Genomic DNA, 128,831 nt, shown 5'->3' with positions numbered 1-128,831 from the left:
CACTAACAAACAATGAACACTAGAAATAAAGACTCGCATTAAGTACAATCAATGGCAACTAATTTGGTAAAACAGAAGACACAGCAGCATAGAACATGACGGTTATTTGTAGATACAACATGGTACGGAAGGGCATTCCACTCTGACGCTGTACGATAAAAAAAATGAAGTAGAGGAGGTAGTAGTGTGTGTGCGCGGTTTTGAAACCTGTAGCGGGTGACCAGTGCCTTGCGATATTCTTGATGGTGGGGTGATGTACGGCATGCGGTTAAGTGAACTGTAAAAAAAAAAAAAAACATGAAAAAGACCAGGCTGGATATCTTACGACAGTGTAAGAGAGCTTGTAGTTTAGATTTTTCTTTTAGGGCGGATATGCTTACGTCATATGAGTAGGATGAATGAATGAATCTTGCTGCGAGATTTTGAAGAGACTCAAGTGCGTTGATGAGGTATTTTTGATATGGGTCCCAGATTGGTGAAGCATATTCAACTTTAGGCATGATTAGTGTTTAGGCATGATTAGTTATTAGGCATGATTAGGGCTGTGACTACGGGTAAATGATATATGTTTGCAATTTTTTTTTGGATTGAGAGTCATTAGCCACCGGGTACACCAAGACTGCACGTGGTTAAGATTTTGCTGTAATGTATCTGCGCCAGTAATATTGTTAATGGTATGATAAATCACGCAGTCTTCTGTGAACATAAGGATTTTACAAGTTACATGAAGGAGTAAGTCATTGATATATACCAGAAAAAGAAGTGGGCCAAGAACAGATCCCTGGGGAACACCTGAAGTAACCGGAAGTGGGACCGAGGACTGATCACTGACGCTGACGAATCGCGAACGGTTGACTAAGAACGCTTGAAGCCATTTTAGTATGTCGGAGTTTAAGTTTAAGAAGGAAAGCTTATGTAACAAGTTTCGGTGAGAAACCTTGTCAAACTCTTTTTCATAGTCGAGGAAGATAGCGTCAGTTTGTCTGTTACAGTCAAGATTCGTATGAAGGTCGTGAATGAAAAGAGGCAGCTGCGTTTCGCAAGAAAGGCCCTTGCGGAATCCTTGTTGTACAGGATGAAAGAAATGATCGGCATCCAAATGGTCCATAATGAGTGAGTAAATGACGTGCTCTATGTTTTTATTTGGCAGACTCGTGAGGGAGATGGGGCGATAATTTAGCGGGTGAAGCCTGTTACCTGCTTTGTAAATGGGAATGACTTTTCCCACTTTCCAGTCGTGAGGAATGCAACCGACTGAAAGCGACTGAGCAAACAACAGACACAAAAATGACGAGAATATATCTTTAGTGTTTCTTAACAGTTTTGAGTTAATACCATCAATACCGGCGCAGGACGAAAGATTAGGTTATCGATCACATTTGAAAGCCCCGCCACGGTGGTCTAGTGGCTAAGGTACTCGGCTGCTGACCCTCAGGTCACGGGATCAAATCCCGGCTGTGGCGGCTGCATTTCCGATGGAGGCGGAAATGTTGTAGGCCCGTGTACTCAGATTTGGGTGCACGTTAAAGAACCCCAGGGGGTCAAAATTTCTGGAGTCCTCCACTACGGCGTCTCTCATAATCATATGGTGGTTTTGGGAAGTTAAACCCTACAAATCAATCAATCAATCACATTTGAAATACCATCTACGCTGAACGTAATGGCCGGCATACTGGATACTATGTTGCTAGACAGTAAAGGTAGAGGAGCACGAGTATCCTCAGTAAAAACTGAGACGAAGGCATTGTTGAAAGCTGTGGCGCAGTCAGTATCAGACATAATGTTTCCCGAATCATCAGCAAGTGTTAAGGCGCTAACATGACTTGGGTTTATTACTTGCCAGAATTTCTTTGGGTTTTCACTAAGTATTTTGGGCAAGTCATTGTTAAAAAAAGCATGCTTGGCACCACGTGCGAACAGCAGATACATTTTTTCGGCAGAATAATATTTTTTTTGCACCATGCTGCGCCGACATGCCCCACCAGCCTCAAATTTTTTTTTCATTTGCGTCACTTTCAGTAAGAAGGTGAGGCCACTTTGGCAGCTTCGTTCTTCATTTCAGGCGCGCAGAAAAGATAGTCTTTGGCGTGCTTTGTATTGGGTGCCTGAAAGCTTCACTCTTCTGCCGGTTGTGGTGCTTGTGCAGCTGGGAGAACTGTTAGGGTGAACACGCGAGCGCATGGTCGACGGCACTATCAAGCGCCGCGTTAAAGCCATCGATGCAAACATTGCACATGCGCAGCATGTGCGCCGCGGTACACTTTCCACCGGGGCGCACCACGTCCTGGGTGCGTTTGTTCGTCGTCTGCTAACCACATTGTTGTTTGCTTAGCTGATGCATCCTGCGTTTTTAAGTTATTTTTTCTTCTTTGCAGTTTTAATAAGTAATTCATATGTAAAGTGTTTCATACACTCGTTTTTTTGCATCCACGTACCAATTTTTATTCCAGATGGACTTTGAAATGCAGGATGCGCCAGCTTAGCAGACAAATATGCGGCTAGCAGACAGTGAACAAGGCCCCGCTACGGTGGTCTAGTGGCTAAGGTACTCGGCTGCTGACCCGCAAGTCGTGGGATCGAATCCCGGCTGTGGCGGCTGCATTTCCGACGGAGGCGGTAATTATGTTGTAGGCCCGTGTACTCAGATTTGGGTGCACGTTAAAGAACCACAGTTGGTCGAAATTTCCGGAGCCCTCCACTACGGCGTCTCTCATATACATATTGTCACGGCTATTAGCCGTAAGCACAAAAGGAGGAAGAAGCCAGCATCACGTGTGGTGGTCTCTTGCGTTTTCGAGGAAGACGACGTTGCGCGTCTGCTCTTGCGCTTTGTTTTTGTGTGCCAATAGAGCCTTGCTGTTAACGTCGAAAGGAAGCCTTGTGTCCTGTTCTTTGCACGTTGCGACACTGGTGGAGGTGCTGGACTTCTACGACTGATGCTCGGGACTCCTCCGCGGCCTGGCACTTCAAGTCCGACACCGCAACCCGTTCCTTCAGTGGATACCCCTGTCCACCGCTACAGTCGCCGACAGCGAGGCCTTAGTCCTGAGGCGATTCCCCTGGAACTTTCCCAGCATAGCACTCCGCCTGGAGTGCAGGTGCAGGTGCTTCCCAGCTGACATTTGAGCAGGCTAAGATTCCGGAAACATTCCATGGTGAGGCGTATGAAGACGTTGAGGACTGGTTAGCCCAGTATGAGCCCGAATCACCACCAGCCCAGCGATCTATTAACTATGCGGCAGCCACCCGTCGTCCATCGCCAGTGCCGCACAACTCGCCTGCACTGGCTCATTCTTACAACACGCCGGCGCCACCAGTCTACGACCCACCGCCGCCGCCACCATCACCAACGACGACGACTCCGCAATATAACGCACCTACTGAAACTCCTTTCTACCCGCCGTTCTACCCTCCGCCGACACCTGCAACTTGGTCGCCGAGGGTGCCTACCAGTCGACCATTCGTTCGGAAGACGGATCTGTGGCGCACCGTCGACCGCCGTCCACTGTGTTTCAATTGCGGAGAAGCAGGACTTGTCTACCGCATCTGTCCATGTCGTGAAGAAAGATACCCGACTTATGCGCCGACTTTTTCACGACCTCGTTTCGACACCCGACGTGACAGCGCGCACCCGCAGGGACAGCCATCTGCTCTGTATCATCGACCCCGCTCCCCGTCACTTTCGCCGAGCTCTTCGCCCAGCCGTCGTAGTTACGCCGACGCTGTGCGGGGCAGGTCCCCAAGCCCTCATCGGGAAAACTAACAGCTGCGACCTTTGGAGGGAAGGTTGCCACTCGTCGAGATGCTGCAATACCTCCAGTACCAGTACGATACGACGATACGACGAGCCATGCAACACCGCCGACCCCACAGGAAATCGTAAGCGCCGACATAGCTGTTTACATAGACGGACGCCCTGTGACAGCGCTAGTAGACACTGCCGCAGATTTCTCTATCATGAGCAGAAAGCTTGCTGATTGGCTTTAAAAAGTTAAAACGTCATGGACGGGGCCTAACATAAGAACCACGGGGGGCCAACTGATGACGCCAACTGGAAAGTGCACTGCCAGAATTAGTATTGGTGATTCAGCTTTCGTTGCCACGTTCGTGATTTTGTCCGAGTGCTGCAAAGACCCGATCTTGGGGATGGACTTCCTTTGTGAATACGGCGCCGTCATAGACATTCCAGACAGGTCAGTTACATTTTGATGGCCCCAGATCAAGTTCCAGATATGAGATGTAACGACCAGTGGCGTAAACATGTGCGCGTCTTCGAAGATCACGTGACGCTTCCACCCCGTTCAAGTGCTCTCGTAGCTCTAACATGCGACCAGCCAGGCAACTTCGACCACATCGCTGAAAAAATTCCAGCATTGCTATTCAGCCATGGCTTATCTGTTGCAAGAGCCGTCGTAAGCCTCAATTGCGGACACACGCACGGTCTGGTTACGAACTTCAGTACTGAGCGACGACATCTTGCAAAAGGTATGGCAGTCGCATACGTCGAAGAGCTCATGGAGGTTGCAAGCTGCTTGACTGTGGAGAAAGCCGATGTCACCGGGTCAGCCCCTCTATCCGTCGACGTTGGCCCAAGTTTACTGCCCCCGCAGAAGCAAAGCCTTCTGAAGCTTAAATAATGAATTTTAGGACTGTTTTTCTTCAACGTCCAGAATTCGCCAAACGCCGTTGACGAAACATCGCATAATTACGGATGAAACGGCCAGACCCATACGGCAGAACCCATACCGAGTAGCTCCGCGGGAACGTGAGGCCACAGAAAGTCAGGTGCGAAAGATGCTTCAGGATGACGTTATTCAGCCGTCAAAAAGTCCTTGGGCATCACCGGTAGTATTGGTGAAGAAAAAAGATGGCACGTTAGGTTTCTGCGTTGATTACCGCAAGCTCAATCAGGTTACAAAAAAGGACGTTTACCCGCTGCCTCGTATAGACGACTCTTTCGATCGACTACGCCATGCACGGTATTTTTCGTCGATGGATTTACGGAGGGGATATTGGCAAATAGAAGTTGACGAAAGAGATAGAGAAAAAACAGCATTTGTGACACCCGATGGTCTTTATGAGTTTAAAGTTCTCCCGTTCGGCTTGTGCTCAGCACAGGCAACGTTTTAGCGGCTCATGGACACAGTCCTGTCAGGCCTAAAGTGGCAAACGTGCCTAGTATATTTGGACGATGTAATTGTATTTTCAGCGACATTTGACGAGCACTTGAAGCGACTACACACGGTATTTCAAGCGATACGATCGGCCGGACTAACACTCAAGCCAGAAAAATGTCACTTTGGCTTCGAAGAGCTTCTTTTCTTGGGACACCTTGTCAGCAGTGAAGGTGTACGGCCTGACCCAGACAAAATAGCTGCTGTTGCAAGTTTTCCTACGCCGTCACACAAGAAGGCAGTGCGGCGATTTTTAGGCCTGTGCGCCTATTACCGACGCTTCATTGAGAATTTTTCGCGTATCGCATCACCTTTAATACAACTCACCCGAAAAGACGTCACGTTTGTGTGGGATGAAAAGCAGCAGGAAGCGTTCAACGAGCTGCGACAACGTCTTCAAAGCCCGCCAGTTCTCGGACACTTCGACGATGACGCTCCGACAGCGGTTCACACCGACGCCAGCAATGTCGGCTTAGGAGCTGTGCTCGTTCAGTGGCAAGATGGCGCCGAACGAGTAATTGCTTATGCAAGTCGGACTCTCTCCCGTACAGAGGAGAATTACTCTACCACTGGAAAAGAGTGTCTTGCGGTGGTGTGGGCGGTCATGAAGTTTCGTCCATATTTATACGGCCACCCGTTTAAAGTCATCAGTGATCACCACTCGCTTTGCTCGTTGACGAACATTAAGGACCCGTCAGGACGATTGGCGCGCTGGAGCCTCAAGCTTCAAGACTTGAATTTGACATGGCTATAGTTTACAAATCCAGAAAGCGACATACAGACGCCGATTGTCTTTCTCACGCCCCATTAGAAGACGTAAATGCTGAAGATGATGACTATGCGGCGTTTGTCGGTGTAGTCAATACGTCTATAATCGCACAGCAGCAACGCGACCATCCCGAGTTGCAACCCCTTATTGATTTCTTAGAGGGACGCACATCTGCTATGCCAAAGCTCTTCGCAAAAGGGGTAGCATCGTTTTGTTTGCGTAATGAGGTCCATTATAAGGTGAACTTTTCTCCTAGCGGCAACACTTTCTCACTTGTCGTCCCAACACCACTCAGGAAAGAAGTACTAGAGGCGTGCCATGACGATCCGACATCCGGTTATTTAGGCCACACACGAACGCTATGCCGAGTGAGACAGAAGTATTACTAGCCGAAACTGACGGCAACCGTTCAACAGCACGTTCACACTTGTCTTGAGTGCCAACGTAGGAAAGTGCCAGCCGTCAAACCAGCAGGGCTCTTCCATCCAATTGATGTGCCAGAAACTCCATTTGATCAAGTCGGAATGGATCTTCTAGGACCATTTCCAACTTCAGCTGCTGGCCGCAAATGGATAATTGTAGCCACAGACTACCTTACTCGCTACGCCGAAACCAAGGCTTTAAAGTGGGGCACAGCAAGTGAAGCAGCATAGTTTTTCATTGAGAATATAGTCCTGCGGCATGGCGCTCCATCTGTAGTAATAACTGACAGAGGAAAAGCGTTCACAGTCGAGCTATTACGCACAGTTTTAAGTCTAAGTGGGACATCTCACCGCCGCACAACGGCATACCATCCACAAACAAATGGTCTGACGGAACGGCTGAACAAAACACTTGCGGATGTGCTTTGCATGTACGTCGATGTGGAACATAAAAACTGGGACGAGATACTGCCTTACGTCACTTTCGCTTACAATACGGCACAGTAAGAGACAACACGCATGACACCATTCCGCCTTCTCTATGGCCGTGACGTCACAACCATGCTCGACGCTATGTTGCCGCATGAAAGTGATGGCGTTAACACAAGTGCAGACTACATAACTCAGCTTGCTGAAGAAGCCCGCCAACTTGCCCGCGTACGTATTCGTCGCCACCAGGACTATGATACAAGGCGCTATAATCTTCGTCACCGACCTGTCTCCTATGAACCCGGACAGAAAGTTTGGATCTGGACCCCAGTTCGCCATCGTGGCCTCTCGGAGAAGCTCTTGAGACGGTACTTTGGGCCGCACAAAGTCCTCCGTCGTCTCAGTGATTTTAACTATGAGGTGATTCCCGACAGTCCACATTGTTTAAGACGTCAAAGACATGTACCAGAAGTTGTGCACGTGGTTCGAATGAAACCTTATTTGTCCGAATGAACCCGTGGGCTGCCAGTGACTACAAAACCTTCCGCCATGATGACGAAGCATCGGGACGATGTCTTCTGGAGAGGGAGGCTAATGTCACGGTTATTAGCCGTAAGCACAAAAGGAGGAAGAAGCCAGCATCACGTGTGGTGGTCTCTGGCGTTTTCGAGGAAGACGACGTTGCGCGTCTGCTCTTGCGCTTTGTTTTTGTGTGCCAATAGAGCCTTGCTGTTAACGTCGAAAGGAAGCCTTGTGTCCTGTTCTTTGCACGTTGCGACAACATGGTGGTTTTGGGACGTTAAACCCCACAAATCAAGACAGTGAACAAGCGCATGCATGACGTGTGCAATCGGTGGAAAGGGTGTATTGCAAAGGGCTCGCTGCGCATGTGCAATGTTTCTGGCGATAAGTGTAACGCGGTGCTGACAGTGCTGCTGGCCACACGCTCGCATGTTCACTCCAACAGTGCTAACCGCTGTACATTCAAAAATTAAAGCGGGGAATAGCATAAAAATAGTCAATGGGCCGGCGCACTATTCGGCAGAAATATTTTTTTTGCCTGGCTGCCGATTCTCCCAATTTGCCTAGGTGTCTCCCGAACTTAAAGCATTCCTACTTATAGCCCCGATATGGCCATAAGTTCCCCGATAAATAACTCTATAATGTCACGACGAAAGGAAATAAAAGGACAACTCTAGTAAACATTGTTTTCTCGCATGCAGAACGCTTTTTAAGCCACTTTCATTGCGGTACACAGATGGCGTGCTAAAGAGCGTACCAAGATTTCAAATGGACTGTTGATATTGTTGGTCACGCGACAAGCACCTTTTGTGTCTTGATTTCTCATGTGGGCAAACTCTGCATGATTAAGAGTACCTGTATGATTGCTGATGTGCAGAAAATTACTGGCATTCATCCAGAGCTGTATGTGATGTTTTTGCAGCCCCGAGAAACAAACAAAAAAGTTTTTTTTTCCCACTGCCACTCGCTTCTGCTCTACAAATTTTCCGAATTCCGACGTCTCCAGGCTTGCATTAGAATATTCAGCGCCAGTAAAATGATTCGACAGGTGCTGCAAATGCTAATGTGGACAACATGGTTCGCACGAAGGGGTGGTTCATCGCACTGCTTTTAATTTTAACAGGTTTGCTTACTTGAAATGGGCAGTTAGCTGATAGTACATATTTCAGCTTTTTTAAAGTAAGCCTCGTAGTTGGAATTTCATGCCCGAAATTGAGCGTTTCTTTTTTTTTTATCCTAACGTGCTTCAGTTAAGGGTTTTCGTGTTCCATAAGCAAAATTTTGTTGCTCCGAAAATTGATCTAAATCCTGATTCGTGTAGTGTGCCTTTTGCAGTGATAGGAATAGCCATGAGCTTTTTCCGAGCACATTTTGTAGGACCAAAAAGTGACAATTTGTAGCAGCTTGACTCAAACTTCAAGCATGCTGTCAAAACAATGAAAATGGAATAAAAGCTGTTATTGCATATTGATCGACATTGTACAGATTTAAATAACTCGAAATGAATAGAATGCTGCTTTGGCATCAGTGCCATGCTTATATTCTCACCAAGAGCGCACCAAGTTGCTTCTTGAAAAACATCCAACAGAAAGGCACCAAAACACGACCACAAGAAGAGACAAAACAAACCACTACTATAACTGCCTTGCTTGCGGGACTTGGAAGTGTGGCTTTCAGTTACAGGAGAGAATTTTTATTTTAGTAGAAGAGACTACTGGTATCTTTACTACTGAGTTAAATTGCTTTATAGCAAAAAGTACCTGACTGTAAGAAAGTACATACAGTTGACACAATAAAATGATTGATTGATATGTGGGGCTTAACGTCCCAAAACCACCATGTGATTATGAGAGACGCCGCAGTGGAGGGCTCCGAAGATTTCGACGACCTGGTGTTCTTTAACGTGCGCCCAAATCTGAGCACACGGGCCTACACCATTTCCGCCTCCATCGGAAATGCAGCCGCCGCGCCGGTATTCGAACCCGTGACCTGCGGGTCAGCAGCCGAGTACCTTAGCCACTAGACCACCGCGGCGGGGCGACACAATAAGATACGTAGCCTAAGTATTAAAATGTAACGTTCGTGGATGAGCAGAGCTAGAAAAAATTCGGAACTTGGGCAATAAATTTGGACATTAGCTTGCCATGATGTGATGCGATTCGGGCATTGTATACACTCCAGACTGGTAATTAATCAATTTACTAACCAGGATTTAAATTGCAATGTGAAATTGGAAAGGAACTCAGCAGATATCACAAATTTTAACGAGAATATTCGCAATTTCCATAAATTGCGAATAAATATTTTGGAATGTCCACAATTTCACTAATTGACGGATATTGCAATCTATGACCTAATCGAAGAAATAGAGGCTAACGCAAACGCACTGTAAAAAAAATTAAAGAAAAACGGATGTAAGAAGTGTGGTTCGAACCCACGCCCTCTTTTGAGGACCAGAGCTTAAATCTGGTGCCTTAGACCACTCGGCGATTCTGACGAACAATTAGATGTCACACATGCGGCGTTATGACAAATTATGTATGGCGAGATCGGGCTATAGGTGGCAATACCGTTCCGCGCAAGTATGAATAGGCGGTCGGAGGCGCGTATCAAATACACGCAACTGCGTTTCGTTGCGTTATCTAGTTCACTATAGTTGCGTGCGATGGGAGCTGATGGACGGCGGGTAAAATGCGTTCACTACAGTTTCTACGCTACGCTCTTCTCTACTGAATCGGTGCACTGCGCTTATGCAACGTTAACATTACCCACGAGTAAAGCTCATTCTGTCTTTCATAGGGATGCTCGCCCTGGGTGACTCTCTTCACGCTTTCGCACTAAATCACACCTTTGATGTGTTGTTTGTACGTGGTTGGCTTGTGCCCCCCCCCCCCCCCCCCTTTTTTTTTGATACCCACAGCGCCATAAGGCATTACAGTGGGGGGAATACAACATGATTACAAGACAAAACACAAGCTCAATTTGCGGCAAGTACAGTACAGCCTATCCAGACAGTAGGAAGTACACTGAATGCACAACATAATGGAGATTGACAAAAATGTACGAAAAATGCCAGCGGGTAATATACAGAAAAACAAATACAATATGTATGCCGCACAACAAAACACCCGCCTGCTACACGCTGCTGTTGCGTGATTGAACTACTTATTTAGATATTTGTCATGCGCATACTTCAAAAAGAGAGAAATAAAGATAGTAGAAAGCCCGTATATCTGTGCGATTCGTTCAGTAACACCATTCGCACCTTATGCGCATATAATTTTTCTTTTCTCATTCTGTTCACTATGAATTGTGGGACAGTCGATAAGTCTAGTCAGGAAAGCTTAGTGGCCGACGGCGCTTTCCGCTACACTGTGTTTACCACGTGTACTCACATGTTCTTGCACTAGTAAAAATATTATATATAAGAGTTCAGCAGAAGGCTTTCATCCATGGATTAATTACGTGCATGACGATTAATGGTTAATGGGACAAGCATGTTTTTTTAGACAAAGATCTACCACTGCCTTCCGTCGGTTACAATAGAAATGCCGCACAAACGCTGAAAGCAATGTAAAAAAGATAAGATTCGCAGTGAAATTACACGACATTATATATAAGGCATGCCGTCTGAATAATTTTCAACGTCAGGGCTCTTTAGAGCGTTTTGAAATGTAAGCACACGGTTGTGCATGGTAACATTGTTTTAAGTACAGTGTAAGTACCGAAGTCTCACAGTTTATGTGATAGTAATATTTACATATAAATATAGTAATATTTCTATGTAGTGGTACCACGGCCAGATAAACCAAGGAGGTTATAGTATAACCTTTTTGAGAATAACACAACTAAGACTCCTCGCATGATCTATACACTACAGTGCCGTAGTTTTACACCTACCAAGAGTGCGCAAGCGTATAACCTAAAGCCTGTTTTTTTTTTTTCACGATCGAGTTGCCATAAAACGCTGCATTCACACAGCATTTATTGGTCTTCGTGTGTGGGGGGATGCCAAGAGCATTTTGCGATGTGCTTGAAACAGAAAATGGCACCCACTCTGAAATTATTCTGGTGAATCGAGGGTACGACGACAATAAACAGCACTCTGGAAAGTTTCACTCACCGATCTTATTACAATGCATTAGCAGCCGAATAAGACCCAAATGCTTTCGTACGTTGTTTCAAGCATACGTAGAAACAGTTATGTTACGTTGGCGGCTAAGACGCCGCCGGAGACATGAACTAGTCGGTGCCACCAGGCCGAAGGCAGCGTTTATTGACCGCTTGAAACTTATATCGTGAAAGGGGAGAAAGGGAGCAAAGAGAGAGAGAAGACTCATGCACGTGTTGTTCTGCGTCCACTTAGGCAACCGCTGGCGTTGCAACAAGTTACACTCGCGCTGACATGACCGGACAAACCACCCAAGAAACCTTGACCGACTGCCGACGATTGGCGGATGGCTGCCACTTAGTCGGCAGCCGACATTACTGGCCCCCAGACGTTCGAAAAGGGTCAGCCCGAGGTGCGCGGCCGGCCAACGTTACTAGATATTTCTTTAAGTTTAAACTCCGCCGCAGCGAGCATGGCCTCCGAGATTGCGGGAGCGCGGTGTGGCTCTAAACCTGCCACGCGCCCGCACGTTTAGAGTTACCGTGCGCAACCGTGTGCTTGTATTTCAGTACGCTATAAAGAGCCCAGGCGTTGAAAATTAATTCAGACGGCATGCCTTATATATAATGTCGTATAATCACTGCGAATCTTATCTTTTTTACATTGTTTTCAGCGTTTGTGCGGCATTCCTATAGTAACCGACGGAAGGCAGTGGTAGTTCTTTGTCTAAAAAAAGCACAAAAAACGTGCTTGTCCCATTAACCATTAATTGTTATGCACGCGGATGAAAGCTTTCTGCTGAACTCTTGTATATAAGATTTTTACTAGTGCAAGAACATGTGGGTGAACGGGGTAAACGCTAGTGTAGCGGAAAGCGCTGTCGGCCACTAAGCTTTCCGGACTATATAGACTTATCGACTATCCCACAATTCATGGTGAACAGAATGAGAAAAGAAAAAAATATATGCGTATAAGGTGTCAATGGTGGTACTGAACGAATTGCACAGATATACGGGCTTTTTACGGCCTTTCTTTCCCTCTTTTTGTAGTATGCAGATGACAAATATCTAAATAAATAGTTGAGTAGCGCAACAGCAGTGTGTAGCAGGCTGAACACAAGCTAACCACATACAAACAACACATCAAAGGTGTGATATAGTGCGAAAGCGTCAAGAGAGTCACCCAGGGCGAGCATCGCTATGAAAGACAGAATGCGCTTTCCTCGCAGGCAATGTTAACGTTGCATAGACGTCGTGAACCGATTCAATAGAGAAGAGCGCAGAGAAGAGCGTAGCGTAGAAACTGTAGTGAACGCAGTTTACCCGCCGACAATCGGCTCCCACCGCACGCAACTATGCTGAACTAGATAACGCAACGAAGCGCCGTTGCGCCGCCGACCACCTATCCATACTTGCGCGAAACGGTACTGCCACCTACAGCCTGATCTCGCCATACATAGTTTATCATAAAGCCGCATGTGTAACATCTAAATGTTTGTCAGAATGAAGAAGCCCCACCGATCGGCTGTGTTCTAAAATGCTCTCTGCTGGTAACAGCGTATCGGCCAACGGCCGAGGATCATCGAATGCCTTTCATGATGAAGACTCAAGCTATAAAGTCGTCCTGCCACGTCTTCCAACCGGTAACGACGTTTTGAATTCCGTTTTTTCTTCATGCCGACTTGAGTAGTAGGCCGTACCGTGCCCCAGACTTCCGTGACGCGCTGGTTAAAGTGGTGAGCACAACGGACATCATAGGAGTTCGCCAGTATCAAATGAGCCATGTATGGATGGTTACGTGTGCAAGCAGCATGCCGAAACAGAAACTAGTCACTTGTAATAAGCTCCGTGTAAAAGGGCTGAAGTGCATGGTGCTAGATCCGGAGACAAAGAATATTAGGCTGAAACTTCTTTGGCTTCCGCCTCATCTTGAATCGCGACGTGCTGAAGAGGCGTTCCAAGCTTATGGCGTTGTGAAGTCCATTAAGAGAGAGGCATGGAGATGTGCAGGAATGGAACAATGGATGACAACAAATAGGGACGTTGCCTTAGAGCTCAAGGACACCATCACTTCGAGCTCAATACCACACCTTATGTCAATCTATGGCCACCAATGCCTCGTACTTATTCCTGGTAGGCCTCCACTGTGTCTTCGGTGCAAGCAAGTGGGGCATGTACGTCGACAGTGCAAAACACCGAGTTGCTTGCAGGGCCAGCGATTTGGTCACTCGTCAGATGCCTGCGTGTCGACTTACGCCAACAAACTCCGTTCTGGCCAATGCACAAAAGAGCAGCATCTGGATCATCTTATGGATGTAATTGAGGTAGTTGATGCGACAGGAGAAGCAGCGGGAGGAGCAGAAGGTGCCTAAAAGGAAGCTGAAAACTTGTACATGGATACCCTCGGCACGCAAAATAACATCGCTAACGACGCCAGTGAAAGCATAAATGAATGAAATGCTGCAGAAGAACACCACTTGGAAGACGTTAAAGACAAGCCTCCTGACAATGAGGAACAAGAAGGAATGGGTAGCGGTCAGACAAGGAAGCGTCAGGCACCGGTCACCGATGAAGCAACGAGTGTGCCAGACACGACAGAGCAAGTGTCTTCATGTGGTCCACGTGTAACCTTCTTTGGGGACCGAGGGACGCGCCGCCTATGCCAGCGTCCTCAGGAAAGTGCTCCTAAAAAGTGCAAAGGAGGTAAAGCCACAGGTTGCCCTGTGGCTAAAGGGGACCTACAAAAGTTTTAAGATATCAAAATGGTTACCGCGCTAACGTTTCCCATGTGTGTAACAACACTCAACGTACGTGGCTTGAAAAATGTAAGGCGTCAGTGGCAGTTGCACCACGTGCTTGAGCAGCACAACATTGATGTACTTGCAGTGCAAGAGACTAACATTTCGGCTGCTCGTGACACCGATCTTGCTCGGGAAGTTTTCGGAGATTACAATTTATACATCAGCCCAGCACGTGGTGCATCCGCTGGATGCTTTTTATTAGTTAGAAAGCACTTGAATCATACTTTGACGTCACTACATGCTGATGGGGAAGGACGCCTCATTTGTTGCGACTTATCTTTTTATTCTCATAATTGGGGGTTTATCTGTGTCTACGCTCCCTCCAAAGTGAATGACAGGAATGCTTTTTTCCTCTCTTTAACTTCGCTGCTTAACACTGACAGAACTTTGATAGTTTTTGGAGACATTAATTGTGTTTGTGACGCGAGAGAACATTCATATATAACAAATCGTTATGATGCAAGTGCAACCTTACTGCAGAAATTATTGAATGACCACAATTTAATAGATGTGGGAGCGCATTCACCTTCCTCGGTGTGGTTCACGCACTTTCAAGGCATCTCTCATGCTCGGCTTGACCGTGTGTATGTATCTCTAAGCCTATGGTCTCACATTCAATATTATGCTGTAAAGCCCATAATTTTTACAGACCATTGCTTGGTAATTGTTTCTTGCGGTCCTGAAAATTTTCGTAAAATCCCTCTAAACTGGCACCTATGGAAGATTAACGTACAGTTGTTGCGCGAAGATTGTTTTGTTAAAATAGTAAAAGAATTGGTACAAGAGGTAACACAGTGTCAACAGCTGCCAGTTTTCGCTCAATGGGAAAGGTTCAAAGAAAGAGTGAAGTATCAGGCAATTAGTATTTCATGTGAAATAGCTCAAAAAAAGCTGAAAAACGCTATCTTTATGATTTACTTCATAAGCTCCATAGTTTAGAAAGTCAACAGCCGGGATTGTACGTGGACGAGATCAATGTGATTCGAGCACAGATACAGCAACATGATGCAGATTTATACAGAGGAGCAAAGATTCGTTCCCGTGTTACCCAATTCACTGAAGATGAACCCACTAAAAATTCCTCGGGCATGAAAAGAGATATGCACTTTCTAAACAGATACTGCAAATTGAGTCGCGGGGTTCCCTTTGCACAGAGACATGTGAAATAAGAGCCGCATTTGAAGATTATTACGAAAGTTTGTTCACCGTGGCTGAGCTTCAGGAGAATTTTGAGGAAGAAGCTGACCACTTCATTGCCCTTGTGCCCCAGTTACAAGATGATGATAGACTTACTGTAGATGGGCCCATAACCAGAGAGGAAATTAGATTTGCAATAACAACGTTGCAGAAAAACAAAATTCCTGGCTCAGGTGGTCTTAGTGGCGAATTTTACATAGCTTTTCAGAAACTTCTGATACCTTTCCTTGAGCAACTTTTTAAAGAGGCTTACGACCGGGGTGAACTTCCTCCTTCTTTCTATCAGGGCCATGCAATATTATTCCCAAAAAGTGCTGATCCTGACGCAATAAAGATAGTTAACGAATATAGGCCTATATCGTTATGTAACGTTGACTACAAAATATTTGCTAAATTGTTGACAAATCGCCTGCATACAGTGATTACTAAATGTGTAAATGACCACCAAACATGTGGAATTCGCGGTCGTTCTATACAGACAAACATTCGTATTGCACGTTCAGTTCTTGAGTGTATTGATGGTAGCATGGACCAAGTAGTCCTCCTTCAAATAGACCTTGCAAAAGCATTCGATAAGGTACAGCATGCTTTTTTGTTCCGGCTCCTCAGGCACCTGCAGTTGGGTGATGTACTGTACAATGCATGGTATTTCACTCTGTTATAAGAAGTGCACAACTAGGCTAATTGTAAATCGCACACTTTCTAATATAATAGAGTTAAATTCATCTGTACGTCAGGGATGTCCGCTCTCGCCTTCGCTTTTTGCAATTTATCTGGAACCACTATGTTTAACTGTGCTTCTAAAGTCTAGCATAAGAGGCTACCGATATGATGCTGAGGAAGTTAAAGTTCTAGGTTATGCAGATGACATTGCCTTCTTTTGCGCTGATAAACCCAGCGATCAAGAAGCAGTCAACACTACTTTCCGTTTCTGTGAAGTCGCTGGCGCCAGCATAAATTTTGATAAAAGTAGTGCATTCTGGCTAGGCATGTGGGCCCAAACTCTTTCGGTCTTCGGAAATATTCATTGGAATGCGACTCCTATGAAATACCTTGATGTGCCTCTCGATAACTATCGTAACAGCAGCCCACACTGGACCGCTGCGATAACTACGATCCGCCGAAAGGTGGCAACATGGCACGGACGGGAGCTTTCCATTTTTGCCAGAGCGAAAGCGTGCAATATATTTCTTGCATCAAAGCTTATTTATATTGTGCAGGTGTTGCACTCCTCTCGTGTACACATTCAAGCCTTCCATAGGATCATTGCCCGCTTTATTCGGAGCTCTTACTGGGAACCGATGAGAAGAGACAATCTTTTTCTTCCGCTTGAAAAGGGTGGCATCGGCCTTGTGCAATTGTTCGTGCGCCAGTTGGTGTTGCGATTTTTTAACCTCAAGGATGTGTGCCACGCCTTTCTTTTAGCGGTTCTTCGTAACCGTCTATGCTACTACGTTCCTTTTATTCATGTCACAACAAGCGTTGCTAAGCAATTGCCGTTGCAGGGATTCCTAAAAGAAATTGTTGATACTGTCAATTTTTTGAAAGCCAGGTTTAGCTTAGAGTATTTGTATACTATCGAGAGAACAAATTTAACCGCTGCACTTGTGAATAACCTTTTCCCCGAACCTGCTTATCGAAAGCCATATTCGTTTTTGCCTGGTCACGATGTATTATTTCGTGTACGTAGAATGTTGATATCTCCTTCAGTGAAAACATTTTTCTTTAAACTGCACACTTCCACGCTGCCAGTGAAAACGTGGCTGAATGAAAAATCAATATACGTACCCTGGACAGTGAATTGTAGACTCTGCAACCAACCTGAGACTATAGAGCATTGTTTTATTCATTGTCGTGATGCTTTTTATTTTTGGGACATTCTAAAAAGAACATTAAGTAAAGAACTTTCAATCACAGCTCATGGTATTAGGTTCCTCCCATTCAAAATGAGTCGGACTGATACTCCTTATGATCTGTTTATGTTGTTGGGACTTTATTCACTATGGAAAAGTCGCATGATTGATAGACACGCCGAGCCACCACGGTCGACGAGATCTGTCTTCCGAGAAGCATCTGCTCAAGTGCGCAGTGTTGTTGAGACTTTTGACCCCATCCGGAGTGGCTTCCCGTTCTTGACGCTTGTGTGTGTTTGCCTGACTTCTGATGAAGTACGTTGGGTTTACTTTACTGGTGATAATTTCATTCATTAAAGAAAAAAAAGTCGGATTGACCGAGCGGTCTAAGGCGCCCGATTTAAGCTCTGGTTCTCAAAAGAGGACGTGGGTTTAAACCCCACTTCTGACATTTGTGTTTTTTTCCTTAAAATGTTTTTACAGTGTGTCTGCGATAGCCTCTATTCCTTCGATTAGGTCGTAGATTGCAATATCTGTCATTTAGTGAAATTGTGGACATTCCAAAACATTTATTCGCAATTTATGAAAATTGCGGCTATTCTCGTTAACACTTTTGATATCTGCTGAGTTCCTTTCCAATTTGACATTGCAATTTAAATACTGGTTAGTAAATTGATTAATTACCAGTCTGGAGGGTATACGATGCCCGAATTTCATCACATCATGGCAAGCTAATGTTCGAGTTTATTGGCCACGTTCAGAATTTTTTCTAGGTCTGCTCATCCACGAACATTACATTTTAATAATTAGGCTACGTATTTTATTGTGTCAACTGTTTGTATTCTCTTACACTCAGGTACTTTTTTTCTATAAAGCAATTTAACTCAGTAGTAGAGATACCAGTAGTCTCTTCTACTAAAATAAAATTTATCTCCTGTAACTGAAAGCCACTGTTACAAGTCCCGCTAGCAAGGCAGTTATAGTAGTGAATTAATTTGTGGTTTCTTGTGGTCGTGTTTCGGTGCCTTTCTGTTGCATGTTTTTCAAGAAGCAACTTGGTGAACTCCTGTGAGTATTTACGTGATACTGTAACGCCTGCGAGTCCACACCGATCGTCAATGCCTCTGCAAAGGCAATTTGTGTCAAGGCCAGCGATGGAGCCTGCCTGGCGCGATCAACTCAACGATGTCATCAAGCGGCTGCCCCGGTCTTTCACGCAACGCACAGCGAGCTCCCTCAGCCCATGAGCCCGTTTAAGCGATCGGCGCCTTCCAGTCTGGCGACTTATGCAATGCGTGGCACGTCACTCGTCCTTGGGTGCAACCACGTGCAGCGGCTCCTGATTTGATGAGCATGACGCGGCCCAGCGGCGAGCCCCTTTGGAGGATTCTGACATCACGGCCAGGGGCGCTTCTGGTTGGACGTTGGTGACTCAAAGGATCCACCCGGTGCCTATAAAAAAGGGCTGGGGCGCGTCGCCAGCAGTAGACCTATGCGTCAGTGAAGCCTCTCGATGCTTAGAGCCTGTTCGCTGTCGGCGCGGCCAGTGGCCTTGGCAGCGGCGAGTTTCGTGGCGCCCATCATAACCTCGTCGGCGGTGCGTTTTGTAACAGCGTGCGAGAGAATACATCTCGGCTCTTCTAGTTCCTAAACTGTCGGTCCCAGTGCCGAATTTGTAACGCCTCTATTTATATGCTGTACATAAACCTTGCCTTAACTCACCGTCATTTCGTCCGCTCGTCTATCAGCTCTGCGCAGAAGCAGTCATGAGCTTAGTAACATACGCTACTAAACGGATGGTGACCTTGGCAGCGGAGTTCGGAGCAGTGGCGCCTTCGGGACTCTGTTGGCGTCTCGCCTTCGTAACAGTGGTTGGCAGCCGCGGGATCCGCCGGCGTCAGCGACATCGATGCGGTGAGTGCCTGATGTTTCCCTTCAGTTCACCAGACTACTCTAGCACAAGTTATAGTAGTTTAGAGAAGAGCTGTGTGAAGCATTAGAGTGAGCTTTGATCGCTTCAAGCAAATTCGAAGCGCTTTGAAACCAAAGTTAATGTGGAGGATGTAAACACAGCAGTGTTAAAAATTGCTTGCGCGTCTTGCTAGTAGACTTATAGTGGGTACGGAAAGTAGATTCTTAACAGGGGAAAAACAGCAAGAGGCTAGTGTGAACGATGGAGAAGATTAAAGTGAAGTAACTCATCGAAATTTGTGAGGAACATGGCCTTATTTGGGGCCGTGCGAAATGAAAGCAAGCGATATACTTGAGATCATGAGGGATGCAGAAGTGGCGGCTGAGGAAGTCGATCAGGCCTGGGCGGATATCAAAGCACGCCGCAAGGAGGCTGAAAGGCGAGAAGTTCATGAACGCGAAGAAGCTGAAAGGCAAGAACGCCGAGAGGAGGCTGAGAGACAGGAGCACCTTGAGTTGAAACGAATAGAATTGGCAATCCTACAGTGTTCGCTGGCGCCTAGCGTAGCTTCTCCAACGATTCAGGTCAGCGGTTATAGAATTGGGGACCAACTGCCACCGTTCGTAGTAGGCGAGGACATGGCGAAGTATCTCGTCAAGTTTGAACACGTCTATGAGCGAAATGCTTTGAAGCGGTCTCTTTGGGTGCAGAACCTGCTAGCTTTTCTTCCCGGCGAAGTGTACTAGGCAGTCGACTGAGACAAAATGATTTGCTCAATTATTTAGAAGCGTGGATAACGGAATTTTTAGGAAATGGAACATGTTACTGTGCGCAAGATGGCGTTTAGTCAAGTACTTATAAACAGGAAAAAGGAGTACCACAGGGCGCTGTTCTGTCTCCGGTACTATGCAATATTTTAATAAGCTTGATCTCATGCAATGAAAATGTTCAGACGTTTGTATATGCGGACGATATCGCGTTCTTTTCGTCCGCTCACGACATTCACGTTCACTATCAAAACCTCCAAATGTACTTATCTGAAATATAGCAGTGGCTCAACGTTATTCATCTATCTCTAAACGTGAGCACGTCTACATTATTAGTAATTCAGATAATAGACCCAGTATACATATCTCTCTCATACAAAACTGATACCATTCCACAAGTGCAAATCATCAAATATCTAGGAGTGATATACGACAGCTCTCTAGTATGGAGAAACCACACCGAATATATTGCGGCAAAGGGTGCTCAGACAGTCGGCTTATTTTAGATGCGGAGCATCTTATACTCGCGCCTTGTAGTGCGCCGTCCGCACCGCTTCTCGAACATTCGACAGCTGACGCGCGCGCATGCGCCGTCGCGCCGTCGCCCACTCTTCCACCATCTGTGCATCCCTTCCTCCTCTACACACCGCGCGCGCTTCACTCCTCCACCATCTGTGCACCCTTCCTCCTCTACACACCGCGTTCGACATCTACAATTCTCCTGATTCTCCAGTGGACGCGCATGTGGCGTCGCGCTTCGAGAACATTCAACAGCTGACAGTGCATGCGCCGTAGTGCTGTATATATACTCAAGGTCGGCGCTCGCTCGCTCAGTTGCCGCTCGTCGGTTGGTTTGTACGGCGCGTCGACGTCCAAGGTCGCGGTGAAATGAATTCCAACGAATCCACAAACACAATGATCGACGTCCCTTCGACCAGCGCCGCCCTTTCGCATACGTCTGTACGTGTTCACTCATTTAACACCCCCTCCTACAACCACGTTAACCAATTTAGCCATCGACCCAAGTAAGTCGCAATTTAACACCCCATTTCACAACCACGTTAACCAATTTAGCCATCGACCCAAGTAAGTCGCACTTGAACACCCCGTTAACCAATTATATGGTCCGCATCCTCCTCAGTGTTCCCCGAGGGAAGCTGCGGGCAATTTTTTTATTGTACAGTTTAAGAGATTTACTTAATAACCTCAATACCAAAAGGTTCTCAGTTAACCCATGTAGGCTATAGAAAATTTTTCATTGATATCAATCATTTATTGCTCAGTCAGTAGAAACTAATTCATCAAAAATTTTTTTATGAAAAATAATTTACAAAAACAATATTTTTGTTAATTTTCTTTTCAGCAGTATTTATTTTTATACATTCGTTTTTTTGGTAAGCTACCCGATTCTTGGCCGATCCCACAAGGTGGGTGTGAGGGCCCCGCCGTGGTGGTATAGTGGCTAAGGTACTCGGCTGCTGACCCGCAGGTCGCGGGTTCGTATCCCGGCTGCGGCGGCTGCATTTCTGATGGAGGCAGAATTTTTGTAGGCCCGTGTGCTCAGATTTGGGTGCACGTTAAAGAACCCCAGGTGGTCGAAATTTCCGGAGTCCTCCACTACGGCGTCTCTCATAATCATATAGTGGTTTTGGGACGTTAAATTCCACATATCAATCAATCAAGGTGGGTGTGAGCCACGAGTTTAGGATCTACATCTACATCTACATTTCAATTATTCAGCGCCGTCTACGTCTGACTGTCGTGTTTATGTGCCGCCATGCCGTGCAGCTTGACTAATATCAGAGTTCAAATAAGCATCTGACTTCGACTAAGAAATGCATCTTATAGCGCGCTGAAGGCTAAAAAAATTATATATATCTCAACGTGCTCAAGAAGGGCTGTGCTTCATGCCGATTGACCGACGATGTCGGCCGAAGCAGCGATCCCGAAATGAATTCTTAGCACACTGCTACAGTCATCTTCATCCCCTGAGACCTTTAAAATGGTGTTTTTTATCTGAAGTAACGTATCATACAATGAAAACTGTCTTCTGTATCGACTGATCTGCTAGCCAAACTGAGAGTACCCCTGAGCAGCACAAAAGCATTGCAGATCATTTTATTGTGTAAAGAAGTTTTCTTATCGTTCATGACTTTCGTAGCTGAATTGTCATCGTCACAGTTATGGTTAGGAAAAAACAAAAAAAAAAAAAAACCAACTGCAGAAGCACTGACATTGCACGGAGAAGTGCTTTTTTTTTAATGAAGTGGTACGAAAATGCGCACGTGCTGCTGCTAACCCGCGTGGTGCGTCGAACCGGAAGCCGTCGTATCCCACAGTTCTGTGTGATTGCCCATATTACCAGTAACCTATTGCGCATATCTACCGGCGAGATGACGGGAAGAAAAGAACGCGTTGTCGAACCAGCTGGCGGTGCGCAGATAATCTGAATTTATTAGTAAAAGAATGTGGCAATTGCACGCCAGCGCCAGAAGTTGAAAACCCACACCACGTTTGTCGCTCACGAAAAATGTGCCATGCGGTAACCGTTGGCGTTGCCATGGAACATGCCGTGCATGCAAGTCGTGGTTCCTACCTAAAAAGCATGTATCTCGCACCGTGGTAGACAGCAAAAAGACGCGTTTCAAAACTTCAAGGAATCGCCAGGGACAAACATTACAAACAAACGGTAAACCAACCCAGCTACCACAAAAGCGATACACAGCTGTAACGAAGCAAATGGGCCAATCCCAAATGAACGTCTTATATAACGTGCGTATTCGAATTAATAAAATCCGTTCATCCAACTGTAGTGGTCGTATATTTTCGCTAATGTCCGCCCCGCAGCAAATAAGATGAAGTGTAATAATCCTTCTTTAACGTGACAAAAATCCGTTCTTTCCAGGAGATATTTGACGACCATAGCATACAGGCCTTGAAAAATAGAGACAGAAACCTTCCACAATCTAGATTGTAATTCCCATTTTCTTTCTTTTTTTGCCCTTTTTTACTGACTTTCGGTGCCTTTCCCAATGTGTTTTTTTCATTTTTATACCCCCTCTTCCTGACACTGTTTCTCATTCTGCCAGACTTCTCATCCCGCTTCCCCGAATATGCTTTCTTTCTCTGGTACGCATTCGAAAAAAGAGGACGAAGGGAGTGAAACGGAGAGGCGACTTAGTTGGTACTGATCCATAACGGCGTAATGTAGCGCTAAAAAAACGGACAAGAAAGTGCACACCACAAGCGCATACTCAGTAAGCGCTTGTAGTGTGTACTTTCTTGTCCGTGTCTTTTTCACGCTACATTTACGCCGTAATCGACGAGCGGCTGTCGGCTGATGTTTCGCACATAAATGACACAGGAGACAAAAGTCCAGCTAAAATATTGTTGTACCATCAGTAGCGAAATTGAAAGAACGACCATGAAAAACACGCAGGTCTCGTGGGGCCACTGTTCACAGAAGAAAACGGATTTGTTCCAAGCACGATCTTCCTTTGCTTGGCCAATGGTAAGCTTGGCACACTTCCCAAGCATGGACAGCTTGGCCACTGATGATGGGCTCTATTGGTCCATACATACATTAAATTTTCCGGTAAAAATATTCCTAATAAATTGATAGTAATAAGTAATCATTTATTATTACTAGTTTAGAGGAAAGGTGAAAGTATCTATGTGCCAATATGGCGAGCCTTATTTAGCTAGTGTCCGTTTTGGATTTAGCCCATTTCAGAAAAAGACTCCTTATATATATATATATATATATATATATATATATATATATATATATATATATATATATATATATATATATATATATATATATATATATATATATATATATATATATGAGATCTAACAGACAGTAATGCCAGGGAATGTACAGGGGAAGTTATTAGAGCCAATCGAATGTAATTAAGAAGAAAGAAAAGTGGGTGAAAAAATAACCAGCCCTGCTCACGGTTGGTTATTTTTTCACCCACTTTTCTTTCCCCTGTACATTCCTTGGCATTACTCTCTCTTAGTTCTCATTAATATTGTGTCAAAACACGGAAAAACGAGCCCTTAGGTATACACTTCTTTCCCTTATATATATATATATATATATATATATATATATATATATATATATATATATATATATATATATAGTTCACGTGCTACGTGACGCCAAACAGACTCAAAAGAGTGTGCCACACTCGCCGCCATGGTTACTGGTGGCACTGACTGACACTCCCACGTTTAATTCACATATAAACCCTATAAAGTGGCTGGGGGGATTGCAGTCGTGGTAGTTCAGTGGTAGAGCATCGAGCGCGTCATTCGAAGGTCGCAGGTTCGGATCCTGATCACGGCAAGTTATCTTTTCACCCACTTTTCTTCGTATTTACATTACAATTTGGTTTAAAATCTTCCCCTATACTTTCCTTGGCATTATTGTCTGTTAGATCTCATTAATATTGTGTAAAAAACAGGAAAAAATGAGCCCTTAGCTATACACTTCTTTCCTTATATATATATATATATATATATATATATATATATATATATATATATATATATATATATATATATATATATATATATATATATATATATATATATATATATATATATATATATATATATATATATTCTGTCTGGCCCCGCGTGTACAACAAAATGTTTGCATACCTTGGGCACGCTCTGCTAACAAATCTGCATCGAGCATGGGAAGATCTTGACGTACGTAAAAAACAAAATTGATGATTGCCACGTGTTGATCACCGCATGATTGACCACAAACAGTTACTGTTGAAACAACTTGTTTGTGCTACAAAGTTCGACTAACGAAAGTATGCGTAAATGGCATCAGACAACAGTCACGGTAATTAAAAAATCTTGAAGTGACATAAAGCTTTTGTACACGCATAACTTTTGTCTTGCATTTCTCATCGGTCATCATCGCAGAACGCAAGAAGGCATCTTGTTGGCTTTAATTACTGGCCGGCCGATTGTTGTCGAGGTGTACTCCATGTTATGTTAGCATGGTCGCATGACATAACAGTGGCGTGAATAAGGGGAAAAATCGAAAATTCATCATGGCCAGCTAGAACTCGAAAACATTTCGTTTTCTTGTCGTGCAACTTCCATGAGCGAAGGTTCTGCGACAGCACTGAAACTTTCTGAACAATGATCAGATTGGGTAGCTATGTTGTGGTTTTCTTCGTAAATAGCTGCGGTAGATCACTACTGGCATGTTCCTGCTGTCAAATGCAAAGATTTCTGCTACGATGACATTGTCATCTATAAGCAGACAGCAACTGTTGGCTAAATATGCTTTCAGAAACGCATTATTCACACGTGCCATGCAGTACTTTGGTTAAACAGTTTTTGGGCAGGCAAACTCTCCTATGCTCGGAGCACAAGTGTTGATTTTCCTGTGGGGTGTGAGGACACGAGGCATTGTTGTCTGGAGCTTGTCTTAATTCGTACAGGCGCCTGTGCAGCTGCTGCAGCTGCAGCATATCCGGGTGAACGAGAGCCTTCAACTTTCCCATAAAGCTCTCCACTGCAAATGCACTAAAAGCGTCTAGAGGGCCAAACAGATGGACGGCAGCAGCCAGATGCAAAAGGTTGTGTACATTGTACGTAACATTCTCAATACCGTAGATTTTGATGAACGTATGAACGAAAAATGTCAGCAGCCTTCGTGCATTGCCATTTAGTTCGGAGCACAGCTGTGGATGCGCGAGAATGGTGATGTCAACATGAAGCACGAAAAAGTGTTCGACCTTTTCTCCTTAAGTAGCCTTGAAGTAGTGCCGGACCACTCTAGAGGAGACACTGGCGATACTCAGTCGTCTTCAAAGTTCCAACATCTTGAAGCGTCTGTGGTCTGCGTACGAACTCGCAGCACACGTACGAGCCAACTGATGTTAGCTTTGTTGAAAGTTCTAATATTTGGTCAAGGCGAAGCCTGAAGGTCGACCACCTTTCCACAGCTGAATTAGTATGTTTTGTACACCTAAGCAGATCAAGTTCATGTATTCATACGGAAATCTCGATAAGAATACTAAAAAATATCCGTGTTTTAACGTCGGAACTGACCGTGAAAATCGCAGACTGTGTTCTGTTTCGCAAAAAAAAAAAAAAAATGGCGGAAATGGACGTACAACAAAATTTTTGTGCTGCGTATTTAAGAAAACAGCGGGGAAGACCGTAAATGAACACTCCGTAAATGAAGACCGTAAATGAAGTTTGCGTTCCAGCGCTCGTTCCGTAAAAGAGAGGAAAATAACGTCAAGCTTGTATATTTTTTACGTGGTGCGCTAGCATCCGGGAAGCTGGAAGGAATGCCATTGACACTTTTTTGACTCGTCGCCTGCGGTGGTGGGGCATCGTGCGATATTTTGCGGTTCTTGTTCGTGCGTAGTGATTTGTTAGCTTATACATGTGATTGCTTTTGGGCACGGTGTGATCAATGATGCCGTTCGTACTTTGTGTGTTAGCCAGGCATCTTCACAGAGAAAGTGGATGTGTGCACCCGAAAATGGATACATCGAGGCTATGCCATGCCGTGGCTGTATACATTGATTGTGCGCCACCGCTAGTGTCAGTGATCCTGTCATCACATTCGTGATGACAGGATCACTGACCACCAGCAGTGGCGCATCACGAATGTGATGACATTACGAATGGGATGAATGTATGCTCCCTGCACAAGGGAGCATCCAGGCAGTGGCAATACAAAATGCAACCAGAAGAAAACGAAACATTTATATTTACAACGTATGTACCAAACGTGGGCGAGGAAGCCCCCGACGCTCAGATGCGCCAGTTTTTTTTTTGTAGGCACCGATACACTCGAGGAGGAGGGCGCAGCCACCGCCGTCGAGACGCGTCAAGCGTCTCTGCCAGCAATAGTGCCGAGTGGTTGCCGTGTACTTCCACATTTCATTTAGCAGTAAACGGCCCAGTACATACTGTTATGAACGCATTGCGCAGTGCTATCTCGCCCCCCCATGCTGGCCTTCCTACAAGAGACACTATTGTCGGGTTCAACTTAAGAAGGCAGCGGCATTTTACCCTCAAAAGCGGATGTACATGAGTCTCCACCAATAGACGTGCACTTCAGGTGACTTCACACGCCGGACTACACTAGCCGTGGACCCAGCCGACGGAGAACATGCCTAACAAGGCCACCCTCGCTTCGGACTGGGCCGAGTCCCGTTGGCTGTGTACGTCTCCCTTCGTCAGAGTAAATTCGAAATATGTGTGGTGGTCTGTCATGACATAAATATTATTGTGAGCTTATGATACACAATTTGCTCCGCGTGTGTTCGTTCTGAGCCGTGAACCGGCGAAGAGAGTTTGCAGCGAACATTGGTGACACTGCGCTTAGTCTGGAAACAGGATCCCGTGGCGACATACCTGTAATAACGTCATCAGTCAGCCCGGCAGGAATAGAATGCCTTTATTCAGCGCCGATGAGCATATGTATACACAGACATGTGACGTCACATCAATTGCATACTGCTTGTCACCCAGATATACACGTGGCGTGACATGCTGCGCCATCACAGCTTCTTCCCGCTCAATTCAACAACAATTTTTTGGCCACAGCTAGTCACCGTAAGTAACAATTACCTTAAAACACATAATTATCAAAGAAACAATTACTTAAAGTTCTCTTGTTGAAACCAATTCAATGGCTTGCACGTACACTTTGACGTAGCAGGGGGGGTTCCGGCGATTCGGATGCCGCCACCGGCGTGGAAGACTTGGCCAAGTCCTTCGGTTCTGCCTGCTGTGCATGTTTCGAGGGTTGTAATTCGTGGTGCTCAAGCGCGTCGTTGATTTTGGGTTCCGCCGGAGTTCCAGGTAAACAGTTGCCATTCTGGTGGGTCTGCTGCTGCAATTCTGTCGAAGTGGGGTCCGGCGGCACCTCTCCTGTTGTGGGTTGCTCGGCGCGCACTTCGAATGGCGGTGGCGTTAGAGCAGGGTCCGCATGTCGAGGGCGCAGATGGTCGGTGTGTGTGAAGCGTTAAATATCGCGCACTTTCACCATGTATGTCACCGCACTGAAAACCTGGATAATCACACCTTCTTCCCAGGAGAGGCTTTAACCACGCACAGTTTTCACCGATAAATGGTCTCGCACAACAAACCTGCGCTCCTGCCCGCGACACAAATTGCGTTGTTTTTAATTTCTTTTGTTTGCTTTGCATGCTTTTTGTGAAATCCGGTTTGAGTAGTGAAAGTTTCACGCGTGGTTGGCGTTTCAAAAAAAGTTCAGCACCGATTTGCTTGTCACACTGCTTGGCCTGTTCCGGTAGGTCATGAGAAAGCTATCAATACTTTCTTGCAGCGTCGGCTGCTTACCCGAGGCCTTATTCTCAAGCACCTGTTTCAGAAAGGCCTTTTTTACGGTTTGTACCGTTCGTTCAGCAGCATCATTGGATGCAGCATGATAAGGTAGAATACGAACGTGTTTCACGCCATTGGTACTTAAAAAATCAGCAAACTCAGATGAGGTGAACTGCGGCCCGTTGTCACTTACGAGGAGTTCTGGCAAGCCGTAAGTGGCAAAGGCACCCCGTAGTTTTTGCAGGGTTTTTTGGGCTGACGTTGATGCCATAGGCCACACTTTAATCCATTTTGAGAATTAGTCGACCAATATCAGAAACACGTTCACGTCTTTCTGAGCAAAATCTACTAGCACGCGTGAAAAACACTGCGCAGGGTATTGCCACGGCTGAAGCGGAACAGGCCGGGCAGCTGGCTGCACTGCTTGACGAATCTTGCACCTCTGCACGTACTGTTCAATGGCCAAATCTTTTCCTGGCCACCATACGAAACTTATAGCCAGCATTTTCATGCGGCTTGTGCCAGGGTGTTTCTCATGTAGCATGTTTAGCACGCGCTCTCTCATGTGTTCCGGGGTTACGACTCTTGCGCCTCACGTCACACACTCCTGTTTCAATGATAGCTCCTCGCTGCGAACATAGTATGATTTCAACTCATCTGCATGCTGTCTAGGCCACCCGTTTGGCGTAAATTGGGCCACACGGCTGAGTGTTATGCTTCGCCTTGAGAACCTTGCAATCTCGTCTTCTGTCAGCGGGACACACTGAAAGATTGATAAGCACTCCGATGCCTCATCCTTAGCATGTACGGGTTGGGGTAACCTAGATAAGTCGTCTGCTACTTCTAAACTTTTACCCTTTCTAAATTTCAGGCCGTACCTGTAAGCTGCAAGCGTTAGGGCCCAGCGTTGCATCCGTGCAGCAGCTACAGTTGGAATATGCTTATCATGCCTTTGTACACCTAGTAGTGGCTGACGATATGTGTATATGGTAAATTCTTGGCCATACAGGTACCGGTGGAATTTCTTTAGGCCATAGATTATTGGCAAAGCTTCACGTTCGCACTGTGCACACTTTTTTTTTTGCTTCTGTTAGTGTACGCGACTCGAAGGCGATTGGCATTTCATCACCCTCGGCTGTCTCGTGAAAAATCACAGCGCCTAAGCCGTAGGACGACGCATCGCAAAGCATTGTGAGCGGTTTCTTGATGCGATAGAATGTCAGAACCTTACTGCTTGTCAGCAAGTATTTCGTAGATTGAAACGCGTCGCCACATGCTTTTTCCCACGTCCATTTTTTTTTTCTTTTTCAGGAGCCGGTAGAGCAGTTCCGCAACCGTCAAGGCGTTAGTAAGAAAGCTGTAATAAAAATTCCACATGCTTAAATAGCCTTAAGCTCCATGACTGTAGTATATAGGATCAGGTGCTTCTAAGATTGCCCTCTTTTTGACGACTGTGGGGTAAATTCCCTGTTCAGTGACCATGTGGCCTAAATATGTAACTGCTTTTCGAAAGAACCGGCATTTAGCAGTGTTGAGGGTGATGTTATATTCGCTCAATCTCTGAAAGACACGTTCTCGTGTTTGTTGGCAATCGTCAATGTCAGATCCTGTCACGATCACGTCATCGATATAACATCCAACGTGTCGGATGTCGTAAAGCACCTCATCGATCATAGCCTGAAAGATTGCGGGCGCACTAGCCACCCCGTAAGGAAGGCGCTGAAACTCACAGCCCCAGACTGGTGTTGATTGTCAAAAATGGTCGTGACTCCGGATTAAGTGGGAGTTGTTGATACGCCGAGGACAGGTCTAGCACACTAAACACTCTTCCGCCTGTTAATGCCATGTAAAAGTCCTCTGGTCTCGGAAGGGGATAATGATCCGTCTTCAGAGAACGGTTTACTGTTGTTTCGTAGTCCCCACATAACCGGACACTGCATTCTTCTTTACAACAGTGACTAGGGGTGTAGCCCAGTCACTGCGCATTACCGGGCGCAGCATGCCTGTGTCCACATGTTCCCGCAGCTGCTGTTCAACTTTTTCCTGCAGTGCAAATGGGACTGGCCTAGCGCGGCAGCACACCGGCGTGGTCACCGGTTTTAAGACTACCTGTGCTTGAAACGTTTGTATTGCTCCCAATTTTGTGGCGAACAGGGCAGGGTACTTTTGTTTTAGACGCGCAACTCTGTCTTTGACCGCAATCTGGCCCATTTACAGCCAGTGAAGATTTAGATGTTCTAGCCAATTTCTCCCGATCAGAGCGGGTAACTTCCTGCCATTGTCGTTAACAACAATCATGGGTAACGTCATGCTTTGGTCTTTGTACTTCACAGTCACTTGACACTGCCCTTTGAGCTGTATTCGCTCCTCAGTATACGTGCGAAATGACATTTTGCATGGTCCACAATTTACGTGTGAAACTTGAGATTGGTAAACTCGCTCCGGAATAATAGTGACTGCCGCTCCCGTGTCAATCTGCATATTCAGCGCGCGCCCTTCAACCTGTACGCTGATTTCATAAGAGGATTTGGTTGCATTAACTAGATGGTACAGTTCATGCTCCGAGTCCTCGTCAGAACATTAGAGCACATTCGTGCTCTTAGGTCTCGCTCTAGGATTCGGCCACATGTTTTTCAAATATCCTACTTCTGAACATTTCCGACAAACAGAGTTTTTGTACCAACACACTTCACACGAGTGTCCCCTGCCGTGCCGCTCACAAGTTCCGCTCTTGCGAACTTGCCTTGCCTTGGGCTTAGCTGATCTCTCGTCTTGGCGTGGTCGGTCCTTGACAAAGTGCACTGATGCTTCTAGTTCTCTGGACTGCATTTGCTCAATGTCTCGTGCCGCTAGTTCCCTGTTCAGGGCAATTTTACAAGCACCATCAAATGTCAGCTCTCGTTCAGCAAACAGAGTGCGCTGGGTTTCTTCGTTCCGTATACCAGCAACCAATCTATCTCGCAGGGCGCCTTGCAAGAAGTCACCGTAGTTGCATTTCCTGACTAATTTCCACGATGAACTCTTCGACACTTCTCCTCCTGCTGTACGTGCCAGTGAAACCTGCACCGTTCCGCTATTACTGAACTTCTGGGGCTGTAGTGCTCCTTCAGGAGGCGCTTTACTTCTTCGTACGACTTTTGCCCCGGTGCCTCTGGCACAACAAGACTTCTCAGCACTTCGTAAGCCTCTCGGCTTACTATTGTCTAACAGACGGGAAGGCGCTTGGCCTCGGCTATATCATTAGCAGTTAAGAAATGCCCAAAACGCTCTAAGTACGACTCGAAGTTTTGCGTCTTTGGGTCAAACTCTGCTATTTTCACCAGTAGCGGCATTTCGAGAAAATTAGAGATGCTATACTTGTAGTTTCGGCGTTTCCTTGCTTTCACTGGCTAGTCTCGACGTCTCGTAGCCGTTGCTCAGACGAGTACCTCTGCAGGGCGTTGGCTAGGTGATTCCGTATACTCCGGGAGCACGTACTTGGGTGTTCACTGGACGAATGCGCGGTTCGCTTGATTCCGTTCCGTCTGAATGGCTGCCCGAGTGCCGCCTACGTGGGTACGTAGGACCCTCGTCACCATTCGTAATAACGTTATCAGTCAGCCCAGCAGGAATAAAATGCCTTTATTTAGCGCCGATGTGCACATATATACAGTCATGTGACGACACATCAATTGCATACTGATTGTCATCCAGATATCCACTCGATTACCACGAATACAGGGGTCACCCGTTCTATCCTGGAATGCTGCGATGTGACGGCGTGGGAGTAGCTATGCTACAAATTGATTTTGAAAAAGCCTCTGATAAGGTTCTTCATGACCTTCTTTTGTGTGTGATAGACCATGTAAATGTAGGCCATATTGTGTCCGCAACAATAAGCAATGACTTAACACCTCATCAAACTGAAGATTTGCTCGCCCTGTTGAATAGACACCGTTCTCTATTTGACGTGCACTCGCCCGCCCTCAGCATGACTACCACCGCTACTCACAGCATCCAGACTGACGGCTCTCGTATGGTACATCGGCGTCCATATCGCGTGTCTCAGGCAGAACGCAAGATCATCGAGGAAAACGTCTCAGACATGCTACGACGCAACATCATACGTCCTTCCTCGAGTCCCTGGTCATCCCCAGTTGTTCTCGTTCAAAAGAAAGATGGGACAGTGCGTTTCTGCGTCGATTACCGTGCGCTAAACAAAATAACGCGCAAGGATGTTTATCCCCTCCCTCGGATCGACGATGCACTGGATTCATTACAGGGCGCAGAGTATTTTTCCAGCCTCGACCTTAGGTCAGGCTACTGGCAGATACCAGTGTCGGAGTCTGATAAAGAGAAGACCGCCTTTTCAACGCCAGATGGGTTGTACGAGTTCAATGTGATGCCTTTTGGACTCTGTAATGCGCCCGCCACCTTTGAACGCATGATAGACAGCGTATTGCGTGGTTTGAAATGGAAAACATGTCTGTGCTATTTCGATGACATAGTAGTGTTTTCATCCACGTTCTCGCAGCATCTACAATGTCTTGACGAAGTCCTCACATGCCTTGCAAAAGCCGGTCTACAGCTTAACACCAAGAAATGTACCTTTGCTAGCAAGACAATCAAGGTTCTCGGCCACCTTGTCAGCAAAGAAGGAATTCGGCCCGACCCCGAGAAGCTTGCCGCTGTCCTCGATTTTCCTCGTCCACTACGTCAAAAGGACTTGCGCAGCTTTCTTGGGTTATCTTCTTACTTCCGGCGCTTTATACGTAGTTTCGCGGAACTTGCGTGTCCGCTCCATCAACTCCTCGCAAAGAACGTCCCCTTCATTTGGTCCGAAGACTGCGAAAGCGCTTTCACGGCATTGAAGCAAGCCTTCACGTCGGATCCGGTACTGTACCACTTCGATTCCACCGCACCCACCATCCTTCACACCGACGCAAGTAGTCATGGTCTTGGTGCGGTACTCTTGCAGCGTGACAAAAACTCACGCGAACGCGTCGTTGCTTACGCAAGTCGTGCTCTTACCGCTCCAGAAAAGAAATACACTATCACCGAGCAGGAGTGCCTTGCTGTTGTTTGGGCAGTGCAAAGATTCCGACCATATCTTCACGGCCGTCATTTTACCGTCGTGACCGACCATAACGCCCTATGCTAGATTTCATCGCTGAAAAACTTATTGGGTCGCCTTGGTCACTGGGCGCTTCGCTTGCAGGAGTATGATTTCGATGTCGCCTACAGATCTGGGAAGAAGCATCAAGATGCTGATGCTCTATCGCGCTGTCCTTTGCCCAGCGGAAGCAATTCACCGTCGATACTCCAAAACGACAGCACCTCTCCAATCGCAGCGCTAAGTTCATCACCTGCCACCCTATCCGTCCTTGTTTCACAACAACGTGTCGACCAATACTGCCGCACCATTGTTGACCGCTTGATCGGCTCTACTACTCCTCCAAACGCCAGACTCCGTCGACAACTTAAACAATTTAAGCTTGTCGGTGATGCTTTACGTCGCTACGTTTACCACATCGATGGCAACAAGTGGGTACCCGTCATCCCACGTTCTCTGCAACGTGAAGTTCTGGAAGCCTTTCATGATGATCCAACCGCTGCTCATCTAGGCTACCACAAGACTTACGACAAAATACGAAGTCATTGTTTTCGGCCTGGCCTCTCTTCAGCCGTCGCTAAGTACGTCGCCTCCTGTGTCCATTGCCAACGGCGAAAACGACCGACAACTGCTCCGGCTGGCTTAATGCAACCTCTTCCTTACAAGGAGAATACAGTGAATGATTACAAAGAGAATAAAGAGTCATTCGCTTGTCGCGCTCACACTAATTAATTAGTGTGAGCGCGACAAGCGAATGACTCTTTATTCTCTTTGTAATCATCATCACCTGTACATTTTCTTCATCTAAAAATGTCATCACCAGCGTGATTGAGCTCGAGCCTGGCCAAATAAACCGGTTCCTCACAATATTATTAGGGAAGGATTTGCAATGTCGCATAGGCCATGCACTACGCAGTTAATTGTTAATAAGGTGGTCAGTGATCGTATACCAGTGCGTAGATCTCTGCGTCAAGGGTGCCATCTTTCAGCATTACATTTTGGACTGTTTGGTGAATAATTTTGCGAAGAACTGAGAGTGGGGTTCTTTATTCAGAGAAACATAGCTGGCAACTTAGGGGAATACTATAGAATCAATGAAAAGATTGTAGGTATTGTAATTAAACTCAATAAGAGATACAAGATGAAGGTAGTACATGCTTATGCGCCTACATCCAGCCATGATGACGCGTCATTTGAAAGCTTCTATAAGGACGTGGAATCGGCAATGAGTAAGGTAAAAACACAGTATACTATACTGTTGGGAGACTTCAATGCAAAGGTAGGGAAGAAGCAGGCTGGAGACAAGGTACTAGAAGATAATGGCGTCGGTACTAGAAATGCCAAAGGAGAGCTACTAGTAGAATTCGCAGAACGCAATAATTTACGGATTTTGAATACCTTCTACCGAAAACGAGGAAACCGCAAGTGGACATGGAGGAGCCCTAATGGCGAAAATAAAAACGAAATAAACTTTGTAATGAGTGCACACCCAGGCGTCGTGCAGGATGTGGAAGTGCTTGGCAAGGCACGATGCAGTGATCATAGAATGGTATGGTCTAAAATTCGCCTAGACTTGAACAAGGAATGACAGAAACTGATACGCAAGAAGCCACTCAATGAGCTAGCACTAAGAGGGAAAGTACAGGAAATAAGAGTCTCGCTTCAGGTCAGGTACTCTGCTGTTATCGAAGAAACCAACCTTAGCGTAGACGAAATGAATGATAATCTATCGAGTATCATTACGGAGTGTGCAGTGGACGTTGGAGGTACGGTATTTAGACAGGACACTTGCAAGCTGTCCCAGGAAACGAAGAATCTCATTAAGAAGCTTCAAAGTATGAAAGCCTCCAGTACAACATACTAATTAGAGTTGGTAGAGCTTTCGAAGTGGAATAATATGCGTAAGGTATTCGATGTAAGAAGGTATAACACGGAGAGAATTGAACACGTTCTCGAAAACGGAAGAAGCGTCAAAGCAGTGAAGAGAAAACTTGGGATAGGCGAATCTTCGATGTATGCACTAAGAGACAAGGAAGGAAAAATAACTACTAATATGAATAGGATAGTTAAAATACCGGAGGAGTTTTACAGAAATCTGTACAGTAGCTTGGACAACCACGAGCTTAATATAAGAGCTAGCTGTAACCCAGGTGACACCCCACCAGTAATGAGAGAAGTCGGAAAAGCCTTGGAGAACATTCAAAAATGCAAAGCTTCTGGTGAGGATCAGGTAGCATCAGATCTGCTGAAAGATGGAGGACAAATTGTGTTAGAAAAACTAGCCACCCTGTTTACGAGGTGTCTCTTGACGGGAAGAGTACCAGAATCTTGGAAGAATGCTAACATCATCTTAATACAAAAAAAGGAGATGACGAGGGTTTGAAGAGTTACAGGCCAATAAGCTTGCTCTCCGTAGTATACAAGCTATTTACAAAGGTAATAACTAACAGAATAAATACAACCATAGAATTCAGTCAACCAAATGAAAAAGCAGGATTTCGAACAGGCTGCTCAACAATCGACCAAATTCATACTATCAATCTCGCATTAGAGAAATGCTCAGAATATAGCCAACCACTATAAATCGCCTTTATAGATTGCGAGAAGGCGTTTGATTCAGTAGAAATGTCAGCTGTCATGCAGACACTGCGGAATCAGGGCGTCGACGAAGCATATATATGAATCCTTGAAGGAATCTACAGGGACCAACAGCTACCATAGTGCTTCATGAAGAGAGCCACAGAATACCAATCAAGAAGGGTGTAAAGGCAGGGGGATACAATCTCCGCAATGCTATTTACCGCATGCTTAGAGGAAGTTTTCGGAGGCCTAAAATGGGAACCGTTAGGTATAAGAGTTAATGAGGAGTACCTTAGTATTCTGCGCTTCGCCAATGTCATTGCGTTGCCTAGTAACTCTGGGGATAAATTACAACTTATGATTACGGACTTAGACAACGAGAGCAGAAAGATAGGTTTTCAAATTTATCTGCAGAAAACGAAAGTAACCTCGGAAAATAGCAGTGCTTCGAGATAGGTAATAGTGAACGTTAAGTTTTAAAAGACTATGTCTACATAGGACAGGTAATAATCACGGAGCCGAACCACGAGATTGAACTAACTAGAAGAATAAGAATAAGGTGGAGCACATTTGGCAAGCACTCTCAAATTATGACAGTTAGATTGCCACTATCCCTCAAGAGGATGATATATAATGGAGCAGCTACTTGGAGACTTACAAAGAGGGTTCAGCGTAAATTGGGAATGACGCAGCAAGCAATGGAAAGCAAAATGGTAGGTGTAACCTCAAGAGAAAAGAATAGAGCACAGTGGATCAAAAAACAAACCGGGGTTAAGGATATCCTAGTTGAAATCAATAAGAGGAAATGAAAATTAGCCGGCCATGTAGCGCGTAAACAGGTTAACCGCTGGTCATTGAGGGTCACTAACTGAATTCCCAGAGTAGGCAAGCGGGTTAGGGGGAGACAGAAGGATAGGTGGGCAGATGAGATTAAGAGGTTTGCGAGTGTTAAATGGTGGCAGGAAGCACAGGACCAAGTTGATTGGCGGAACATGGGAGAGGCCTTAGTCCTGCAGTGGAAGTTGTCAGGCTAATGATGATGGTGATGATGATGAGGATGATGGTGATGATGATGAGGATGATACAGAGTGACGTGATACGTGGCTTTAAATTACAAGAAGTAGAGGTGCGTTTGCTGGCCTACACCGATGATGTTGCCACATTCTGTAGTGACTAAGAGATCATACTGCATGTTGTTAAAACGGTCATGTGCTTTTGTGTTGCCAGTAGAAGTACTGTGAACTGGGAAAAGTGCCACGGATTCTGGCACGGCTAGTGGCCGTCTACTCCCGACACTTTCGCCAACCTAAGTTTCTTTACCCCTCCTGTTAGGTATTAGGAGTACCCCTGGGCAATGATATTGAGAGTGAACCACACTGGCATGAGAAAATTGATAAACCACAAGAAAAATAAAAAAAATGGAATGGCTCTAACCTGTCAGTTATTGCTAAGGTGACAGTATAGAACCCATTTCTCATAAGTAAATTGTGGTACGTCATGCAAGTAATTCACTGTTTGAGAATAAATGCCCAAAAGGTCCATCGCACATTCACAGTGCTTATTTTGGGCTCCACATGAGTGTGAAGTAGCAAAATAAACTCGTTTATGCGAGTCCGTGATGGTGGGCTTGGATTAGGTCATTTGTTTTTGCGACAAATTGTTAGCCAATTTATGTTTTAAAAGAATGTAGAACATCCCTTCCTGCCAGCGAAGGTTATGTCATGCTTTACCCGAACTCATTGTTTCGACTGAGCATAATCACGGAAGCATTCGCGGTTTCCTAAAAGCAGTAGTTATGTCAGCGCGCTGATTGTTCAGTCGACTTTCAATGAGCTATTTATGTCTTGTAAATAGGAAAAATTGTACAGAGACTTTCGTGAAATCGTGTGGCCCATGCCACTCTATAACTCTATAAAACTCAGTATTGTACAAAAACAGGAAAAGACGTGCTTAAGCGAGTAAAAAAGATGCCCGTACCACCTGGTGTTAAAACGTATTTCTTTCGCTTGCACACTAGCACGCTTACAGTGAAGACTTGGATGAATGAAACAGGTTTTTTTGACTATCCTGGTGTGTACAATGTGACATACGCAAACGAGACGGAACAATTGACCATGTATTCCTGGACTGTTGGGGTGCAGTGTTCATGTGGGATATTTTGCAGCGGACCCTTAGGAAAGATTTCCCTTTGCATCCTCAAGAAATCCAGCTTTTGGCCATCGACAGTGAAGATGGTGTTCCATAGGACCCCAATAATGATTTTTTGTACTGCACAGTGGGTGAAGATGTCGTATGTCAGTGCGAAATGTCGATGCTGAAGCTAGATCAGCGAGTCAATGTTTAAAAAAAGTCTTTAGAGATTTGTTGAAGAACAGAAGTCTCCCACACATGTGCCAGTATGGTTACCGCAGGTAGAAGTATTATCAAAACAGCGCACCGTTTACAGTGACATTATGCAAGTCAATAGAACTTTTTTAAACATTCATTTTCTTTTGTGCAGTTAAAATGTTTCGTTCATATGTATATACTGAAGCTGGTAATGAAAAAAAAAGTCCACAGCTGATTTCGTAGATTAGTGGACTGTAGAAGCGCCATATTGTGCAATGGTTATCCATAGGTCACTGGTTTGAATCCGGCTCGACGTATTTTTTTCGCCGTGCGTTATCCTTTTTTTTCGCTAATATTGCTATGTTTGATTCTCTTTATCTGCCTTGCCTGTGGAGTATAGCGTATACCGTCAAGAAGTAATTGTCAGTGTATGCTGATGTACGATGGTTGCGAATAAGTGCGTTGAAATAGAGCTTGTAAAAACCCACGAATCATTTCGCCAATAGCTCAGTTCGTAGAGTGGTGGACTGTAGAAGCGCAATATTGTTCAATGGTTACCCATAGGTCAATGGTTTGAATCCGGCTCGATGGAGTTTTTTTTTTTGCGGGCGTTATTCTATTTTTTTGGTAATGTTGCTTTGCTTAATTCGCTTTATTTGTCTTAGCTATGGAGTAGTATATAACGTTAACAAGTAATTGTTGGTGTATGTTGATGTACAATGCTTGCGAATAAGTTCGTTGAAATAGAGCTTGTAAAACATCAGAAACCGGTCCGTGGATAGCTCAGTTGGTAGAGCGGTGGACTCTAGAAGGTTCGAATCCGGCTCAGCGGAGTTTTTTTTTTGGCGTGTGTTACCCTATTTTTCGCTAATATTGTTGTTTGATTCCCTTTATCTGTGTTGCCTGTGGAGTGTGGTGTATAACGTCAACAAGTAATTGTCGGTGTATGCTGATGTGCGATGGTTGCGAATACTTGCGTTGAAGTTGAACTTGTAAAACCCCACGAATTGTTACGCCGATAGCTCAGTTAGTATTCCACTTCCGGCCGTGCTGGGCCACTATACCAGGAACATGGATGAATCGTCATCACTGGCTCGTTCAAACCACTGGCCCCCTTAAAATAAAGGGTACGCATTAGCAGCAAACGCAAGTCAAGATGATGCACGAAACCTCAAGCGCTTGCGGCGAGCCAGACGAGACGACAGGCTTCGCAGCAAAAAGACTCAGGCAACCTAAATGCAAAGGTTGAAATGTACAAAATACAAGGCACACTTTCTGGATAAATACTTAAATTTATTCGCAAAGTGTGTGATTTGCTATGGCTCAGTATTCTGTATCAAATAAATGTCGTGTACGAAAGCAATACACTGGCAATCCACCTTCCAGCATTGGAATGGCTCCTCAATTTTCAGTTATTGCCACCCTAGTGGATTTTGACAATTAAGATATGCCCAGGATACCGACACAAATTTACCGCACCTTAAGTATCCGTGGAATAGCTCTTGAGGAAGCACAAGGCAAATGAGAAGTTACGCTAACAAAACTGCGATGCAGAATGCCGTCATTAAATATTTATTTACACATGCCTAGATTCGTTCCTTCCCACCATTGTATTTTTTGTAATCATGCAGAAACGATCCAGCCCTTCATTATTGTGTGTAGCAGATATCAAAGCAGAAGGAAAAGCTTTTATCTATTTACCCTAAATATAGCCATCGTTTATCTCATAAGTTCATCTTCAGGATCAGTAGCATTGCAATAAGAGACAGCAAAAATATCGCAAATAATTTCTCTTCCATATAGATTATACTTTTCGCATATCCTTCGCCCCTTTTTTCTCATCTCTCTGTGTGCCTTTTTTATTTATATAACATTTTCCTTTGCAAATTATACTGAAGCACGCTTCGTGCCCATCCCTCGCGATAGGTTGTGCCGTTCTTCCGAGAATCATCATCATATTAACCAATGCACAAGCCCATTACGAAATACTCTTCTCGAAGGCAAGCCATTGACATAGTTAGAGACAGGGCTTTTGGGTACTATGGCATTACAGTGCGCTACACTTCCAGTATAGACTCATATCTTTCGCAGGCTATTGAAACTGCTGTAGAAATGGCAGTGAGTAAGGCAATATATAAACCGATATGTAACCTATCCGACTGTTTGGTGCAAATTATTTTAAATCAGATTGGGCAAAGAGTACAGACTAGTACAGAACCTGCAGTATCGGACTTTACCAGCGATGCCACTCAGCTACGCAATGTAGTGTTGGACGAACTTTCTGTATCTGCAGACAAGGCTAAGCAGTCAGGAACAGACGTGCACTTGGACCGACATATGCCTCAGCCGAGCACAAGTGCAGCAACGGATATGGAACTCGAAGTGCTAACTAATAAATGTACCAGATCCCCTATCTTCACCGATCTGAAGGCCAAAACTAAACGGAATGAATCAGGCATTTCGCGTAAAGATGCGAACAAGGGCTCGCCATGTGCCGCTGCGGTGCGCCCAACACCATTGGTCAGTTGAGGGTAATACAGTGTAATAGCCGTTCTATATTCTGTGCCTCAACCGACGTACATTTGTTTCAAAATAATTTTATTCTTGACATTTTAATTCTCGAAGGAACTTGGCTTACACCAGATAAAATTTTCCATCTTGCAGGTTTTCGTTCTTCTCGATTAGATCACCTATCACTTGGTGGTGGTTTAATGATTCTTGTATCAGGTAAATTATGCCGTAGGGCGAAAATGTCTTTCTGAATGTTAGACTCCGATTGTAAAAAATTAAGCATTAGACTACTGTCGCCACAGCTACCACCTTTTTTCAGTTTTAAATTGTTGCTTCCCCTCCGGTGTGCAAAGTACGCGATATCTTGACAGTGTTGTGGTACCATGCAGAAAAGAAATTGTACTCACAGGAGACTTTGATTCACATAATTTGTCTCGGGGCCTAAGGACAAATTCTTGTGGTAGGCGACTGTGGGAATGCACTATTGATTCCAACCTCTCATGTCTAAATAAAGGCCATGCAACACTTGTCCGAGGTCAGACTTGCTCAGTATTAGATTAAGCGTTTTGCTCCAATGAAATCAAGGTTTTCTCATGGGCTGTTCTGGATTCGGCAACTAACAGCGATCATCCTCCTGTAATTTTAAATATTACTAGTCCAACAATAACTTTACATCAGCCAAAACGCACATACATCAACCATAGCGAATTTCAAGCCTGCCTCCATTCTGCCATTTCTAAGCTTCGAAATGCCAGTACTAAGAAGATTGCATCGACGATTGGTTCAATGCTGAAGAGATCTAGAAACAATTCTGAATTTTCTATTCCATCGAATAAATGATCCTCCTCTTGTTGGTGGAACGATGAGTGTACGCGCGATTATAGAAGAAGAAAAGGCGCTTGAAGAAAACTTTTGAAGAAAACTTCTTCATAATCAAAGCCCAAACAACTTGAAGGACTATCAATTCCTTGCTGACGTATTTAACCGTACTAGAACCACGCGAATGAAGAATACGACAGTAGAAATTTCGATTATGTTGCAAAATCAAGAAATAAGCGTGCTCTGTTCGCTTACTTTCGGACAAAAAAGTACTGCCAGAACCTTTAACGTTGCAGTCATGTGTTTTGACGCCGCAAGAAATGGACACAAGTTTGGTACGCCGCTTTACTGCTAATCTTTTGGCTATTCGGCCCATGCTAGAAAACTTGCACGAATTTCCAAAAGTTTCTTTAGCTGAATTGAGTCAGACAGTATTATGCTTACCGAGGACAGCTGCTGGACCAGATGGACTTATGAACTGCACGTTAAAACTTTTACTTCAGGAATCACCTACTCTTTTCCTAGAACTAGTGAATAATTCGTTAGAGAATGCATGGATACCCCCTGAATAGAAGCTCTCCAAAATTATATTTTTGCTTAAAAATGAAAATGAAGCATACATGTTGGATAACGTAAGGCCAATCGCACTGACATCAAATTTAGTGAACCTGGTTGAGAGAATCATCAATATACGAAATAATGAACTTATAACTGTGAGGTCAATTCTAAGTTCTGTCAAACCGGGTTCAGGGCTGGTTGTTAAATTTGGGATGTCCACGTTGATTAAGAAAGTAGGCTTCAGTTAGCTCGGCTGCATAACAAATATGCAGCTTTAGTTACGTTAGACATCGCTAAAGCATATGATACCGTAGAGCACTGTATTTTGAACGATCGATTAGAATACCCTAATTTTCCATCATACATAGTAGCGTGGGTTCACAATTTTCTTGCAGACATGAAGTTTTAATGTTTTAAAGATGAGTTTTCATCATATACTCATACACAAACGAGGGGAGTATTGCAAGGCTCAGTGCTTTCGCCGGTGCTATTTAATTTACTAATGACCACCGTTCCACGTAAACAGGCTGCAAGAACCTATGTTTATGCAGACGATATGGCGTTTTTTGAATTAGCAGATAACATTCAGACCTTTTACGGACGGCTGTATACTTACCTTAACATAATAAAGAGCTGGCTCGATGGCAGCTGCTTTCTACTTAATCCGAGTAAATTTGCCCTCCTTGTTTTCCCGCTTCAAAACCCCGTACACATCTTTTTGTCTTACCATCATGAGGATATACCACAGGTGGAATCTGTTAAATACCTTGGCGTAATTTATCACACATCTCTTAACTGGCGACCTCATATCGAATATGTCGCCAGAAAAGGTGTTCGGGCCACTGGCATATATTAAGCTAAGCAACTACCGCATAAGTACGAAAAGAGGCACATTGGTAATGATAGATTTCATGTACATTCGTACTATTTGGAATTTGGTTGTGTAGATTTCTCTGGAGTTCCAGCTTACAAAATGCGGCCTCTAATTCTTCTGGAAAAAGAAGCTTTGCGCTTATGCCTTGGGCTGCCTAAAACAGTTGCTAACAATGTGTTGTATCTATAATCGATGGTCCCTGCTCTTTCTTGAAATATTCGCCTTCTGACTGTTCAAACATTCTTAAGAATTTATAAATAACCATTACGACACTCAGAAACAGCCTTTATTTCCAGCCCGAAATCATTTTTTGGTGCTAGATGGCTGCGATTTCACACCACACAAATTATATTTGTGGAAACATTACTGAAGCCTCTAAACTTATCTATATGCGACGTCATGCCTAGTCGTGATAATTCATACGCTTTGGAAATTCAATTTGACAATATTTTTTATAAAAACGCCAAATTACTTCCCCATAATATTGTGGATGGTTTACTACAAGATCATCTGCGCAGTATTACAACAAACCTCATTATAGCTGCAGACGCATCACAATGTGACGAAAAGTCAGAGGTTGGTATTTTCAGCCCCACTTTGGTTTGGAGTTTTTGCTTTCAACTACTTGATTTAATGCCCGTTTTTGTGGCTAAATTTCTGACAGTAGTGCTCACTTTACGCAAGGTAAATACAGCAATTGCATCAGCTGTCATAAAAATAGATTCCCTATTTCTCTGTGTGGCGCTTTCAGTTGGTGCTGATAATCAAGTAACAAAGGCGTTCCGTTCACTAGTACCTGCGCATTTGAGAAAAGTTCGACTAGTTTGGGTGCCTGGACATAAAGGCTTATTCGAAAATGAAATAGCTGATTCCTTAGCTAAGTCGTCAATTAGCGAACTGATTTTACCACACTGCCCATCGTCCGTTTATGTGACTGCTGCACGATTCCGCAGACGTACGCTTGCGGAAGTCTTTAGAGGATCAGCACTAGCAAACTCTACCGAATATTTCCATTTATAATATCCCGGGCGAAGAGACTCTCCGAACTAGTAAACAAGAAGTAGCTATCAAAAGGCCGTGTTGCCGGGTACCAAATCTAAATTTCTATAAACACAAGTGTGCTCAGGCATTTTCGCCACTGTGCGCGTTCTGTGATGAACTTGAAACAATAGATAATTTTTTTTTGACCTGAAGGCAGTTTAACACATTACGAAAAACTCTATTAGAAATACGTTTACGTGGTATTGGTATTGACTTATCTCTTCACGCCATTTTGCCTTTTGGAGCTTCCATTTCTGGGTTCTCTACTGCAACAGCATGCGCGGCCGTCCAGGACTATTTTGATGAATCTAATATACTGACTAATTATTCTGTTTCATTATTCTAACGTGTCTATAAAATTATATAGGTATAAATCAGATTATTTCTCTTTTCTGAGAATAAACTCGTTTTTCATTGAAAGAGTTGTATGCATTAGATCAACTATCATACTTTCCTAGGTTGTCAGTAATCTTTCTATTATATCTCCAATATTTTAAATCTGAACAATAATTTCTAAAACCACTCGATTATTGGCCAATCCCCCATAGCTGGTATGCGCCACGATCAAAACGTTAACGAGAACAAGAACGCTTGAATCCGGTGCGCGTGCCGTGAGGCAGCGAAGACAAAGAAGTGACAACGTCACGTGCACCGTTGCCTCGTTCTGCTTGTAACCTTCCTTCGATTGTCCACGTTTGCATTTGGCGAGAATGCAGCCCGTTCAAGGGGAGCCTCAGTGTTGCGGGGACGCCGAGCATTCCAGCGTCGTCTCACCACCACGCCGGACTTTGCCCAGCGAATGGACGCCTTCACCGACGGGGGCTGCATCGTCACCAGCTGATTTATGTTTCCTGGCAGAAGGTCCGTGGCAAGCACCTTCTTTGCCATCAGATCGTAGCTTTGCGAGATACTACTACGAAGATGGCTCACGGCCTGTTTCCGAGCAGACGCTGGATCCCGAATCCTTGAGTGAGCCCTCGAAACCCCACCGTGTCGAGTTCCTGAGTGTCGTCCTTGGCATCGCTTTTGCAAGGCTACTCCTAGGGATCAGGCTGCCCATTGTCCACAACTCGCTGTCGCCTTACGATGTCACACCAGACGTCACGGATGATGCTTTCGAGCGGCGGCTGGAAATAGCGCCCAACACCGTTGGCCAGCGATTCATTCCGAGGAGGGTCGTACATCCGGACGTGGATGAAAAAGGAAACAGGAGAACGATGACCAGTGCTCGCACAAGAGTCCGAGTCGCGGGCAGGGCTGCAAAAGAAAGGACAGCTCTACTACTCCTGATGAGGGGGACGACTAGCCCATATACGACTCCGCCAGTTACCGCAGCCACAACTGGGGCTCACGAAAAAGAGGACGTGCAACTGAGGCGTGTAAGTTGGCTCTTTATCTGTGATGTAATCCATGTATGCCTTGAAGTCTTCCGTTAATGAAATTAGGGCTGTGGGCAGCTAATCAATTTGTTCACGAAATAGTTTTTTTTCTTTTCTGTTAGGGCCTTTTAGGGCATATTTTACACTTGCGATATGGAAGTAGAGTAATAACATCACAAAGTGGCCCTTGCATGAAATAAATACTAATTACCTGCATGTTCAAAATGTTTGCAGGAAAGCTGCAGGAATGGATTTTTTTAACTGCTATTTATAAAGAAACTTATAAAACTGTTCATGGGGACGCGAGTGGGTTTTCTAGCCTATATTTAACATACGTATGATGTCAATGGGAATGAATGCGTTTCGTTGGTACAGATCCATTCTAAAAATGCAGCACTAATTCAAACATGAACGAAAAAACCTCAGAGGAGTACGGGTGTCGTCCTCATGTGAAGTAAACCTCAACCTATTGCGTAGTGGAGCTTAACACGGGAAATGTACTATTGCACGCATGAGTTTTTATGGTCAATATATTTGTCATTTTGCATAATTTACTTTGTCACGACTCATTATTGGCTTCCAACTTCAACATCAGACCCAGACAAAATTTAGTTGTAATTAGTGAGCGTCTGTAAGTATTCAAGGTTACATTGTAACTTTTTGTGCGAATCTCATTCGTTTCGTCAGTAAGTCATTCAAGCGGAATTCGCTCAGTTGGGCTGTAGTTAGTATAAAGAATTGACGGACTGCAAAAATGATATAAACGGAAAGAAAGAAAAAAAAACGTCATATCCTGTCTCGCACGGTCTCCCGCCATACCTGTCACACCGGGCAAAAGTCTTCTCTCGTAGAATGGAGACAAAGTGGCTTACTAATAGAAATACTTCCTGACAATGCCGTAACTTTGTAGCTGTACTATGAAGTTGAGATATGCATGGTTTACCTCCTTTTACATCTGCATCGAGCTAAATGCATCAAATTTGACTGGTATCGTTCAATACCTTCGTTTCTGCTTTGGGTGTTTTATACAATATGAAATACTAAAACTGGGGTGACCTGAAGCAAAAAGGTATCTGGGGTTGGGTACAAAAGTAAAACTGAAGTAACGCGAACGTCGACATCAAAATAAAACGGCGCACAAGGTCGAAGACGTGAAGAACTTGAGGCACGAGCGCTGCGTGTACACTGTCTGAAAAGGATTAGATAACAAGACAAATTCAATACGCTTCACGAATGCCAGAGCAGTCAGCATTGGGATAACATTGATTTGTTATTGTTTTGTTTTATTGCTGCAAAATAACACGTTTTGAATGTAGGAAGCTATATAATAGTATGATATTAGAAACTGTGAAATGAAGAAAGTTTATAATGTTGAAGTATATGATTTGGTCAATATCGAACTACTGATTCACCGTACAAGCTCAAAATGGAGAAAAAGATTGACAGACGCAGAAATGTGAATCGAATCAATTGTACATTAGGTAACGAGGCTTTTAAGGTTCTCCGTAGGACCAAGGCTTAATCAACACTTAAGATGTGGTGCAGTTTTGGCTGTCATGGCGGCGTTCTGTCCTTTCTTTTATTGCGATAGCAATTTTGCCGCATTTTCATCATCACTCTGAGGTTCCTTATAGAGCATCAAAGAACGAAAACATCGTCTCTTGTGTCATATGCTCTATGTGCAAGGGAAAGCGTACAATTGCAGGATATGACCGCAGCTGAAGCGCAGAGGCTGCGCACCAGCCATCGTTTGTAGCGCGAGATGCCCATCAGGGGGTCCAGAAGTGTAAAGATGCATCCGCATTCATGTGATTTTCTGGCGACAGTGACAAACAAAAGCCACGAGCGAGAAGATTTGTTGTCGTGGAGGCCCGTGCGTCGTCGCCACTTCTCGCGTCAGCTATTTCTGTAAAACTAAAAAAAAGATCGTCTCTCGGCCGAACACCAGCGTGGCGATTTTCGACAACATGGCTGCGCCCCTGGACCTCGCTTCGGTTGCAATTTGCTCTCAATGTTGTTATCGGCCCGTACTTCAAATGATGCAAGTAATAAAATATCTTTTTTACATTCGCATCTCAATCTAAGAGGGAGTGTGCGGCCGTGTTTTGTTTTAAATCTTGTTATCGCAGGGGTCTTTTAATGTTTAGACGGTAGTGGGGCAATTTGGTCGCTTGCGGCAATGCGAACTCGTCATGCGAATTGCGTCGTAGCCGTCGTAGCATACGCTTCGGGGCACCCTGTCGCGTTAAAAACAAATAGTCTGAAAGAAAAAAAGAAGGTCGTGACATACTTTTGTGGCTTTTTTAGGCCACACAAGACAGCAATAAGTTTGGCATGTTGTCATCTAGCTGCATTTATACAATTCTTTTCGCAAGTTAGGGGTATATGCGTGATTGTTTTCACTATAGGAATATTGAGACTGTCGCCGACATGTGATTGAAGTCGTTGCGACGTGACGGCGCGACGGGGCAAGTTTGTCGCTGCCGCTTGTCGCTCTTGCTGGAAAATTGCTTGCGTGTGGTTGGGCCTTGACTGGCACTCTGAGCTTCTGGGTGCCGTCACGCACATACTGCCTTGACAAGGATCGGAATACAGCTTATATCCTAATACGTGGAGCTTGCACTGAAGCGATGACAGCACGAAGCTGACTTCACTCTTTGCAGTGGGCGTGACCACTTACAACTGTGTTTTGTTGAGTTACCCCGGGTCGGATGCTAAAAGATAAGCTAGCCTTACTTCCTGCAACATTCCGATTAGCTGTTATCATATCTATTAGCCCGCATGGTGACAGTACTATTTTTCAGTATTTGCGTGGCGCATTAATAGCTCGATATAGAAAGAATTTCAGATTCACTGCAAGAGTGAAGCGCTTAATGTGATAACAAATTTTAATGATGTACGAAGTAAAGTTCGTATGAATCCCATCTCACGTAACTCCATGAAACGCTGGTTTAAGGGAAGACGACTGTCTGGCGTTCTCGACGCGAAAGTATAAGCGATAAGAGATCAACACGTGGAAATGTATAAAAGCATTGTTCTGATGTCTGCTGTATATATATATATATATATATATATATATATATATATATATATATATATATATATATATATATATATATATATATATATATATATATATATATATATATATACGTCATACACAAAGTAAGAAGTGTATACCTAAGGGCTCGTTTTTACTTGTTTTGATGCAATATGATGAGATCTAACAGACAATAATGCCAAGGAGTGTATAAGGGAAGTTATAAGAAGCAATGTAATGTAAAGAACCAATGTAACACGGAAAACACGGAAAAATGAGCCCTTGGGTATACACTTTTTTCACTTATTTATTAACGAGGGCCTCGTACTGGCAGACTTGGTGCCGTTAGGTTGTATACGAGGGACTATTGGTCAGTTGCCCGCTCGTAATAAGTTCACGTTCTACGTGACGCCACACAGGCTCATAAAAAGGTGTTCCACACTCGCCGGTATGGCTACAGATGGCGCTGACTGACACTCTTGCGTTTAAATTCACATATAAACCCAATAAAGCGGCCGGGGGGTGGGGGGTAGCCGCCGTGATAGCTCAGTGGATAGAGCATCAAACGCGTTATTCGAAGGTCGTAGGTTCGAATCCCGCTCTCGGCAGTTATTTTTTCAACCACTTTTTCTTTCTTCTTTTTTACATTACATTGGTTCTAATACCTTCCCATGTACAATCCTTGGCAATATTGTCTGTTAGATCTAAATATATATATGTCTGGGTGGTGATTTATGTCACACAAGGCATGACAGACCGCCCAGATGGTATCTTTTGGTAGATTACTACGACAGCGTGCAAAACCAAAGATTTGTTCCAAGTGGTTTTCGCTTTGTGCTTCGTGTTGTTGGCCTAAGCTAAACACACTACAAAATAGATGAGTAAACGCATTTCATTACTACGAACCTAAAACCTAGCGATTGCTGGTAACATTTTCTTCTGTAAAACTACTCTGAGTTAGAAAACAATGGTGTAGGTACCGTTATATTTAGGCAGTTCTACGACATCTACGAACATAAGCCCTGCCTAGCACCGGCCACTACCCACCGTTTTTCGGCGGCAACTGGCACACCAATTGCGAAATCTTCCTCTAGCCACTACGCATTGAGGTTCCTCCAGGGTGTGTAAAAAAGGTGAACGGAAGAGAGTAAGACTCAGTGGCTGAAGAAGCACTTTTCTTAAATATAATCAATATTGAAAAAGGGTACGAGAGCCAATCCTCACTTGTTGGTGTTTTGTATCTTTTATACATTGACGTCTTTTTGAAATTGTCATTCATGTACACAATTCTTGCGAATCACAGGCCGTCACCTTCGAGTTGTACAGTGGGCACGTGTACACTCCTTGCGGGCATCCGAAGCACGAATTCTACTGCAGTGCCAACTGAAAAGCCTGTGTACTGGCGGCAGCAGGCCCAGTGCACGTGTGCAACCGTGGCTCCAAGTTGTACTCAAGCATCAAGAGCTGCCTCGATAGCTGTGTCAACGGCTGCCACGTGTCGGACCGCTGCTGGGGAAGCACACTTTTCTTTCCACACACCCGGTGAGTTCACTGAAAGCACCTTGGTTTCTTCCCTTGCTGGCCTCGCAGGTTTTTACCATGATTTAGCTTTGAACCCTTCCTGAAGTACGAGAATCACTTCATTGGGTTTACATTTGAGACACATTTTAAGTGAAACCCCAAACATTGCTACCGTCTGTCTGTCAACCGAAAGAATTCATTATTAGGGCAAAGTTAAACCACTTCCTCAACGCCCACCAGTCTTGATCTGGTTTTTCATTTCATGCTTGTGCGCACTGTAGATTTAAAAAAAAAACTTTGGGCCTATCTGAGGCACAATATCAATCTGTCAGTATTCTGTGGCCTGTTTCTATATACTAGGAAATGCTTATATAAGTAGTTCTAAGGACTATAGCGTGTATCACGCTGCGCTGAGAATGCGACGCTGTGCACGAAAGTGTGAATGATTACTACGCTTAGATAACACGATATGGTGCTGCTACCTACCTGTGACCTTGCATTCTGCAAACTAGGGTCTTTGAGATGGCGCACGCAAGCTGGGCGCAGGCTATATCGGAGGCCAGTCTTTCGTTTTCTAAGATTACTGCCAGATAACGCTCTTGTCTGATGCAGTGCCTCCAGAATCCCACTCAACGATTTCTCGCGCACAAAGCAAATGTTTTGTTCGCTCTCCCCAGATGGAAGACTATCGTCCTTCGACAATATTTGCAGTCAAACATGTGAATACGGAGCCTATTGTTAGAATATTGCGACCTTGCTCGGCCCCTAGACGGCAAACGGTAACACCTAAAGGAAAGGCGTTTTGTGCTTATACAAATAATGTTTCTCTTGATGTACCCTGATAAACTGAAGCTGTGAAGGCAATGGTAAAGGTCGCGCACAGTATACCGCACTACACTTTGCTTGCTCACAGTGGGCATACACTATACTTAAAACTTTGAGGACGTTTAAGATGCGCTTTCAAGATCAGGCTGAAAAGCGTAATCAGGCTTCATTCGCAGCATCCTATGATTTGCTTGGACATTCTACATTCTTCCGTGGATACCTCAGCCAGGATGATAAGAAAGCAACGCGTTCACGGCTATAGTGCAGTTATGAAGCCCGCAGTATGCCATAAGATTGTTTTGCGAATTACCGAAGTACCCAGTTGCGCCCGCAAAACAAAAGATCGCTTGCACTGACATACCTTAATTTATCACATAGAAGCACCAACATGCTGGGAGGCCAACATTATGATTTCACGAGCCTGTTAGAGTGCATCGAATAAAACGCATTACCTTGAATTTTGATTCTGTCGCTATTTATGCACAGAAGCCAAAGAGTGTTCCAGCGACGTCGTTTCTAGACCGAAGCATGTTAATCGCACGTGAATATGCTGCCTTGACATTATCTATAAGCCGTCATGCTGAAGCCATGTATTGTGTGTATGATGCCATGGGCGAGCTATGAATGTGCGGAGCTTTGCAGCTGTGCAACATTGTGGATGCTTTGGGTGAGAACCAGGACCAAGTGTAAGGGTGGGTGTGTAATGAGGGGGGTTGTGTAATGAGTGGGTTCGCTTACTACCCAATATTTGCGCAGTTATCAACGTGTCACACCTGGTGCAATCTGAATATTCTGCCACGCACCATTGCACTTCTTAACACGACTCCTTGGGGTGCATGACCTGTGTATAGGTTTTAGTTTCGAAGCAGTTACATGCACAGGTAGGCGTAGTTTTGTAGAACACCTCCTTGCCGAACAGGTTGCCTTCGCTCGATTGTGGCTCGAACCCATGATTTAATTATTTGCATTCACTGTAGTTTTCAAACATGGACCACGCCGATGTTTTGCTCGCAACTAATGGCGTCGCCGCAGATACCGGAAGTTCTCCGACACGAGCTCTTTAACGCTCTCGCGTCAATATCTTCGGTGCTAGTTAGAAATGCGTACAAACAAGTTTGTCTTTTACTATAATAGCAAATGCATCGACACTTTCGGCGTTCCTTTTTTTTTTCTAGATGCTGTGGCCATCCTATTGCGAATAAACGAACACACAAGTCTAGCCAGTCATGTAGTCATGTCCGTCGCATGAAGAGTGCCAGCGATACCATCAGCACGCGTGCGAGGCCTGCCGATGAAGGCTCTTCAAGGAGAGAGAAAACAATGCCGCCCGTATTTTGTCACGTCAAGCAGCAAGAGGAGACACACACACACAAAAAAAGGATCGGCAGATCCCACGTACCTTGGCAATCGATGTTATGCAAAACATGCGAAACGAAGGTGACTGTGTTGTGAATTTTTGTATTAAGCCAAACGCAACAAAATGACTCTAAACGTACAAATATTGTTTGCGCATACATTTTTTCAGCATTCACACTTTTACTGTTGTGTAACGATGGCAAAAGCAACATAGGTATTAGCAACACTGGAAGCGATAAGCTAATACGTAGCGCTTGTGCAAGCGAGGATGGTGGCCATGTATTGATAAATGAGCTTCACTGGATGGCTCTTCGCTAAAATATCCGTTAACACAACCTGTCGGCTGTATGGTAGGAGTACATAAGTACTGTTTATAAAATTTGATAGCCAGAACTGCAAATACAATTGACGTTTCACGAACATTGTTGTCTACATCAAAAGAAGTTCCGGGACCTGGCGTCGCTTTGTAATAGAATAGTTGTTTGCCACGCAGAATTCTGGGGTTCGATTCCTGCTCGGACCATGATAGCTATTCTATGCGTTCGTTGGGTCAACGCTGCTGATGCCAGCTTTTGGGGCGAAGCTCCTATAGGGCTGACCTTCTTGGTGTCTGTAAAGCCCCCAACATACTAACAAAAACTGAACAGCTGCACCACAAATAACGAAAACGTATTTGCGTGGCTAAGCTACTATATGGACAGACCATATCAAAACTCTGATTTGGTCAGTCTATATCAAAGTTATGTACTCGGATACTGACCGACCGCTAGCAAACATAGGCCTGTGGTCCAGCTAAATTGTAACAATTGCTTACGTTTTATCAATAAAATTAGATTGATTGACAAAGAGCCAACGTTATGGGTAATCAAGTATACGACAGCACAATACAAGATCAACCGCGCTGTCCGTCTGTCAATCCGTTCACTCGTTCATTCAACCGTCCATCTGTCTGTCCGACCACTGATCTTTCGTTCGTCCATCCATGCGTTCACCCATCCGTCTGTTCGTCCTCCCATCTGTCCATCCGTCCGTCCATCTAAGCGTCCAGCCGTCCATGCATCCGTGCATACGTCCACCTGTTCCTCCTCGCGTGCAGACGTCCATATGTCCGTCTGTGCGTCCATTCATTCATCTGTCGGTCCTTTATGGTAGTAGGCGATTTCAAAGTAGACATGAACCTTATGGCTTATAGCTTCGCCCAGTTGTCGTCATCGTCATTCACTTCGTGATGTTGCGACTCCGGGTCCCATGGGTCGCAGTTTGGTAGTGAGCCCCCGTCCTAGGACCCATCGCCAAACAAGTCAGATGAGGCGCTCGTAAAAACTACAAAAATTTATTTACATGATGAGTGATCACGAGAAGTCAAGAACTGTACAGGAGAACTGTTGAACTATGAAACTTCAAATATACCAAAGTCTTCCACTTATATAGCGCCTCGTTGCCAACCTTGGGCGCATTGTCCGCGGCTTTAGCCAATACGGTGCTCCATGGTCTAGGTGCTCCACCCACGAAGGCGGGGAAAGACACCATACAATGCACGTAGAGAGGGCACAGTCTACACGATGCCTAAATATGGTCACAAACGCACTGCACCGACGTTTCGCACACTTCACCAGTTTCGTGCGCGTCACAAAGTTTTGCGTACCTCCGATGATCTTAGATGACCTTGGTTTCCAACAGCCTTCTGGCAGTTGGGTGAGGTTCGAAAACCCGGGTGCCAGTACACGTATCAAACTTGCCTGACTGTGTTTGGGTAGGACAATGTAGTGGTGTGCCAGCATATCGTCAAAATATGCCACCCCATTCAGCCGATCTTATGGAGAAAGGAGGAGGGAGGAGTAGTGAACTAATCCCTCGTCGTCGAGACGGCCTCCCGCAATTGCTGGAGCAGATAGTGCCTTTTGCTTCCCTACAACCCCGCATTCCATTCCTCGTTGTTTGCTAGAAGCAGGAACTTAGCTGCAAATATCCAAGGCTCCGCTTCTCCTGGCAAGATGCAGCCACAACCAGTTTGGTCTTAGCTTTCAGCCCGAACTGCAAATAACATGCTGGTTCCGATATTTCCAGAACCTCGGTGACCTCGAAAATGGCCCAACTGCTTCCTTGTTTGCCTGGAAAGCTTTGCATAGAGTCGAGCTCACGATGGCTTTTCTTGGCTCGTGTGCTTTCTTGGCGCAGACCGGTCCTGGACCCCTTTTTCACGTTTTGCTGACAGGAAACCAACCCGTCTTGACGGCACACCCTCCCTTTGAATGCATCGAAATATTTTTGTTCAGTTCACAAACGCCGAAAAACTAAATAGGGATTAGAGTCGCAACAGTGGAGATTAACAGACTTTTGTTAACGATATCGAAATGAATTTAGCAATGTCTATTCATGCCGTTCCTTGATGCATATGAACTATCCATCACACTCAGTGCATTGCGCTTAACGACAGTTGATCGTAAACTACCATGACGGCTGTATCATAGGAGTGCATATGTAATGCATATGACATTCGGTAGCCATCAGTGCATCCCATATGGACGCTTTACGCACGTGACGGTCTATTTCAAAAGTAGTTGCGAGACCAGGCGTGGCTCTTTGGTAGACTATTTGGCTATCACGCAGAATGCTTGAGTTGGATTTCTGCTTTTACCAAACTTTTACCACAAGGGGGTGGTTGCGAGCGCTATCTCGATGGACATCGGCACACCACTCGTATTCCTTTGTACTTGCTGTGTGGGTTGACCGCTTATTTCACGTGGTGACGACAGATAGCACTAAATATGCAATTTATATTAAATAAGCTCTATTCCCTATCACGAATGTTTTGTCGAGTTTCGCTAGATCAGATGCAAAAGACTGAACTGCTAGTCTTCGTAAGCGTTCCACTTTTTGGCTGTAGGCCCGTGTTCTTACAATTGCGTGCACGTTAAAGAACTCCAGGTGGTCGAAATTTCCGGAACCCTCCCCTACGGCGTCTCACATAATCATATGGTGGTTTTGGGACATTAAAGCCCGCATATCAGTCAGTCAGTCATTCAGTCAGTCGGTCGGTCGGTCGGTCGGTCCGTCAATCAATCAATCAATCAATCAATCAATCAATCAATCAATCAATCAATCAATCAATCAATCAATCAATCAATCAATCAATCAATCAATCAATCAATTACTGGATGTTGCATCATTGCTGTGCCCTCGAGGCGAAACTGGTGTTTCTAGGATATTTTTTGTCCACCTTGTTATTACACGTTACGCATACACGTATTCCCTGTAGTTTTGCGTATGCTTTGCGTCTGATGTCTCTCCGGCCACACTGGCCCAACTAGGAGGCTTTAATAAAAAATGATGAATCGTTGACCCATCCTGGCAAAGGCCACCATGTGTCCTCAAAAATGTCCCAGAATAGTTTGGTAAACGGGCTCATCAGGCCCGTTCCCAAGCCATTGTTGATTCGATCCCAATTATACCGGCTGCGGCGGCTGCATTTCCGATGGAGGCGGAAATGTTGTAGGCCCGCGTACTCAGATTTGGGTGCTCGTTAAAGAACCCCAGGTGGTCGAAATTTCCAGAGCCCTCCACTACGTCGTCTCCCATAATCATCAGTGGTTTTGGGACGTTAAACCCCACATATCAATCAAATCCCAATTAAGTTTTTGTATCAAAGCCTTTAGGTCGATTGTTTGGACGATGTTTTATTGTGTGTTCTTCAAATTTTCTGACGATTTTTTGTCGAGTGGCTGTATTCGAGCAGGGGCGTCTTCTCGCATAGCTGAGGCACAGAGAAGTAACGGACAAAGAACAACGGTGACATTACATGAAGGAGCTTGTAGGGGGAACGGTTGGCCTTCATCACAATTCCTTTGCGCGAGTCTCATAATCTATACTACCCCAAACGGGATCTTTCACATCGTCGGCGTATTGCACGTGCAGATACGGCTTCCCGCAATCGGCGCCACAATGTCCGAGAGCATTCCGGATTGTTTTCAGACCATCTCTTTGGCTTCAGGACGCAAACGCTACATCTGAGTTTATTATTAAACAAACTCGGCCATCAGCGATAACGCTCGAATATTCGAAGCCACGCGTACAAATGATGACTCATGTTGCCGCGGATCAGAATATCAATGTCCAACGCTCTGTTCGGCGCTACCAGTGAACCATGTATACACATCGCTTGCTTAGAATATTCGATTTCCTGGCAACTAGTTCGGCCAAATAGAGTTTGAGCCTGGATACGCTGACTGATGCCTTCATCGACGTCACGAGCACGTGACAATACATTTACCAGAATGCGATAGTTAGTGATGTCGCAGCTGCGAGTTGCATCGGGTCAAATGTTTGGGTATGGTATAGTAGCAATAAGTATGAAGCGTACATGTTATTTTCTCAGTGGAGGCGCTGTACTTGCTATGCTACCTGCTTCTTGATAGTAATGGCTCTGCAGTGACAGTGTTATTAAAGCCCTTGAAAAGCTTCGAGCCAACTAGTTGCTACATTCTAGGCGATTGGCTTTCTTTTTCCTACGCGTCAAAATTATACGGGAAGTCTTAGTTAAAATATAGAGAATTTTATAAAAGTTTGTGACAATCAGGCTCCTGTCGTTTTCCCGCATGAGGTCTTTGTCGTGGCGGAGATCTTTTTCCGCAAATAACATGAGTTTATCTGAGGAACTAGCGAACAGTCGTTCATAAGCTTTTTAGTATTCTATTGAGTGCATATTGTTGGTGAAGTTCTTGTGCATCATAACCTTAGGCATGTCCATTTTTTAGAAATAACGAATGTGGCACGTAGTTTGTGATATTCATAATTGAATTTAAAGGGCGAAATTGAGTGTGATTGGGCTCGGTGCGCACAAAGTTCGTCTTAATCCGGCATGACCTGTGACAAGGAAGACACGAAGTTTGAATGTAGGCTCGCCGAAGCAGAATCTCTCAGAAAAGTTGACAGGGATTATGAAATTCGGGAAGAGATTGCATATTATTTGCTTGCCAATGATGGTGCTTATCTGGCTCTTTGTTAGCTTGTAGAGAGGTGCGAAAACTATTCCAGCTGTCTGGAAGAACAAGCGCCGAAGTAGCTACCATTGAGTTTCATGCTTCGCAGAGAAAAAAAGTCACTTTGCCGCAAGGCGTTGCAATGGACGCGATAGCACAAATTGAAATGTCACGCACAGAATGGAAAGCAGATCGAAACATGCCCCACGTTACTCAAGCACAAATGACGCACAAAACATACTTACAGGTACGGATGCACGCGAATTAGCGTCTCGTTTGTTACTTAGCTGTGTCTGAAAAGCGCGCACTTTTCGCAAATGGAGACTCCAATGATTGCAGTGACCTTTGTGCACCCGGTAACTACAGCAGATTCGTTCCAGGCAGAACCCGAGGGCAGCCAAGGCGTACGACCTTCCCCTCCTCACCGCCGCGAGATAAGGGCGCGTGAGGGAGCTTCGCTCCCCTTCTCAGTCGGGCAAAGTACGCGTAGGAGACTAGTGCAGGCGCCGCCACGCGATGTGGCGACGCGCGCTAATTGCGCCATCTTGGTGGTAATACTAAAAACACAATGCCCCTTCCCCCCCGGTATACTCGTGAGCAGCGGTAAGTGGTAGATATAAGTATCTTGCCATTTGATTGTCGAAAGATGTGCTCCGTAGAGGCTCAGTGGCTAACACCTCGCTTGCACGACGCAGAGGTCCCACGTTTGATTCCACGCGTAGAGTGTTTTTTTCTAGATTTCTTTCTTTCTTGAGTTCTCATATATATATATATATATATATATATATATATATATATATATATATATATATATATATATATATCATCATTATCAGCCTGACTACGTCCACTGCAGGACAAAGGCCTCTATGTTCCGCCAGTTAACCCGGTCCTGTGCTTGCTGCTGCCAATTTATACCCGCAAACTTCTTAATCTTGTCTGCCCACCTAACCTTCTGTCTCCCCCTAACCCACTTCCCTTCTCTGGGAATTCAGTTAGTTACCCTTACTGACCAGCGGTTATCCTGTCTACGCGCTACATGCCCGGCCCATGTCCATTTCCTCTTCTTTATTTCAACTATGATATCCTTAACCCCCGTTTGTCCCCTAATCCACTCTGCTCTCTTCTTGTCTCTTAAGGTTACACCTACCATTTTTCTTTCCATTGCTCGCTGCGTCGTCCTCAATTTAAGCTGAACCCTCTTAGTAAGTCTCCAAGTTTCTGCTCCGTTGCTAAGTACCGGCAAGATACCGCTGTTATATACCTTCCTCTTGAGGGATAGTGGCAATCTACCTGTCATCATTTGAGAGTGCTTGCCCAATGTTCTCCACCCCATTCTTATTCTTCTAGTTACTTAAATCTCGTGATTAGGCTCTGCGGTTATTACCTGCCCTAAGTAGACATAGCCTTTTAAAACTTCAAGTGCACTATTACCTATCTCGAAGCGCTGCTCCTTTCCGAGGTTGTTGTACATTACTTTCGTTTTCTGCAGATTAATTTTAAGACCCACCTTTCTGCTCTCCTTGTCTAACTCCGTAATCATGAGTTGCAATTCGTCCCCTGAGTTACTCAGCAATGCAATGTCATCGGCGAAGCGCAGGTTACTAAGGTATTCTCCATTAACTCTTATCCCTAACTGTTCCCATTCTAGGCTTCTGAAAACATCCTGTAAGCACGCGGTAAATAGCGTTAAGGGATTGTGTCCTCTGCCTCACACCCTTCTTGATTGGTATTCTGTTGCTTTCTTTATGAAGCACTATGGTAGCAGTTGATGCCCTGTAGATTTCTTCCCAGAATGTTTATATATCCTCCTGGCTTCCGGGTTGGATTTTGGTCCACGGAATTGCCTGAAACTTTCACAACTTGGTGTGTAGATGACGAAGATAAAAAGTGAAGCTTATTATTTCCATGATGCCTGCGCTTTTGGTATGGCGTGATGTCCAACTAATTGGACGCTGAAACTTAATTGAAGCGTTAAGTAGTGGGCCTGAAGCAACACAAAGCAAGGTTACTGAAGAAAATTGTGACAAATTCCGGAATAACTGCAAGCTATTATTCAAAATGTAACAAATAATAAAAAACCAACAGAAAAGTGGACCTTAACTTTCGCCGTTTAACTTCTAGAAGATTGCCTTGTTGAACGCCACCATGTTTTCTTCTTTGTTTCGCGATCTCCTGGCGCAATTTTGACAAAACTTCATGGAGGGCGCCAGTAGATGTCCAAAATATTGGACAAGTGGTTTTTGAGGAATAAAACATGCTGAGATCTTTGTAGTGATGGGGTATTTAATGTCCAATATTTTGGACAAATCCCCATAGCTGGAACTCAGGAGGATATACTTCATCTACGCCCTGATTCTGCAGTGTCTGCATGACGGCTGATATTTCTACTGAATCAAACGCCTTCTCGTAACCTATGAAGGCTATGTATAGTGGTTGGTTATACTCTGAGCATTTCTCTATTACCTGATTGATAGTATGAATGTGGTCAATTGTTGAGTAGCCTGTTCGAAATCCTGCTTGTTTCTTTGGTTGATTGAATTCTAATGTTTTCTTTACTCTGTTAGCAATTACCTTTGTAAATAGCTTGTGTACTACAGAGAACAAGCTGATCGGCCTGTAATTCTTCAAGTCCTTGTCATCTCCTTTCTTATGTATTAAGATGATGTTAGCGTTCTTCCAAGACTCTGGCACCCTTCCCGTCAGGAGACACCTCGTAAACAGGGTGACTAGTTTTTCTCACACAATCTGTCCTCCATCTTTCAGTTGATCTGATGTTACCTGATCCTCACCAGCAGCTTTGCCTCTTTCCATGCTCTCCAAAGCTTTTCTGACTTCTTCTATCATTACTGGTGGGTTGTCATCTGGGTTACTGCTAGTTCTTATAGTATTAAGGTCGTGGTTGTCTCGGCTACTGTACAGATCTCTGTAAAACTCCTCCGCTATTTTAACTATCCTATCCATATTGGTAGTTATTTTGCCTTCTTTGTTCCTTAGTGCATACATCCGACTTTTGCCTATCCCAAGTTTACTCTTCAATGCTTTGACGCTTCCTCCGTTTTTCAGAGCGTGTTCACTTCTCCATGTTATACCTTCTTACATCGCATACTTTACGCCTATTAATCAACTTCGAAAGCTCTGCCAGTTCTATTTTGTCTGTTGTACTTGAAACTTTCATGCCTTGACGCTTCTTAATTAGGTTCTTTTTTTCCTGGGAAAGCTTGCCAGTGTCCTGTGTAACTACCCTGCCTCCAACTTCCACTGCACACTCCGTAATGATACTCGTTAGATTATCATTCATTGTATCTACGCTAAGGTTGGTTTCCTTACTAAGAGCCGAGTACCTGTTCTGCAGCGACACTCTGAATTCCTGTACTTTCCCTCTCAGTGATAGCTCATTGATTGGCTTCTTGCGTATCAGTTTCTGTCGTTCCTTCTTCAAGTCTAGGCGAATTCGAGACCGTACGATTCTATGGTCACTGCATCGTACCTTGCCAACCACTTCCACATCCTGCACGATTCCTGGGTCTGCAGTCATTTCAAAGTCTATTTCGTTCTTATTTTCGCCATTAGGGCTCCTCCATGTCCACTTGCGGTTTTCTCGTTTTCGGTAGAAAGTATTCAAAATCCGCAAATTATTGTGTTCTGCGAATTCTACTAATAGCTCTCCTCTGGCGTTTCTAGTGCCGATGCCATAATCTCCTACTGCCTGGTCTCCAGCCTGCTTCTTCCCTACCTTTGCATTAAAGTCGCCCATCACTATAGTATACTGTGTTTTTACCTTACTCATTGCCGATTCCACGTCTTCATAGAAGCTTTGAACTGAAGCGTCATCATGGCAGGATGTAGGCACGTAAGCCTGTACTACCTTCATCTTGTATCTTTTATTCAGTTTAATTACAATACCTACCGCCCTTTCATTAATGCTATAGTATTTCTCTAAGTTGCCAGCTATGTTTCTGTGAATTAGGAGCCCCACGCCCAGTTCTCTTCCGTCTGCCAAGCCCTGATAGCAAAGGACGTGCCCATTCTGTAGCACAGTATATGCCTCATCTGTCTTCCTAACCTCACTGAGCCCTATTATATCCCATTTAACACCCTCAAGCTCCTCGAATAGTACAGCTAGACTTCCCTCACTAGATAAGGTTCTAGCGTTAAACGTTGCCAAGTTCAGGTTCCAAAGGCGGCCTGTAGTCCAGAGATTCCTGACACCCTCTACTGCGTTGCAGATCTGATCGCCGCCGTGGTCAGTTGCTTCGCAGCTGCTGGGGACTGAGGGCCGTGAGTTATTTGACGTATGCATGTGGGAGGTAGTGGCCAGATACTGCACCAGGGTGGCCAATCCTCCTCTGGTGAGGGAGTGCGTTCCCGGCGGTGGTTACCGGTGAGGCCGCACCCCAGGCCTCTTAGTGCAGTTCCATCAACACGCGGATTTTGTTTTTTGTTCGGTTGGGAACTGCGCGGCACCGGGATTTGAACCACGGACCTCTTGCATGCGAGGCGGATGCTCTAACTACTACGCCATCGCCGCACACACACACACACACACACACACACACACACACACACACACACACACACACACACACACACACACACACACACACACACACACACACACACACACACACACACACACACACACACACACACACACACACACACACACACACACACACACACACACACACACACACACACACACACACACACACACACACACACACACACACACACACACACACACACACACACACACACACACACACACACACACACACACACACACACACACACACACACACACACACACACACACACACACACACACACACACACACACACACACACACACACACACACACACACACACACACACACACACACACACACACACACACACACACACACACACACACACACACACACACACACACACACACATATATATATATATATATATATATATATATATATATATATATATATATATATATATATGGTGTATTTCATCAGCGTCGACAACTACATTGACACACTTTCTTACTCCACACATTGTCACACATTTCTCACACATTGTCACATTTTCTCACTCCATTGTCGTGCGTGCACCGGTGGTTCCGGACTGATGTTGTGAACGGGTTAAATTCGTGTGCAACATGCGCAATTTTAGCGTCCAGCATCCAGCGTAAATCATGAAAACCACTCTCGAGGTGGATGGAGACCAGTGTTGCGGAATGGGCGCCTCCATTCCGTTCCGATTCCATTCCGGGGAATCACGATTTAGCCACAGTTTCATTCTGTTTAATACCTCGGATGAAAAAAGTTGGCCCAATCCAACTCCGGGAATGGCGGGAGCGTTCCATTCCACACCTTTGATTCATCGATGTAGAAAATATATCTTCATAGTTTTAACGAGTTAAGAATGAACACCATAAATATAGTGTCTTTAGATGCATTAGGATCTGAAAAAGTGCGTAAAACACGTTTCCGAGGTCGAGAGTTAGTAGCTTAGTGCCATATCTTGTACAGTAAAACCGCCCTACTAAATCTTTTAGGAACAGTTTTATCACTACATGTAGTCTTTTCATGGCCAGCATATTTGAACTCATGATGATATTTATTTGTTCAAGCTTAAATTTGTTAATGCTAAACTGACGACATTGCGTATTTTCATGCTGACAAAACTAGTGTGATTAATTAAGCAGTATTGCCCCGCGTCTCGAGGAGTCGTTAATTTGTAGAAAACTAAAATTGGCTTATTGGGAACAAAAAAAAAACTCTCGATATGCTGGTATTAGATGGAACAGCGCACCCTCACTTGGGCACGTTGTGTCTTTGCATCCAATACGGAATACAGTGCCGCACTGCTTGTCAGCACTCACGCTTGTCACGCGCCTCACAAGCATGGATGGGGTGAGAGCTTTGTGTTCGTGTGTGCGCAGGTAAGCGATGTCTATGTTGTCGTAAAGGGTATTTGTGTCAGGTACTAAACTGCTTTGAGATAAACACCAAACCATGCATAGAGTATTCGCCCCTTTAGTGTGGGGTATCAATCAGAACGAACGTGCGAGGATAATGTATTCTCCCTTCAGTGTCTGTCGGAATGATGCCTTTGTTCTTACAGCGACTTATGCCGCGGTTTCTCTTCTGTAAGTTGGCAGATTGTTCACACATTTACATCACGCCTATCCTTTGCTTTGGCTAACTAAACGTGAATCTAGAGAAAGCGTTGTGGCCTTTGACTTAGATAGAGCATGTAATCACGTCTACATGACAGATTTCAGCGTGATATTAGAGTAGTAGATATAAAGGGCAGAAAAATAATTACCAATGTCTTCTTTGCTTGGCGATGCAAACACGGATATGTGCCGAGTCATAGGAACCAAGGGAAGTTACAAAAACAGATAACGGTAATAATGAAATGAACCTATTGGTGCAGTAGGAGTGCCAGATGACCAGCTTTCAGCTCAATATTCAGAGATGTCTGATCTCCTAGGCTTGATCTCCTGAACGTCTAATCTTCCGAACACTTTCGGCAATCGGTCACTAGTGTTCTATTCACTGGACTGGCGTCGTAGTAAGCGTCCTGGAGATTTTTAAATATTGCACTTAAGGTCGCGAGCACAGCAAGGTGAAAAAAGAATTTCATTTTTGTTGGGAGATGATTTAGACTCCAACCAAAAGTTTTTGAAGAAACCCGACGTTTCGGAACCGACTTGGTTCCTTCCTCAGGGATGACTGCGGAGGTTATGTAGCAGCGTCGTCTTCAAAGCACTCGCGGGTTGGCTAATGACCCCCCCCCCCTCTCTCTCTCTCGTTTCGCTGTGGAACGCAGTCCGTGTGAATACACTTGGGGAAGGGTTCCGAGAGAGCGGTTGATATTATGGGCTGTCCTCTGTATGTGCCAAGACTGGACAAACGAATGTGCCACGACTCGACTAACAAAGTAACAACTTTTGGTTGGAGTCCAAATGATCTCCCAGTTTAATACCCAACCTGACAGACTTCTGTCGAATGTTTACTTTCAAACCATTTTTGTTTCATTCACCGAAATTTTGTAACGTTAAGCTAGGAGCTAAATGAGCGATTCGCCGTTTCGTTGTAAAACCTGAATTCTCACTGGATGGCTCTTTAACAGTTGCTTATAAAAAAATAAGATATCAGAATTGCCGTCTACCTATGTGTAGCGCTTCACGAATATGCGTGTGAAGTGCTGGATGCAAGAGCCTGTGTAGTAGTGCATTATGGTAGCGCTTCTCTAGCCGCCAACACCTGCGTGGGCGGTGGTGGCGCCTCCCGGGCTTTCCCACCACTCTCATAGAAGAAAACGTGCTGGGTTTTCGGTAAATTACGTACTCTAACACCATTAAATTCCGGGAAAAAGGTGCTTAATTCCACTCCCATTCCATTCCTCACAGCATCGTCTTCCTTCTATTCCGAGGCTGATAAATGCGCAATGATTACGAAATCATTCCTATTCCAGATTGACAACTCAGCAACACTGCTGGAGAATATACACCCACTGTTGTTTACGTGAACCATCACAAATCTACCGCTAGTACGTCACGAATTGAAATCTTCCCCGTCACGTCACATGGCCCCTAATGGTAACAAACTGGCTCTCTCGGTATCAAAAAGATTGTGTCGTATATAAGCGATGCTTTCCCAGGCACCACGCTACACTGCTTTTTTTGTGGTTCCCGAAACCCGTGTTTCTATTAAGAGCAACAATCCCATATTGTTTAAATTATTATCACTACTTTTTAACACTCGCAGGAACGAAACATCGTCGAGAAATTTTGTTTAAGTGACTGCGTCACACGCTAGCGGAGAGGGCAATTCTTGCATGCTTTCGATGCTCACTTGGTGAACTATTATCCAAATTCATGATGTGCGTCGCCTCATATCGCGCTGCCACCGACGCTACGCGGTGCAAACAATGTGCTCGGCAGAGAATTGGCAGTCGGTGTCGACATGAGTGCTTTAATATCAAATGCTATCATGCTGGCAGAATAGCAACAGACACTCTAGAAGTAAGTTGATAACGTCCAACAGAACTGTAATTATACTTCCATTAGAGTAGTTTCAGTTACGTGTTATGAACTATTGCTATGAAAGAGGGATAAGCCGTAAATTTAGAGCGCAGCTATCAGGCGGCAAAGAGAAGGAGGAAGAAAGGGTGCAAACGTCTGGTCTGCGGATATCTTGACCAATTGTCCTCTAACCACGCTTTTGTCCCCCGTCACGTGCTTGGGCCACTCAATCGGAGGTTGTGCGCTTACAGGGCTGGCTGGTACGCCACGGCTGGCTTCGATTGTTTTAACGGGGCTGTCGGCGTTTCACTTGGTTCACGACGTCTGCAATGCACGAAGTGCTGTGCAAAGCAGGCGAGCACTGAAAGTTTCTGTGGAAATATTATAAAAAACCTAACACTCTTCAACGGCTGATATCCTGAACTTCAAACATGGTTGTCGTTGTCCTGATATGAAATTAGCCTTCGTTTTTTTAAGCGAAGCTCGTGTGCATAGATTTAAGCGCACGTCGGTTAAACAACCCCAGGTGGTTAAATTTCCGCAGCCCTTCACTGTAGCGTTCCCCAAATTCATAGCGTGGTTTTGGGACATTCAACCTCAGATATAATAATAATAATAATAATAATAATAATAATAATAATAATAATAATAATAATAATAATAATAATAATAATAATAATAATAATAATAATAATAATAATAATAATAATAATAATAATAATACAAACTATATTATTATTATTATTATTATTATTTGTTGTTGTTGTTGTTGTTGTTGTTGCACCTGTTTTTCAAAGCGAAGCTCTTAGGCATCCGCTTCAGCAATGAGCAGCGTCTGTGGCATAATAACTGGCAGAGCTAACGAGGATGAAAAAGAGTGACCGCGGAGCATAGCTGACGACGAAAAACAATGATAACAAGAGAGTGCGAAGAGGAGCGAACCACAGTAGAGTGACGAGAGATTTCTAGGCGCTGAGCCGTGCTCCCTATCAGGTTGCATAATTTAGGCGCCTTCTTGCTCTTCTATCCCCCACCACCAACACTAACACCAGGACAGATTACGAAGACCGCCTGTAGAGCTACAGTAGTGTGCGTGGTACCACTATGCTGCATCGTGCGGTCACCTATGACGTCATCCTTCAGATATGGGCGAGTGTCACGTGAGAGGACACCTCACTTGTGAGCTGTTACGGAAGGTACGGCCTTCCGTAGCCTACCGGAAAGTGAGGCACTGTCGCTACGCTCTGTCTACGGCATTTGATGTGCAATGGGCTTCACATAATTGTTCGCGCCGGTCACTTAAATCAAGCCGTGGTATAGCGCTGCAGATACATACATACAAATGTCTCTCAAACTGTTCGCGTCAACTTTTCGTAAACCCAAGTGGCCCAGAATTAGATTAGGCAGTATTATATTTGCTGGTGAACTTTTTTTTTGATGGACTTAGTTGGCTTATGTTTATAGAGGGGACGCTTCTAACGCATTCACCATGAATTAACCACAAATAATGGTGATCATAAAACAACACCAAAACTTGTTAATTTCATGCAGGCAAGACGTGCTGGACGTGCTGTGGTACTTTCATGGCAATAAGTGCGTCGCGTGGAGCTTCCCGCAGGGTACGTGCTTGTCCGTGGGCCATTTTGGCGGGTACCGCAGCTGGGAAGAATGCCGCTGGCGCTGCGTGCTCCGCACAGAGTCGGAGTGCGACGAGACGCCAGCTGCCGAGACGGGCTCACATTGCCAGCTGAGGCACCCTTATTTCGCCGACATGCAGCCACACGGTGGAGCTCACTGTGTCAACGTGACCCGGTGCGCATTGAAGTCGCACCGCATCTTGATCGGGTCTAACCAGTTCAATTCGCTGGATGGATGTGGCCGAGCATGTGTCAGGAGTTAGCATTTAACTTCGGGCACACTGCACCCTACGTTTTCGGCCGGGATACATAAATTTTGCGCATTATGATAATTAAATTCGAAGTTCATGTCGAATCGTCTGGTCTCTCTTCATTTTATGTATTCCAAGAAAGTGAAGCCCACTTGACGTGGAACCGGAAAAAACACAGTCATTTGGTGCTGATAAAATGAATGGGCCTACTACACAATTGAAAATCTATATTTTGTAGGTAAAATTTATATAGCTCACCATACTTTGATACTCAGTATTCAGAAACGGTTAGTGTGATATTCTGTGAAACATTTATTTTGGACTTGGATTGACGACGCGGAATTTTTTTGGTTAAGACTTTTTACAACATGTTGTAGTTCACGTATACAAAGTTTCGTGGTAATAAATTCAAAAAGTTTTGAGGAAAGGTACTTCGAAGTTGAAAAATGTACAGAAAACGCCATTTCAGTAAAACGAGGTTTTTCGTGTGCTTACTGCTTACACCTGAGTGCGGGTGGCGCACTTGAACGCGACATTTAAACCACTTAGAAAGGCTGCTCGATGTCGGGCTTCCATAGGTTTGTTCATCAAAGTCCAGTAGATTTTTCGTTGCCAAAAATGCAAAAGATATCCTGAGGGGTTTACACTACCATACCTCCTTAACTGCTTTATGTCCTGACATTTAGTATCAGTACTTTTTAAAGCGCTTAATACCTTCATTTTATTTGTCTTTCATTTCGAATCCAGGATCTTGAAGCGAATGGGAAGAATGATAATAGTACTCTGCCTGTTTCAGATCCTTTTGTAAAAAAAATACCACATAAGCAGATAAAGTACGAGATCTTTCGTTATGTTCTACATTGTGCACGTATAAGAGATAAATCAGACTGTGGAACAACTAGTTGAATTCACGATGAACTGTTCCAGTCACGTAACAGCAAAAGGAAAGGAGTCACTAGAAAGGAGCACTTTACAAATGTTTTATATGGTGGGATACTTAAAACACTTTCAATGCTGTTTCATCCCAACGAACGCAGTAGTAAGCAACTCACAATTCAATGGTTCCCTACGATTTTGTTGTCCTGTGCTGCAACTACTCAGACAGATTAAGGAGGAGTTGCTTTGTGGTACTTATTTTTGCTTCCACATGTCGGAAGTTGGAGTATACCTTTTAAGACTTGGAAGGCTGGAGTGTAGTTCATTTGCTTACATAATATTCGGAAAAGGGGTCGCAAAAAGCACAATAAAAGTGACACAGAACACAAAATGGTCAACACGAACCACTTTTCATAATCTGTTAATTTTCCCCTGTGTTTCCTGCGGTCACATTTCGCAATTATAAGCTACTGCAATATTGGCACTTTCGGTCCGTCAACTATTTTATGAAGAGATTTTGCATGAAATCAATATAACGTGAGGAACCTCAGTGAAAAAAATTTTTGTGCAGATGTAATTCAGTAACATCCAAATTTTTAGTTATTCGTGGCTTTCGCCTGTTCTCTCAACAGATGGCCATTATCGCGGAGGCATTGAAGAGCTCGTTTCGTATACATTTCAGCTTCGCCGTTTCTGGTTACGGGCGAAAAACTTGGAAGGATGCTTTGAGCTTCGTCTCAAAAGTAGAAAGCGATTGCCTAATTGGGCCTCGTTCTCAGCGCCTTCTCACTTGGCAGTCTCGCTTCACTTCGTGGTGGGAAAATTAAGCACGCTGCTAGAAAAGAAACACGTGCGCGTGTAGCATTGACTCTTTAAAAGTTTCATATGATACCAACAGTAAGTAGCACTGCAAAATGCCCTCTATGTCATATTTCTTCCATTCGCGACACTGGAGTACCCATTAGGCGTCTGTAACGCAGCACATGAGAGTGTGCAGCAAAGCCTGGAGGTACCTTTTCCAGAGTGGAAACCTTTTGCTTCACCCAGACACGGGAACAGTCATTGTGCTTTGTTAGAGAGCTGTGCAAGGCAAATAAAGTGTGCAAGGCAAATAAAGATTGGACTCGTTGAATTTTGCAGCGCAGTGCTTGACGCTTTAGATAGCTCAGGACACGCGCAGCCCAGAGCTACACGTGAGCAGGCTAGGCGGGACGCAGCCTTGTTGTTTTCTTTGTTTACACATGTATCTACAGCGCCCTGTGGGGACATTGTTGTTGGGGGTATACAATTTCAAATAGAGGTACATCACGTCAGCGAAAAATTTCACGGCACAAAACGAAATAGGTACAAATAGGTGTTTGATTATCTTTATCTGTCTTGGATGTGGAGTATGGTGTATAATGGCAACAAGTAATTGTTAGTGTATGGTAATGTGCGATGATTTCGAATACGTGCGTTCAAGTTGACCTTCTAAACCCCACTGATCGTTTCACCGGTAGCTCAATTAGTTTCTCACTTCCAGCCTATAGCTCAGTTAGTATTCCACTTCTGGCCGTGCTGGGCCACAATACCAGTAACGTGGATGAATCGTCATCACTGGCTTGTTCAAACCACTGGCCCTCTTAAAATAATGGGCACGCATTAGCAGCAAACGCAAGTCAAGATAATGTACGAAACGTCAAGCGCTTGCGGCGAGCGAGACGAGACGACGGGCTTCGTAACAAAAAGACTCAGGCAACCTAAATGCAAAGGTTGAAATGCACAAAATACAAAGCACACTTTCTGGATAAATATTTGGCATTAGTTGCAATGTGTGTCATAGGCTATGGCTCAGTATTCTGTATCAAATAGATGTCGTGCGTTGAAAGAACTCATATGCCATCCACTTCCAGCATTGGAATAGCTCCTCAATTTTCATTTGCTGCCATCCTATTGGATTTTGCACAATTAAATATGCCCAAGAAACGGACACAAATTTTCGGCACCTTGAGTATCCGTGGACTAGATCTTGACGCAGCACAAGGCAAATGAGAAGCTACGCTAACAAAACTGTGATGCAAAATGCCGTCATTTTATTTTTATTTACACGTGCCTTGATTCGTTCCTTCCCGCCTTTGTATTTTTTGTAATCATGCAGAAACGATCGAGCCCTTCATTATTATGTGTAGCAGATATCAAAGCCCAAGGCAAAGCATTTACCTATTTACCTTAAAAATATAGCGATTGTTTATCTCATACGTTCATCTTTAGGATCAGTAGCATTGCAATAGGAGACAGCGAAAATATCGCAAATAATTTTGCTTCCTTAAAGATTATATTTTTCGCATATCCTTCGCCCTTTTTTCTCATCTCTCTGCTTGCCTTTTTCATTTATATATCATTTTGCTTTGCAAAAATATTGCCGCACACTTCGTGTCATCCCCCGTGATTGGTTGTGCTGTTCTTTCGAGAATCATCATCATCATCACCAATGCACAAGCCCAATGCGAATACTCTTCTCGAAGGGAAGCCATCGGAAAACTTAAGAGACAGGGCTTCTGGATACTCTGGAATTTGAGCGCGCTACATTTGCAGTATAGACTCAAATCTATCGCAGGCTATATAAAGAGCTGTGTAAAAGACAGTGAGTAAAACAATGGATAAACTCATATCTAACATTTCCATCTGTTTGGTGCAAACTCTTTCAAATCAAATTAGGCATAGAGTACAGACTAGCACAGAACCTGCAGTATCGGACATTACCAGCGATGCCGCTAAATTACGCAATGTATTGTTGGACGAACTTTCTGCATCTGCAGACAAGGCTAAGCAGTCAGGAACACAGGTGCACTTGGAGCGACATACGCCTCAGCCGAGCACAAGTGCTGTAGCGGATATGGAACTCGTTATGCGAACTAATAAACGTACCAGATCCCGTATCTTCACCGATCTGAAGGAAAAAACTAAACGAAATGAATCAGGCAATTCGCGTAACAACATTTCGCGTAACATTTCGCCTAACAAGGGCGCGCCATGCGCCTATGCGGTGGGCCCAACATCATAGGTAAGGTGGGGGTACCACAATGGAACTGCCATTCTATATTGAGAGCGTCAACCGACTCACATTATTTTGACAATAATATTAATCTTGATAATATATTTCTCGAAGAAACTCGGCTTACATCAGATAAAAATTTCCATCTTGGAGGTTTGTGTTCTTTTCGATTAGATAGCCATTCACGATGTGGTGGTTTAATGATTCTTGTATCAAGTAAATTATGCCATAGGGCGAAAATTGCTTTCTGATTGTTAGACCAGATTGTGAAATAATAAGCATTAGACTACCTCCTCCACAGATGCCACCCTTTTTCAGTTTAAATTGTTACTTCCCCTCCGGTGTGCAAAGTACGCGATATCTTGACAGTGTTTTGGCATCATGTAGAAACGGAATTGTACTCACAGAGACTTCGATGCACATCATTCGCCTTGGGTACTAAAGACAGGTTCTTGTGGCAGGTGACTGTGGGAATGAACTATTGATCCCAACCTCTCATGTGTAAATAAAGGCCATGTAAGATTTGTCCTAGATCAGACTTGCTCAGTACTAGATTACACATTTTGCTCACGCAATCAAGGGTTTCTCATGGGCTGTTCTGGATATGCCAACCAACAGTGACCATTTTCCTGTAGTTGTTGATATCACTTACAAGAATGAAATTAGATCAGCCAAAACGGAAATACATCAACCATAGCGAATTTCAAGCCTGCCTCCATTCTGCCATTTCTAAGCTTCGAAATGCCAGTACTAAAGAGATTGCATCTATTATTGGTTCAATGCTGGAGAGATCTAGAAACAATTCCGAATTTTCTATTCCATGGAAAAAACAATCCTTTTCTCATTGGTGGAACGATGAGTGTACGCGCAACTATTGAAGAAGAAAATCCGCTTCGAGAAAACTTCTTCATAATCAAAGCCAACCAACTTGAAGGACTATCAATTCTTTGTTGACGTATTGAGGCGTGCTAGAACCACGCGAAAGAAGAATACGACAGTAGACATTTCGATCATGTTGCAAAATCAAGAAATAGGCGTGCTCTGTTCGCTTACATTCGGACAAAAAAAGTACTGCCAGCACTTTTAACGTTGCAGTTATGTGTCTTGACGCCGCAAGAAATGGGACACCTCTCTGGAAAACATAGCGGAAAGTTTGCAACGCCGCTTCACTGCTAATCTTTCGGCTATTCGGCTCATGCTGGAAAACTTGGATGAATTTCCAGAAGTTTCTTTAGCTTAAATAAGTCAGACAGTATCATGCTTACCGAGGACAGGTCCGTGACCAGATGGAATTATGAACTGTATGTTAAAATTTTGCCTCCAGAAATCACGAACTTCTTTCCATGAACTAGTGGCTTAATCGTTAGGGAACGCATGGATACCGCCAGAATGGAAGCTCTTCAAAATTATATTGTTGATCAAAAATGAAAATGAAGCATACATGTTGGATAACGTAAGGCCAATCGCACTGACATCAAATTAGGTAACTTGGTTTAGAGAATGGTCAATGTACGAAATAATGAACTTATCACCGTGAGGTCAACTTTAAGTTCTGTATAATCGGGTTCAGGGCTGGTTGTTCAGTTTGCGATGCCCACGTTGATTTAGAAAGTCGGCTTCCGTTAGCTCGGCTACATAACAAATAAGCAGCTATAGTTACCTTGGACATCGCTAAAACATATGATACCGTGGAGTACTGTACTTTGAAAGATTGTTTATATACCCTAATTTTCTATCATACATAGCAGCATGGGTTCAAATTTTCTTGCAGACATGAAGTTTTATTGTTTTAAAGACGGGTTTTCAAATCTGTCCTCCTTTTTTTCCCGCTGCAATACCACGTACACATCTCTTTGTTTTACTATGATGAGAATATACAACAGGTGGAATCTGGTAAATACCCTTGAGGAATTTATCACACATCGCCTAACAGGCGACCTCGTGTCGAATATGTCGCCAGAAAAGGTGTTCAGGTCATTGGAATATTACCTGCTAAGCAACTACCCCATAAGTATTAGAAAAGGCACACTGGTAATGATAGATTTCATGTACATTCGTACTTTTTTGGAATTTGGTTGTGAAGATTTTTGTGAAGTTCCAGCTTACACGTTGCGGCCTGTAATTATTCTGGAAAGAGAAGCATTGCGCTTATGCCTTAGTCTGTCTAAAACAGTTGCTAACAATGTGTTGCATCTGGAATTGATGATCCCTGCTCTTTCTTGTAATATTGGCCTTCTGAATGTTCAAACATTCTTAAGAATTTATGAATAACCATTACGACATTCAGAAACGGCTTTTCTTTCCACCCAGGAATCATTTTTCGGTGCTAGATGGCCGCGATTTCACACCCCACAAATTAGATTTGCGCAAAATTTACTGGAGCTTCTAAACTTACGTATATGCGACATCATGCCGAGTCGTGATAATTCATACGCTGTGGAAACTCAATTTGACGTTATTTTCCCTATTTACGGCAAATTACTTCCCCATTATATTTTGGATGGTTTACTACAATATTATCTGAGCAGCATGACAACAAACGTTATTATTGCTGCAGATGCATCGCAATGGGACGAAATGTGAGGGGTTGGTATTTTCAGCCCGACTTAAGATTGGATTTTTTCCCTCCAACTACCTGATTTCATACCCGTTTTTGTGGCTGAATTTATGGCAGTAGTGCTCACTTTACGGAAGGTAAATACAGCAATTACATCAGCTGTCTTAAAACAGATTCCCTATCTCTCTGTGCGGCACATTCTGTTGGTGCTGATGATCACGTAACAGAGGCGTTCCGTGCACCAGTGCCTGCGCATTTGAGAAAAGTTCGACTAGATTGGATGCCTGAACATGAAGGCTTATTCATAAATGAAATAGCCGATTCCTTAGCTAAGTCGTCAATTAGCGAACTGGTTCTACCACACTGCCCATCATCCGTTTATGCGACTGCTGCACGATGCCGCAGACGTACGCTTACGGAAGTTTTTAGAGCTTCAGCACTAGCAAACTCTACCGAATATTTCCATTTATAGTATCCCGGGGAAGAGACTTTCCGCACTAGTAAAGTATCAAAAGGCCGTGTGGCCGGGTACCAAATCTAAATTTCTCTAAACACAAGTGTGCTCAGGCATTTTCGCCACTTTGCGCGTTCTGTGATGAACTTGAAACAATAGATAATTTTTTTGACCTATAGGCAGTTTAACACGTTACGAAAAACTCTATTCGAAATACGTTTACGTGGTATTGGTATTGACTTATCTTCTCATGCCATTTTGCCTTTTGGAGCTTACATTTCTGGGTTCTTTACTGCAACAGCATGCGCGGCTGTCCAGGACTATTTTGATGAATCTAATATACTGACTAATTATTCTGTTTCATTAATCTAACGTGTCTACAAAATTATATACGTATAAATCGGATTATTTCTCTTTTCTGAGAATAAATTCGTTTTTCACTTAAAGAATGGTATGCATTAGATCAAGTATCATACTTTCCTGAGTTATCAGTAATCTTTCTAATATATCTCAATTATTTTAAATCTGGACAATAATTTCTGAAACCACTCGATTCTTGGCCAATCCCCCATAGCTGGTATGCGCCACGATCAAAACGTGAACAAGAACAAGAACTGCGCGTGCTGTGAGGCAGCGAAAACAAAGAAGTAACAACGTCACGTGCACCGTGCACCGTCGCCTCGTTCTGCTTGTAACCGTCCTTCGATTGTCCACGTTTGCATTTGGCGAGAATGCAGCCCGTTCAAGGGGAGCCTCAGTGTTGCGGGGACGCCGAGCATTCCAGCGTCGTCTCACCACCACGCCGGACTTTGCCCAGCGAATTGACGCCTTCGCCGACGTGGGCTGCATCATCACCAGCTGATTTATGTTTCCTGGCAGAAGGTCCGTGGCAAGCAGCTTCTTTGCCATCGGATCGTAGCTTTCCGAGATACTACTACGAAAATGGCTCAGGGCCCGTTTCCGAGCAGACGCTGAAGCCCGAATCCATGAGCGAGCCCTCGAAACCCCGCCGTGTCGAGTTCCTGAGTGTCGTCCTTGGCATCGCTTTTGCAAGGCTACTCCTAGGGATCAGGCTGCCCATTCTCCACAACTCGCTGTCGCCTTACGATGTCACACCAGACGTCACGGATGATGCTTTCGAGCGGCGGCTGGAGATAGCGCCCAACACCGTTGGCCAGCGATTCATTCCGAGGAGGGTCGTACATCCGGACGTCGATGAAAAAGGAAACAGGAGAACGACGACCAGCGCTCGCACAAGAGTCCGAGTCGCGGGCAGGGCTACAAAAGGAGCGACAGCTCTACTGCTCCTGATGAGGGTGATGACTAGCCCAGTGACGACTCCGCCAGTTACCGCAGCCACAACTGGGGCTCACGAAAAAGAGGACGTGCGACTGAGACGTGTAAGTTGGCTCATTATCTTTGATGTCATCCATGTATGCCTTGAAGTCTTCCGTGTATGAAATTAGGGCTGTGGGCAGCTAATCAATTTCTTCACGAAATAGTTTTTTTTCCTTTTCTGTTAGTGCCTTTTAGGGCATATGTTACACTTGCGATATGGAAGTAGAGTAATAACATCACAAAGTGGCCCTTGCATGAAATAAATACTAATTACCTGCATGTTCAAAATGTTTGCATGAAAGCTGCAGGAATGCATTTTTCTAACTGCGATTTATAAAGAAACATATTAAACTGGTCATGGGGACGCGAGTGGGTTTTCTAGCCTATATTTAACATACGTATGATGTCAATGGGAATGAATGCGTTTCGTTGGTACGAATCCATCTGAAAAATGCAGCACTAATTCAAACATGAACGAAAAAACCTCAGAGGAATACGGGTGTCGTCCTCATGTGAAGTAAACCTCAACCTATTGCGTAGTGGAGGTTAACACGGAAAGTGTACTATAGCACGCATGAGTTTACATGGCTCACATATTTCCCGTTTGCACAATTTACTTTGTTACTACTCATTCATGGCTTTCAACTTCAACATGTGACCCAGACAGAAATTAGTTGTAATTAGTGAGCGTCTGTAAGTATTCAAGGTTGCATTGTAACTGTTTGTGCGATTCTTATTCGTTTTGTCAGTCGATCAGTGAAGTAGAATTTTCTCAGTTGGGCTGTATTTAGTATAAAGAATTGACGGACCGCAAAAAGAATATAAACAGAAAGTAAAAAAACCTCATATCCTGTCTCGAACGGTCTTACGCCATACCTGTCACACCGGGAAAAAAGTCTTCTCTAGTAGAACGGATACAATGTGGCTTTCTAATAGAAATACTTCATGACAATGCCTTAACTTCGTATCCGTAATATGAAGTTGAAATATGCATTGATACCTCCTTTTACCTCTGCATCGAGCTAAACGTATCAAATTTGACTGGTATTGTTCAATACCTTTATTTCTGTTTGGAGACTTTTCAACATTATGAAATACTAAATCTGGGGTGATCTTAAGCAAAAAAGGTTTAAGGGGTTGGGCACAAAAGAATAACTGAAGTGACGCGAACATCGACATCAACATAAAACGGCGCACAAGGTCGAAGACGGGAAGAACTTGAGGCACGAGCGCTGCGTGTGCACTGTCCGAAAATGATTATATAACCAGACAAACTTGCTACGCTTCACGAATGCCAGAGCAGTCAGCATTGAGATAACATTGATTTGTTATTGGTTTGTTTCATATCTGCAAAATAACACGTTTCGAACGTAGGAAGCTATATAATAGTATGATATTAGAAATTGTCAAATGAAGAAAGTTTATAATGTTGGAGTAAATGATTTGGTCCATATCGAACTACTGATTCACCGTACAAGCTCAAAATGGAGAAAAAGATTGACAGACGCAGAAATGTGAATCGAATCAATTGTACACTAGGTAACGAGGCTTTTAAGGTTCTCCGTAGGACCAAGGCTTCTCCAACACTTAAGATGTGGTGCAGTTTTTGCAGTCATGGTGGCGTTCTGTCCTCGCTTTTGTTTTGATAGCAATTATTACTGCATTTTTATCATCACTCTGAGGTTCCTTATAAAGCATCGAAGAACGAAAACATCGTCCCTTGTGTCATATGCGCTACGTGTAGAGAAAACGTACAATTGCAGGAGATGACCGCAGCTGAAGCGCAAAGGGTACGCACCGGCCATCGTTTGTAGCGCGAGATGCCCTTCAGGGGGTCCAGAAGTGTAAAGATGAATCCGCATGCACGTGATTTCCTACCGACAGCGACAAACAAGAGCGACGAGTGACAAGATTTGCTGCCATGGAGGCTCATGCGTCGTCGCCACTTCTCGCGTCACCTATTTCTGTAAAACTAAAAAAAGATCGTCTGGCTGCTGAAAACCAGCGTGGTTGCGCTCCTGGAGCTCGCTTCAGTTGCAATTTGCTCTCAATGTTTGTTATCGGCCCGTACTTGAAGTGATGCAAGAAATCAACTATGTTTTTTACATTCGCATCTCAATCAAAGAACGAGAGTGCGGACGTATTTTGTTTTAAGTCTTGTTATCGCAGGGGTCTTTTAATGTTTAGACGGTAATTTGTGTCAATTTGGTCGCTTGCGAGAATGCAAACTCGTCCTGCGATGTGCGTCGTAGCCGTCGTAGCATACGCTTCTGGGCACCCTGTCGCGTTAAAACCAAATATTCTTAAAATAAAAGAAGGTTGAGAAATACTTTGGTGGCTTCTGTAGGCCACACAAGACAGCAATAAATTTGGCATGTTTTCATCTAGCTACCCTAATAAAATTCTTTTCGCAATTTAGGGGTATATACGAGATGAGACTGTTGTGGTCATGTGGTTGAGACTGTTGCCGTCTTGTGGTTGCAGTCGTCGCGACACGACGGCGCAACGAGGCAAGTTTGTCGCTGCCGCTTGTCGCTGTCGCTGAAAAATTGCAGGCGTGTGGTTGGGCCTTGAGTGGTACTAGCGGAGGTCGCCGTCGCACACGGACCGCTTGACAAGGATCGGCATACAGCTTATAACCCTAATGCGTGGCGCTTGAACTGAAGCGATGACAGCACGAAGCTGACTTCACTCGCTGCAGCTTGCGCGACCTCTTATGTCTTTGTTTCGTTGAGTTACGCTGGGTCGGATGCTAAAAAGTAAGCTAGCCTTACTTCCTGTAACCTTTCGATTTCTGGTATTATATCCAAAAATTAGCCCGCATGGCGACACTTTTATTTTTTATTAGTATTTGCGTGGCGCATGAATAGCACGATATAAAAAGAATTTCCGGTTCAGCGCAAGGCTGAAATGCTGAATGGAATAACAACAAATTTTAATGCTGTGCGAAGTAAAGCTCCTTTGGATCGCATCTCACGTAACTCTATAAAACGCCCGTGCAAGGGAATACGGCTGTGCGGCGTTCTCAACGCGAAGTATAAGCGATCAGAGCTTAACAAGTGAAAAGGTATACCAAACATGACTGACCACCCAGATGGTATCTTCTGGTAGATTACTACGACAGCGTGCAAAACCAAAGATTTGTTCCTAGTGGTTTTCATTTTGTACTTCGTGTTGTTGGCCTAAACGAAACACTTTACAAAATAGATGAGTAAACGCATTTCATCACTACGAACCTAACATCTGGCGATTGCTGATAACATTTTCTTCTGTACAACTACTCCGTGTTAGAAAACAATGGTGTAGGTACTGTAATATTTAGACACTTGTAATGCGACATCTCCGAACATAGGCCCTGCCTAGCACCGGCCACTGCCCACCGTTTTTGCGCGGCAACAACTGGCACACTAATTGCGAAATCTTCCTCTAGCCACCACGCATTGAGGTTCCTCCAGCGTGCGTAAAAAAAGGTGATTGGAAGAGAGCAAGTTTCAGTGGCTGAAGAAGCACTTTTCTTTAATATAATCAATATTGTAAAAGGTTACGAGAGACAGATCTCACTTATTTGTGTTTTGCATCTATTAAACATTGATGCCTTTTTGGTATGTTGCATTCATGTACGCAATCCTGGCGCATCGCAGGTCGTCACCCTCGAGTCGTGCATTGGGCACGTGTACACTCACTCTGGGCATCCAAAACACGAATTCCACTGCAGTGCCTACTGGAAAGCCTGCGTACTGGCGGCAACAGACCCAGTGCACGTGTGCAACCGTGGCTTCAAGTGGTTCTCAAGCATCAAGAGCTGCCTCGCTAGCTGTGTCAACGGCCGCCACGTGTCGGACCGCTGCTACGTAAGCACACTTTTTTTCCCTGCACCCGGGGAGTTCACTGAAAAAACCTTAGTTTCTTCCCTTACTGGCCTCGCAGGTTTTCACCACGATTTAGCTTTGTACGCTTCCTGCAGTACCAGAATCACTTCAGTGGGTTTATATTTGAGACATATTTTACACGAAACCCCAAAAATTTCTACCATCTGTCGGTCAACTGAAAGAATTTTAATATTAGGGAAAAGTTCAACCACTTCTTCAATGCTCTCCAATCTTGATCTGGTTTCTCCATTCATTGTTGTACGCACTCTCGAATAAAAAAACAAAACGTTGCGCATATATGAGGCACAATATCAATCCGTCAGTATTCTGTTTTTGTTTCTATATACTAGGAATTGCTTAAATAAGTAGTTCTAAGGATAATAGCGTTTATTGCGCTGCGCTGAGAGTGCGACGCTATGCACGAAAGGGTGAATGATTGCTACGCTTAGATAAGACGATATAGTGCGGCCACCTACCTGTGGCCTTGATATCTACAAACTGGGGTCTTTGAGATAGCGCCCGCAGGCGGTGCGCACGCTATATTGGAGGCCATTCTTTCGTTTTCCAAGATTACTGCCAGATGACGCTCATGTCTTACGCAGCGCCCCCAGAATCCAAATCAACGATTTTCTCGCGCACAAAGCAAATGTTTTGTTCATTCTTTTCAGATGAGAGACTTTCGTTTTTCGACGATATTTGCAGTCAAGCATGTAAACACGGGGCCTATATTTAGACTATCTCCGACCTTGCTTCGCCCCTAGACGGCAAATGGTAAAACCTAAAGGAAAGGCGTTTTGTGCTTATACAAATAATGTTTCTCTTGATGTACCCTGGTAAACTGAAGCTGTGAAGGCAATGGTAAAGGTCGCACACAGTATACCGCACTAACTTTGCTTGCTCACAGTGGGCATACACTATACTTAAAACTTTGAGGACGTTTAAGATGCGCTTTCAAGATCAGGCTGAAAAGCGTAATCAGGCTTCATTCGCAGCATCTCATGATTTGCTTGGACATTCTAAATTCTTCCGTGGATACCTCAGCCAGGACGAAAAGAAGGCAACGCTTTTACGTCTATAGTGCAGTTATCAAGCCCACAATATGCCGTAAGATTGTTTTGCGAATTACCGAAGTATCCAGTGTGCGTGCGCAAAACAATAAATTGCTTGCACTGAGATACCTTAATATATCACATAGAAGCACCAACATGCTGGGAGGCCAACCTTATGATGTCACGGGCCTGTTAGAGTGCATCGAACCAAACGCATTGGCGTGCATTTTCGATTCTGTCGCTACTTACGCACAGAAGCCAAAGAGCGTTCCAGCGACGTCATTTTCAGACCGAAGCAGGTTAATCGCACGTGAATATGCTGCCTTTACATCATCTATAAGCCGTCACGCTGGAGCCATGTATTGTGCGTATGACACCAGGGGTGAGCTATTAATATGCGGAGCTTTGCAGCTGTGCAATATTGTGGATGCTTTGGGTGAGAACTAGGACCAAGTGTTAGGGTGGGTGTGTAATGAAGGTGAGTTGTGTAATGAGCGGGTTCGCTTACTACCCAATATTAGCGCAGTTATCAAGGTGTGACACCTGGTGCCATCGTAATAGTCTGCTAGGCACCATTGCACTTCTTGACATGACTCCTTGCGGTGCATGACCTGTGTATAGGTTTTAGTTTCGAAGCAGTTACATGCACAGGTAGGCGTATTTCTCTAGAACACCTCCTTGCCGCACAGGTTGCCTATGCTCGATTGCAGCACGGAAACATTAATATAAATGTTTGATTTCACCACCATTTTCAAACAAGGACCATGCCGATGTTTTGCTCGTAACTAATGGCGTCGCCGAAGATACCGGAAGTTCTCCGACACGAGCTCTTTAACGCTCTCGCGTCAATATCATCGGTGCTAGTGAGAACAGCGTACAAACAATTTTGTCTTTTATTGTATTAGCAAATGCATTGACACTGTCGGCGTTCTTTTTTTTCTAGATGTCGTGGCCATCCTATTGCGAATAAATCTCATATCGACAACATCCCTGCACGCATCACAGGTTAGACGAGCGAACAAAAGCGCGCGTCAGCTGGGGACAAAAACGGCTAGCAGACGAACTCATAAGTCTAGGCACTCATGTAGTCATGTCGGTTCCATGAAGAGCGCAAGCGATACCATCGGCACACGTGTGAGGCCTGCCCATGAAGGCTCTTCAAGGATAGAGAAAACAATGCCGCCCGTATTCTGTCACGTCAAGCAGCATGAGGAGACACACACACAAAAAAAAGGATCGGTAGATTCCACGTACGTTGGCAATCGACGTTATGCAAAACATTCGAAGCGAAAGTGACTGTGTTGTAATTTTTGTATTAAGCCAACCGCTACGAAATGACGCTAAACGTACAAATATTGTATGCACATAGATTTGTTCAACATTCACCCTTTTACTGTTGTGTAACGATGGCAACAGCAACATAGGTATTAGCAACACCAGAAGCGATAAGCTAAAACATAGCGCTTGTGCAAGCGAGGATTGTGGCCATCTATTGATAAATGAGCTTCACTGGATGGCGCTTCGCTAAAATTTCCGTTAATACAACCTGTCGGCTGTATGATAGGAGTACATAAGTACTGTTCATAAAATTTGATATCCAGCACTGCAAACACAATTGACGTTTCACGAACATTGTTGTCTACTTCAAAAGAAGTTCCGGGACCTGGCGTCGTTTTGTAATAGAATAGTTGTTTGCCACGCAGAATTCTAGGGTTCGATTCCTGCTCGGACCATGATAGCTATTCCATGCGTTCATTGGATCAACGCTGCTGATGCCAGCTTTTGGGGCGAAGCTCCTATAGTGCTGACCTTCTTGGTGTCTGTAAAGCCCCACACATACTAACAAAAACTGAACAGCTGCACTACAAATAACGAAAACGTATTTGCGTGGCTAAACTACTATATAGACCGACCATATCAAAACTCTGATTTAGTCAGTCTATATCAAAGTTGTGTTCTCGGAAATGGACCGACCACTAGCCAAAGCAGGCCTGTGGTCCAGCTAAGTTGTAACAATTGCTTACGTTTTATCAATAAACTTAGATTGATTGATAAAGAGCCGACGTTATGTGTAATCAAGTATACGAACGCACAATACGTGATCACCCGCGCCGTCCGTCTGTCAATTCGTTCACTGGTTCATTCAACCGTCCATAACTCTGTCCGGCCATTGATCTTTCGTTCGTCCATCCGTGCTTTTACCCGTCCGTCTGGTCATTCATCCATCTGTCCATCCGTCCGTCCATCTATGCGTCCAGCCGTCCATGCATCCGTGCATACGTTCACCTGTTCGCCCTCGCGTGCAGACGTCCACATTCCGTCTGTGCATCCATTCATTCATCTGTCGGTCCTTTGTGGTAGTCGGCGATTTCAACGTAGACATGAACCTTACGGCTTATAGCTTCGCCCAGTCGTCATCATCGTCATTCACTTCGTGGAGATGCACTGATTTTTGTTAATGATTTTGAAATGAAAATAGCAATGTGTATTCGTGCCGTTCCTTGATTAATGGAAACTTTACATCACATACAGTGCATTGCGCTTAACGACAATTGATCGTTAAGTACCATGACGGCTGTATCATAGGGCAGCATTTGTAATGCTTATGACATTCGGTAGCCATCGTTAGCCATCGATAGCCATACATCGGTAGCCATCCCATATGGGCGCCATACGCACGTGACGGTCTATTTCAAAAGTAGATGTGAGACCAGGCATGGCTCTTTGGTAGAATATTTGGCTAGCGCGCAGAATGCTTGAGTTGCATTCCTGCTTTTAGTCAACCTTTATTACAAGGGGGTGGTCGCGAGGGCTATCTTGACGGACATCGGTAGACGACTCGTATTCTTGTCGAGTTTCGCTAGAACAGATGCAAAAGACGGAACTGCTAGTCTCCGTAAGCGTTCCACTTTCTGGCTGTAGGCCCGTGTGCTTTCATTTGCGTGAACGTTAAAGAACTCCAAGCGGTCGAAATTTCCGGAACCCTCCCCTACGGTGTCTCCCATAATCCTATGGTGGTTTTGGGACATTAAACCCCGCGTATAAATCAGTCAGTCAGTCGGTCTGTCGGTCAATCAATCAATCAATCAATCAATCAATCAATCAATCAATCAATCAATCAATCAATCAATCAATAAATCAATCAATCAATCAATCAATCAATCAATCAATCAATAAACATACAAATAATCAATCACTTATTCAATAAATAAATATATAAATAATCAATCAATATATGAATCAAACACTTTCTGGCTGTTGCATCATTGCTGTGCCCTTGAGGCTAAACTGGTGTTTATATGACATTTTTTCCACCTTATTATTATATTGTACGCATACACATATTCCCCGTAGTTTTGCGTATGGTTTGCGTTTGATGTCTCTCCGGCCACACTGGCCCAACTAGGAGGCTTTAATCAAAAACGCTGAATCGTTGACCATTCCTGGCAAAGGCCACCATGTATCCTCAAAAATGTCCCAGGATAGTTTGGTATACGGACTCATCATGCCCGTTCCCAAGCCATGGTTGATTCGATCCCAATTATGTTTTTGTATAGAAGTCAATTGTTCTATTGTTTAGACGTTGTTTTATTGTGTGTTCTTCAAATTTTTGACGATGTTTTGTCGAAAAGCTGTATTCGAGCAGGGGCGTCTTCTCGCATAGCTGAGGCCCACAGAAGTAACGGACAAAGAACAACGGTGACATTACATGAAGGAGCTTGGAGGGGGAACGGTCGGCCTTCATCACGATTTTATTTTGCGCGAGTCTCATGATCTATACTACCCCAAACGGTATGTTTCACATCGCCGGCGTATTGCACGTGCAGATAAGGCTTCCCGCAATCGGCACCAGAATGTCCGAGAGCATTCCGGATTGTTTTCAGACCATCTCTTTGGCTTCAGGACGGAAACGCTTCATCTGAGTTTATAATTAAACAAACTCGGCCATCAGCGATAACGCTCGAATATTCGAAGCCACTCATGTTGCCGCGGATCAGAATATCGATGTTCCACGCTCTGTTAGGCGCTACCAGGGAACCATGTATACACATCGCTTGCTTAGAATATTCGATTTCCTGGCCACTAGTTCGGCCAAATAGAGTTTGAGCCCGAATAGCTGACTGATGCCTTCATCGACGTCACGAGCACGTGACAATACATTTACCAGAATGTAATAGTTAGTGATGTCTCAGCTGCGAGTTGCATCGGGTGGAATATTTAAGTATGGTGTAGTAGCAATAAGTAAGAAGCGTACATGTTCTTTGCTTCTCAGGGGAGGCGCCGTGCTTGCTATGCTACCTGCTTTTTGATAGTATTGGCTCTGCAGTGACAGTGACTTGAGATGCTTCAAGTCAACTAGTTGCTACATTCTATGCTATTGGCTTTCTGTTTCCTACGTGTCAAAATTATACGGGATGTCTTAGTTAAAATATAGAAAATTTTTGTAAAAATTTGTGAATATCGGGCTCCTGCCGTTTTAACTCATGAGGTCTCTGTTTAACTCATGAGGTCGCAAACTCATGAGGTCGCATTTTAACTCATGAGGTCGCAAATGGAGACTGCAATGATTGCAGTGACCTTTGTGCACCCGGTAACTACCGCAGATTCGTAACTACCGCAGGGCAGCCAAGGCGTATGACCTTCCCCTCCTCGCTACCACGAGATAAGGGCGCGTGAGGGAGCTTCGCTTTCCTTCTGAATGTCGGGCAAAGTACGCGTAGGAGACTAGAGCAGGCGCCGCCACGCGATGTGGGGACGCGCGCTAATTGCGCCATCTTGGTGGTAATTTTGAAAACACAATGCCTCCCCCCCCCCAGATACTCGTGAGCAGCGGTAAGTGATAGATATAAGTATCTTGCCATTTGTTCGTCGAAGGATGTGCTCTGGGGTGGCTCAGTGGCTAACACCTCGCTTTCACGACGCAGAGGTCCCACGTTTGTTTCCACGTGCGGAGTGTTTTTTTCTAGATTTCTTTCTTTCTTGAGTTTTCATATATATACATATAGGGTGTATGACATCGACGTCGATGCCCACGTTGACACTGATGACGACGCCGGCGGCAAAAACAGCCGAGAGTGTCCATATAATTGCTATCGCAATAGAGGAGACTTATACTGCAGTTTTCTTGTGAACTGTTTGAAAGAAATAGGTGAGAACCAAACACTACACAAAACGCAAGGACTATGCACGGGCACAATTGAGATGGCTTGCTGCCTTTAACGAAAACCACATCGGTACGCCTCATTCATATTTTCTCACTGCATTGTCATGCACAGGTGGTTCCAAACTGATCTTCTGAGCGGGTTAAGTTTGTGTGAAACATGCGCAATTTTTGCGTCCAGGATCCAGCCTAAATCGTCCAAACCACTCTCGAGGTGGCTGGAGACCAGTGTTGTGGAATGGGCGCCTCCTTTCCTATCTGATTCCATTCCGGAGAATTACGATTTAGCCACAGTTTCCTTTTTTTAATTCCTCGGATGAAAACAGTTGGCCCAATCCAACTCCGGGAATGACGAGAGCGTTCCATTCCACTCCTTCGATTCCTTTAGGTAGGAAATGCTTCTTGATAGTTTTAACGAGTTTAGAATGAACAACATCATAAATATAGTGTCTTTAGATGCATTAAGATCTGGAAAAGTGCGTAAAACACGTTGCTAAGGTCGAGGGTAAGTAGCTTAGTGGCCTATCTTGTACAGTAAAAGCACGCTACTAATACTTTTAGGAACAGTTTTCCCGCTACATGTAGTCTCTTCACGGCCAGCATTTTTGAACGAATGATATTAATTTATTTGTTCAAGCTTAAGTTTGTTAATGCTAAACTGACCACATTGCGTATTTTCATGCTGACAAAAGTAGTGTGACTAAGCAGTATTGCCCCGCGTCTCGAGTAGTCGTTAATTTGTATAAAACTAAAATTTGATTATTGGGAACAATAAAAAAAAACTCTAGATATGCTGGTATTAGATGGAACAGCGCACCCTCACTTGGGCACGTTGTGTCTTTGCATCCAAAACGGAATGCAGTGCCGCACTGCTCGTCAGCACTCACGCTTGTCACGCGCCTCGAAAGCATGGATGGGGTGAGAGCTTTTTGTTCGTGTGTGCGTACGTATGCGATGTCTTTGTTGTCGTAAAGGTTATTTGTGTCAGGTACTAAACTGCTTTGAGATAAACACCAAACCATGCATAGAGTATTCGCCCCTTTAGTGTGGGGTATCAATCAGAACGAACGTGCGACGATAATGTATTCTCCCTTCAGTATCTGTCGAAATGATGCCTTTGTTCTTACAGTGACTTATGCAACGGTTTCTCTTTTGTATGTTGGCAGAATGTTCACACATTTACATCACGCGTATTCTTGGCCTTGGCTAACTAAACGTGAATCTAGAGAAAGCGTTGTGGCCTTTGACTTAGATAGAGCATGTAATCACGCCTACATGACTAATTTGAGCGTGATATTAGAGTAGTAGATATAAAGGGCGGAAAAATAATTACCAACGTCTTCTTTGCTTGGCGATGCAAGCACGGATATGTGCCGAGTCATAGAAACCAAGGGAAGTTATAAAAACAGATAACGGTAATAATGAAATGAACCTACCAGTGGAGTGGGAGTGCGAGATGACCAGCTTTCAGCTCAATATTCAGGGATTTCTGATCTCCTAGGCTTGATCTCCTGAACGTCTAATCTTCCGAACACTTTCGGCAATCGGTCACTAGTGTTCTATTCACTGGACTGGCGTCGTAGTAAGCGTCCTGGAGATTTTTAAATACTGCACTTAAGGTCGCGAGCACAGCAAGGTGAAAAAAGAATTTCATTTTTGTTGGGAGATGATTTAGACTCCAACCAAAAGTTTTTGAAGAAACCCGACGTTTCGGAACCGACTTGGTTCCTTCCTCAGAGATGACTGCGAAGGTTATGTAGCAGCGTCGTCTTCAAAGCACTCGCGGGTTGGCTAATGACCCCCCCCCTCTCTCTCTCTCTCTCTCGTTTCGCTGTGGAGCGCAGTCTGTGTGAATACACTTGGGGAAGGGTTCCGAGAGAGCGGTTGATATTATGGGCTTTCCTCTGTATGTGCCAAGACTAGACAAACGAATGTGCCACGACTCGACTAACAGAGTAACAACTTTTGGTTGCAGTCCAAAATGATCTCCCAGTTTCATACCCAACCTGACAGACTTCTGTCGAATATTTACTTTCAAATCGTTTTTGTTTCAGTCACCAAAATTTTGCAACGTAAAACTAAGAGCTAAATGAGCGATTCGCCGTTTCGTTGTAAAACCTGAATTATCACTGGATGGCTCTTTTAACAGTTGCTTATAAAAAAATAAGATATCACAATTGCCGTCTACCTATGTGTTGCGCTTCACAAATATGAGCTGCTCAAGCGTGAAGTGCTGGACGCAAGAGCCTGTGTAGTAGTGTAATATGGTAGCGCTTTTCTAGCCGCCAGCACCTGCGGGGGCGGTGGTGACACCTCCCGGGCTTTCCCACCACTCTCATAGACGAAAACGTGCTGGGTGTTCAGTAAATTACGTATTCTAACACCATTCAATTCCGGGAAAAAGGTGCCTAATTCCACTCCCATTCCAATCCTCACAGCATCGTCTTCCTTCTATTCCGAGGCTGTAAAATGCGCAATGATTACGAAATCATTCCTATTCCAGATTGACAACTCAGCAACACTGCTGGAGAATATACACCCACTGTTGTTTACGTGAACCATCACAAATCTACCGCTAGTACGTCACGAATTGAAATCTTCCCCGTCACGTCACATGGCCCCTAATGGTAACAAACTGGCTCTCTCGGTATCAAAAAGATTGTGTCGTATATAAGCGATGCTTTCCCAGGCACCACGCTACACTGCTTTTTTTGTGGTTCCCGAAACCCGTGTTTCTATTAAGAGCAACAATCCCATATTGTTTAAATTATTATCACTACTTTTTGACACTCGCAGGAACGAAACATCGTCGAGAAATTTTGTTTAAGTGACTGCGTCACACGCTAGCGGAGAGGGCAATTCTTGCATGCTTTCGATGCTCACTTGGTGAACTATTATCCAAATTCTTGATGTGCGTCGCCTCATATCGCGCTACCACAGACGCTACGCGGTGCGAACAATGTGCTCGGCAGAGAATTGGCAGTCGGTGTTTACATGAGTGTTTTAATATCAAATGCTATCATGCTGGCAGAATAGCAACAGACACTCTAGAAGTAAGTTGATAACGTCCAACAGAACTGTAATTATACTTCCTTTAGAGTAGTTTCAGTTACGTGTCATGAACTATTGCTATGAAAGAGGGATAAGCCGTAATTTTAGAGCGCAGCTATCAGGCGGCAAAGCGAAGGAGGAAGAAAGTGAGCAAACGTCTGGTCTGCGGATATCTTGACCAATTGTCCTCTAACCATGCTTTTGTCCCCCGTCACGTGCTTGGGCCACTCAGTCGGCGGTTGTGCGCTTGCAGGGCTGGCAGGTACGCCACGGCTGGCTTCGATTGTTTTAACGGGGCTGTCGCCGTTTCACTTGGTTCACGATGCTTGCAATGCACGAAGTGCTGTGCAAAAAGGTGAGCACTGAAAGTTTCTGCGGAAACATTGAAAAAACAATTACGCTTTTCAACCGTGGATATCCAGATCGTCAAACACGGTTGTCGTTGTCCTAATATGAAATTAGCCTTCGTTTTTTTAAGTGAAGCTGGTGTGAATATATTTAGGCGCACGTCGATTAAACAACCCCAGATGGTCGAAATTTCCGCAGCCCTTCCCTGTGGCGTTCCCCAAATTCATAGCGTGGTTTTGGGACGTTCAACCTCAAATATAATAATAATAATAATAATAATAATAATAATAATAATAATAATAATAATAATAATAATAATAATAATAATAATAATAATAATAATAATAATAATACAAAATATTAGTATTATTATTTGTTGTTGTTGTTGTTATTGCACCTGTTTTTCAAAGCGAAGCTCTTAGGCATCCGCTTCAGCAATGAGCAACGTCTGTGGCATAATAACTGGCAGAGCTAACGAGAATGAAAAAGAGTGACCGCGGAGCATAAGTGACGACGAAAAGCACTGATAACAAGAGGGTGCGAAGAAGAGCGAACCACAGTAGAGTGACGAGAGATTTCTAGGCGCTGCGCCGCGCTCCCTACCAGGTTGCATAATTTAGGCGCCTTCTTGCTCTTCTAACCCCCACCACCAACACCACCACTAGGACAGATTACGCAGACCGCCTGTAGCGCTACAGTAGTGTGCGTGGTGCCACTATGCTGCATTGTGCGGTCACTGATGACGTCATCTTTTAGATATGGGCGAGTGTCACGTGAGAGGACACCTCACTGGTGAGATGTTATGGAAGGTACGGCCTTCCGTAGCCTCCCGGTAAGTGAGGCACTGTCGCTACGCTCTGTCTACGGCTGTTTATGTGTAATGGGCTTCACATAATTGTTCGCGCCAGTCACTCTACTCAAGCCGTGGTATAGCGCTGCAGATACATACATACAAGTGTCTCTGAAACTGCTTGCATCAACTTTTCGCTAACCCAAATGGCCCAAAATTGGATTAGGCAGTATTATATTCGCTGGTTAACTTTTTTTTTTCATGGACTTAGGTGGCTTATGTACATACAATGGACGCTGTTAACGCATTCAACATAGATGCTTACAAATTATGGTGATCATAAAACAACACAATAACTTGTTTACATTTATGTAGGCAAGACGTGCTGGACGTGCCGTGGTACTTTCATGGCAAGAAGTGCGTCCCGTGGAGCTTCCCGCAGGGTACGTGCTTGTCCGTGGGCCGTCGTGGCGTGTACCGCAGCTGGGAAGAATGCCGCCGGCGCTGCGTGCTCCGCACAGAGTCGGAGTGCGACGAGACGCCAGCTGCCGAGACGGGCTCACCTCGCCAGCTGAGGCTCCCTTATTTCGCCGACATGCAGCCACACGGTGGAGCTCACTGTGTCAACGTGACCCGGCGTGCATTGAAGTCGCACCGCATCTTGATCGGGTCTAACCAGTTCGATTCGCTGGATGGATGTGGCCGAGCATGTGTCAGGAGTTAGCAATTAACTTCAGGCACACTGCACCCTACTTTTTCGGCCGGGATACATAAATATTGCGCATTATGATAATTAAATTCGAAGTTCATGTCGAATCGTCTGGTCTTTCTTCATTTTATGTATTCCAAGAAAGCCAAGCCCACTTAAAGTTGAACCGGGAAAAACACAGTCATTTGGTGCTGATAAAATGAATGGGCCTACTACAAAATTTGAAATCTATATTTTGTAGGTAAAATTTATATAGCTCACCATACTTTGATATTCAGTGTTCAGATTCGGTTAGTGTGATATTCTGTGAAACGTTTATTTTGGACTTGGATTGACTACGCGGAATACTTTGCTAAAAAATTAACACCATCTTGTGTTTTTCTCGGGGTCCTTTTTGGTTTCGTGGGCGTAGCGACTTAGACAGTGAGCTGTCCTTGCTGTAAACAGGGATAAACTCCTGCACAGCCGGCAGCTCTTACGTGTTCATGGCATCTCTGGAAAGCCTCCAAAACTGCTTGAGCTCTTCTCCTGAGCTTAAGGGATTATAGTAGGGCAAATGGTATATGTCAGTTTCAGCATAGCATATTATAAACGGCTGCAAGTATTATCATTAATTTTACGTGCTCACAAAAATGCCACTGGGTATCAAGTGACACCCTTTTTGTAATCCTAGGTTGCTTATCCTTCCTATGGCTTACTCTAAAATTTTAAAGGTGGTCCACTTTTTTAATGTATTCTTTTCTACAACTACCCAAAGTATTGTAACTATATTCGGCCGTGTTGTTGTAGAGACTCGTAGGTTATATCCGTACTAAAAGAAGTATTAGTTTCATAAATTATGTAAAAAATGAAAATACTGCTTGCACAACACGACGGAGGGTGCGTATTTCTGTGTATTTTGTTACAACTTCACATTTTACAAAATTGGCAATTTTTTTGGTTAAGAATTTTTTACATGTTGTAGTTCACGCAAACAAAGTTTCGGGGTAATAAATTCAAAAATTTTTGAGGTAAGCTACAATGAAGTTGAAAAATGATCACAAATTGCCATTTCAGAAAAACGAGGTTTTTTGTGTGCTTACTGCTTACACCAGAGCGCGGGCGGCGCACTTGAACGCGACTTTTAAACCACTTAGAAAGGCCGCTCGATGTCGGGCTTCCTCAGGATTGTTCATCAGAGTACAGTAGACTTTTCGTTGCCAAAAATGCAAATGATATCCTGAGGGGTTTACACTACCATACTTCCTTAACTGCTTTATGTCCTGACATTTAGTATCAGTACTTTTTAAAGTGCTTAATACCTTCATTTTATTTGTCTTTCATTTCGAATCCACGATCTTGGAGCGAATGGGAAGAATGATAATATCTTACTCTCTCTGTTTTAGACCCTTTTGTAAAAAAAACACCACATATGCGGATAAAGTACGAGATCTTTCGTTATGTTCTACATTGTGCACGTATACGAGATAAATCAGACTGTAGAACAACTAGTTGAATTCGCGATTAACTGTTAGAGTCACGTAACAGCAAAAGGAAAGGAGTCATTAGAAAGAAGCGCTTTACGAATTTTTTAGTGTGGGATAATTAAAACACTTTGAATGCTGTTTCATCCCAACGAACTCAGTAGTAAGCTACTGACAATTCTATGGTTCCCTACGAATTCGTTGTCCTGTGCTGCAACTACTCAGACAGATGAAGGAGGAGTTGCTTTGTGGTATTTATTTTTCCTTCCACATGTCGGAAGTTGGAGTATATCTATTAAGACTTGGAAGTGTAGTTCATTCGCTTACACATTATTCGGAAAAGTGGTCGCAAAAAGCACATTAAAAAGTGACACAGAACACACAAAATGGTCAACACGAACAACTTTTCATAATCTGTTAATTTTCCCCTGTGTTTCCTGCGGTCACATTTCGCAATTACAAGCTCCTGCAATATTGGCACTTTCGATCCGTCAACTATTTTATGGACGGATTTTGCATGAATTCAATGCCCCATCATGTTACTATGCGAGGTGTTTCCCTAAGTGCAACCTGTTCGTCGAGCTAGTGCTGCGGTTAAGGTACTCGGCTGCTGACCCAAGACGATGGAGGCGAAATGGCAGAGGCCTGTGTTCTTCTCGGTTCCAGCGGCCGCGAACAACACGAGTGGCCATGCTTCAGGAGCCCTGCACTGTGGCGTGCCTCACACTCATACTATGGTTTTGGTGCGTCAAACTACGGATACTAAAGTCTAATCATTATTATGAAACACTTGCGAAAACTTTAACATAAGGGTAATTCAAGTCTTGCTGGTTACTTTCACAATTACTTGAAGTATTTGTACAGCAAACGCTCCTATGAGATCACGACTCGGGTCTCGCGCCGCGCCGTAGTGTTCCGCCGCCGCCATTGCAGGACTTCGTACCCACATCGCGCAAAATTAGCGAGAAAATCTAATACCAATGACACAGTGGGGCTCGAACGTGGGTCCGCTGGATGCCAGTTCAGTATTCTACTACTGAGCTACGCCGGTGCTTGGGACTTGTTGGCAAACTTGCCCTAAGCAGGTTTGATTTAAGCAAAGAAATCGTATTATTATGAGTAGTAAAGTATTTTACAACAACAACGAAAAAACCAGGCGCCACAAAATGCGAACAGTGCAAACAGTGGGTTGTCTAAAGCTCCAACCCATTACAAAAGCTCGTTCTTTAGTATGTATTAACTGTGGCGCATACCAACTTCAGGCCTAATTCCTCATCGTGTTCAGCTGCTCCATGAACAACTGACACAAAAATCTTCGCAATCGTTTAGCGAATACGACGCTTCCCAAAAGAATGTCGAAGAATAGCATGTTAAACGACCGCCTACTACTCTAAATGTTTAATTAATTATGCCGTAGTGGTTACCGAGCAAGTGGGCTTGCAAGAGTTACCAGATGAGTGTATAGAAAAAGCTCTGAAACGCCGCTCTTCTAGCTTTCGCTGTGACATTGTTGCGCCTTCCACGCAGGCCTGGCGTTTTTTTTATTTAGCTGGATTAGTAGAGACCTCAATATTCAGTACAGAGATTAGTAGAGACCTCAAGATTAGTAGAGACCTTAAGACAGAGATTAGTAGAGACCTTAAGAATAGTGGAGACCTCAATATCGCAGTACAGAAAGAAATCAAATTTATGAACGATGAAAAAATTAGAGTTGGTTCGTTAGGCCAAATGAGAGAAATGGAGCATTTCCTGCAAATATGCTGTGTCCGGTGGAAGATTCCGAAAAAGCAGTTGCTGGTATTAGCCGAACAATGAAAGCGAAACCAAAAACCCCGAATAGTGCTACTGCCAAATTCTACCGAGACTTCCAGAATGAGTGAGCATCGTTATATAAACCATCGGTCGACTTCGATTTGTGTGTATGAGATAAAGGCACTTCGGAATATACCACGCAAAGTTCACGTGCGGTAATAATGAGAAAGTAACACAAATTTAATATTTGTTATGAACACTCATGATATTCTAGTCATCTGCTATAGTGGCCTAAAAGACTGTGACAGACGTATTCCGCCACCCCTACGTCAGAAAATCCAGTGGCCAATGTCATCGGGCGTTCCGTTTCGCACGGTTAGAGTGTACTTGAATATGGGAGGGCCCAGCACGAGCTTAAACTTCGAAGCCCAACACAGCCAACGCGCTTGAGGTGCGGTGATCGGTAGTCTTCAATGTGTCGTCATTTAAGGAGTTGCGCCTGGCCCTGCAAAGTGGTGCAGGGGTAAAATGCCATTTCTTTCTTGAAAGGCCCGATTTGTATCATAGTTGTAAATGGTGAATTTATATCTTAGTGTCATTCCTATAACTAGAGCTGACGATGTTCTATACTTAGTGTCAATTTATAAAAATAGGTTCTCATTATTGAGGTTGCGCCTTTTATATATTAAACGTTTTGTCTTATTTCGCTAATTTAATGTTGACTGCTGGTGTGTTTCTTATGACGTAAAAATGACCAGGTTATGTCCATTATGCAAATTTGGCAATGTGATGAAATTTCTTATCTTCTTTCTGTGTTGCCAGTATTTTAAAAGTTATTTGAAGGAGTCATCAATTGCAGGTCTGATTGTTTTTCGAACTTAACACAACCTGATATTTGTTTGCCAGAATGATTTTCTGAAGGAAAAACTCTTTAAAGCAGGTGCTACTTCTCAATAAAAAATACTTGAAAGCATAGAACTAACACCGCGCTCCTTGTCTCTTTTGCGGTTGTAACATGGTAGCAGTAAGCACATGACCGAGTTGACTGGCGGAACATGGAAGAGGCCTTTGTCTTGCAGTGGACGTAGTCAGGCTGATGATGATGGTGTTGTTGTTGATGTTGATGATGATAGTGATACAAAGTGACGTGATACGTGACTTTAAATTACAAGAAGTAGAGGTGCGTTTGCCCTCCTACACCGATGATGTTGCCATATTCTGTACTGACTTAGAGAGTATACTGCATATTGTTAAAACAGTCAATCTATTTGTGTTCCCAGTGGATGTACTGTGAACTGGGTAAAGTGCCATGGACTCTGGCACGGCGAGTGGCCGTCTACTCCCGACACTTTCGCCAACCTAAGTTTTCTACTTCTCATGTTAGGTATTGGGAGTATCCCTGGACAATGATATTGAGAGTGAACTGCACTGGCATAAGATGATTCATTACTGTAAAAATAATCTAAAAAATGAAATGGCTCGAACGTGTCAGTCGTTGCAAGGGCGAAAGCATGCAGCCTATTTCTCAGAAGTAAACTGTGGTACCTCATGCAAGTAATTCACTGTTCGAGAATAAGTGTTCAAATACTTCATCGCATATTTGTCAGTGTTTATTTGGGGCTCCACATGAGAGTGAACTAGCAGAACAAACTTGTTTATGCGAGCCCGTGATGGCGGGCTTGATTTAGGCCATTTTTTGTTGCGACAAATAGTCAGCCGATTTTTGTTTTAAAAGAATGTAGAACATTCCTTCCTGCCAGATGAGGTTATCATGCTTTACCTCAACTTATTGTTTCGACTGAGCATATTCGCGGAAGCATGCGCGGTTTCCTAAAAGAAGTTGTTATGTCAGCGCGCTTTTTGTTCAGTCGACTTTCAACGAGACATTTATTTCATCAAAATAGAAAAAGTTGCAGAGAGACTTATGTGAAATTGTGTTGCTTATGCCACTCTATAGAACTCTTTGTAGTGCAAAAAGAGGGAAAGACATGCTTAAGCGAGTAAAAAAGATGCCCGTACCACGTGGTGGTAAAACGTTTTTCTTCCGCTTGAACACTGGCACGCTGACAGTGAAGACTTTGATGAACGAAACAGGTTTTTATCTATCCTGGGGTGTACAATGTGACATACGCAAACGAGACGGAACAATTGACCATGTATTCCTGGACTGTTGGGGTGCAGTGTTCATGTGGGATATCTTGCAGTGCACCCTTAAGAAATATGTTCCCCCGCACCCTCAAGGAATCCAGTTTTTGGCAATTGACAGTGAAGATGGTGCTCTATAGGACATAATGATGATTTTTGTACTGCACAGTGGGTTAAGATGTCGTTTTGCAGTGTGAAATGTAGACGCTGACGCCAGATCATCGAGTCCGTATTTCAAAGAAAGTCTTCAGAGATTTGTTTAAGAGCAAAAGTCTCACACACATGTGCTAGTATGGCCGCAGCAGGTAGAATTATTGTTAAAACAGCGCTAGTTTTAGAGCAACGTTAGGTAAGTGAATTGAATTTTTTAACCTTTAATTTCCTTTTGTGCTGTTATAATGTTTTATTGATATGTATATACTGAAGCCGGTAATGAAAAAAAAGTCAAGAGCTTATTTGGTAAATTAGTGGACGTTAATAGCGCCGTATTTTGCAATGGTTATCCATAAGTTGTTGGTTCGAATCCAGCTCGACGAATTTTTTTCGGCGTGCGTTATCCTGTTTTTCTGCTGATATCGCTACCTTTGATTTTTTATCTGCCTTGCCTGAGGAGTATAGTGTATATTGTCAACAAGTAATTGTCGGTGTATGCTGATGTATGATGGTTCCGAAGAGGTGCGTGTAAAAAGAGCTTGTAAAACCCCACGAATAATTTCGTCAGTAGCTGAGTTGGTAGAGCGGTGGACTGTAGAAGCGCCATATTGTGCAATGGTTACACATAGGTCGGTGTTTGAATCCGGCTGAACGCAGTTTTTTGTTTGGCATGCGTTACCCTACTTTTTGCTAATATTGCAATGTTTGATTATCTTTATCTGTCTTGGTTGTGGAGTATGGTGTGTATTGGCAACAAGTAATTGTCGGTGTATGGTAATGTGCGATGATTTTGAATACGGGCGTTGAAGTTGACCTTCTAAACACCACTAATCGTTCCACCGATAGCTCAATTAGTTTCTCACTTCCCGCCTATAGCTCAGTTAGTATTCCACTTCCGGCCGTGCTGGGCCCCTATACCAGGAACATGGATGAATCGTCATCACTGGCTTGTTCAAACCACTGGCCCTCTTAAAATAAAGGGCACGCATTAGCAGCAAACGCAAGTCAAGATAATGTACGAAACGTCAAGCGCTTGCGGCAAGCGAGACGAGACGAAAGGCTTCGTAACAAAAAGACTCAGGCAACCTAAATGCAAAGGTTGAAATGCACTAAATACAATGCACACTTTCTGGATAAATATATGGCATTAGTAGCAATGTGTGTCATAGGCTATGGCTCAGTATTCTGTATCAAATACATGTCGTGCGTTGAAAGAACTCATATGCCATCCACTTCCAGCATTGGAATAGGTCCTCAATTTTTATTTACTGCCATCCTATTGGATTTTGCACAATTAAATATGCCCACGAAACGGACACAAATTTTCGGCACTTTGAGTATCCGTGGACTAGGTCTTGACGCAGCACAAGGCAAATGAGAAGCTAAGCTAACAAAACTGTGATGCAAAATGCCGTCATTTTATTTTTATTTACACATGCCTAGATTCGTTCCTTCCCCCTTTGTATTTTTTGTAATCATGCAGAAACGATCGAGCCCTTCATTATTGTGTGTAGCAGATATCAAAGCCGAAGGCAAAGCATTTATCTATTTACCTTAAAAATATAGCAATTGTTTATCTCATATGTTCACCTTTAGGATCAGTAGCATTGCAATAGGAGACAGCAAAAATATCGCAACTAATTTTGCTTCCTTATAGATTATATTTTTCGCATATCGTTCACCCTTTTTATCTCATCTCTCTGCTTGCCTTTTTCATTTATATATCATTTTGCTTTGCAAAAATATTGCCGCACCTTTCGTGTCATCCCCCGTGATTGGATGTGCTGTTCTTCCGAGAATCATAATCATCATCACCAATGCGCAAGCCCAATGCGAATACTCTTCTCGAAAGGAAGCCATTGACAAAGTTGGAGACAGGGCTTCTGGATACTCTGGATTTAGAGCACGCTACATTTGCAGTATAGACTCAAATCTATCGCAGGCTATATAAACTGCTGTGTAAAAGGCAGTGAGTAAATCAATGGATAAACTCATATCTAACATTTCCATTTGTTTGGTGCAAACTCTTTCAAATCGAATTGGGCATAGAGTACATACTAGTACAGAACCTGCAGTATCGGGCATTACCAGCGATGCCACTAAGTTACGCAATGTATTGTTGGACGAACTTTCTGCATCTGCAGACAAGGCTAAGCAGTCAGGAACACAGGTGCACTTGGAGCGACATACGCCTCAGCTGAGCACAAGTGCTGTAGCGGATATGGAACTCGTTATGCGAACTGATAAACGTACCAGATCTCGTATCTTCACCGATCTGAAGGAAAAAACTAAACGAAATGAATCAGGCATTTCACGTAAAGATGCTAACAAGGGCGCGCCATGCACCTCTGCGGTGCGCCCAACATCATAGGTAGAAGGGGGTTCCACAGTGGAACTGCCGTTCTATATTGAGAGCGTCAACCGACTCACCTTATTTGTACAGTAATATTAATCTTGATAATATATTTCTCGAATAAACTTGGCTTACATCAGATAAAAATTTCCATCTTGCAGGTTTGTGTTCTTTTCGATTAGATAGCCATTCACGATGTGGTGGTTTATTGATTCTTGTATCAAGTAAATTATGCCATAGGGCGAAAATTGCTTTCTGATTGTTAGACTCAGATTGTGAAATTATAAGCATTAGACTACTGTCTCACTTATGCCACCCTTATTCAGTTATAAATTGTTACTTCCCCTCCGGTGTGCAAAGTACGCGATATCTTGACAGTTTTTTGGCATCATGTAGAAAGGAAATTGTACTCACAGGAGACTTCGATGCACATCATTAGCCTTGGGTACTAAAGACAGATTCTTGTGGCAGGTGACTGTGGGAATGAACTATTCATCCCAACCTCTCATGTATAAATAAAGGCGATGTAACATTTGTCCTAGATCAGACTTGCTCAGTACTAGATTACACGTTTTGCTCACGCAGCCAAGGGTTTCTCATGAGCTGTTCTGGATATGCCAACCAACAGCGACCATCTTCCTGTAGTTTTTGATATCACTTGTACAAAAATAAACTTAGATCAGCCAAAACGGAAATACATCAACCATAGCGAATTTCAAGCCTGCCTCCATTCTGCCATTTCTAAGCTTCGAAATGCCAGTTCTACGGAGATTGCATCTATGATTGGTTCAATGCTGGAGAGATCTAGAAACAATTCCGAATTTTCTATTCCATGGAAAAAACAATCCTTTTCTCATTGGTGGAACGATGAGTGTACGCGCAACTATTGAAGAAGAAAATCCGCTTCGAGAAAACTTCTTCATAATCAAAGCCCAACCAACTTGAAGGACTATCAATTCTTTGTTGACGTATTGAGGCGTGCTAGAACCACGCGAAAGAAGAATACGACAGTAGACATTTCGATCATGTTGCAAAATCAAGAAATAGGCGTGCTCTGTTCGCTTACATTCGGACAAAAAAAGTACTGCCAGCACTTTTAACGTTGCAGTTATGTGTCTTGACGCCGCAAGAAATGGGACACCTCTCTGGAAAACATAGCGGAAAGTTTGCAACGCCGCTTCACTGCTAATCTTTCGGCTATTCGGCCCGTGCTGGAAAACTTGCATGAATTTCCAGAAGTTTCTTTAGCTTAAATAAGTCAGACAGTATCATGCTTACCGAGGACAGCTCCGGGACCAGATGGAATTATGAACTGGATGGTAAAGTTTTGATTCTAGGAATCACCTACTTTTTTCCTAGAACTAGTGACTTAATCGTTAGGGAAGGCATGGATACCACCAGAATGGAAGCTCTTCAAAATTATATTTTGAAGTGGGCAAGGAAACAGCGAAGCTTCGACGATGCTTATCCGTCGTGTTTTCTTTGCGCAGTTCTTCTACGCCAGCTTGGGTGCTTCAATTTGCCGCGCTGCTACTGTGCCTGACTTCCCAACCCCGGTGTCCGGAATACAGTATCTACCGTTGGAACAGCACATGGACGCTACAGTTTGCGTGCTCACAGACTGCCCCATCGCCCCAGTAGACGATGGTCACGGCTTGTCGGTGAAGGCACCCACCCCTTGCACTGATAATGCCTCGCTTCACCGTCCATCGTTCGGCAAGTTCCATTCCGTGACGTCACCGGCCGCGATATAAAAGCACCACCGCCGCATCTGCACGTCAGTGGGCAAGGAAACAGCGAAGCTTCGACGATGCTCATCCGTCGTGTTTTCTTTGCGCAGTTCTTCTACGCCAGCTTGGGTGCTTCAATTTGCCGCGCTGCTACTGTGCCTGACTTCCCAACCCCGGTGTCCGGAATACAGTATCTACCGTTGGAACAGCACATGGACGCTACAGTTTGCGTGCTCACAGACTGCCCCATCGCCCCAGTAGACGATGGTCACGGCTTGTCGGTGAAGGCACCCACCCCTTGCACTGATAATGCGTCGCTTCACCGTCCATCGTTCGGCAAGTTCCATTCCGTGACGTCACCGGCAGCGATATAAAAGCACCACCGCCGCATCTGCACGTCAATGGGCAAGGAAACAGCGAAGCTTCGACGATGCTCATCCGTCGTGTTTTCTTTGCGCAGTTCTTCTACGCCAGCTTGGGTGCTTCAATTTGCCGCGCTGCTACTGTGCCTGACTTCCCAACCCCGGTGTCCGGAATACAGTATCTACCGTTGGAACAGCACATGGACGCTACAGTTTGCGTGCTCACAGACTGCCCCATCGCCCCAGTAGACGATGGTCACGGCTTGTCGGTGAAGGCACCCACCCCTTGCACTGATAATGCCTCGCTTCACCGTCCATCGTTCGGCAAGTTCCATTCCGTGACGTCACCGGCCGCGATATAAAAGCACCACCGCCGCATCTGCACGTCAATGGGCAAGGAAACAGCGAAGCTTCGACGATGCTCATCCGTCGTGTTTTCTTTGCGCAGTTCTTCTACGCCAGCTTGGGTGCTTCAATTTGCCGCGCTGCTACTGTGCCTGACTTCCCAACCCCGGTGTCCGGAATACAGTATCTACCGTTGGAACAGCACATGGACGCTACAGTTTGCGTGCTCACAGACTGCCCCGTCGCCCCAGTAGACGATGGTCACGGCTTGTCGGTGAAGGCACCCACCCCTTGCACTGATTATGCCTCGCTTCACCGTCCATCGTTCGGCAAGTTCCATTCCGTGACGTCACCGGCCGCGGATATAAAAGCACCACCGCCGCATCTGCACGTCAGTGGGCAAGGAAACAGCGAAGCTTCGACGATGCTCATCCGTCGTGTTTTCTTTGCGCAGGTAAACTACCTCCAAAATGCTTACTGCTTTCGCTCTGATAATCGCTTCTTGCTGCTGTTTCCTTGCCCAATTGACTGTTCTGTTGGTCTTGCTATGAAGTGTCTTTCATTGCTTTCGCATCTATTCCATTGCATTTGCACACTGCTTCAGAGCGGGGATGTAGAAACAAATCCAGGCCCTCAGAGACAGGCAAAGTCTAGTTCAGCCAACAAAGGCAGTAATATTGCTTCAAGCAGCAGTTCTGCCACTAACCTTTCGGCAATGGATAACAACGAAAAGCTTGAGGAGACAGACAGCATTGCTTCTGTTAAAAGCATGTTGAATGAGCTACTATCAGGACAGAAAAAACTGGCTGACGATATAGCTGAAATGAAGCAATTTCATCAATCCGTAAATTCTAGATTTGATGCCCTCGAATCTCGAGTGGCTTCTCTTGAATCAACCTCCGCATCAGCGGCTGTTTCTGAGGGGACCTGTTCCCTAAAACAAGAACTTAACTCAGTGAAATCCATCGTGGAACAACTTACTGCAAAAAATGATGACCTAGAAAACCGATCCCGGAGAAACGTTATTTTTCATGGCATTTCGAAAGAACCCGAGGAAACAAATGCGTCACTGCTTTCAAAGGTGTCACAGTTGATTACAGATGAACTTGAAATGGAATGCCCGCGAATCGAAAGATGCCATCGCTTAGGGAAAGGTAGCGAAGGCCGGCCTCCTCCTACTATCATTAAACTCCTCAATTTCAACGACAAAATTGCGATTATGAAAAGTGCCAGGAACATCGAAGACCCAAATGTTCGCGTTACTGAGGATTTTACAGCTCGCGTACACATAATACGTAAAAAATTGTGGGAAGCAACAAAGTCATTTAGAGATGCTGGCACAAACGTCCGCATTATCTACGATCACGTCTTCATTGACAATGTTCGTCACGACTGGGACAATGCTTCCAACTGTCTCATTCGGTCGAACAGCCGCACAAAAGGTATTAAAACTGCACTCCCTCCTCCCGGTCCTCGATGACTACCACAATAGAATAACGCTAACTTACACCTCTTAAACATCAATGCTGGAAGTATAGTAAACAAGTTTCCTGATTTCTTATCAATAATTTTAGCTCATGGAGCGCACATTGTTGGTGTCACTGAGACCTGGCTGCATGAGAGTATCCATGATAGTGAAATCACTCCCCCTGGTTTTACCGTACTTCGGTCGGACAGGTACAGTGGGCGAGGAGGCGGGGTGGCACTTTTTTTTCCGTTCAGACTTGAAGTTTCGTGCAATTCAAGGGCCTATCGGAATAGAGTCAGTGTGGTGCAAATTCTACTTTGAGCACATCACTATCATAATAGGCGTTTTTACCGACCTCCGGGATCGTCAGCGGATTCTTTGATCACCTTGACAAATTTTATTAGGGAGCATAACTACAGTAGCGGAAATATAATCCTTATGGGAGACTTTAACGCGCCTGGAATTCAATGGTCCACCCTGTCTTTAAGCGATTCGCCCTCTCTAACAGACACAGAGCTGCTGAAATTTTCTGTTTCTCGGCCTAACCCAAGTTGTTCGAGAATTTACAAGAGAGTCTGCAGTTCTCGATTTAGTCTTTGTTAGCCCTACTCTCTTAGAAAGCACATTTAACTGCCTTGTCACTGAAGGAATTTCCGATCATAAAGCCGTTTTCGTCTCACTCTCATGTCGTGTACCCACACCGAATATTGTGTATTCAACTCACCATGGCTTTAACCGTGCAGATGACGTCAGTATCCTAACAGTTCTAGAGGATTCATTTGAAAATTTTGAACGGCTTAGTGAATCTAGCGACGTCAACGATTTGGTTTCTTTCTTTGAAAGTCTTGTGCATTCTTGTATCACCCGCTTTATTCCAATAAAAACTAAGAAAAAAATGTTCGGTTGCCATGGATGACGAGGGAGTTGTTACAACTGACACGTCGCGTAAAAAGGTTACATTGTTCGATTAGACGTCAGACCTCCCCGTCACTAAATGAGTTCAATAAACTTAAAGAGGAATTAAGAGCCAAAACTAAAGCCGCCAAAAATTTCTATTACCAAGTGACAATGAAAAACCTGATGGTAACAAATCCAAGAAAATTTTGGAGCTCCATCTTGCCGAGTTCAACGGAACCAAACACAATGGACATTGATGGAGCCTCCACAAGCGATCCCGTCACAATAGCCAATGCATTTAATTCTTATTTTAAATCTGTTTTCACCATTGATAATTTTCAAACACCTACCTTTTCACTGGCCAACCCTGCACCCTCAATTGGTGACGTATGTTTATCTGAAGAAGGCATTCTAAATTTGATACTTAACTTAAACACTAAAAAAAGCCCTGGCCCAGATAATATTCCCAACAACTTTTTAGTACGATATGCTTCATGTACAAGCCGCTACCTTATGATAATATACAAAAAATCTCTAGCAACAGCAACAGTTCCATTATCATGGAAGCTTGCTAAAGTTCTCCCTTTTTTTAAAGCTGGATGCAAATCCTCGCCGGCTAATTACAGGCCTATTTCCTTGACATCTCACTCATGCAAAATATTGGAGCACGTCATATACAAACACATAGTAGAATTCCTGGAAGCTAATAATATTCTAAACCAGTTTCAACACGGCTTTAGACGCGGTTTCAGTACAATCACTCAACTTACCGAATTTAGTCATGATGTTATTGAAGCCATTGACTCGGGTTATCAGGTAGATGCTATTTTTATTGACTTATCGAAAGCTTTCGATACAGTTCTTCATTCCAAACTTTTACTTAAACTTAATTTCATATTAAAAAAAACCCGCTGCTCGTAGGTTGGATATCTAGTTTTCTCTCGCACCGCTCGCAGTATGTATTTTTTAACTCAACGGCATCCAGTACCGCTGATGTAACTTCAGGTGTTCCGAAGGGCTCAGTACTTGGACCCCTTCTTTTCTTATTATTTATTAATGGCATATCCGGTAACATAACGTCTCAGATTAGGCTATACCCCGATGACTGCGTGATTTATCAAAAAATTACTTCTGCTGAGGATCACGAGAAACTGAACAACTCATTTTCCAATTTTTGCACTTGGTGCCAAACCTGGCAAATGAATGTAAATTTCCAAAAAACTGTGTGCATGACATTTTCTACTCGGTCATCCACTCATCTATTTCCCTACTCATTCGATGGTTGTCATTTAACAAGAAAAATGGAATATAAGTACCTCGGCCTTCATTTCACTCACAACATGTCCTGGTCCAAACACATTGATATTACGTATAATAAAGCCCTGAAGAGATTAGGTTACTTACAGCGCGTTCTCCGTGTAGCACCAAAAGAAACCAAGCTCTTAACATTTAAAACTTTAGTACGGCCATTACTCGAATACGGTTGTGTCGTGTGGAATCCACACAAAGCGTCCGACATTGCAAAACTAAAATCCATACAAAAAAAAAAAGCCGTCCGTTTTATCTGCCGAAGATATGACCGGGATTTTTCGCCTACGTCCAACTTAGCACCTTTGGGTTTAACTCCTTTATCTGCAAGGCGCCATTCAGAATGCTTAAAGCTCCTGTACACGTTGATTAATTCGCCGCGCTTGCCCTCGCTCCACAGGTGTCTGCAGTTTGCCACACCACCCTCTGTTCACACCAGGAGTCAACATGCGCTAAATATTACGCCACTTCACCCCAAAACTGATTTGTTTAAGTATAGTTTTTTTCCCTTCACTATTGAGCTCTGGAACTTGCTACCCGGCGATACCCGCGGGCTCCCTTTGGAGCAGTTTCTGAGTGCAATATCACATGCGTGTTAAGTAGATATTTCCATGTTCTTTTGCTTTCTGTGCTCTTGCTGTGTTCATTCTGTATCTTGTGTAGTACTATGAACCACAAATTTGTGCCATATGCTCATGTTTTTGTTTCTGCTTGTTATCACCTGATCATTTGTATGTCCACTCTTGCAATAGCCCTAATAGGGGCTGCAGTATGTATAAATAAATAAATGAAATAAAAATAAAAATATTGTTGATCAAAAATGAAAATGAAGCATACATGTTGGATAACGTAAGGCCAATCGCACTGACATCAAATTAGGTAACTTGGTTTAGAGAATAGTCAATGTACGAAATAATGAACTTATCACCGTGAGGTCAACTTTAAGTTCTGTATAATCGGGTTCAGGGCTGGTTGTTCAATTCGCGATGCCCACGTTGATTTAGAAAGTCGGCTTCTGTTAGCTCGGCTACATAACAAATAAGCAGCTATAGTTACCTTGGACATCGCTAAAACATATGATACCGTGGAGTACTGTACTTTGAAAGATTGTTTAGAATACCCTAATTTTCCATCATACATAGCAGCATGGCTTCAAATTTTCTTGCAGACATGAAGTTTTATTGTTTTAAAGATGGGTTTTCAAATATGTCCTCCTTTTTATCCCGCTGCAATACCACGTACACATCTCTTTGTTTTACTATCATGAGAATATACAACAGGAGGAATCTGTTAAATACCCTTGAGGAATTTATCACACATCGCCTAACTTGCGACCTCATGTCGAATATGTCGCCAGAAAAGGTGTTCGGGCTATTGGAATATTACCTGCTAAGCAACTACCGCATAAGTATTAGAAAAAGCACACAGGTAATGATAGATTTCATGTACATTCGTACTTTTTTGGAATGTGGTTGTGTAGATTTTTGTGGAGTTCCAGCTTACACGTTTCGGCCTCTAATTATTCTGGAAAGAGAAGCATTGCGCTTATGTCTTAGTCTGTCTAAAACAGTTGCTAACAATGTATTGTATCTGGAATTGATGGTCCCTGCTCTTTCTTGAAATATTCGCCTTCTGACTGTTCAAACATTCTTAAGAATTTATGAATTATCATTACGACATTCAGAAACGGCCTTTTCTTCCACCCTGGAATGATTTTTCGGTGCTAGATGGCCGTGATTTCACACCCTACAAATTAGATTTATTCAAAATTTACTGGAGCCTCTAAACTTACGTATATGCGACATCATGCCGAGTCGTGATAATTCATACGCTGTGGAAACTCAATTTGACGATATTTTCCCTATTTACGACAAATTACTTCCCCATTATATTTTGGATGGTTTACTACAAGATAATCTGAGCAGTATGACAACAAACGTTATTATTGATGCAGACGCATCGCAATGGGACGAAATGTCAGGGGTTGAAATTTTCAGCCCGACTTTAGATGGGATTTTTTCCCTCCGACTACCTGATTTCGTACCCGTTTTTGTGGCTAAATTTCTGGCAGTAGTGCTCACTTTACGGAACGTAAATGCAGGAATTACATCAGCTGTCATAAAAACAGATTCCCTATCTCTCTGTTTGGCACATTCTGTTGGTGCTGATAATCACGTAACAGAGGCGTTCCGTGCACTAATGCCTGCGCATTTGAGAAAAGTTCGACTAGATTGAATGCCTGAACATAAAGGCTTATTCATAAATTAAATAGCCGATTCCTTAGCTAAGTCGTCAATTAGCGAACTGGTTCTACCACACTGCCCATCATCCGTTTATGTGACTGCTGCACGATGCCGCAGACGTACGCTTACGGAAGTCTTTAGAGCTTCAGCACTAGCAAACTCTACCGAATATTTCCACTTATAATATCCCGGGCGAAGAGACTCTCCGAACTAGTAAACAAGAAGTAGCTATCAAAAGGCCGTGTTGCCGGGTACCAAATCTAAATTTCTATAAACACAAGTGTGCTCAGGCATTTTCGCCACTGTGCGCGTTCTGTGATGAACTTGAAACAATACATAATTTTTTTGACCTGAAGGCAGTTTAACACATTACAAAAAACTCTATTAGAAATACTTATACGTGGTATTGGTATTGACTTATCTCTTCACGCCATTTTGCCTTTTGGAGCTTCCATTTCCGGGTTCTCTACTGCAACTCATGCGCGGCCGTCCAGGACTATTTTGAAAAATCTAATATACTGACTAATTATTCTGTTTCATTATTGTAACGTGTCTACAAAATTATATACGTATAAATCGGTTGATTTCTCTTTTCTGAGAATAAATTCGTTTTTGATTTAAAGATTTGTATGCATTAGATCAAGTATCATACTTTCCTAGGTTATCAGTAGTCTTTCTAGTATATCTCCATTATTTTAAATCTGAACAATAATTTCTAAAACCACTCGATTCTTGGCCGATCCCCCATAGCTGGTATGCGCCACGATCAAAACGTGAACAAGAACAAGAACTCTTGAATCCGGTGCGCGTGCCGTGAGGCAGCGAAGACAAAGAAGTAACAACGTCACGTGCACCGTTGCCTCGTTCTCCTTGCAACCGTCCTTCGATTGTCCACGTTTTCATTTGGCGAGAATGCAGCCCGTTCAAGGGGAGCTTCAGTGTTGCGGGGACGCCGAGCATTCCAGCGTCGTCTCACCACCACGCCGGACTTTGCCCAGCGAATGGACGCCTTCACCGACGTGGGCTGCATCATCACCAGCTGATTTATGTTTCCCGGCAGAAGGTCCGTGGCAAGCAGCTTCTTTGCCATCGGATCGTAGCTTTCCGAGATACTACTACGAAAATGGCTAAGGGCCCGTTTCCGAGCAGACGCCGAAGCCCGAATCCATGAGCGAGCCCTCGAAACCCCACCGTGTCGAGTTCCAGAGTGTCGTCCTTGGCATCGCTTTTGCAAGGCTACTCCTAGGGATCAGGCTGCCCATTCTCCACAACTCGCTGTCACCTTACGATGTCACACCAGACGTCACGGATGATGCTTTCGAGCGGCTGCTGGAGATAGCGCCCAACACCGTTGGCCAGCGATTCATTCCGAGGAGGGTCGTACACCCTGACGTCGATGAAAAAGGAAACAGGAGAATGACGACCAGACCTCGCACAAGAGTCCGAGTCGCGGGCAGGGCTACAAAAGGAAGGACAGCTTTACTACTCCTGATGAATGTGATGACTAGCCCAGTGACGACTCTGCCAGTTACCGCAGCCAGAACTGGGGCTCACGAAAAAGAGGACGTGCAACTAAGACGTGTAAGTTGGCTCATTATCTGTGATGTGATCCATGTATGCCTTGAAGTCTTCCGTTATTGAAATTAGGGCTGCGGGCAGCTAATCAATTTGTTCACGAAATAGTTTTTTACTTTTCTGTTAGGACCTTTTAGGGCATATGTTACACTTGCGATATGGAAGTAGAGTAATAACATCACAAAGTGGCCCTTGCATGAAATAAATACTAATTACCTGCATGTTCAAAATGTTTGCAGGAATGCTGCAGGAAAGGATTTTTCTAACTGCTATTTATAAAGAAACTTATAAAACTGTTCATGGGGACGCGAGTGGGTTTTCTAGCCTATATTTAACATACGTATGATGTCAATGGGAATGAATGCGTTTCGTTGGTACGGATCCATCTGAAAAATGCAGCACTAATGCAAACATGAACGAAAAAACCTCAGAGGAGTACGGGTGTCGTCCTCATGTGAAGTAAACATCAACATATTCTGCAGTGCACCTTAACACGGGAAATAAAGTATCGCATGCATGGGTTTACATGGTTTACATATTTCCCATTTGCACAATTTACTTTCTTACAACTCATTCTTGGCTTTCAACTTCAACATGTGAGCCAGACAGAAATTAGTGGTAATTAGTGAGCGTCTGTAAGTAATCAGGGTTGCATTGTAACTGTTTGTGCGATTCTTATTCGTTTTGTCAGTCGATCAGTGAAGTAGAATTTTCTCAGTTGGGCTGTATTTATTATAAAGAATTGACGGACCACAAAAATGATATAAACAGAAAGAAAAAAAAACGTCATATCCTGTCTCGAAAGGTTTCACGCCATACCTGTCACACCGGGAAAAAAGTCTTCTCTCGTAGAACAGATACAATGTGGCTTTCTAATAGAAATACTTCATGACAATGCCTTAACTTCGTATCCGTAATATGAAGTGGAAATATGCATTGATACCTTATTTTACCTCTGCATCGAGCAAAACGTATCAAATTTGACTGGTATCGTTCAATAACTTTATTTCTGTTTGGAGACTTTTCAACATTATGAAATACTAAAACTGGGGTGATCTTAAGCAAAAAAGGTTTAAGGGGTTGGGCACAAAAATATAACTGAAGTAACGCGAACGTCGACATCAAAATAAAACGGCGCACAAGGTCGAAGACGTGAAGAACTTGAGGCACGAGCACTGCGTGTGCACTGTCCGAAAATGATTATATAACCAGACAAACTTGCTACGCTTCACGAATGCCAGAGCAGTCAGCATTGAGATAACATTGATTTGTTATTGTTTTGTTTCATATCTGCAAAATAACACGTTTCGAGCGTAGGAAGCTATATAATAGTATGATATTAGAAATTGTCAAATGAAGAAAGTTTATAATGTTGGAGTAAATGATTTGGTCCATATCGAACTACTGATTCACCGTACAAGCTCAAAATGGAGAAAAAGATTGACAGACGCAGAAATGTGAATAGAATCAATTGTACATTAGGTAACGAGGCTTTAAGGTTCTCCGTAGGACCAAGGCTTCTCCAACACTTAAGATGTGGTGCAGTTTTTGCAGTCAAGGTGGCGTTTTGTCTTCGCTTTTGTTTTGATAGCAATTATTACCGCATTTTTATCATCATTCTGAGGTTCCTTAAAAAGCATCGAAGAACGAAAACATCGTCCTCTGTGTCATATGCGCTACGTGCTAGGGAAAGCGTAAAATAGCAGGAGATGACCGCAGCTGAAGCGCAAAGGGTACGCACCGGCCATCGTTTGTAGCGCGAGATGCCCATCAGGGGTCCAGAAGTGTAAAGATGCATCCGCATGCACGTGATTTTCTAGCGACAGCGTCAAACAAGAGCGACGAGCGACAAGATTTGCTGCCATGGAGGCTCATGCGTCGTCGCCACTTCTCGCGTCACCTATTTCTGTAAAACTAAAAAAGATTGTCTGCCAGCCGAAAACCAGCGTGGTGATTTTCGACAGCATGGCTGCGCCCCTGGAGCTCGCTTCGGTTGCAATTTGCTCTCAATGTTTGTTATCGGCCCGTACTTGAAGTGATGCAAGAAATCAACTATGTATTTTACATTCGCATCTCAATCAAAGAGTGAGAGTGCGGACATATTTTGTTTTAAGTCTTGTTATCGCAGGGGTCTTTTAATGTTTAGACAGTAATTTGTGGCAATTTGGTCGCTTGCGAGAATGCAAACTCGCCCTGCGATGTGCGTCGTAGCCGTCGTAGCATACGCTTCTGGGCACCCTGTCGCGTTAAAACCAAATATTCTTCAAATAAAAGAAGGTTGCGAAATACTTTTGTGGCTTCTGTAGGCCACACAAGACAGCAATAAATTTGGCATGTTTTCATCTAGCTACCTTATTAAAATTCTTTTCGCAATTTAGGGGTATGTACGAGATGAGACTGTTGTGGTCATGTGGTTGAGACTGTTGCCGTCATGTGAAAGCAGTCGTCGCGACACGACGGCGCAACGAGGCAAGTTTGTCGCTGCCGCTTGTCGCTGTCGCTGAAAAATTGCAGGCGTGTGGTTGGGCCTTGAGTGGTACTAGCGGAGGTTGCCGTCGCACACGGACCACTTGACAAGGATCGGCATACAGCTTATAACCCTAATACATGGCGCTTGAACTGAAGCGATGACAGCACGAAGCTGACTTCACTCGCTGCAGCTTGCGCGAACTCTTACGTCTTTGTTTCATTGAATTACGCTGGGTCTGATGCTAAAAGGTAAGCTAGCCTTACTTCCTGTAACATTCTCATTTCTGGTATTATATCCAATAATTAGCCCGCATGGCGACACTTTTAATTTTTATTAGTATTTGCGTGGCGCATGAATAGCTCGATATAAAAAGAATTTCCGGTTCAGCGCAAGGCTGAAACGCTGAATTGGATAACAACAAATTTTAATGCTGTACAAAGTAAAGCTAATATGGATCGCATCTCACGTAACTCTATAAAACGCCGGTGTAAGGGAATACGGCTGTGTGGCGTTCTCAACGCGAAGTATAAGCGATCAGAGCTTAACACGTGAAAAGGTATACCAAACATGACTGACCACCCAGATGGTATCTTCTGGTAGATTACTACGACAGCGTGCAAAACCAAAGATTTGTTCCTAGTGGTTTTCATTTTGTACTTCGTGTTGTTGGCCTAAACGAAACACACTACAAAATAGATGAGTAAACGCATTTCATCACTACGAACCTAACACCTGGCGATTGCTGATAACATTTTCTTCTGTACAACTACTCCGTGTTAGAAAACATTGGTGTATGTACCGTAATATTTAAACACTTGTAATGCGACATCTCCGAACATAGGCCCTGCCTGGCACCGGCCACTGCCTACCGTTTTTGCGCGGCAACAACTGGCACACCAATTGCAAAATCTTCCTCTAGCCATCACGCATTGAGGTTCCTCCAGCGTGCGTAAAAAAAGGTGATTGGATGAGAGCAAGTTTCAGTGGCTGAAGAAGCACTTTTCTTTAATATAATCAATATTGTAAAAGGTTACGAGAGACAGATCTCACCTATTTGTGTTTTGCATCTATTAAACATTGACGCCTTTTTGGTATGTTGCATTCATGTACGCAATCCTGGCGCATCGCAGGTCGTCACCCTCGAGTCGTGCATTGGGCACGTGTACACTCACTCTGGGCATCCAAAGCACGAATTATACTACAGTGCCTACAGAAAAGCCGGCGTACTGGCGGCCACAGACCCAGTGCACGTGTGCAACCGCGGCTTCAAGTGGTTCCCAAGCATCAAGAGTTGCCTCGCTAGCTGTGTCAACGGCCGCCACGTGTCGGACCGCTGCTACGGAAGCACACTTTTCTTTCCCTGCACCTGGTGAGTTCACTGAATGCACCTTGGTTTCTTCCCTTGCTGGCCTCGCACGTTTTTTCCACGATTTAGCTTAGAACCCTTCCTGAAGTACGAGAATCACTTCATTAGGTTTACATTTGAGACACAATTTACGTGAAACCCCAAACATTGCTACCATCTGTCTGTCAACCGAAAGAATTCATTATTAGGGCAAAGTTTAACCACTTCCTCAACGCCCACCAGTCTTGATCTTGTTTTTCCGCTCATACTTGTGCGCACTGTAGAATTAAAAAAAAAACGTTGCCCATATCTGAGCCACAATATCAATCCGTCAGTATTCTGTGGCCTGTTTCTATATACTAAGAAATGCTTATTTATGTCATTCTAATGATAATAGCGTTTATTGCGCTGCGCTGAGAGTGCGACGCTATGCACGAAAGGGTGAATGATTGCTACGCTTAGATAAGACGATATGGTGCGGCCACCTACCTGTGGCCTTGCTATCTACAAACTGGGGTCTTTGAGATGGCGCACGCAAGCTGGGCGCACGCTATATCGGAGGCCATTCTTTTGTTTTCTAAGATTACTGACAGATGACGCTCATGTCTCACGCAGTGCCTCCAGAATCCCACTCAACGATTTCTCGCGCACAAAGCAAATGTTTTGTTCACTCTCTCCAGATGGAAGACTATCGTCTTTCGACAATATTTGCAGTCAAACATGTAAATACGGGGCCAATTCTTATACTATCTCCGACCTTGCTTCGCCTCTAGACGGCAAATGGTAAAACTTAAAGGAAAGGCTTTTTGTGCTTATACAAATAATGTTTCTCTTGATGTACCCTGATAAACTGAAGCTGTGAAGGCAATGGTAAAGGTCGCGCACAGTATACCGCACTACACTTTGCTTGCTCACAGTGGGCATAAACTATACTTAAAACTTTGAGGACGTTTAAGTTGCGCTTTCAAGATCAGACTGCAAAAGCGTAATCAGGCTGCATTCGCAGCATCCTATCATTTGCTTGGACATTCTACATTCTGCCGTGGATACCTCAGCCAGAACGATAAGAAAGCAACGCGTTCACGGCTATAGTGCAGTTATGAAGCCCGCAATATGCCATAAGATTGTTTTGCGAATTACCGAAGTACCCAGTTGCGCCCGCAAAACAATAGATCGCTTGCACTGACATACCTTAATATATCACATAGAAGCACTCACATGCTGGGAGGCCAACATTATGATGTCACGGGCCTGTTAGAGTGCATCGAATCAAACGCATTGGCTTGCATTTTGATTCTGTTGCTTTTTACGCACAGAAGCCAAAGAGCGTTCCTGCGACGTCATTTTCAGACCGAAGCAGGTTAATCGCACGTGAATGTGCTGCCTTGACATCATCTATAAGCCGTCACGCTTGAGCCATGTATTCTGCGTATGAGGCCATGGGTGAGCTATGAATAATCGGAGCTTTGCGGCTGTGCAATATTGTGGATGCTTTGGGTGAGAACTAGGACCAAGTGTTAGGGTGGGTGTGTAATAATGGGGGTTGTGTAATGAGTGGTTTCGCTTACTACCCAATATTAGCGCAGTTATGAAGGTGTGACACCTGGTGCCATCGTAATAATCTGCTAGGCACCATTGCACTTCTTGACATGACTCCTTGTGGTGCATGACCTGTGTATAGGTTCTAGTTTCGAAGCAGTTACATGCACAGGTAGGCGTAGTTCTCTAGAACACCTCCTTGCCGCACAGGTTGCCTATGCTCGATTGCAGCACGGAAACATTATTTTAAATATTTGAATTCACCACTATTTTCAAACAAGGACCATGCCGATGTTTTGCTCGCAACTAATGGCGTCGCCGCAGATACCGGAAGTTCTCCGACACGAGCTTTTTAACGCTCTCGCGTCAATATCATCGGTGCTAGTGAGAACAGCGTACAAAGAATTTTGTCTTTTATTGTATTAGCAAATGCATTGACACTGTCGGCGTTCTTTTTTTTTCTAGATGTCGTGGCCATCCTATTGCGAATAAATCTCATATCGACAACATCCCTGCACGCATCACAGGTTAGACGAGCGAACAAAAGCGAGCATCAGCTGGGGACAAAAACGGCTAGCAGACGAACTCAAAAGTCTAGGCACTCATGTAGTCATGTCGGTTGCATGAAGAGCGCAAGCAATACCATCAGCACACGTGTGAGGCCTGCCCATGAAGGCTCTTCAAGGATAGAGAAAACAATGCCGCCCGTATTCTGTCACGTCAAGCAGCAAGAGGAGACAAACACACAAAAAAGGATCAGCAGGTCCCACGTACGTTGGCAATCGACGTTATGCGAAACTTGCGAAGCGAAAGTGACTGTGTTGTAATTTTTGTATTAAGCCAAACGCTACGAAATGACGCTAAACGTACAAATATTGTATGCACGTAGATTTGTTCAACATTCACCCTTTTACTGTTGTGTAACGATGGCAACAGCAACATAGGTATTAGCAACACCAGAAGCGATAAGCTAATACATAGCGCTTGTGCAAGCGAGGATTGTGGCCATCTATTGATAAATGAGCTTCACTGGATGGCGCTTCGCTAAAATTTCCGTTAATACAACCTGTCGGCTGTATGATAGGAGTAAATAAGTACTGTTCATAAAATTTGATAGCCAGCACTGCAAACACAATTGACGTTTAATGAACATTGTGGTCTACCTCACAAGCAGTTCCGGGACCTGGCTTCGCTTTGTGATAGAATAGTTGTTTGCCACGCAGAATAATGAGTTTCAATTCCTGCTCGGTCATGATAGCTATTCCAGGCGTTCGTTGGATGAACGCTGCTGATGCCAGCTTTTTGGGCGAAGCTCCTGTAGGGCCGATCTTCTTGGTGTCTGTAAAGCCCCCAACATACTAACAAAAACTGAACACCTGCACTACAAATAACGAAAAGGTATGTGCGTGGAGAAACTACTATATGGACCGACCATATCAAAACTCTGATTTAGTCAGTCTATATCAAAGTTATGTTCTCGGATATGGACCGACCACTAGCCAATGTAAGCCTGTGGTCCAGCTAAATTGTAAGGATTGCTTACGTTTTATCAATAAAATTAGATTGATTGATAAAGAGCCGACGTTATGTGTAATCAAGTATACGAACGCACAATACGTGATCACCCGCGCCGTCCGTCCGTCAATTCGTTCACTCGTTCATTCAACCGTCCATCAGTCTGTCCGGCCAATGATCTGTCGTTCGTCCTTCCGTGCGTTCACCCGTCCGTCTTGTCATCCATCCATCTGTCCATCCGTCCGTCCATCTATGCGTCCAGCCGTCCATGCATCCGTGCATACGTTCACCTGTTCCTCCTCGCGTGCAGACGTCCACATGTGCGTCTGTGCGTCCATCCATTCATCTGTCGGTCCTTTGTGGTAGTCGGCGATTTCAACGTAGACATGAACCTTACGGCTTATAGCTTCGCCCAGTCGTCATCATCGTCATTCACTTCTTGGAGATGCACTGATTTTCGTTAATGATTTCGAAATGAAAATAGCAATGTGTATTCGTGCCGTTCCTTGATTCATAGAAACTATACATCACATACAGTGCATTGCGCTTAACGACAGTTGATCGTTAAGTACCATGACGACTGTATCATAGGGCTGCATATGTAATGCTTATGACATTCGGTAGCCATCCTTGCATCCAATATGGACGCCATACGCACGTGACGGTCTATTTCAAAAGTAGATGTCAGACCAGGCGTGGCTCTTTGGTAGAATATTTGGCTAGCACGCAGAATGCTTGAGTTGGATTCCCGCTTTTATCCAACCTTTATCACAAGGGGGTTGTCGCGAGGGCTATCTTGACGGACATCGGTAGACGACTCGTATTCTTGTCGAGTTTCGCTAGAACAGATGCAAAAGACTGAACTGCTAGTCTCCGTAAGCGTTCCACTTTCTGGCTGTAGGCCCGTGTGCTTACATTTGCGTGAACGTTAAAGAACTCCAGGTGGTCGAAATTTCCGGAACCCTCCCCTACGGCGTCTAACATAATCATACGGGGGTTTCGGGACACTAAACCCCGCGTATCAATCAGTCAGTCAGTCGGTCGTTCGGTCAATCAATCAATCAATCAATCAATCAATCAATCAATCAATCAATCAATCAATCAATCAATCAATCAATCAATCAATCAATTAATCTATCGATAAATAATTCAAACAATCAATAAACAAATAAATAAATAATCAATCACCTATTCAATAAATAAATAAATAAATGAGTAATCAATCAATATATGAATCAATCACTTTCTGTCTGTTGCATCATTGCTGTGCCCTCGAGGCTAAACTGGTGTTTATATGACATTTTCGTCCACCTTATTATTATACGTTACGAATACACATATTCCCCGTAGTTTTGCGTATGGTTTGCGTTTGATGTCTCTCCGGCCACACTGGCCCAACTAGGAGGCTTTAATCAAAAACGCTGAATCGTTGACCATTCCTGGCAAAGGCCACCATGTATCCTCAAAAATGTCCCAGGATAGTTTGGTATACGGACTCATCATGCCCGTTCCCAAGCCATGGTTGATTCGATCCAAATTATGTTTTTGTATAAAGTCAATAGATCTATTGTTTAGACGTTGTTATATCGTGTGTTTTTCAACTTTTTTGACGATGTTTTGTCGAGTAGCTGTATTCGAGCAGGGGCGTCTTCTCGCATAGCTGAGGCCCATAGAAGTAACGGACAAAGAACAACGGTGACAGTACATGAAGGAGCTTGGAGGGGGAACGGCCGGCCTTCATCACGATTTTATTTTGCGCGAGTCTCATGATCTATATTACCCCAAACGGTACGTTTCACATCGTCGGCGTATTGCACGTGCAGATAAGGCTTCCCGCAATCGGCGCCAGAATGTTCGAGAGCATTCCGGATTGTTTTCAGACCATCTCTTTGGCTTCAGGACGCAAATGCTTCATCTGAGTTTATAATTAAACAAACTCGGCCATCAGCGATAACGCTCGAATATTCGAAGCCACTCATGTTGCCGCGGATCAGAATATCGATGTTCCACGCTCTGTTAGGCGCTACCAGGGAACCATGTATACACATCGCTTGCTTAGAATATTCGATTTCCTGGCCACTAGTTCGGCCAAATAGAGTTTGAGCCCGAATAGCTGACTGATGCCTTCATCGACGTCACGAGCACGTGACAATACATTTACCAGAATGTAATAGTTAGTGATGTCTCAGCTGCGAGTTGCATCGGGTGGAATATTTAAGTATGGTGTAGTAGCAATAAGTAAGAAGCGTACATGTTCTTTGCTTCTCAGGGGAGGCGCCGTGCTTGCTATGCTACCTGCTTTTTGATAGTATTGGCTCTGCAGTGACAGTGACTTGAGATGCTTCAAGTCGACTAGTTGCTACATTCTATGCTATTGGCTTTCTGTTTCCTACGTGTCAAAATTATACGGGATGTCTTAGTTAAAATATAGAAAATTTTTGTAAAAATTTGTGAATATCGGGCTCCTGCCGTTTTAACTCATGAGGTCTCTGTTTAACTCATGAGGTCGCAAACTCATGAGGTCGCGTTTTAACTCATGAGGTCGCAAATGGAGACTGCAATGATTGCAGTGACCTTTGTGCACCCGGTAACTACCGCAGATTCGTAACTACCGCAGGGCAGCCAAGGCGTATGACCTTCCCCTCCTCGCTACCACGAGATAAGGGCGCGTGAGGGAGCTTCGCTTTCCTTCTGAATGTCGGGCAAAGTACGCGTAGGAGACTAGAGCAGGCGCCGCCACGCGATGTGGGGACGCGCGCTAATTGCGCCATCTTGGTGGTAATTTTGAAAACACAATGCCTCCCCCCCCCCAGATACTCGTGAGCAGCGGTAAGTGATAGATATAAGTATCTTGCCATTTGTTCGTCGAAGGATGTGCTCTGGGGTGGCTCAGTGGCTAACACCTCGCTTTCACGACGCAGAGGTCCCACGTTTGTTTCCACGTGCGGAGTGTTTTTTTCTAGATTTCTTTCTTTCTTGAGTTTTCATATATATACATATAGGGTGTATGACATCGACGTCGATGCCCACGTTGACACTGATGACGACGCCGGCGGCAAAAACAGCCGAGAGTGTCCATATAATTGCTATCGCAATAGAGGAGACTTATACTGCAGTTTTCTTGTGAACTGTTTGAAAGAAATAGGTGAGAACCAAACACTACACAAAACGCAAGGACTATGCACGGGCACAATTGAGATGGCTTGCTGCCTTTAACGAAAACCACATCGGTACGCCTCATTCATATTTTCTCACTGCATTGTCATGCACAGGTGGTTCCAAACTGATCTTCTGAGCGGGTTAAGTTTGTGTGAAACATGCGCAATTTTTGCGTCCAGGATCCAGCCTAAATCGTCCAAACCACTCTCGAGGTGGCTGGAGACCAGTGTTGTGGAATGGGCGCCTCCTTTCCTATCTGATTCCATTCCGGAGAATTACGATTTAGCCACAGTTTCCTTTTTTTAATTCCTCGGATGAAAACAGTTGGCCCAATCCAACTCCGGGAATGACGAGAGCGTTCCATTCCACTCCTTCGATTCCTTTAGGTAGGAAATGCTTCTTGATAGTTTTAACGAGTTTAGAATGAACAACATCATAAATATAGTGTCTTTAGATGCATTAAGATCTGGAAAAGTGCGTAAAACACGTTGCTAAGGTCGAGGGTAAGTAGCTTAGTGGCCTATCTTGTACAGTAAAAGCACGCTACTAATACTTTTAGGAACAGTTTTCCCGCTACATGTAGTCTCTTCACGGCCAGCATTTTTGAACGAATGATATTAATTTATTTGTTCAAGCTTAAGTTTGTTAATGCTAAACTGACCACATTGCGTATTTTCATGCTGACAAAAGTAGTGTGACTAAGCAGTATTGCCCCGCGTCTCGAGTAGTCGTTAATTTGTATAAAACTAAAATTTGATTATTGGGAACAATAAAAAAAAAACTCTAGATATGCTGGTATTAGATGGAACAGCGCACCCTCACTTGGGCACGTTGTGTCTTTGCATCCAAAACGGAATGCAGTGCCGCACTGCTCGTCAGCACTCACGCTTGTCACGCGCCTCGAAAGCATGGATGGGGTGAGAGCTTTTTGTTCGTGTGTGCGTACGTATGCGATGTCTTTGTTGTCGTAAAGGTTATTTGTGTCAGGTACTAAACTGCTTTGAGATAAACACCAAACCATGCATAGAGTATTCGCCCCTTTAGTGTGGGGTATCAATCAGAACGAACGTGCGACGATAATGTATTCTCCCTTCAGTATCTGTCGAAATGATGCCTTTGTTCTTACAGTGACTTATGCAACGGTTTCTCTTTTGTATGTTGGCAGAATGTTCACACATTTACATCACGCGTATTCTTGGCCTTGGCTAACTAAACGTGAATCTAGAGAAAGCGTTGTGGCCTTTGACTTAGATAGAGCATGTAATCACGCCTACATGACTAATTTGAGCGTGATATTAGAGTAGTAGATATAAAGGGCGGAAAAATAATTACCAACGTCTTCTTTGCTTGGCGATGCAAGCACGGATATGTGCCGAGTCATAGAAACCAAGGGAAGTTATAAAAACAGATAACGGTAATAATGAAATGAACCTACCAGTGGAGTGGGAGTGCGAGATGACCAGCTTTCAGCTCAATATTCAGGGATTTCTGATCTCCTAGGCTTGATCTCCTGAACGTCTAATCTTCCGAACACTTTCGGCAATCGGTCACTAGTGTTCTATTCACTGGACTGGCGTCGTAGTAAGCGTCCTGGAGATTTTTAAATACTGCACTTAAGGTCGCGAGCACAGCAAGGTGAAAAAAGAATTTCATTTTTGTTGGGAGATGATTTAGACTCCAACCAAAAGTTTTTGAAGAAACCCGACGTTTCGGAACCGACTTGGTTCCTTCCTCAGAGATGACTGCGAAGGTTATGTAGCAGCGTCGTCTTCAAAGCACTCGCGGGTTGGCTAATGACCCCCCCCCCCTCTCTCTCTCTCTCTCTCTCTCTCTCTCTCGTTTCGCTGTGGAGCGCAGTCTGTGTGAATACACTTGGGGAAGGGTTCCGAGAGAGCGGTTGATATTATGGGCTTTCCTCTGTATGTGCCAAGACTAGACAAACGAATGTGCCACGACTCGACTAACAGAGTAACAACTTTTGGTTGCAGTCCAAAATGATCTCCCAGTTTCATACCCAACCTGACAGACTTCTGTCGAATATTTACTTTCAAATCGTTTTTGTTTCAGTCACCAAAATTTTGCAACGTAAAACTAAGAGCTAAATGAGCGATTCGCCGTTTCGTTGTAAAACCTGAATTATCACTGGATGGCTCTTTTAACAGTTGCTTATAAAAAAATAAGATATCACAATTGCCGTCTACCTATGTGTTGCGCTTCACAAATATGAGCTGCTCAAGCGTGAAGTGCTGGACGCAAGAGCCTGTGTAGTAGTGTAATATGGTAGCGCTTTTCTAGCCGCCAGCACCTGCGGGGGCGGTGGTGACACCTCCCGGGCTTTCCCACCACTCTCATAGACGAAAACGTGCTGGGTGTTCAGTAAATTACGTATTCTAACACCATTCAATTCCGGGAAAAAGGTGCCTAATTCCACTCCCATTCCAATCCTCACAGCATCGTCTTCCTTCTATTCCGAGGCTGTAAAATGCGCAATGATTACGAAATCATTCCTATTCCAGATTGACAACTCAGCAACACTGCTGGAGAATATACACCCACTGTTGTTTACGTGAACCATCACAAATCTACCGCTAGTACGTCACGAATTGAAATCTTCCCCGTCACGTCACATGGCCCCTAATGGTAACAAACTGGCTCTCTCGGTATCAAAAAGATTGTGTCGTATATAAGCGATGCTTTCCCAGGCACCACGCTACACTGCTTTTTTTGTGGTTCCCGAAACCCGTGTTTCTATTAAGAGCAACAATCCCATATTGTTTAAATTATTATCACTACTTTTTGACACTCGCAGGAACGAAACATCGTCGAGAAATTTTGTTTAAGTGACTGCGTCACACGCTAGCGGAGAGGGCAATTCTTGCATGCTTTCGATGCTCACTTGGTGAACTATTATCCAAATTCTTGATGTGCGTCGCCTCATATCGCGCTACCACAGACGCTACGCGGTGCGAACAATGTGCTCGGCAGAGAATTGGCAGTCGGTGTTTACATGAGTGTTTTAATATCAAATGCTATCATGCTGGCAGAATAGCAACAGACACTCTAGAAGTAAGTTGATAACGTCCAACAGAACTGTAATTATACTTCCTTTAGAGTAGTTTCAGTTACGTGTCATGAACTATTGCTATGAAAGAGGGATAAGCCGTAATTTTAGAGCGCAGCTATCAGGCGGCAAAGCGAAGGAGGAAGAAAGTGAGCAAACGTCTGGTCTGCGGATATCTTGACCAATTGTCCTCTAACCATGCTTTTGTCCCCCGTCACGTGCTTGGGCCACTCAGTCGGCGGTTGTGCGCTTGCAGGGCTGGCAGGTACGCCACGGCTGGCTTCGATTGTTTTAACGGGGCTGTCGCCGTTTCACTTGGTTCACGATGCTTGCAATGCACGAAGTGCTGTGCAAAAAGGTGAGCACTGAAAGTTTCTGCGGAAACATTGAAAAAACAATTACGCTTTTCAACCGTGGATATCCAGATCGTCAAACACGGTTGTCGTTGTCCTAATATGAAATTAGCCTTCGTTTTTTTAAGTGAAGCTGGTGTGAATATATTTAGGCGCACGTCGATTAAACAACCCCAGATGGTCGAAATTTCCGCAGCCCTTCCCTGTGGCGTTCCCCAAATTCATAGCGTGGTTTTGGGACGTTCAACCTCAAATATAATAATAATAATAATAATAATAATAATAATAATAATAATAATAATAATAATAATAATAATAATAATAATAATAATAATAATAATAATAATAATAATAATAATAATAATAATAATAATAATAATAATACAAAATATTAGTATTATTATTTGTTGTTGTTGTTGTTATTGCACCTGTCTTTCAAAGCGAAGCTCTTAGGCATCCGCTTCAGCAATGAGATGAGTCCGTAGCATAATAACTGGCAGAGCTAACGAGGATGAAAAAGAGTGACCGCGGAGCATAGCTGACGATGAAAAACAATGATAACAAGAGAATTCGAAGAGGAGCGAACCACAGTAGAGTGACGAAAGATTTCTAGGCGCTGCGCCGTGCTGCCTGCCAGGTTGCATAATTTAGGCGCCTTCTTGCTCTTCTAACCCCCCCCACCAACACCACCACTAGGACATATTACGCAGGCCGCCTGTAGCGCTACAGTAGTGTGCGTGGTGCCACCATGCTGCATCGTGCGGTCAGTGATGACGTCATTCTTCAGATATGGGCGAGTGTCACGTGAGAGGACACCTAACTTGTGCGCTGTTACGGAAGGTACGGCCTTCCGTAGCCTCCCGGTCAGTGAGGCACTATCGCTACGCTCTGTCTACGGCAGTTGATGTGTAATGGGCTTCAGTTAATTGTTCGCGCCGGTCACTCAACTCAAGCCGTGGTATAGCGCTGCAGATACATACATACAAGTGTCTCTCAAACTGTTTGCGGCAACTTTTCGTCAACTCAAGTGGCCTAGAATTAGATTAGGCAGTATTATATTTGCTGGTGAACTTTTTTTTTGATGGACTTTGTTGGCTTATGTACATAGAGGGGACGCTTCTAACACATTCACCATGAATTAACCACAAATAATGGTGATCATAAAACAACACCAAAACTTGTTTATTTCATGTAGGTAAGACGTGCAGGACAAGCCTTGGTACTTTAATGGCAAGAAGTGCGTCGCGTGGAGCTTCCCGCAGGGTACGTGCTTGTCCGTGGGCCGTCGTGGCGTGTACCGCAGCTGGGAAGAATGCCGCCGGCGCTGCGTGCTCCGCACAGAGTCGGAGTGCGACGAGACGCCAGCTGCCGAGACGGGCTCACATTGGCAGCTGAGGCACCCTTATTTCGCCGACATGCAGCCACACGGTGGAGCTCGCTGTGTCAACGTGACACGGCGCGCATTGAAGTCGCACCGCATCTTGATCGGATCTAGCCAGTTCGATTCGCTGGATGGATGTGGCCGAGCATGTGTCAGGAGTTAGCAATTAACTTCAGGCACACTGCACCCTACTTTTTCGGCCGGGATACATAAATGTTGCGCATTATGATAATTAAATTCGAAGTTCATGTCGAATCGTCTGGTCTTTCTTCATTTTATGTATTCCAAGAAAGCCAAGCCCACTTAAAGTTGAACCGGGAAAAACACAGTAATTTGGTGCTGATAAAATGAATGGGCCTACTACAAAATTTAAAATCTATATTTCGTAGGTAAAATTTATATAGCTCACCAAACTTTGATACTCAGTATTCAGATTCGGTTAGTGTGATATTCTGTGAAACATTTATTTTGGACTTGTATGGACCACGCGGAATTCTTTGCTACAAAATTAACACCATCTTGTGTTTTTCTCGGTGTCCTTTTTGGTTTCGTGGGCGTAGCGGCTTAAATAGTGAGCTGTCCTTTCTGTAAACAGGGATAAACTCCTGCACAGCCGGCAGCTCTTACGTGTTCATGGCATCTCTAAAAAGCCTCCAAAACTGCTCAAGCTCTTCTCCTGAGCTTAAGGGAATATAGTAGGGTAAATGGTATATGTCAGTTTAAGCATAGCATATTAGAAACGGCTGCAAGCATTATTATTAATTTTACGTGCTCACAAAAATGCCAATTGGTATCAAGTGACACCCTTTTTGTAATACTAGGTTGCTTATCCTTCCTATGGCCTACTCTAAAATTTTAAAGGGGGTTCACTTATTCAATGTATTCTTCTCTACAACTACCAAAAGTATTGTAACTATATTCGGCCGTTGTTGTAGAGACTCTTAGGTTATATCCGTACTGGAAGAAGTATTAGTTTCATAAATTATGTAAAAATATGAAAATACGGCTTTCACAACACGACGGAGGGTGCGTATTAATGTGCAAATTTGTTACAGCTTCACATTTTACGAAATTGGCAATTTTTTTGGTTAAGACTTTTTACAACAAGTTGTGGTTCACGCATAGAAAGTTTCGTGGTAATAAATTCAAAAATGTTTGAGGAAAGGTACATCGAAGTTGAAAAATGTACAGAAAACGCCATTTGAGAAAAACTAGGTTTTTCGTGTGCTAACTGCTTACACCAGAGTGCGGGCAGCGCACTTGAACGCGACATTTAAACCACTTGGAAAAGCCGCTCGATGTCGGGCTTCCATAGGTTTGTTCATCAGAGTACAGTATACTTGTTGTTGACAAAAAATGCAAATGATATCCTAAGGGGTTTACACTACCATGCCTCCCTAACTGCTTTATGTCCTGGCATTTAAGATCAGTACTTTTTAAAGTGCTTATTACCTTCATTTTATTTGTCTTTCATTTCGAATCCACGATCTTGGAGCGAATGGGAAGAATGATAATAACCTACTCTCTCTGTTTTAGACCCTTTTGTAAAAAAAAAAAACACCACATAAGCAGATAAAGTACGAGATCTTTCGTTATGTTCTACATTATGCACGTATACGAGATAAATCAGACTGTGGAACAACTAGTTGAATTCGCGATGAACTGTTCCAGTCACGTAACAGCAATAGGAAAGGAGTCACTCGAAAGAAGCACTTTACGAATTTTTTATAGTGTGGGATCATTAAAACCCTTTCAATGCTGTTTCATCCCAACGAACGCAGTAGTAAGCTACTGACAATTCAATGGTTCCCTACGATTTCGTCGTCCTGTGCTGCAACTACTCAGACAGATGAAAGAGGAGTTGCTTTGTGGTATTTATTTTTGCTTCCACATGTCGGAAGTTGGAGTATACCTTTTAAGACTTGGAAGGCTGGAGTGTAGTTCATTTGCTTACACATTATTCGGAAAAGTGGTCACAAAAAGTACATTAAAAAGTGACACAGAACACACAAAACGGTCAACATGACCCACTCTTCATATTCTGTAAATTTTCCCCTCTGTTTCCTGCGGTCACATTTCGCAATTATAAGCTATTGTAATATTGGCACTTTCGATCCGTCAACTATTTTATGGAGGGATTTTGCATGAATTCAATATAACGCGAGAAATCTCAGTGAACAAAAAAAACTTTCGTGCAGATGTAATTCAGTAACATCCAAATTTTTATTTATTCGTGGCTTTCGCCTCTTCTCTCAACAGCTGGCCAATATCGCGCAGGCATTAAAAAGCTCGTTTCGTATACATTTCAGCTTCGGCAGTTCTGGTGACGGGCGAAAAACTTGGAAGGATGCTTTGAGGTTCGTCTCAAAAGTAGAAAGCGATTGCCTAATTGGGCCTCGTTCTCACCACTAATCTCACTTGGCATTCTCGCTTCCCTTCCTGGTGGAAAAAATTAAGGACGCTGCTAGAAAAGAAACACGTGCACGTGTAGCATTGGCTCTTTAAAAGTTTCATATGATACCAACAGTAAGTAGCACTGCAAGGTGCCCTCTGTGTCATATTTCTTCCATTCGCGACTCTGGAGTACCCATTAGGTGACTGTAACGCAACACATGAGAGTGTGCAGCAAAGCCTCGAGGTACCTTTTCCAGAGTGGAAACCTTTTGCTTCGCCCTGACACGGGAACAGTCATTGTGCTTTGTTAGAGAGCTGTGCAAATTTCTGATGGAGGCGGAAATGTTAGAGGCCCGTGTACTCAGATTTGGGTGCACGTTAAAGAACCCCAGGTGGTCAAAATTTCCGGAGTCCTCCACTACGGCGTGTCTCATAATCAAATGGTGGTTTTGGGACGTTAAACCCCACAAATCAATCAGAGAGCTGTGCAAGGCAAATAAAGTGTCTGTATTAGATCGAACTCGTCGCATTTTGCAGCGCAGTGCTTGACGCTTTAGATAGCTCAGGACATGCGCAGCGCAGAGCTACACGTGAGCAGGCTAGGCGGGACGCAGCCCTGTTGTTTTCTTTGTTTACACATGTATTTACAGCGCCCTGTGGGGACAATGTTGTTGGGGGTATACAATTTCAAATAGAGGTACATCACGTCAGCGAAAAATTTCACGGCACAAAACGAAATAGGTACAAAGAAGAAAGACAAATTGCAGCTTATAATACATGCACGAAATACTGGCTGGACCTTTCTGCTTTGTTAAGTGAAAAGAAAATTGCGAACAGTAGAAAGAAAAAAAAGCGACAATATGGGACAACATACTTACTTAGAAGTGAACGAATCGCTGTGGAAGCTGCATTCACAATACTATCGTGCCCGGGGCGATCAAAAGACCATCGTGAGGAAGAACATGTCCTCTCCTCATGAAATGAAGTGCTACGACATTTTAGTTAGGGTTGTGTCACGAACTAGCTCCGCAAAATTATTTGTTGTACATACAATCTAACCGCTGTGTCTTCTACTTATCGTCCTCATCCTGGTTGTTGTATTGTGCTTCACCACGCACCCCCAAATCAACTAAGTTTTATGTTACCGAGTCGTAATTCAAGTCAACTGGGATGCCCATAATTGAGAACATACTTATTAGCACAGACACATCTTATGCACGCTGACAATGGGTAAAAAAAAAGAAACGTTGTTCCTTCGTTACTTTTGATAATCGTTTATTGTGATAGGCATTCGATGACCTTAGGCTCTTGTCGTTCCAAAAAGAGAAAAAAAAAGATGCGTTTTACAAAAGCATGTGTTTTGATAATAAATCGTTCCCAGTGATCTCTCCGAAACCAGAGATTATCAACTTGCAGCTTTAATGAAATAGAAATATTAAATGATACAAGATTTAGCAGCCCCAGAAATCGCCAACCTAATATATGCAATATTCAAATGAGGTATCACCTGATGCTTTGGCGAAAGTAAATAACGAAAAACTTCAATGCCCTATCATGTTACTATGCGAGGTGTTTCCCTAAGTGCAACCTGTTCGTCGAGGTAGTGCTGCGGTTAAGGTACTCGGCTGCTGACCCAAGACGATGGAGGCGAAATGGCAGAGGCCTGTGTTCTTCTCCGTTCCAGCGGCCGTGAACAACACGAGTGGCCATGCTTCAGGAGCCCTGCACTGTGGCGTGCCTCACACTCATACTATGGTTTTGGTGCGTCAAACTACGGATACTAAAGTCTAATCATTATTATGAAACACTTGCGAAAACTTTAACATAAGGGTAATTCAAGTCTTGCTCGTTACTTTCACAATTACCTGAAGTATTTGTACAGCAAACGCTCCTATGAGATCACGACTCGGGTCTCGCGCCGCGCCGTAGTGTTCCGCCACCGCCATTGCAGGCCTTCGTACCCACATCGCGCGAAATTAGCAAGAAAATCTAATACCAATGACACAGTGGGGCTCGAACGTGGGTCCGCTGGATGCCAGTCCAGTATTCTACTACTGAGCTACGCCGGTGCTTGGGACTTGTTGGCAAACTTGCCCTAAGCAGGTTTGATGTCAGCACAGAAATCGTATTTTTATGAGTAGTAAAGTATTTTTTAACAACAACGAAAAAACCAGGCGTCACAAAATGCGAACAGTGCAAACAGTGGGTCGTCTCAAGCTCCAACCCATTACAAAAGCTTGTTCTTTATTATGTATTAACTGCGGCGCATACCAACTTCAGGCCTAATTCCTCATCGTGTTCAGCTGCTCCATGAACAACTGACACAAAAATCCTCGCAATCGTTTAGCGAATACGACGCTTCCCAAAAGAATGTCGAAGAATAGCATAGGAAACGCCCGCATACTACTCGAAATGTTTAATTAATAATGCCGTAGTGGTTACCGAGCAAGTGGGCTTGCAGGAGTTACCCAATGAGTGTATAGAAAAGAGCTCTGAAAGGCCGCTCTTGTAGCTTTTGCTGTGACTGTGTTGCGCCTTCCGCGCAGGCCTGGCGTTTTTTTATTTAGCTGGATTGGTAGAGACCTTAAGACAGAGATTAGTAGAAACCTTAAGATTAGTAGAGACCTCAATATCGCAGTACAGAAATAAATCAATTTTATGAACGATGAAAAAATTAGAGATGGTTCGTCGGGCTAAATGAGGGAACTGGAGCCTTTCCTGCAAAGATGCTGTGTCCGGTAGAAGATTCCAAACAAGCAGTTGCTGGTATTAGCCGAACAATGAAAGCGAAACCAAAAACCCCGAACAGTGCAACTGCCAAATTCTACCGAGGCTTCCAGAATGAGTGAGCATCGTTATATCAACCATCGGTCGACTTCGAGTTGTGTATATGAAATAAAGGCACTTCGGAATATAGCATGCAAAGTGCACGTGCGGTAATAATGAGAAAGTAACACAAATTTAATCATTGTTATGAACACTCATGATATTCTAGTCATCTACTATAGTGGCCTAAGAGACTGTGACAGACGTATTCCGCCACCCCTACGTCATAAAATCCAGTGGCCAATGTCATCGGGCGTTTCGTTTCGCACGGTTGGAGTGTACTTAAGTATGGGAGGGCCCAACACGAGCTTAAACTGCGAAGCCCAACAGATCCAATGCGCTTGAGCTGTGGTGGTCGGTAGTCTGCAATGTGTCGTCATTTAAGGAGTTGCGCCTGGCCCTCCAAAGTTGTGCAGGGGTAAAATGCCGTTCCTTTCTTGAAAGGCCCTATTTGTATCATAATTTTAGATGGTGCATTTTATATCTTAGTGTCATTCCTATAACTAGAGCTGACGATGTTCTATTCTTGGTGTCACTTTATAAAAATAGGTTCTCATTATTCAGGTTGCGCATTTTATACATTAAACGTTTTGTTTTATTTCGCTAATTTAATGTTGACTGCTGGT

The 128,831-nt window shown here is 44.1% G+C and overlaps 3 protein-coding genes and 1 pseudogene across 4 annotated transcripts; all 4 read left to right on the top strand.

Moving 5' to 3' along the window:
* The first annotated feature begins 16,266 nt into the window (after window positions 1-16,266).
* On the top strand, window positions 16,267-17,666 carry LOC142777324 (uncharacterized; annotated as a pseudogene).
* Window positions 17,667-18,163: 497 nt separating this feature from the next.
* Window positions 18,164-67,236, top strand: LOC142776420 (uncharacterized). 2 transcript variants are annotated; one of them, XM_075880048.1, is made up of 3 exons: window positions 18,164-19,191; window positions 49,831-50,069; window positions 66,796-67,236. In XM_075880048.1, the coding sequence occupies exons 1-3, from the start codon at window positions 19,187-19,189 to the stop codon at window positions 66,993-66,995; spliced, it is 444 nt and encodes a 147-aa protein (XP_075736163.1). In that variant the 5' UTR covers window positions 18,164-19,186; the 3' UTR covers window positions 66,996-67,236. The 2 variants fall into 2 exon arrangements, with proteins under 2 accessions (XP_075736163.1, XP_075736162.1); XM_075880047.1 differs by lacking the exons at window positions 18,164-19,191; window positions 66,796-67,236 and adding an exon at window positions 40,301-45,487 and having other exon boundaries at window positions 49,831-49,961.
* Window positions 67,237-74,420: 7,184 nt separating this feature from the next.
* Window positions 74,421-90,458, top strand: LOC142777323 (uncharacterized). Its single transcript, XM_075881623.1, has 3 exons — window positions 74,421-75,453; window positions 79,033-79,242; window positions 90,035-90,458. Exons 1-3 carry the CDS (start codon window positions 74,785-74,787, stop codon window positions 90,332-90,334), a joined length of 1,179 nt encoding a protein of 392 aa, XP_075737738.1. The 5' UTR covers window positions 74,421-74,784; the 3' UTR covers window positions 90,335-90,458.
* Window positions 90,459-99,722: 9,264 nt separating this feature from the next.
* LOC142776421 (uncharacterized) lies at window positions 99,723-122,929 on the top strand. Its single transcript, XM_075880049.1, has 4 exons — window positions 99,723-101,125; window positions 107,338-108,168; window positions 111,763-112,001; window positions 122,800-122,929. Exons 2-4 carry the CDS (start codon window positions 107,755-107,757, stop codon window positions 122,801-122,803), a joined length of 657 nt encoding a protein of 218 aa, XP_075736164.1. The 5' UTR covers window positions 99,723-101,125; window positions 107,338-107,754; the 3' UTR covers window positions 122,804-122,929.
* The last annotated feature ends 5,902 nt before the right edge of the window (window positions 122,930-128,831 follow it).

The sequence above is a fragment of the Rhipicephalus microplus genome, chromosome X (genome assembly GCF_043290135.1).
Source record: "Rhipicephalus microplus isolate Deutch F79 chromosome X, USDA_Rmic, whole genome shotgun sequence".
Lineage (NCBI taxonomy): Eukaryota > Metazoa > Arthropoda > Arachnida > Ixodida > Ixodidae > Rhipicephalus > Rhipicephalus microplus.
The sequence above is the reverse complement of the archived record's forward strand: the minus strand, read 5'-3'. Positions and strand labels throughout refer to the sequence as shown.

What these genes read in the sequence shown, in the direction of transcription:
- LOC142776420 (XM_075880047.1), top strand. Translation starts at nt 44,819, where the DNA reads ATGCAGCCCGTTCAAGGGGAGCCTCAGTGTTGCGGGGACGCCGAGCAT. An exon ending in AGGACGTGCAACTGAGGCGT is followed by an intron (nt 45,488 to 49,830) that starts GTAAGTTGGCTC and finishes TGCGAATCACAG; the next exon opens with GCCGTCACCTTCGAGTTGTA.
- LOC142777323 (XM_075881623.1), top strand. Translation starts at nt 74,785, where the DNA reads ATGCAGCCCGTTCAAGGGGAGCCTCAGTGTTGCGGGGACGCCGAGCAT. An exon ending in AGGACGTGCGACTGAGACGT is followed by an intron (nt 75,454 to 79,032) that starts GTAAGTTGGCTC and finishes GGCGCATCGCAG; the next exon opens with GTCGTCACCCTCGAGTCGTG. An exon ending in ACGTGTCGGACCGCTGCTAC is followed by an intron (nt 79,243 to 90,034) that starts GTAAGCACACTT and finishes ACATTTATGTAG; the next exon opens with GCAAGACGTGCTGGACGTGC.
- LOC142776421 (XM_075880049.1), top strand. Translation starts at nt 107,755, where the DNA reads ATGAGCGAGCCCTCGAAACCCCACCGTGTCGAGTTCCAGAGTGTCGTC. An exon ending in AGGACGTGCAACTAAGACGT is followed by an intron (nt 108,169 to 111,762) that starts GTAAGTTGGCTC and finishes GGCGCATCGCAG; the next exon opens with GTCGTCACCCTCGAGTCGTG.